The sequence below is a fragment of the Lepisosteus oculatus genome, chromosome 6, assembly GCF_040954835.1.
Source record: "Lepisosteus oculatus isolate fLepOcu1 chromosome 6, fLepOcu1.hap2, whole genome shotgun sequence".
NCBI classification, from domain to species: domain Eukaryota; kingdom Metazoa; phylum Chordata; class Actinopteri; order Semionotiformes; family Lepisosteidae; genus Lepisosteus; species Lepisosteus oculatus.
Genome location: NC_090701.1, coordinates 256267 through 378162, shown reverse-complemented (window position 1 = coordinate 378162; position 121896 = coordinate 256267). Strand labels below are relative to the sequence as shown.

Genomic DNA, 121896 nt, shown 5'->3' with positions numbered 1-121896 from the left:
GATTCTTTAAAGAAATGCCAGGTTTTTACTTCATGGAACCACACACGGATCTAGGGAATCTACCAGTCTAGAGGCAGTATTGTTATTTGCCTGGTACTGGAAGTAAAGAACTAGGAAGTAGTTGCAATTGCAGTTCTAGTGTACCAACAAATTGGAAAGAGCTACTGCTGGTAAATGTGTATTTTTTTCTGCTGCCATTCACACCCAGGCGCTTGTAAGTAAATGGGTTACATGGTGGCATGCCTGTCAGTGATAACAGCAATGGTTTATCAGCAACCTGGGTATTACTTGAAGTTCATTAACCCATCTGGGACTAAACAGTTAAAGCGTAATTAAAAAAAACCCTATTTGTAAATAAACACCTAGTATGGAAAGTACAGGGGGCAATGCACACTATGGGATGGTATATAGAGTTATAGAAAGACAGTATGATTGTGTAATCATGGATCTGATACCTAGCAGAATAATTAATTAATAAATAATCTCACTTTATACAAAACCATGTTTTTTGGATCTTCTGGAATTACTATGTACAAGTTAAAAAGATTCTGCACAAACGGGTGTTCTGCAGAAATGTCCTCTCCCTTCTGGAAAGGAAATGAGATGTTTGGTGGCAATCGACTACAGATCAAAATGTTGCTATGCTGGCAGCCCCCCCTGCACAGACCTGAGTGAGTCTGTCACACAATGTCAGCAGTGCACCCCCGAAGACTGCTGTCAGATCAGCCCTAGTCACCCCTGTATACTCCTGTGTATAATCAGCATGTACAGAAGGTGCTCATTGCTGTCTTCTCTTTACCTCTCCTGTTAAATTTACTGTCTCAATCAGATCAGGGACTGAACAGGCCAAGACACCTATTCCAGAACCTGTTGACTTTATTTCTGGATTAAGACACCTACAGTACAGCAGCTGCAGTCCAACTGTGTGTTAATGGCCATTATCACCAGTGAATCGCTTTCCTGAGGGTATTGCATGATAGTGAAGATTGAAATGGTTACATCTCTAAACTACTCAAGACCTCCTTGCTGTTGCCACACGTGCAGTGCAGTATGTGTTTCCCTGCATGTTCTGATATTCTGATGGGTTAAGGCTGTTCCTATTTTAACATTGTTTCATATGTTACACTCTTCTCTTCTGCTGCTTTAACGAAGCTGAGAGCTGGCTGGGAAAAATTAGTCTGGATATTTTTTTTTCTCTTTTTTCCCTATTCGATCTCTGCTATTTGATTTGGCATAGCTACCAGTTTAGTTGTTTCTGTTAATTTAATTCTACTCCCTGATGTGCAAAACACAGACTTTAATTTCAGTTTCTTTCACAGAATGCCATTACTTGTGAAGGGTAGTTATGGCAACATGAACATGCCACTGTGTCTGCTCTGCCAGCAGTCCTGGAAATTCACCTTGTTCCCTCCAGCTCTGCCTTCTTTCAGGTTCCTCGTTCAAAGACCCAGCAGTCGATTACACAGCCAGGTTGCTGGCTGGTGTCATATCTTCACATATCACTTGTCTCAGGTTTTAAACAGATCACATATTTTAGACCATCTAAACAATGCAGTATGATCTGTACTTGGGATTAGAAACCAGGACAGAGAGAAGAAGGAGTTTAGGTTTTAACATCTACAGCCTGAGATAAAACAAGACAGAGCCAAAGAAGTAATGCAGCCATACCTGACATTCAATAATACTCCTTAAGCAAAACTTTTATAAAGTCATTAAATATGTTTAATTTCCTGGCCAAAATAAACAGAGTATTGAAACATTCAGTATATGTGTAATGGTCAGCAAAATGGGATATGTTATAAAACTTTATAATGGAAACAGGCTGCAAAAACTGTGCCATCTTTTATTGCGCTTTTCTGCATCACACATTCCTGTTACTCACCTTCCTCTCAGGGTCAGAGCTGATATATTGAGTGAGAATCCTCCTGCAGAATTCCAAACTATCATAAAATCCATTCCAGTTAGCTTCTAATTTTTTACTGCTGCCAATATGATACATTTTCGGTATAAGTAAATAAACCTTACAGTACAAAAACATTTGAAGTGTGTGTTCCCAGAAATATAAAAGTTTTAAAAATATTTAACAATGCAATATTACTGTTATTGTAATTGTATTTCTGTCTATTGTCTTGTCTGCTGTTTTATATACATATACTGCACCTGAGAGACTAATGAGAAGCACTTTTCATTATACTATGCACCCGTGTAAGTATAATGACAAATAAAGTTGAAGTTAATGTTGCTTCAGGATCTTAAAGTTTTGAATTCAGGATCTTGAAGTACAGAGCAGTCATGTGAAAATTGAAATCCCAGCCTAAATGTACTGTAACAGACATGAGTGGACCTGAGAGGACAGTTACGCTCACAAAATGTGGACGGATTCACTGCAGGGTTATATAATCGTCATATAAGACATTTTAAAAGTAAGATGACAGAGTAACCTGAACAGAGACTTCCCCTAAATTCCACAGGTCAGGAGGCGATATTGCTGGCCTATCTGATTTAAATAGGCATATAAGTGTTTCTTGTTTTCCAGAAACAGCAAAAATATATTAAACCTAAAAATCACAATAAAGACCTAAGTAGTTACAAGAAACATCAGTATTAAGAAATAATTTCTTACCTTGTCTGTTTTGATGTGATTTATTTCCCATGTGGTTTTTCATGGGAGTTTTGTACCTTATTTGGACAGAATGAAGAGAGGTGATTTAATTTCTACTGTTTCTGAATTTTGCTTTCAGACAGATCCTTAGTGCTTTTAATTTCTTCATGCCAAAATTGAGATCGCTTTTGTTTTTAGGTCTTTTGTTTCCTCTTTTTCCTCATGTTTTTGTTGGCTTTAATACGGACAAGGCCACATGATTTAAAAAAAAACAACAACTTCTGCTACATTAAACCTTTAAAAAAATAGTTTTCAGCGAGCATCCCAGGGAGGTGATGTGACAGCTCCTAATGTCTCTGTTCCATCCATTACCAGTCGAAGCTGGATCCTGTCCTTGAACATACAGTGCTGAAAAAAAAATCTGTGAACCCCCTAGACAGGTCCATACTCAGGTCCATATCTCTTAATAGATAGCCTTCTTGAATGTATAAAAGAAGACTTGAATATATTCGGATTGCTAATTACCAAAATGATCCAACAGTAATTAACTGTGTGATCCCTTGCATTCAGTACCTGGTGACACCTCCTTGAAAGCAATGGCTTCAATTGGACATTTCCTGTAACCGTTTATCTTTGTCTCTCACATAAGCCTTTACGAATTGTGGCTTGTGCTTCATTATAGAACTAATTCAAGTCAGTGACATTTGAGGGTTTCCTTGCACGAATGTGTCACTTCACGTTCTGTCTAACATTTCAATGGGCTTTACGTCTGGATTTTGACTTTTAATTTAAGATTGCAGAATTTCTTCTTTTTTAACCATTTGTATTGTACAGTAGGTCTCCTGGTTTGTTTAGGATCATTGTTTGTCTCAATGACTGACTTTTGGCTCCACTTCAGCTGACAACTGGATCTGACATTCTGCACCAGAATTCACTGATTCAATGCAGCTGTTATGGGTCGGTCATTGATCGCAAGCTACCAGGGGCCTGAGACAACAAAGCAGCCCCAATGCATGATACTCCCACCGCCATGCTTGATGGACAAGATTAGTTTTTGCTGTTGGAAAGGAGTGTATGGTTTTGGCCGTACAAAACTTTCTTCATTTTGAATAAAAAGTTCAACTTTTGACTTGTATGTTTAGGGAACATTTTTCAAGTAGTCTTGTGGATCATCCAGGTGCTCTTTGGGAAACTTAAAACAGGCAGTAATGTCCTTTTAAGAGAGCAATGGTTTCTTCCTGGTATTCCTCACATGTAAACCATTTCTGTTCAGTCTTCTCTTGATGGTTTATGCATTCACATTGACATTAGCCATAGGAAGAGAATCCTGCAGATCCTTAGATGTTACTCTGGGGTTATTTCCAACTTCCTGGATGATTTGCTGGGTTGATGCTGGGGACACCTTGGCAGGATGACCTATCCTCGGTAGAGTCAGGCTGGTCTTGAACATTTTCCAATTATAGACTTTCTATTCCATCAACAGCTCTCTTTCTGAGGTCCTCTGAAATGAGTTTTGATCTTGGGATCAAACATGTTCAAAAACAATGTTTCTGACCATTTTATAGGATAGAACAGCCCAAACTAACTCTTGGTTTACTTGTAAACGAATTATTTAACCACCTGATTCTATTTCCACTATTAATTGCACTAATTTCACTATGGGTTCCCTTATTACTTCACACACACTGATTCTTATTCTTTGATTTCTACTTCATACACCATATTGTCTCATACATTGAATAGGTAATTATCAAACATAAATTACTGTTTATATTTAATTCTATTGGGGTTTTACAACATTTTTCAAAGCTGGTATAGGGTGCAAAAGTGGGACAACACCAAGGACAGTCCATCTGAGGGCACACTTGCACACAGTGACAAGTTTTTCTTTGTAATTATTATTACTGAAAAAACTGTTTTAACATGGAGTGGTACTCAGTGTGCTATGAATGTTGCCTGTACTTGGTTTTATTTGATAGGATTCTTTATTACACTGCTAGACTGTATAAAATGATGCACATATGGTACATCTAAGTACTGATTTTTAGGCCTATACAGCTTTAACCTTCACAGTTTAACTTTAAAATTGTGAATTATTCCATCAAGAAATTAACTTATTATTTTGATGGCTCCTGTTTTTTCCTTGACCATTTTCCTTTGGATAAGTTCTGTCATGGGAAGTCATTTCAGAATAAAACATCACATGAAAGACATTTTGCTCAGATTTCAAACTGCTCATACAGCCTTGTCATGGAAGTGAAACCTGGATTTACATGGGAGACTCAAGTAAATTCACAACCCTTTTCTTGTCTGACATCTGCCAATTAACTCCAAACAAACATTTAAGAATTCTTTCTATTCCTTATTTTAAACGAATTTGCATCATGAAAATAAGTTATAGGTCCTGAAAAAGAATTAATAATAATTCTAACAATTTAATCTATCTTAAAATGCATATATAAACACAGAACGTCAAACCAAGGTAATGGGAAAAGGTATACTTTCCAAATAAGAAGCAAAGCTCTAGACGGCAGGCTACTCTTGTCTGAATGAACTGGGAGATGTATGTTTGCACCACCCAGCCAAGAAACTATCTTCTAACAGGCAGGAAAATGACAAAAAGGCTTTGTGAGACAATGCAAACATACTTCTTGTCACGGATGTCCGAAAAACTAGACGAACCGTGGAGAGGCAGGAGAGCAATGGGAGACCCTATGCGTAGCGGCGAGATGGGGAGTTAGCCCGGCCTCATTAGTGCAAAGAGTTCAGGAGTGCCGTACAGAAACCTGTGCCCTCAGGTAGCGGACGTGGGGCGACCTGGTGCTAGGCGGGTCTCAGGAAATCCGAACGTCAATGCTGAGCCCGGGCGGAGTGCTAGACCCGGAAATATATAGCCCGAGGGAAAGAGACGGACCGGAAGGACAGCAAATAACCGGAAAGGAGAGACAGGACAGAGCAGGAGCGCCCTGTGGCTGCAGAGGGCGTGACACTTTTGTTTTGAAGATATTATACCTTTAAATACAGTAGTTTGAAATAAGAGCAACACAAGGAGAATTCCTTGAATCGTGCAGCAAAGAAAACACCCAACACATTCACCAATAGAAAGGAACTTCTGTATTTTTTCTTTTGCTCACAACAAATTGATAAGATCGTTCAGAGCAACAGTTTCAAGACGGATGAGGATTTTACAGTTAGCTCCGTATGTTGTCATAGTTGGCAAGATGCGGTAGGGTGATGTATCTGCCTGTAGAGAAACGAAAACACTATTAGGTTCCTCTCAGCTTTAACACAGGGGCATCACCTGCTGTGCACATGTGCAGTGTTATACCCCCTTCCAGACTGCAGAAACTTTCCCACTGGCTCACTGGTGCAGTTACACCATGTTAAACAAATCCAATGCCAAGATATTCTGAAAATGGATTAGAAAATTCATTTTTTAGATAACAACAATTGAATATCCTAATCATATAGCAGTCTTCTTGTCCAAAGCACCGTGTAACTTTCATATTAACTACAAAATTCTCAGAAAAGCACCGTGCAAATGTTTCGGTGATTTCATGTGCTGAATAAACTGAATTTATAGATGAGAAGTCTTAATCTTGATAATGAAGAAACTATTTGGAAAAATTACTGTAACCAATTTGGAAATTAATCTGACTTGCATTACTAATAATTTATTTTCATAAAGGAAGGTGTTTAAAAAATAAGTAATTTTCTGGATATTAAGATCTTTATTTTAAATTATTCCCATTAGGTATCAGGCCTATTGTGGATTAAAGTCCACATTTACATTATCTACTGATTACATTTTCTACTGATGCATGGGTTCTGATTTGGAATTGTAATTTTCTGCATCATTGATTATCTTTAAAGGAGATCTTTTGCTGTTTTCTGTTGAAATTGTAATTTGCTTTGGGTATGTTGTGCAACCTGTCAAGGATGAAAAGTCCAATAGGCAGATAATGTTATCAAACTTTCATAATGCAAGATGCAAAACACCTTGTGCTACAGTACATTATTAGTTAGGTCAACCTTTTGTGTTAATAGCTTTACCAGTGTGAATGTTTTGTCTATGTGATTTACTCCACATTAGTGGAAAGTACACTCAGGATGACAAAGACATGAACGGGGAAATAAGATCATGTGAATCAAACTGGGAAGGAAGCCATCCTTCTTGCAGACAGACAAGACCTTCAATGCAATCCTACAATTGCATGTAAAGCAAAACCCTGCCGATGGAGAAAAAGAAAAGAGTTCAGCTGACAGTAAATATATTCAGATAACATTACAGTAAACAGCATGACAAGCAAAAGCATGACCACATACAGTAATTTATGACACAACAAAAGAGACACACAACACACGGAAATATTAACCATGCACGACTGCTGAGACACAAACAGTGACTCATCACAGGATTAATGAATGTTAATCTGAGTATTTCCACAATCTTGAAAAGGAGAACTCACATATAATGGAATATTAATTAATATTAATTAGAATGAAACACTTGCTTTAAATCATGATTAAAATAGGTATAATGCATTTCAATAAGAGAAGATTAATTTGCAGTGACATGGCAAGTTAAATTAAATTTTAAAGTGACCATGAGAAACAATCCCCTGGACAGTACATGGTTTGTGTAGGAATATTTTGTCAGTTTCAAATTAAAACAGAAGACATTTTTTATTTGATAAAAAATCTATAGAAAAGAGAGATTAACACATTGTTGGTATTCTGTTTGTCGTGCAATGTTGTTGGGAGAGGGGAGATATATTATATTAAATTATACTCTGAAAAAGCAAGAACATTTTCTGATGCAGAAACATATTGAACTGCAGTCCCCATTTTTCTGCAAAACGAAATTCTACACTTTGGGATTAATTTATGAGAACAATTATTTTAGGGTAAGTGTTGGGTCTTACAGTTAGTCTAATGAAAGAAGAGAGAGAGGCAGGTGTCATCTGATTTTGAACTTATGGAGGAGTGTGGCTTTCAACTCATGTTACCAAATATTATGTATTGACAACCATTAAAAATGCACCAAATACCATTTGACCCCATACTCATTTGTTGCATTTTAATGCATCTCAGTATGGTAACTATAGGTAAACACATTTTTCAAAATAAACATATATAGTGGCTTCAATACTTTTTTTGCTAATAAGGCCACACATTAACCACAGCGTAGGTTGTCACCGTGACACATGCTGTGATGACTGTCACCCGGAGCAGCGCGAGACACGCACTCATGGGGGTAAGTGTGACACGGGCAGCTCTGCCACTATCAAGGTCCAATCATGGCTGCTCACGGCAGCTCTCCTGCTCCAGACTCAGGCTGCTGCTGAGCCGTAGCCCTGCTGCGGTTGTATGGTGCTGTCCAGCTTCCAAGGAGGTGAGGTCAGAGCTCAGGCTCAGAGCCAAACGAGGCTCCTGCAGGAGAGTTCAACACTATCCAGGTTCCCAGGGGATGCTTTAACCTTCCATATTAGACTTGGTAAAAAAAGAACCATACTTCCTGGGTGACACCCAGGTACTGCTACAGTCAGGATTGCTTGAGAAATGGACATCATCCTGTTCCCAGTTGACTCCCAGTTGACTTTAAAAAGGCTGGAATGAGGACAAAAGTCATGTGGTAGGTATGTCTGTTAATTCAAAAGAGCTTGTCTAGTTTTGCTGTAGTAAATCTAATTAATGCCATTAAAGAATATAAGGCATAATTATATTTAGTGTTTACAAAGAAGTTAAAAGTAGCAGAATATGTTCATAATTATCTTACATTAGTATTCTTTTATAATTATCATTTTAAAATTTGTTAAGCTAAAAGCAATGGCCTGCTAAGAGCAAGGGACACTCATATTATGCTACATTTTTGTTTGTAACCTTAATATGTGATGTATTTATTATCTACGTTTAAATAAAGTGAAATCTCTGTTTAAAGACGCATCCATTTTTAATATTGTGCAGATTCCTCACTTCATGGAGCTCTGAATATTTTATGAGTTTAGTTGCAGGCACCTGAGCAGTACTGTGTCTCATGAATACCTGTCCACTTTTTTCTCCACACTTTTGAACATTTTGGTAATGTTCAACTCTATTGTTAAAAGGCAAGAAGTCATGTAGAAGATTTTTAGCTATTCTTACATTATTTACACAAAATTAGAAAGTTTAATATTTTTTGCAATTCATGTTTATAGTGAGAAAACAGAACTGTTATACTGAAAAACATACACTGTATCAATAGATTTTTCTACAGGGCTGTTCACTCTATTGTCAACAACCAAAGAAGGTTAATGAACAAAGCAAGGAGAAAATGCCAAAAAGAACCAGTCCAGCTAATAACTCAATCATGGAGTGTCCAGAAACAAAATCCAGTCAGACATTTAAATGACATATTTGCGCTATGAAAGCAGATCTCTACAATTCCTTGGATAAACCAAGTGGCTTGGGTTTTGAGAACTGGGTTTACTTTTCAATTAATGTTAAAACCAGTGTTGAGAAACAAGTACTTCAGTTCCTAAGCTTTGAGGACTTTGGAATCACTGTTATGAGTAGAGAATGTACGTTAAGTACTGAAAAATGAAGACATACAGAAAAACATGCAGTTCTCTAAGGCTTCTGTATGTTAAAATAAATATATTTTGGAGGTAGAACTTACACCAATAAAAGAAATGAGAAACCAAAAAAAATCAAAACCAAAGTGAATAATACTTTAAAGGAAATAATTTTGCTTTATTATGTACAAACAACTCAAGAATAAGTGATATGAAATGCATTCTGTATATTGTGGATTTCAAATGAGTATTTTTAACGTTTTTTCAAAATGTTTGTAAACTGTACAAAGAACACATTAACTGTTGGGAAGAAATGTGTACAGAAAACAGGAGGCAGTCTTCAAATTAAAATGTATTGTTATTTTTTCATCATTGTCTCATTATAATTTAAGCTTAAAAGGAGGTATACAGAAAATGTGTTTCATCGGTCACCGCTGTTTGGAAATATTCTGCCACTCTGAAAAATGGGAAAGCATATGTTATTCAATGTACTGTCTGAATTTAGTTAAAAATACTCTTAGCATATGCATTCCAGCAGTACCTTTGTCTTGTAGAAATTACATAGAAAACAGATTTACTTTCTTTTAACGTCAGCATTTTGTAAGTCTGTAAAACATTTTTGTGTGTATTCTAAAAACATGCGCAAACTAGTATAAATCTACTAAATCCTTCCTATTGTGCAAAGAAAAAACTGATCTAGTAAGGGGTAAAAAGGGTAAATCTATAATGAATGATATAAATATGTAATTAATACAAAATATGAATGTAACATATTTAAAGATGTACAGGTTGCAGGCATTAAACACAAGATTTTTCTATCTAGGTGCACATAACATAAATGGCATGCTTTTTACAGTGTTTTAACTACAAAAACATTTTTAAATCTCTTTAGTAAACTACTAAAGTTCATAGATATTTTAGAGACACAGACTAATGATCTAATTATTTAAAATATTAACTAAATTATATTGCTAATCCTTACTGTCCAACAGATATGAAATAAAAATATATGAAAGTCACAATCAGGGCAATTAAGTACCTGAATTCATATTTCTGTCCTGGCGTTTTTGTGGTCTTACTGTTACAAATCCATAGTTTTTTGCACTGTTGTTCTCATCACTCATTTATTTGACTTATATTATGTGTCACTATGAAAATATGCCAGTAAGAAAAGTCCATAAAATGTCATGCTGGTATATGTCCGCGGTCCACATGTTCACATTTCACTGAAGCCTGAGCGAACCCCTCCAGGACTGCACTACTCTCAAGCAGTCTATATAATGGAAACAATGCACATGTAACACAATGCAAAACACAGGAAAATGCATCACAAATCACACATTATACAATACGAAACAACAAAGACAAGAGTAAAATAATGGCTACTTTCTAGAGTAATATTACTTAAAAGAAATATTAGAATTACAACATATTTTTATACTACTCAAAATGATGAGAAAAAACAATATATTTTTTCCAATTAAAACAAAAAAATCTAATACTAAGATATTGGTATTTTAACCTGACTTAGAATCACATAAAAATTTAATTATTGCTTTTTAATGCAAAGTAAAATTAGCTCTAAACAATCTATTTTCAATTCTATGCGAAAATACTTATTTGCATCCAGTCTTGCATTAAAATTACACAAATTATAAAAATATAGATTTTTAAGTTAATTTCACTTGAGCAATATTTTGTAAAATAAGCCTCAACTATAAGTACAAATATTCTGTTAGCAAAACAACAACATGTAATATGGGGGCTGGATTTGATCAAAACATCCACTCTTTGTGCTAAACAATTTCAGCCCAGTACTATACCTGATTTTCAAAGCACAGGTGCATGAAGCTCCTATAAATCGGAAAAGCCTTCATTGTGTACTGGGTTTGTGATTGGCAACTGGTAGCTTAAAGTTCTGATCAAATCCAGGCCATAATTTCAGATCTGCATCCAATTTTAAAAAATATTTTCTGTGCAGATATAAAACTGCACTTCTCAAATACAAATGTTCAGCCATTAAGGTGGAAATTGTTAAAAGAAAACATCCATGCTTAAACAATAAAAAAATAGAAAAGAACATTAGGGTTAATCTTGCTATACTGTACTAACACAAAGCAACACAAATGGTTAAATCATAATGAAAAAACAGAAAAGCATAAGTGACTACCAAACATTAATGATAAACTAATTAAAAAGATCTGAATTATTGAAACAGATTTTGGATTTGAAAAAAAAGAAAGAAACTGAAAATGTTAATTACACTGTGAAACACCAACTACAACAACGGAAGACATTTGTGTTGTTTTAGGTTTGTTTGCTTACCTTGAGATTGTCTCTTAGACCCTAGTTGTGTTGTATTCAGATTCATGTTTGCTTAGAGACCCAATGAGGCAGAACCTGGAATGTTATGGCTATTTCATTTAATAAAATACTGTTTTGCATGGAAAATAAACAATAGACATATGCATTCATATGCTACTTAAATGCAATACATTTGATCACAAGCATTTTAGAGGAGTCTGAAACATTTACATGCAGAAATGAGAAGGACATTCTGGAAGAGGGCTCTTGTGCACTTACAGGTGCACCAGATGAAGAAACAAGCATGTAATGTACTCACACCACACGAGCATGCACCACAGAGGCACACGGAAAGTGTGTTTGCATGTCGCATGGATTAAAAAAATAGATGTGAAAAGAGAAAGTAATTCATAAATATCATGTTCTCGTAAATATTTAATCTTTCCTCATTAGTCAACAAGCATTCAAGATGCATTTATACAATAAAAATATGTTTTTTTTCTTTTATAAAACAGTTTCATGCCAAATATTTGCACTTTACTGAGTAGAAAGGTTTTTTCATGACTATACTATCATATATAAATATATATTCAATTATGTTTATTTATAATGATATGAATAGTCTGAGTACTACAATAAAATTCAAAGGTGCTTTAGTCACAAAACAAGCACTTCTATTAGGATTTGAAACAGAATGTGTACATTTCTTAATTACTCTTAAAATGACACCTCTCAGCCTTTGAGATACAAGACGAAAGCTCTGGTACTGTCCTGAAAAACAGATCCATAACATTCTGCATGCACCAAGTACTATATAGTTACATCTCATCAGTCTGCAATCTGTCAGAAATGACAGGAATTCCAATAGTGGTGAGAGGCCAAGAGGGTGAAAGGGAGGCATGTGATTAGTTTTAGTATCAAACTAAAGAACTGAGACAACATGATAACTTTCTTTGGTCGGGAGCGACTGCATCTCTTCCAGTTAATCTATCCCTTCATGAATGATTGCAGAGGTCTTAATGAAAAGAGGGAAAAGATCAAAGAAAAATAAAGAAGTTGCAACCTCAAAACAAAACAGAAAACAGGAAAACGGGAAGAAAATGTCTGGGCAAAGAAGTCCCCATGGGAAAGTCTTCATCAAAAATCAATGGATACTGACCGCTGGACAGATTTATCATGTCTGGAGAGCCTGTGGCTGGTTGTGGGCACCTCCTCTATTTCATCCAGGTCACAGCCATCCGCGGCGTCTTGGGAGCAGCTGTGCCGCATCACCAGGATGCTCCTCCTGTTGGCCGGGGGCATCAGGGGCCTGACGGGCTGGGGCTGCGCGTCGGTCAGGATGGTCGCGTCTCGCGTGCTGAGGTTGCTGCGGCTGCCCTTCACGCTCGACATCTGAGACCCGCAGTGATGGTCATGAATGCATTTCGACGAAGATCGCCGCAGTTTGTGGTAGTTCTCAAAGTCCTCGGCAAGGTCCACCAGATCGGCGGAGGCTGCCGTACTTCTGAGAGTGCACAGTTCATAGTGAGGGGGCTCAAACACCTCCTGAAATACTGTTTGATCAAAGTCTTCTTTTCTTACAATGTATTTTTTGCGTGGCTGTTTGATCTGAACTATGACAGACACAATAAGAAGGATAATCACAATGCATGAGGTAACTCCAATTATCGTCCCACTGGTGTTGGTTAGGTTGTCCAAAAGGTTCGCTTTTCTCTTTTCTGTGTGATGTAAAGATACTGAGTTACAATTTAGTCCACTGACATAACAAATGCATGTATCACACAGGTGACATCAAGACCACCTGCAACCCCATTTTCAGTACAAAACCTGGTGATAGTAATCAAGACAGACAACACAAGACATCAAAAGATTTGGAGGTAATCAAAACATCAGCCACAAGCTCATGTTAGAATATGCCCTAATAAAAGCCATTTTACAATCGATACATTTAAAGGTATGTATATTAATATGACAAAGTCCACCAAACAGCAACTGCACGGTACTGTCTCTCTTAAACACATACAAACACATACAAATCAAACAATAAGTTTAGATTTTGCACGAGGTATTTATCACCTCTCACAGGAAACAACCTAGAATTTTCTCAGAAATACACTGTTCAATCTTTATTTGTTCTGTGCTACAACTTGGGACCCCACTAATTTAATATGTAGAAAACATAAATATATAGGTTGTAAATGAGAGGAGGCCATGTATCTAACTCGTTTGGTTACTTGTAATGCCTCTTTGTCAATATGGCTGGTTAGCTTGTGTCATAGTCCCACAACCCTCTGTAGAAAACAGTGACTCCTATTCTCAGCTTTAAATACACTTCCGTTTGTACTTCAGGAAGTTCATTGGTTTGACTTTGTCAGTGCATTTGAGGATTCAAGAACATTTGTATTAGGGCCCCCCATAGTCCTGTCTGTTCAATACTAAAAAGATTGATCTCTTTTAGCCTGTTAGTGCAGGACATTACTTTGAACCTGGGAATGTGTCTGGTCACTCTTCATTGATGATTTCAGAGCAGCAATATATTTGTTGCTATCTGGTGACCACAGTTATATACAACATTCTACTGTAAGTGAGGTTTTATTAATTATTATTTTAAAAGGACATTAATGTATTTAGATACTGTATATTTAAACTATGTACAGTATATCCTAACATACTGGTTGCCTTTCAAGTGCTACTGTCTATTGTCTAGAAGATAACATGAAGTGTAAACAAAAACACCTATTTATTTCAGTTAGCTCCTTCAAGCTATTTTTTCTGATCTTGTATTTATGTTTTTGCTACCTGCATGTAACACTACATGCATTTGTCTGCCTTAAATGTCATATGTTTTTTCCAGATCCAAGAGTCCCTTACAGCACACTGCAATAAAGCAGAGGCACATTTCCATTAAGTTGTATGCCCTCCATGAGTCAGCAAGGACTGATACTGTATAACAGCATTATGAGCCAAATGCTTGTGACACTGCTTTCTGAATGAATTTCCCAATTCACTATTTTTCAGATCAATTCACTACATTTGTTAAGAATGTCTGAGTTAAGGCATAACTATGAAGTATTGCAATAATAATGGAACAGATAAAATATATATAGCCTATAAAATTTGTAAGCCATCTTAAATGTTTTGTGAACCAGCAATATGCAGTAATTATGGGAATTACAATTTCTTAGCATGATATCCTTGTTGATATCCCAAATGGTATTTTTTTAATTAATCAAAAGGGTTTATATTTTCACCACTTCATTTCCATTTCAGTACGTGTGGAATAATATGTTAACCCCTAGTTTACATTGCATATTTCAAGGAGAAATTAGAATTGAGTAGTTAAAAACTGGGAGACAAGTAAATGAGGACTACGTTTGGGCTGTCCTGTCCTACATACAGTAATCATCAGAACCTTTCCGAGTTTGGTCTTCGCCTTACAGGGTAGTGGCAAGATGTTATGACATCAGAAGAGATTTAAATGAACCTTAGAGATGAGTAGCTGGTGCTTATCGGTCTGGACTAGGTTACAAAACTATATCTAAACATTTGAAGCTCCATCGGCTGTCAAACATATAGCCTTCAAATGGAAAATATTCAAGGCCACGATGACTCTACTCAGGACCATTTGGCCTGCTAACGTCTCCTTAACAACCTCCCAGAGAATTATCATCCAGGAAGTCACAAAAATCTGCAGGCTAATGGCAGTGTTCATACCTCAACCATCAGAAAAAGTCTGAACAGGGATGACTTTCATGGGAAAGAGACCCCAGGAAAAGACCATTGGTCTGTAACCCAACCTGGAGCATCTGGACAGTCCACAAGACTACTGGAAGGACTTTTAACAGTTGAGTCAAAAGTTAAACTTTTTCCACACAATGCTTACAACAGAAGAACCTCATCCTAATTTTCAAGCAGGGTGGTGGGAGTCTTGTGGCTTAGAACTGCTTTTTGCGGCCACAGGACCCAGACGTCCTGCCATAATTGACAGAAGCATCAATCCAGCATTATATTAGCAATTTTTGGAGGAGAATGTGAAGCCATACATTTGTCAGATGAAGCTAAGTCAAAATTGGGTCATACAGCAAATCAATGATCCTAAACATACAAGGAGATCTACTCCAGTGTATCTGATGAAGAATATATTTTGCATTTTGGATTGGTCACGTCAAAGTTCGGACTAAACTCCACTGAAATGTTATGGTTGAACCTGAACAGGAGATTCATGCAAAGAAACCATCAAATGTCACAGACAAGAAGCAGTTCTGTAAGGAGGAATGAGCCACGAGTCTTAAAGCTAAAGCAAGAGACAAATAAACAGTTACAGGAAATGCCTAGTTGAAGTCATTGCTGCTGAAGCAGGAACCACCACTTACTGATGTAAAGGTCCATATATTTATTCAAACAAGAATATTTATTATTGGATCTGTTTGTTAATTAAATAATCTGAATATAACTTATGTCTTTGTGTCATGTTTAATGTTAAATGTTAAATGGCATTTGTATAAAGATTTTCACGAAGATGTTATTAGTTTTTAGGTCTAAAATATATGGGAATATGTAATGACCTATTCACAAATGTTTTCTCAACACTGTAATGCAGACATACAGTAATCGATTCACAAAGAAGACAGACAGAAAGATAAACGTATAGATATTTTTCAGAAACATTAATCATTCAGAAAAAAAAATATTGCACCGCAATCGTTTCCATCTCCTTTGTTATTGCCAATCTACGTGTGAAGACCACACTGCTTCCTTTCATTTTGCAGTTTTGTCATATTAAATGTCAGCCTGTGGTAGAATTGTTGGAAGTGATGATGTTTCATAATCTGGCTGTGGTTGATGTGTTGATTATTTATTATATGTCGTTTTCATTGGAATAGCCTTACTGACATCCTGTGGTTTCTGAGAAAGCAAAGAGTCAGTAAGGCCTTTGAATTAAGGAATTTCTCAGGACTTAAAGTACAAAAAACTCAGAGTCGTAACATATTCCACTACATAACTTACTTCGGTACATATATTTCAAAGGACCTTTGCCGGAAACATTTTAAAATGGTTTAAAAATGACAGAATGGTGTACATGTTACAATAATAGACAAACAGTGACAACAGTTTCAGCTTTGCACCAAGTGCCACAACAAAGTCAGTCCATGTGAACGCAGCCTCTGCTGCAAAGCCAAGTCACTTCTTATTTCCCTAGATCAGGGCACTTAAAGTTTTACATTCACATCTTCATTCTTCCCCAGTTTCTCTACTGGGTGGACAGAAAGAAAAGCAGATGAGGCCACATACACTGGGCCAAACAGAAATGACAGATTGGAGTCTGAAATGTCTAGACTCTTCACCTCATCTTAAGTTTGCCTTCCTTATTGATGATTACTGTAGAGAAAGTGACAATATCCTGATATAGTATAATACAACTACAATAAAAAGAAAGCTGTCTTATAGAAAACCACTTACTTAAACAAAGCCCACTGTAAAACACACAGAGTATGATAAAGCAATATTTCCCATATTTACCACTGTATGAATATTTGTGATACATAAGAACATCAAGACTTGCTAAATTAAAAATGCACTGAGCCATTTAAAGAAACATGACCAGCCAGAAATGCCTGCCTACCTTTGCAGTGGTTTTCATCCCAAGGGTAGACACAGTTCTGAACGCCATTGCACACAAGGGTGTTGTTGATGCACATGTTACTGTGACAGAAGAATGTGTCTGCTTCACAAGGAGCTGAAACATATCATGGAAGAACAGGGAATTAACATATACTGTAACATCAAACTCACCCCTAGCTCAGCAGCTTCTGGGTACACTTGAGAATTCTAAAATTTTCAGTCAATGACCGTAAACATGTATTCTACAATACATTCACAGATTTTGTCTGCACTGTGTGAGTCTCCATCTCATGCCACTTTGAAATATGCATGGGATTTGTTCATGAATCTGAATCTTAAATCTTAAAACTGAATCTTAAGCTTTGACAAATGCACTAATGTGACATTTGTCTAATGAAAGTGAACCCAAGTTGACATCACTTCTTGTGGCTATTGGAGTAAAATGCATAGTCATTTGTGTGGAAGTGAATTAATCTTTGCTGTTGGCCCCCATCAATCTAAGACATGATTCATTGAAACTTGAGCCATTTGTGAATTTTTAATTTACCCCTACAGCTCAAGAATACAGATTTTTTTCTCTGTAAAGCTTGAACTACAGTACCAAAGGTATGTTTTGTACATTGTGTAACAAAACACTCACATTACATAACTTTAGAGCAGAAATCAATAATAAATTGTTGTGTTTACAGTACAGAATGGTGGAGTGTGTCTGCAAGTGTATGTTGTGAAACCGTAAAAATGAATTTACAAAATTTACAAATCTCAATCTCCAAATTTGTCTCCCGGTGTCCCAATGAAGAATGTACTTAGAGAGAAACATCTTCTAAATTCCAGGTCTATAGTTCCATAGACATTGGCCTTTCTACTTCTCTACTATACTACTATTAATATTGCTATATTATTCTGCTATACGTATATAGTATTTTACAATAGCTTTAACATATATGAATAAATATTTTAGTTCTTGGGAAACAAGATTATTAACAACCAAATCAGACTTTCAATGTGACAGTGTTTAAGTGAGTCTTGCACAATAGTACACTACTGCAGTCACAAAGATTAGGAAACGCAGGAGGAAATTTGTCACAGTTTTATGCTTGTCGTACCATCATTGAGACACTAACTCATTGGACATTTAACTAATTTCTTTCCACTTGTAAAGCTGTGCAGTTACAGTAATGCACTGAACAATTGAATTAAAATGTTATCTGCTTTAAATATTCTTAAGTACAATACACATATTGATTGAAAAGTCATTTGTGAGTGATTTTTAAACATGTAATTATCTCCAGTTCTATCTAATTTCTAAATATTTAGTTTATCAAGTCTTTAAAGTTGGCAGTGAATTACCTTCAATTTCGCAGCTGTGAATTCACTTTCACAGTCACAGGACAAGATTAGTCATCTGAGATTACGACATGCACTAGTCTTATTTTCACCACAAGGCGGCGTTGCAGCACTCATAACCAATCATTTGGAACACACAAATCAGACTTTATTAAAAGGTAAGTAAAGACTAATCTCCAGTGAAACTAATTCCTAGTCACATTATAATATAATTGGTCTTTTGTTCACACCAGAACATTCCCTTAGTACATCAATTAAATAGTAATTGAGTGGAAGGACAAAAGACTAAAGCTGCTAACATGAGATCTACAGTAAATGTCATTGATGTACTGTCTGCTATGCAGGTTTTTAACGTTAAGCCACACATTTTTCCTTTTTTGTGCACAGCTTCAGATAGTCTACCTGCCAGTTTTGGCCAGTTTTGAATGTGTACCTCAGTGCAATTGTAGCTGAAAAGAACTAAGGAATATTTCAGGCATTTCTGAATCGAATCAGATGAACACAAAGCTGTGTGCATGAAACTCCTGATTTTAGAAAGATGGCATGTTCATGTATCAAGAAAAGGCAAATGTGCTTCCTCCTCTTGGGCTCAGTGAAATTCTGCTGCCAGACCTGTGCGTGTGCACGTTGCTGTTTAACACTTTTTGTCAGAATTAAAAGAATCACAGAAAATAACTGTAGCCGGCTTGATCCTAATCAACTCTGCCAAAGTGAAAAGATTTTCTGAAATGATTTAGTCCTGAAATGCTGCAGGTAGATTCAGATACCTCCCAGGTCTCAAACAGAACTGGGCCAGCACGGTGCTGGAGGTCAGGACCTGGGCAGCAGAATGGCAGAAGCAAACAGAACCTCCTGGACGGGCTGCGTCTGCTCTGCTCCTGATGTGTGTCCAGGGAGCTCCACTGCACACGCACTGCAGGAGCCGCTGAGCAGCACACACACGTACAGCTATTAAGCACTGAGTCACAGCCTCCGTATTGACATGCTCCCGCTGCAGCTGGGTTAATTTATTAAGGGTGATAAATCTTATTTGCTGAAATACTTAACAACGGCATCACATCCAAGACTACTGGATATTCCTTCAGTGACTATTAATTCAGGGAATTAATTAAGACACAGGGAGTGAATACTTAATTTTAAAACTCAGAATTTACCCCCGTAAATTAATTAACTAAAACTCACTACACGATGGCAGAAAAACATTATTTATTATAAGTACTGTGTAATATATTAGTCACATTGTTGGTGATTGAGTGAGCCAATACTTCTGTCCATGGCTGTGGGTTCTTCTGTATGTACAAATAAATCAATAGATAAATCCATTGGGTAAGTGCAAGCATGCAGTTACAGACACTCCAATTATCCAGTATTGAATCAGGCCCTACTAAAACTGTTCTAACACAACTGAAAATTCAATGGACAGTGTGCAGTTTGCCTGCTGTATACAAGTTCTACACGATTTCAGCTGATGCTTCCTAAATACAGTTCTGGAGGGAAACTACAATGACATTAAGGACATTCTGTTAATACCAAGTCTGCACTTCTCCCTTAATGCCAGTTTTGTGTCTTCTTTTTTTAAGGGTCTGGCTTCAAAAGGACTCTATAAACCACAAAGATTGTAGAACTACTACTGGTATAGACCTGTGTTTCTGTCCAACTCTGTATTCAATAATGAATAACACTACTCACCCAATATACATTTTGATTAATTAATTACAAAGTGAAGGGGGGTGTGACAGTTGGGTCCCGGGTTCGACTGTGGACAAGGGAATGTTCTCTGTGGTTCCAGCATGTTCTCCACTGCCAGTTTCTGAGCTCTGGTGTGCTCACACTTGCCAAGGCCTGCTGGCTAGGATAATGGCAGTCTCTGTAATGTTGCTGCTGGCCTGCATGTGTGTGGTGGGAGTGGAGAGGCCGCAATGGGCTGCTGCCCAGTCTGGGGTTTAGTCTTGGCTTGTGCCCTTGTCTGCTGCTGGGATACCCTTATCCAGATAATGGATGCTTACTTAACTACTTAACTTACTTAACTACTACTTTACATCAATTTCCCTTTGGGATCAATAAAGTCTTATCTGTCTATCTTATTATAAACTTAACCTTAGGGTTGCTCACTTTATTGTTCTAGGCACTCTTCCTTGGGTGAGGCTAGAGTCACTTTGGCTAGAGTAACTTAGAGTCACTTAGGTAATTGTTAATTTGCATTGCCAGAGAATTGGCTCTGTAATAGTGTTGGGTTCAAAAAGGTACTGCATGAGCTTCTTGTTCTTGGTCAGCGAGTGAGCGCTGTGCCGGTGTGTACTCATCTGGAATGGCAATTGTTTTCCAGTATATGAGAGGATCGTGTATGAAGGACAAAAATAATCGTTTGTAGCCGGCTTGCAAATACTCTGGTTCTAAGGTTGAACACCGTCCGCGACCGCGTGGGGATGTTAAAGCGCAGACCTAATTAGTGTCAGGTGTGGAAGCTGCAGTGTGGGGCGTGCAGTGGGAGGTGTGCTCCACTGTCACAGTGCTTACGCTCTTGGAAGGAAGTGAAAAGCATCTGGAATCGACTGCTGCGGCTCCCCTCGTCAGCCCACAGGCGGACGACTCCCAGCCCTGTTACCAGCATCACATCATTAGCCACTGTGCTGCAGAACTTGGCCTTCAGATCCTCCACCGAGCTGCTTCCATCATACACGGCCACGAAGTTGCGCTTGCACTCGTTTGAGTTCTCCATCTCATAGTCCAGGAACCGCAGGTAGATCTGCAGACAACACAAGAACAAACACCATGATGTACGTTTTACAAGATATTTTTTTTCTTTTTATAAACTACACAGATTGAAACTGGATTTGAGGACTCTTTTCCCCCAAATGTTGGGGTTTCATACTGTACATCGAATCATATTACACAGAAAAATATCTTCAAAGTTTAGCATTAAAAGATTAACTTCAGTTTTTGCAAGAAGTAATTCTTGAGTCAACATTGCCTTTACCCATCTGTCTAGCAGCACTGCTTTAAAATTATTAACCAGAGGACTATGATTATCTACATACAAGGTTCTGCTATGAAATGTTGCTTGACAGGTTTTACAATTTAACCAGCTGTTAGCGTATTAGGCTGAGGTAGCACACAATCCTGGCTCTGGTTCTAGCCTGCTGCCCGTGGTATACTGTCATTACATTTAATGAGTACTCTGTGCTTCACCATGGCGAGAAAGTGTAATGCTTTAATTCCTTAAGATGAATGACATTGGTGCAAAAAACTAATAGTCCCTACAATGTCAGTTTGGCTTTAACAGGATTCTAGGCAGAAATACGTGCCTGTTAAAAGCAGCTGTCACATTTGCCTTCCTCTTAGAGACATTCCGCTGCTGATCAGAGTATAATTTTATCACACATCTATCCCTTATAAAACAGCAAATAGATTCTGTTACTCTAATGCATGCTGTTGATGGTTCATTCACACGCCTACACCACCAACGCCTATTACATTACCAACAGACTTTCCTTTTCACCTGCTTCTGAATGGTACTTTCATCTACAGGCTTGAATGAAGGGGGTGCTGAAAGGTAACCTCAAATTGAGCTAATGTATGAGCCACCACGCTGCAGCTGAATTGAAGAGAATGAGTTACATTAAATTCTGTACATTTCGTTTCTCATTCTTGGCACTTGCGCTGCTTCAGCATCTGACTAGTTAAAAGTGTTAGGACTAGTACTCTACAGTTGTGCTTTAACAAGGAATAAAATGTCATCCAGTGTTTACAGTACAAGTATTTGCTTTCTCTGAACAGAGAGCAACAAAACAGTGTCAAAAAACATCCCACATATATAATATTCTGTGAATGAAACACTGACAATAGTGTTGAGCATCTCAATATTTTTCTCCTTGTTTTACCATTTGCATAAAACTTATGACTGAAAAAACTGAATCATACTGATGGCATGATACTTAACAATAATTGTCTCACTGTGAAAACAGCAGTTTACCTCAACCACTTTTTGCTGCTGATACATAAATTATCTCTGTATGATTAGGAATTACTGTTGATAAGCAAGCCTAGTAAGCATAAAACACAGCATACTAACAACACAAAAACATCCAAGCCAGTCATCATAATGTCAGTGCTGATATAAAATTCTGCCAAAGGTACTTCCACCAAATATTGGGTTCATGGGTCTGAATATTTACAGACTCAACATTTCAGATTTTTCTCTTTACTTTTTGCTGACATTTACTGCAACTTATCTTACCCTTAGTTGTCAGTTTGAGCATTCAGTTTCAAAACATTATATTCATTTTGTAAATTATACAAATTGTACAAATACGCGTGTGGATCATTCACATTTCAAAATTCACAGGACGAATTTAATGGTACAAAAAGTCAACTCTGCATATTCACCTTTTATCAGAAAGGAACATTCAGCTGACATTTTGAACCCAAAATTAACATGCTCTTTGAGATACTGAGGTGTTCTGAGGAAATACCCAGAATTGCAATGCCTTGAATCTGAGACACAAACTGTTGTGTCAGTTTGCAGCTGTATTAGGCATAGGGAGATGTAAAAATTACTAAATCTCACAACAGGCCAACTATCCCCAGTTCAGAAGGGCCCTTTTCATTCTCTTTTGCCTGTGTTAGAGCTGTCTTTGATTTAGTACACCAAACTATATGGATTTTTTCCCAACACAGTGAATCTTTTTGAATCACAATCAGCGAGAATATCAGAACGAGGAAAAACAAAATGACAGAGTAGAAAAAAGCCAGGTCCATCCACAAAGCATTTATATAGTATACTTGTAATACATATTCAATATTTATCACATTACCTTAGAGAATACCTCTGTATGAATCCATTCTATGTACCAGAAAATCACAGAGTGAACACATTGGATCATGAACATCACAATAAAACCACAACTTCTATATTATATATGCACAAGTAAATTAATTTTTCTATCAATTATTAGTATACAGAAAGCTTTTGCACTTAGTGATAATGGCCCGACTACCTTGTAATGGAATATGAAATTCATCTAATTTTTGCTTTAAAAATATAAAGCATTCCTACTTTTACATTCATATTTTGACAATACTTGAGTAGTTCAGCAGTTCACAATTTTTTTGATAACATTTTTTTGAGTGTTTTGCAGTTGGTTTCAGCTGTTAGCATTAAGATCAAGCATTTCTAACAGATTTTTTTCCAGAAACAGTTCAGGTAAGATGGAGTAAGCACATTGTGAGGACCACAGCCTAAATGAATGGAGAGTAAATGGTAGCATCCATTCTGTAATTTTATCAGCACAGTGTTTCATCCATATCTCTTCTTATTTGTTATCTTTTAATGTACTGGCATATTTCAGTTTACAGCAATCCTGTGTTACAGCCTTTTCTCTGTCTCATTTGTTGCTTTTCAGTGTTGAAATGGGATTGGCAGCCAGAAACAGCATAAATTCTCCAGATGCTTGACTACTAATACATTAAAATCACAGACATTGCTTCTTTTAACTGACAAAAAAAATGAAGAATCTCTGTGTATGTGATAACACTGGAATGACAGATGGACATGCACTATCAAATCTTTTTTCTTTGCAAATATGAAACAGCAAAGTTATATTATACTGCATTCATCAAAGCAGGAATTCAGTGTAAATTCATTGAGCTTTCTTAAGTCTGGGTTTGTGCAACAGAAATGTGCCAACACATTAAAAGATAAAAACAAATTGTGATACTTTGCTTTGCACAGAAGAAAGCACTCAGAGTGATGCTGTGTTAGCGTAAGAGATTGCACAGTTTATGACTCACTTGTTTTTTACAAGAAGAATATTGTTCTGTGGTGTGTTGGGAGAGCCACTGTGACAGTGCATCTCTTGAAGTGTGTTTGGGCAGCTGAGAAATTTTATATGAATAGCTTCCCTCAGATTCAGGGATATCTAACTAGATAACAACACAACGTGGGTGGACACCAGGTGGCTGGGCTGATTTTCCCAGTGACCTCCCCAGTCAGCCCATGCCACTTGTGCAGTTCTGGAAGAGACAGCGAGGAACAGGGAAGAGAGCTGTGTACAGACTGGGAAGGGAAGCAGACAGTCAGGAGAGTGTGAGCTGCAGCTTTGCTGTCCTGGGATCCTCCCTGACGAACCGACACCTGTCACCTGTCACCTGTCATCTGTCACCTGTCACGTGTTGGGCACTGAGGGACGTATTCACTGATCCAGCTCATGGAAAGCAGCTGTATTATTCATACATGCCAAAAGATTTAAGTTTTATTTTTAAACTGCCAGGTAGAGTTTTTCTCTCCCATTAATTTGGCTGTATTTTGTTTACGGACTGAAGGTTGTTTCCTTTTTAGCATCAGCTAAAAGGCTCACCTGTGTAGCATTAGTAATTTTATGAAAGCAAATCTTGTTCTTAACAATGACTTAACCCAGATCTGAGTGTATTAGGGAGGTCCTTAGGTATCTAGTGGGGAAGATTGGATGTAATGTCTTCTGTATTTAAAAAAAAAATAAAGTCTTGCTTTTTAAACGATTCCCTATTTCTTGTTCACAGAAGATCGAAGAAACCATTGACCTCTCTCTGTATTTCTTGATCTGTGGGTTCTTATTATAATAAAACCTGTTAAATAATTTAGACATTACAGGTCTCTTGCAAATAACAGAATAAATCATATAAATATGTGTATTTTGTAGTCAACAGTGTGTCAGGATCAATTGTCTGGACAGGCAACTACGTATACAGTAAGCATTAATCTTGATTTAAGAAGAAAACTTTTTACAATGACATAATTGATGACTGCATTAAGAAAGTGCCTGTGATAACAGCTTTCATCAAGATAAGGTACAGTTTATGTAACCGCAGTATTGCTTACCCCACAAAATTGCACACCTTGACTTGTGCCTTTTAAGAAACATTCAATTTATTGTCTCGTGTAGTTTTTTTTATAATGCAGTTCTTACTTTTCATTGGGGCTGCTTTAAACCCCAGCTGGCGAGTGCCCACACTATCTGAGCAGCTATTCTAGATGTGATTTATCCTCATCTCAGTTTCTTACATCTGAAAGTCTGAGTGCCAGGAACCACAACAGAACTTCCATAAACAGCACACTGAATCATGGCTTAGAATACACAGAGGTCCGATGAAAATATCTGTCACATGAGTTTTCCTTTATAAGGAAAAATATGTACAAATAGCCTCTTGAGTTTGGGAAGTCTTCATATACAGTATCATGACTAAGTGAAAAACTTACATTTAACAGGCTGAGGCAGAAATGTCTTTTGGGGTTGTGTGTGCCAAACAGTGTAATCAAAGGTGTTAACTCATATACACAGTTGTTGCAGTTAGTAGATTAAACACTGATTAAATCTGGGGGAAAGTCTTAACCATGGCAACATGACTATACAGGAATTACACAGGCACAAGAGAGAAGCATAAAGAATTAATTTTTTACCAGTATAGGATTAGGGCTTTTAAATGAATTGCACAGTTTCCCTTTTAGACCCCCTACTAAACTATAGAAGTATTTCCAAAAGATTTGAAGTAAAAATGTGCCCTCAATGAAACTCATAAAATATGCTGTTAAGGTTCTGTTTTGATAATGGATGAAAGCCTGATTATAATCAAGAATTCTCTTGATTATATCCTCATTTTATTAATTCAACTTGCAACAGGCATTTATCGTGGTTATATATAGTAGCTGATTAGCTCAGACATTTTCCATAGCAAACAGATCATAAAAGGTTTTTAATCTTGATAAAAATGGAACAGCCTGGCCTCTCGTGCCCTTTCTGTGCTCCACTGTAGAATCAATTACTTCTCTTCATCCTGTCTCACTACTGCACCCTCACAGTCCGCCACGTGCTTCCAGTTTCCTGTGGTTTTCCATGCTAATACAGCACTGCTACTTTGGTCCCCTATGGTTTCCGCCCCATTTTGAGTGACTTGCACATGCTTCACTGTCATTTTTATACACCGCTCTCTCACAATGGTAAAGCACAGCAATCTTTAACGAGAGCCATCCTGCTCAGACTTGCAGAGTGGCGTTACAGAAATGCATGCCCTCCCAGGGGTGGGATGTCCAGCTGACCTCTCGCATGGTCACCACCTCTCTAAAAGTGCCCCACAGCCTCGCACCCCTTCACACCCATCGCCCGACAGGCAAGAGGCAGACCTTTCCCTGCAATGCGGTGCTGCAGCGATACCAGTCTCCCTCTGTGTGCCACTCTCCGAATATCTCCCAGCGGACAGAGTGCAGCTACCTGCTCAGTGAAAAGGGTGTTTCCCAACTAGCTGAGCATTCACAAAATCCTGGTGGTCCCACAACTGGCAAAGCCGTCTGCTTCCAGAAGGTCACATGGCTTCAATTGCGCTAAGGGAATGGTGACGCATCACAGCGTCACGTGACACCGCGGCACACTGGTACAGGTGAGCCTCCGTTTCACTAAACACTGCCAATCTGCAGTGCCCAGGCTCTCATGAGCACCACTCTGACCACCCAGGTTTGAATCTGTAGTGAGCTACAGATTTCTTATACTCTTTGTAGAAAGAACAGATTATGACAGCTCTTCCCATTGACTGAATACGCTTTCAGAGAATCCATTAGATGCATCTGAAATGCAAATCATGTTTATAGAGACATCTTATCTGTTACCAGCGGTGAGTGATTGTTTTGATGCTGGATTCAAATACGAACATCTTTGTACTGCAGAACAACAGGGACTCGTGATACATTCTTTTATATTTCATTATAACAATACAGAATACAAAACGGTAGTATCCTATTTCTGCATTTGTTTTTGTGTTAAAATTGTTCTGAGAGAATACCGCTACTTCTCCACCTGTAAAGAATGAAATTAGCTGGGATCTGGGAAGATAGCTACTGTATCTGGTATGAACCAAGGACAAAAGAATCCAGAGACTACATTAGCCCAGACCTTGGTCTACCGCTGGGCTCCATCAGAGCCAGGTCTGAGGTCAGGTGCATCTATTATAAAAGAAATGCAAAAAATGTTTTGTTTCATTTAATTTACATTAGGACTAATCATTAAGTGTTTTTTTACAATTGTTATCAAATTTAGTCTAAGGGATATAACTGCCGTTGTACAGAAAAAAAATGTTTTTGTTGGTGTATTAAGGTTTTACAAGGTGAATACTATTATTAAAAAAATCCCTGACTGGTGTTAATTGGCTGCACAGTGCTACAAATGCCTGTTATTGTGGTATTCCATTGTCACAGACCCCTGCCCAAGTAAGGTGGCTCCAGGGGTCTGAGCACATAAAAACCAACAAGCACTTCAGACGTACAGCACAGTGAAGGAGGCTCTTTTGTAGGAAATCTCCACAGATACTGCATACACACACAGTCCTACAAAGCACTCAGATCAATCCTTTGCCCCCTACCACTCAGTGACACACACTTATACTGTACACACCAAGCCCACTAACTGAACCTCAGGAGAGAACTTGCGTTACAATTAAACAATTATACCATCTGTGATTACCCAAGGTGAACTATATTACAAATCCTCGAGGCCCTAATCTGTGGCCTCCTGTGGCAGGCAGTCACTGGGTCTTTAACGGCCTGGCTTGCCACACTATTTTTATTTCATTATGTCATTTAATTTCCTGAGTCCTTCTGGCACATGACCGACAACCACACAGAGGTAAAAAATACAAAATTCTGACTTTGCAAAATGTGAAATCAGGGGAACATGACAAGTTATCAATAAGAATAATAACTATACAATATCTGATACAACAAATTTTACATCTCATCATGGCACAAGTAAGTTGATAGCAAAAGGAAATCCCTTTCTTCCCTTCTCTATTTTGACCAAAGGATTTTTGCGTTATTTCATTATTGCAGACGGCTATTTGATTTGTGAGTCTGGAAAGTCATGAGATAAGACTGAAATCAACTGGTGAAATGGGTGTCAAATTAAACCAAACAATCCCCTGGAAGAAGCTGCGTATCTGGGAGGCACTGCAATTTTCCATGGAGAGCTAGAGTTAACTCAAAGGAAACAACTGACTGAATGTGAGAAAATTGTTATGAGGTTTTCTCTCCACTTTAAAAATAGATATCGATTAAGAACATGCCTAGCTATAATTCAGGGTAAATCAATAAGTTACACTGATCCCAGTGGGCAATAGATCAGCAGATTTGTCAAGGGAAGGGAAAAGGCTTTGATTGAGTGATAAGGTGAGATAGTTGAAGCAATACCACTTCAGTATACAGCAATAACAGTGTGCTGGCCTGAGCATCACAGTTTAATAACCAAGAGCAGCCTTATCATTTACAACTTACAAATGCTCTCTCCAGGCAACACACACATGATGCAAGACTGCATTTTGAATTGTAAATTGCATCTTCCATATAGACTTTTATCAATTCCATTAGAGATGGAGTTTTATCCTTTATAATTTCCTGGAAGAGGGACAATTCCAACATAAAATACATTTTGGAAAATGAAATATGTATAAGCAAGAGTAATTTGCTTGTCTAATTGACACCCAGTGTTTTCAAGAAATACAGAAGTATATATTTAAATAATTCAGATACACATGTGATAAAAAGAGAAAGAAATAAGATAAAAATGTCAATCTCTGATGTAATAAGTCAAGAATCTTTACCCACTCTTAGTAAAATTGATTGTTATTTCTATGTATTTTCTATTAGGCATTCATTGAAAAATCAGGATTACAAAAACAATCAAAATATAAAAGGAGCATAAAGGCATGAACTTCTAGATTCAGAGGCAGTTTCTTCCCACAAACTGTCAAATTACTGAACTCTACCCCTACCACTGGCTCACTTTTTACATTGCATGTTATTTAACTTGTTGTTGCTTCTGCTGTTCTGTGTTTATATTTTTGGTGATTCTTTTAATGTCTTTGTATTGGAGCAAATAAGCATTTAATTGCACTTGTGCATATGACAATAAACTGAACTGAAACTGAACTAAACGTGAATAGCTGTTCAGTCAGCCTTAAGCAATCCAGCGACAATGCTTCTGTGATTAAAGACATGCACAATGTCAAATAAGTTTTTATGCTCTAAGCTTGATCTTTCTCCAGTATATCACTTCTAGCTTTGCAAGATTAGGAATTACTGTTTATTAAGCAAGCCTAAGGAGGACAAAACATAGCATACTAACAAGCATACTGACATTAATGTCATTTTTCAACATCCCTCTGATAGTCTACAGAGGTCACTTTCCCGCTAATGCTTAGCAACTATAGCACCTGGAATATATTTAGCCTTTGACTATTTACTCTATACGTTTTCTAAAAACTCAACTTAACTTAACTCTTAACTCTTAACTCATAACTTGACAAGCTATGGCACAGAAATGGGCATAAAAATGAATGGGGGGAAAAAAGACTTAAGTATAACAAATCCAGCCCTTGACCTCCCCATCCATCCCAGTTTCCAGGCCCAGCACTTGCCGTGTCCTCACTGAGCTGAGGAAATTACTGATGGGCGGGTAGGTCAAGTCTTTGGATTACTTCCGAAAAAGTCTGTAGACAAACAGATGAGTGTATGAAGAGAGTCATGATAATGTAGAGGGCTGACCTTGGACCGTGGTGGAGCTCGGATATACCATTTGCAGTCCACTGCCTCCGTTTCTAAAGCTTTGCCTTCTTTGGTGATTTGCTGTGATTCAACAATACCTTCAGGTCCTCCCATTTCAAATTCACAAACTGAGCCATGAGAAACACATGGAAAAAACAGATTAGAGATGCCTTGAGCAATGCATAAACTGCTAGCTACAAATATTTAAAAGGTACTTAGCACAGGATAAATTCCACCTACAGGGCAGAGGTTTGAGGACTCCCAAGTCTTTAAAGTCAGGATCTGAAAAGGGAACAGATTTGTTGTTAATAATAAAGCTTGTGCACACATGGTGGTAATTCAGAACTCTTTTGTAAGCACATTATGCAGACAGGAAGCTATTCTCTAATAGAACAGTCTTCATATTTTATTTTCCTAAATACAATGCAAAAAGCCAAGTACAGTCCAAGAGTCTGTAAGATAAGATTTTAATAAGAGTTAAAGTATACTTATGAAATTATAGTATGAAAAAAGAACAATTGTCACACAGAACCAGTTGTAGTAAAATGTACAGTAAATAATATTAAAGTTTCTATTACCTTTTTGAACATGTGATTAATTTTCAATAATAAAAATCTTTTAAAAAGTAAAATATTTACAGAAAGGCTTTCATACACCACTTATTAAGGGAATAAAATATATTTCCCTTTGGATAATGTGCACCCTCTGACTTTCAGAATACTAGGAAAAATGAAAATATAAGGCAAATGTTTGATTTTTAATGGAAAACGAAAAGCATTGTATAATATTTTGCATCCACTGTATCTATCTGAGATATATAGTGCAGAAAGCAACATCTTGCTTATTGAAACCTTAGATGAAATGTTATGATCGTCATGTAGAAAAAATTCTCAATGCATCATCTACACAACATCTGTCACAAAAATAGATTTCTCATAATTGTCTCATAATTTCCTTTATAATTAATCAAAAAGGTCCTAGAATACTGCAAAGCACCTTTTAAAAAGCTCATTATTATCACTTGTTTTTGATAATTTGTTCATTTTCAATTCTAATGAAATATAGTACTTTAATGGTTTAACGGTTTTATAAATGTCAATATTATAATTTTGATGTTCAAATTCAGTTTAACAATTTGTTCATTTTAGACTTTAGATTCAATATTGCAGGCTTCACAATTTTCTGCACTTCTCTTTCATGATGGTGTTGCTGATTCTTAAAAGAAATGCTCAAAAATGGAAATTAAGAGAAAAGAGTTTGTGATGTGATATTAGAAAATAAACTTTGTTTCATATGACCATCACATTTACAGAATTCCAAGGTCTTTGCACTAAACGTGTGCTACCTGCACAGCAATGAAAAAGCTTTATTTTAAATGCAATGTTACAAAAATAAATTACACACAACAGAAAGACAAAGGTTATCGCTACAGAGAAGAGCTATGTTAGTTATATTCCGTATGTATAATATCATGGAATATATATTATACCTGACAGGCAAGGAGCACACCAAAGATTTATGGTGGCTTTTAAAGAGGATGCAAACCATAACCCTGGAGGGTGCAGCTTGTAAGATACATCTCCAGTAGCACTGTGATGTGGCTGTCTTCTTTGCATTAAGAGCTTGAGAACAAACCTAGGTACTGTATAACAAATCAAAGGTAGATCAAGTTTTTGTTTTTATGTAATTTCTTCGTGGGAATGTCACCTTTTCATGTGTTTAGCATACTACAAAACCCAAAGCACCACTACCTGATTCATCCCTGGCCTGCAAGCTATGCTAATACCCCTGGATAACGGAATGAAGGAACTTCAGTTTTAGATGGAGCAGTCCTTGAAAGGGTATGACTCACACCTCTGGTATTGGCCATGTCAACACCATGGACAACTTGCAACCAACATTAGGACATGAGGACAAAAGCCAAAACTAAAAGGAAAGTCCTAGTGTAGTTGGTGCCTGGATCAATCAGGATTTGGATGAGATCAGGAATCAATTGAATTGGGGGTAATCAGTGACCCTGAAAGGTCTCCTTTTGTCTTTAACATTGTAACATCTGGAAGAGACAATTCAAATGAAGAATTCTTTTATTTTACAAATTGGAGGTGGAAATATTGTCCATAACATTGTTAAAATTCAGTTTCAGCCATATATACAACTTTGCATATTTCATTCTTTTAAAACAAGTATTTATTTTTTTCTGCCGCAGCATCCATCTTACAGAGCTGAATCAGACGATGGGGGCAGATCCTGCAGGTGTTTTAATTCTATGTAAAACATGTACTCTTATTCTCCCATAATTCCACCTGGCAGCAGTGTTACCAGCTGGCAGCCTGGACTCAGGTCTCAGAAGCCAGGCAGGGCTAGGCCTGGTCAGGCCTGGGATGGGGAGCTGTTCAAGGCAACCAGGTTGCTTCTGTAAGTGGGGCTGTTAGACCAGTAGGAGGTGCTCTTTCCTCTGAACCAGAATTTCCACACCACCTCCTCAAGAGGTGTGGCACTTCAGATGAAATATCAAACTAAGGTTCTGACGAGTTGGTTATTGAGGACAGCATGGCTGTTTGCAAGAGTAGGGATTTTAATTTTATTCTGATTGTCCTTTTTTTCCTCTCTGCGCTTCTGGTCCGCACTTAATTCAACTGGTTAAGTGTTTTTTTCACTTCAGCTGATCTGCTGTACAGTGAGGCTGCTGGCATGTTACAGCTGCTGTGTTTCTTCAAGGGGCTGTGATTAAAGCAGGTCCCCACCTACAGTATTGTATATCTCCTCCTCTATTTCTTCATAGGAGAATATGTTTCATAAATAAAGGACCCATGTTCAACGTTTTTTTAATCAATCTGTTAGCATCTGCTGTTGTGCAATTTCTCAACGTGTCTTATTCATTATATATAAGACTATGTAATGAGGCTTTTTTGATTGCATTCTGCTGTTTTAGACCTGGTGAAAAAGACACAGGGGGAACTAAGGCACACTGTATATACTCATTTAGCTAGTCAGGGAATAGCTGTGTCCTGCTAATGAGCTTTTAGAAGGGGAATACAACTATCAATGGCTGAAAACTGTGACTTTAGATGCACAAATATTGGAATTAGAAGTTATAATAACTATAGGGTAGTGTGGCACATAGTTCCAACCAAAGCCTTTTTACCCAAAACAAAGTGTTACCTCAAATGATTTCACTTGAAAAGACTGATGTTTTTCCGAGGTGTGGACTCTTGTGATTTGACAGATGTATACAAACAGCTGGAAGGGAAGCCACTGGGCTATGAGGTGTGCACAATATAAGCACACACCAGCTTGCTCACTTATGTGTCATTTTTCTGAAGTTAAACGGAAAGTCTTACTTTAATTGTCCTTGTTCTTTTAAAGTAACTAATGAAGTAATTGAAACAAATTGTGATTAAGCTGCTATTATTTTGTAAGTTATTACCAAAATGTCATTACTTGTAATTCATTGCCTACCTACACAGTATGGGACAGAACAACAGGCAAAAAAACAGCAGATGATGTCACTGCAGTGCTGAGAAGCTGGGCTTTGTGTGTAATCCAGAGCTTGACAGAAACCCTTGACAAATGCTAGTATTTATACTAGGAAAATGCATATTTTGTGGGAATAACTTAAGTGTAATTTCAATTTAAGTCTATCTCCTTTGTACATATACTGTATGTGCACCATATAACCTTCAGTTGCATGTAAATGATGCATAAATCATTGGCTATTTAATACCAGCAGGCTTTGACCTAGTTTGTAGAGGACAGAAATTGATTTGTACCAGAGCTTTTTCTTGTATCCACTTCACTGACTACACTAGGTTGTAACTGATCCAATTAAATTGTTTTTCCAATATGTTAGTTACAGATGATGTATGGTACAACAACTAAAACATCTTGCGGTGAGCTGCTGCTGGGCTTTATTGGGTCTTTTGGCCTAAGCAGTTCGTCTAGCATGCTTTACGAGAGTAACTCTTCAGTGCAGGTGAAGTGCCACAGTTTCTCTGTAATCTGTACAGACAAGCAGATGTGATTCACAGAGGGGTGAGGTTAAAATCTTCCACCTACCTACTACCTGTACAAGCAGAAAAAGAGTCTTTTCTTTCTAAGAGATGAAAGAATAGAGAGCCTCCCAGATTATATTAAAATATGCTCCAAGGAAAATGAATATGTAAGTCTCATCATTTTGTTTTCTATAAATGTACTTATAAAACATAAATTTCTGTTTTTATAAATTTGCTTATAACAAATAACACTGGGGAGTCCATATGCCACCAATGTGAAACATTTATGCTTTAACAGCACAAAATCAGAAACACAAATTTCTAAAAGTTTTGCACAACATGAACTCCTTTACAGTGTGACATTTATTTTCCAGTTAGCCTCAATTCATGGAGCTGTAAGCCAGGGAAAATGTCTGTACTGCACAAAAATTATCTTCTGTCTCAAATCTGAAATTGTGAGTTTTTTAAAATATCTAAAATCTCAATATCACATATATTCATTTTTGGAATAACAGTGGGTTGATTACTTTAATTTCACTCTAAGTGTATTGCCTTAGGGCACAAACATTTTTTGAGGGACTGATTATTTTCTTATTAATATCATCAGATCTATATTAATATTCCACATGTAACTTATGTTCCTCTAAAACATGAGTTGGGGATGTAAATTCTACTGACACAAGAGGAACTAAATGAACCACACACAGAAGTCAGGTTGTTCTATAGTCAGACACAAGAGGTTAAATATTTTCTGCAGACATTGTCGCTTTCAAAGCTTTCAAAGCCACACCAAAACAGGCTCATGTGCTCCCATTATGTAATAAATGCGGGTCAATATGTGCTGTGCTCCTAAAACACTTTGGAATACCTAGAGCTATACTGAGAATGATGACAGGGACATCTGCTTTTTCCTGTGCACCATCTTAAAAAAAATACAAGGATGACTGCTTCCACCTAGGCATTTATGATTCATCCATTATCCTAAGTAAACAGCAGTTAAAGTCGACCTTGATTTGGAATATTTTATTTTGCCATTATAAATATATACAGTAAATTAAAAAAAGTTCTTTAAGGTTGGGATAGTACACTATAACTGCATGCTTTGCCCTCTTTCTACATCCAGCACCCCTTAATAATCTAAAACTAAAGATCAGATCACTGGCTTCTTTTTTCTTTAAAAATACAGTAACTGACCGTGCATGTAATTTGTGTTTCAGGGTGTCGTGTTTTCTGAGAATGACCATTCCAGAAAAATTTGCCGCTACAAAGATCTTAAAAGATGTGCATGTGACCTGGGATACTTGCTTGTGAGACTCACCACCCAAACTCATTTGACACTAACAGCACTTTCTAACCTTTTATCTATATATTTAAATATATAGCCCAGTTTTTAATAACAATACTAATATTAATCGTTATAATTGACATTGCAGATTACAGTGCTGAATTCATAGGCTTTGACCAAGTGCATCTTTTGCACTTCTAACATAACTAGATAACTGTTCAGAACACACATAAAGGTGTTGAAGGAAATTAAATAGGACAATAACTGAAAAAAGAAAACAACACTGCTATTTAAACATTGCTCTTTCAGCCTTCTGATAGTTTATGTATGTTTTTGTTCTACATTTATTTTGTACAAAATAAAATAAAATTTATTAATCAAGAAATACATTAATTCTTAAGTGTCTGGTGAATTTTGCAATCCCTGGCCTTATTTCTTAAATGGAAGTGATTTAATTTCTGTTTGCTGGCAGATACATACAGTATTTCTGCAGGTTTGTCCTGTTTTCCCTGTCTAGATACAATGAATTGACTTTTCCTTGCAGCCATTTATTCTACAATGCTGCTAGGATACACATACCTATTAATATTTTGTCCTGCTTCTGCTATATCTATCTAGGTTTTCCTGCACAGTATGCCACAGTTAATGTTTAAAAGGGAAATATGGATGAATTTTTCATTTCTGAAAGGCTGGCCCTCACTGAATCATGGTTGCACTGTATAACCAACTCCTTATGAAAAGCTTTTGAGAGGCAAGAACAGCTAGAAAAGAAAGACTTTCTTTCATGCATCGTATCTACAAAGAAAACAAACACTATCCCTTAAGCTCCAACTAGATAACATCTGGCACATGGCCGTAATGCAGTCTTGTTATATAGCCCTTCCTGCCTTCACAGTACTGTCAAGGAGAAAGCGATGTGACTAGAATAGTTAAATCTTTCTCGCTGAAGTCAGAAGAGGACAGTGTGCTGCATGAGCTTGTAAATACAGGCTTACAACATAATCTCTGAAGCTCACAGTACTTTCCCATAACATCAGGCATTATACATTTGTTTTTCTTCAGAAACTGCATTAAAGCAAACATGCACACACACATCTTGAATTAAAGAATCATTTAACAAGAAAAAAAATAGCTATAAAGGGTTGCTGCTTTTCTAAAATTGAAAGGAATGCAAGGGCACTGCTGTTATCAATGTACAAAATGCTTTATTTAAATATCTGTTTGAAAATTGATGTAAATAAAGAAACAAAGATGGTGCAAATATGTACAAATACAAGGAAATGTAACGGCACTTCCTGATTTAATGTCTAGCAAAGAAAAACACATTTAAGTCTCAATAAGACACACTTTCTTTTATTTTGATAAATGTAATTTCTCACACTTTTCTAGATATGGCTTATGAAAGTGACCCCAGGTCAGTGTTTGCAGCCTCTGCAGTATCGAATGGTATTTAATAAAGTCTCCCTTAAGCCCAAAACACACATTGGTGGCTTTGTGGAGAAAACTATAATGACAGCAGGCACTTACAGATGTACAGGCAAGGTGCCAGTGGTAGTATGGTTAGAAATATTACAGTTATACAATAAATTAAATAATCAGAGCAACTATGTAACTGATAGATTGTGTGAAACAAATACCAAAAGATCCTGGAGCCCCAAAGAACTAGGCTTGGGAGCCTTGGCCTAAACTGTGGGATTTCCTATTATGGTTTTTGAATACTATTATATTCTGCTACACCTGAGTTATAATGTTAGCTCAAACTTCTAATAGTTTATATAAAAAGCAGCATTTTAAGTTCCGTTAAATAAACAAATGAATTTTACCGACAGAGGTGTGAAATTGTTACTTCTGCCTAATTAATTAGTTCAACTAAGAAGTATATTGCAGTGCTAGAGGGAAACAGGGAATTTCCCACAGGGTTTGGAGACTGGGATTGTGCTCCACTAGTTTTCTGCACCACAGTACAAATGTACAAAATGCTGTAGTTGCAATATAGCCTTCTGGGCAGTGATGTTCTGCTGCTATGATGTAGTGCCATTTTGGGGTTTTGCTGCTACTGCATTTTTCATAACCATGTTTATCATTACATGAGAGTCCGTGGTATGCTTTATGCACAGAACACTTCTCCCTCTGAATTGTTTATCTAAGCCCATGGTTTGAAAAGAATAAAGCACTGAATCATCCAAACAGTATCCAAATACTTTTCGACTTTCCAGTAGTAAATGGTACAACACTAAACTGCCTATTTTAATCAGTACAATCATAGAACTAGACCATACAACAAACACCGAGTACTTCTTAAGAACAAGTTCAATTTTTCTCAGTCTTCAGTTTTTACTATACAGAAAATCACTTCTGTTGTTCTCCCTGAAAAAGAATCAGACACTTGCATATTGATAATAAAGTGCTGAGTCTAAGTTGAACTGCTGGGTTGATGTCCTAGCTTAAATGTACTGTAAGTGATTTTGTCTATGGGACTGTGTATCTACTTCCTGGACAGCAGGGAAAGTCAAAGACCAGGACATTGGCAAATTTCTAAATCATTGCAAACTGTACTCTACAACAATAACATGTAAATAAACTCTCAAGCATGTGTAAGGCAATATTTTGGAAAAAAGGGATGGAGTACAAACATTTAAAAGAATTATTTACATGCTGGCATTTTTAATAATTATTTATACCTATTATTGGTGTAGTGCCCAAAACAGTGATTAGTGAGTGTATTTAATCAATGCTGCTTCATTGAGAGTCCTTTAGGATTTAAAGCTAGCTAAGCACTTGCGTAGTGCCCTTGGCCACATGCCATCATTGATAGTGTGCTGTGTGTTTCTGTGAAATGAGTTCTTTTATCAAAGGCTGTGTATGGTTCTATTTCATGTGTTAATTTCTCCTACAGAAAAAAAAAATCCCACTGACTTTTTTATAGTAGCTTCATAGAAATTGCCCTTGTACTTCTACAACACAAAACACCTTTGAATGTTATCTATTTAACTGATGATTCCTCAGCAAAAGTGTTTTTCCCCATTTTTTTCTAGGAAACATTTTTGTATGTGTCATTCAAGTGAAGGCCCAAGTTACTTTCTTGATCCAGGCTGCAGCGGCTGAGACACTAAAAGTCCTTGGAAATTTCCACAGAATCAGATGTGATTTTTCACTGTCAATGATCAAGCTGTTAATTCCCTACAGGTGGAGCTCAATGTCCCTTGCCTTGACATTCAAATGCATTATAGAGCAAAACAAATCCATTTCTGATACTGGTCAATACTGTTCTCTGCAAGCTGAGGTTGATTGGTGATTGCTTGCATGGAGTGAATTTCTGACAGGGTAGTTGATCACTTGCAGGTGACACTGTGTAAATTAATGTTCAATGACAGCTATAGAGAGCACTGCAGCTCCCAGCTGTTCATGCTATAAATCAATAACAGAATCAATCAATTTAATTACAGTGGCAGTATTAAAAAAATTGCAGTAGTTTTCGAACATTCAGCTGTTAAATGTTTTGGAATGTTTTTGTAAGTTTTACAATTTTAAATCTAAGATTAGGATTATAAACGCACTAAAACACATTCAATGTCCCATATTCTAACTTGCAATCCTTGCCCTTTGTCACAATTTCTTAACGATAAGAGGCATTTATTGGAGACCCAAGAGCTTGTTGCATAATGTTGGCACCACCATCGGATACAACAGAGGGAAGCATTAACAGATCGAAGTAGCAGTTGTGTTTCTATAATGTGTGCTTATTTACTGCATACCATCAGTCATAGGGGTTTTCTTTTTCCAAACACAAGCACAGGGAATGCAGCGTTATTATCCACTTGGTAGCTGTCAGGAATCGAATGGTTTTGCTTGGTATATTTCATTCCAGTGCTCTTTTTAAGCAATGTACACCAGGATCACCTTTCTCTGCATCACATTGGTGACAATGACATCACATTTGCAATTTGTAGCCTGATTTGTAAGAGTGTTGGATAACCCTATGCCTAAACTGAGAACTGACAGCTGTAGCTAGGAAATTACAGAGCATGTGTGCACATTTATTAAGGTATTTCATATGCTCCTTTCAGCATTGGTGAAATTGACATTTGGAATGTGCATCACTAATTAAAATATGGTTTTGTTGAATAGGCAAGCAATTTAGAAATATAACCCATTTAAATGAATGTCCTTCCAGATTGGAATTTCCTGTACAATTTTGTAAACTGTTTTCCATAAAAGATCAAAGGAAATTACTTCAGATCACACCGATATATAAATATATCACATAAAACTTCCACAAAAATTAAAAATTGAAAGGATTTGATTGAAACACACAACTGAACAATGATGCCAACACACTAACCACAAGCTGCTGTAACTGAGAAAAACATATCTGAATCATAAATGGCACTTTCTGCTGTTGTGCTATGCCAAATTCATAGGAAATGCTGTAGCTGCAGAAGGAAATGGCTCAAGCTGAATTTTGTCAGCAGGCACTCAAACATGAATTCTGAGTAAATGTAATTCAACTCTCTTTACATTTTCAGTTGTACCTCTTAAAAAAATCATAGAAGTCTAAACATGCTCTTTTCTCCTCATTAATTAAACAGAAATATTATTTTTTCCAAATACTTTTCATTTGCAAATAAGAAATTCCTAATTACATAATTTCCTCACACAGGAAAATGACACAAAACGTTTGACAGGATAACCTTCATTGTGGTGGAGAGGATCTTAATCTACACTCAGAAAGTTTCCTTTAAGAAAAGAGATAAGATAAGATCACTTTATCGGCCATATACAAATTCTTGCATTAGGATTTTGTCCTTTCACATACCCCAACATGCTCTCCATGAGACACACAGACAGGGAGAGAAGCTGGGGATCAGAGCGCAGGGTCAGCCATTTATATGGCACCCCTGGAGCAGCTGGGGTTAAGGGCCTTGCTCAGGAGCCCAATGGAGTAGGATTCCTCTGCCGACCGCGGGATACAAACCGGCAACCTTCCAGCCACAGTTGTAGATCCTTAGCCACAGAGCCACCGCAACACCCCACGCGGAGTGTGGCACTTTATTACTCATGATTAATTCTACCAATAAAATTTCTGGATTCTGATACATCTCCACATCCATTTTACATCACTGAAGGGCAGTCCTCTCTTAAGTGACTAGAAAAGCAGTAAAGTTACTGCCAGTCACTCAAACAAGGCTGCTGAAAATGGCTTAAACATGAAATACTAACAAAGATGATTGGTCAGAATATAGTGCAAAAAACAGAAAAGGAAGGTGAAGTTAGAATTGTATTCCTTTAAGGTCTTTGCTTCAAGTAGAAAGTCAAACAAGGGCAAATGTGTGCATTTTAATCCAGTGTAATAGCAAAGCTGATGCTGGAGTCACGTCAGCTCAGAGGGACTGTATTTCAAAAGCATTACTGTCAAGGAAAAGAAACGAGGGCACAAATTCCAATGTATGTGCTCAAAAGAACACCAGTACAAATCACCTAAAACCACTGAGCCCACAGAATCCCCTGCTCACATGCAATCGACAATTCTTGTCTTTTCCATAAATTATATTTTATAACAGTAATAAGATAAACTACAGCACTTAAAGCAGCTCTTTAGAATTGGAACTGGAAAGCTGGAAAGCTCATTTTAAAAAGGAAATGTCTGAGCTTTCTACACAAGCTGAGCTGTTGGCACTCAAAGAGGAGGAGTGTTTATCACAGTTGATTAATCAACTGCCCGCAGGACCAGCTAAGCTCTCTTGGAATGATGCCTCACCCTACGATAAGATACAGAGCACAAAAGCTTTACCAGCAACACACAGTGCAGTCTGTCTTTTAGTGCAATATAACACCTTTCACTCTACTATGGTTGTCTTTATTACATCTGATTTTGCAACCGAACAGTTACTGCAAAAGAAAGGGCAACAGGTCAATATACAGTATATTACTCAAAAGAGCAGAATGATGCTGATATAAAATCAAAACCTGAAGCCACCAATTCTGAAATCACAAATTGCAGATTCACCTTTTGGTCTGCCAGATATTACTTATTTCTAATGAACATAAACTGCTCCTTAAGTAGTGGGCCTGTAACTTGTGATTTGCAGATAGGACAATATCCAAATTCTAGAAATTTAGATTTCTTTCCAGATTTCACATTCAATCATTAAACATTAACAAAAATCTAAAGGACAAACGTCGCCCTTAGGCAGAGAACAAAACATTTGACAAGACTTATACTAAGGAGTTGTTTATAAATGCTTGATACAGACTTAAAAGATTGCCAGCAAAGACGTTTTAAAGTATTATTAAAGCAATTTCCTCAAAAGATAATTGGATTTTTGATCAATTTAAGAATATAAGTTCATTATATAACTCCCATGTGTTTGACTCAGGTATAATATAACTAGCTTTGCAAACATATTTCAGCACATGTGAAATATAATTCTTACTTTCTGAACTCTAAAGAGTTCTGCAGATTTTGCAAAAGAGGTCTATATAAGTCTTAAAAGCCAGTAGCACACTGCAAACCAACAAATCTGTACTATATTAAACACACAATGCCACCCAGAGAACATTCAAGAGGATGATTACATTGACCACAGCACCACATCGACTTACACTGATCATAGGACCACAGGCTCTGTGAACAGCTTTTTGTGCAGAAGCCTGAGGTACATCTGATCTAGAGTTGTCTTTCCTCATAGAATTGGCATTTTAATGATTTTTGCTTTAGATTCCAACTGCCTCTGGGAAAGAACTGCAGGACACGCCTTGGTGGTTAAAATAAATAATGTCACATAATTGATTAGTTGCTTAGCTCTGATGACAGGGATTTCCCCATATAATTCTGTGATAGGAAAAGCAGTGCAGGCTTACTGAGAGAGACAGAATGCCTACATACATGCACAAGACAGTTTGAGAACAATAGTTGTAACTCCGTTTAAAGATATGTGAAATAAGATGCACTTCACTTACATATTTTACAAATAAATATATATTCTGAATTACTGTAGAAATAAATAACTAATTTTGAGAAATACAAATTTAGGAGCAATGCTAAGAGGAAAGAAGTATTTGAGAAACGTCCATGTGGTAAATTTAAAGTTTCATGCATGCCATAAACAATGCAAAAGCTGTCATTAACTTTTGTATTTAAACAACTTAAAATATAAATATTGCTTTAAAATGATATGTTCATCCTGGAACCCAGATGGTTGTGTTCTTTACAGAATTACAGTATTCGTCTTGTATGCACAATAAGAGGGTGAGATCATTTATATTTCAATCTTTTATTCCTTCAAAGTATAAATTCTGGAAATATGTTTCTTTCTTTTGGTAGTTGAGAGATACCACGCTACTGTGCTTGCTGAACAGAGCAAAGAGGAAAGCTGAGCCTTTACCTGGAAGTAATGATACGTCTTGTAACAATGTTCTGTGAGTCTCTGATCAGTGAGATAGTTACTCTAAAGAGCAGAATCGATTGTATTCTTCCATAGACCTCCCTTGGGCCTGGCTGAGAATGCTTTAGGGAACCTTTTGTAAGCCTTGTGATGACTTTTATAGGATAATCACTTCTGTTACACCTGAAAGATGAAGTGATATCGACATGAACACCAACAAACACAGAACAATAATTGGAGCAGCAGAATTCTGGCCAGATAGCACACGCTATCCTGCAGTAAATCTTTTGATTCTACTTCACCTTTACTAGGCTGCTCAAGCTGTAAAGCTGATTGCTAAATTGTTAAACTAATTGCATTTAGGAGAATATGAGTTTTCTGCTATATAAAAGATAGTGATACTCTTTGGAGTAATCCAGAAAAGAGCTACCAGCTACATTCCCTGGCTTAAAGGTAAGACAGGGCAAAGGAATGGAAACTTTTAGTCCTGAACGCAGAAGACTGTGAAGGAACCTGATTCAAGTATTCAACATCCCCAAAAGCACTGACAAATCCAACCAAGCAGAACTCAGAACCCAGAAGAGTGAAACCTGAGAAGTACAGTACAGTTCCTCCAGCCTGTCAGAAAAGGACATTCTCTTAAGTCACAGAATATATCTGGCTGCTCACCTCAGAACTGAGTCCTTATTGTTTGGTATTGGCTAACCTGACAAGTTTACTAATTGTATCATTGATATCAAGTAAGAAGTTCATTGGTCCTATTAAAGATCCATGTGGTTCCCCATTAATTACATCATCCCCATTTGAGTATGCACCTTTTATTTGAGTCTCTGTTTTAATAAAACAATTCTCAATCCAAGCCCTTATATTACGTCTCAAAATAAAAACATGCAACACAGAAGTACACTTCCGGACCTAATGACGTTGCATCCTTGTGCGTTTTTTAAATGCAAAAAAAAACTAGGACAATAAATGTCCTAGTTTTATAACTAATACTGTAACTAAGAACTAACAACTTATAACTAATAACTGATAAGCAAAGCTTTTTTTCTGCACAGCCCATTCAGGACAACAGAGTTCTGTTTTATTCAGTTTTATGTCATATCTACAATGGTTTACCTCATATATAAAAAAATTAAAAACTCCTGCGTTTTAACCTTTTACTTCAGAGGAAGGAGGGGAATGTGCACAGAGAAAGAGCTGGTGCCGGACTGGTGATGTATTTCAGCAGACATGAAGGTCACTGTCCTAAAGGGAACACTCTGCATCACCTTTTCACTAACGAGCGATGGCCATTCATGCCTTTTTACTTGTAGAGAATATCCTGATATGCCATTGTTTCAAGTTAAATTCCTGCTATTATTCTTTCTTTTGCATTGTTAATACTTAATTAGACATTTCACAAATCAAAAATCAGTATTGTTCGCACTATGTCTGTATTACTGTTCACATTTCTCTGTGCATTTATTATACAGTACATTAAGTTCATGGTATTTTTTTTGTTTTATTGTTTTACAGCACTTGTATTTCTAGACTGCGGTTTAGAACATGACATTATAATTACAAATACTCATTTTCAGATCAAGAAAGATATTAATAGAGAATTTCAGCATATTATATTTTAAAGATGTTGAAAATTACACTTTAGATAACTGATTATAGTTAGTATGATTTTACAGTGCATTTATAATTCATGTTATTCTTCTCATCAATATCCTTAGCAGTGAAATGTGATCAATTTAACACAATAAATAATCAGAATTCCCAAAATACTGCTCAATCTTCTGTGAGACACAAGTTGGCTTCCCCTCACTATTATGCACAAGCTGTTGTCTGTCTGTGGCTTTCCTCTTAAAAACATAGGGATGGGGAACATTTGGGCAAACTGCACAGTGAGGATTATGCTGGTCAGAACCACTGATATTTTCAATGGCCTGCAATAACATGAAATACTGTGAATTCATGCCAATACAATGTCACATTAACAGGTCAGGTGAACATCCAGAAGATGTAGGAGAGAAATTCTGCATTTTTCCTGACCTTGAAAGCACTGCACATTTCATCCACACGCAATCCAGGACTTTAATATGCGCTTAAGCACAGAGGCAGAAGAATGAAAATGGATGTCCTGAAGCATCACAATTTTGATTGTACATGGATCAATAATCCTTATATCCAGCTTTGTGGAGATTAGGCAGCGAGGTCCTATTGGCGGACATGGACTGATAAGACCTAAATAGTACAGCTGCATGATTTTAAAAACACGGCTGCTTTTCATAGTATCTTTCAGCAGCTAAGCCTGATACCAATGGCCTATTCTATCCTGAAGATGCTAAATAAAATTGGTTGAGGACAACTGGTTGAGGACATTTGACAAAATTGATTTCTTATCTATTGCACATCTCCAGTCATTGTTTACACGTCTGTATTGTTTACATTCAAACTGTCTACATGTTTACTTGCACATTGTCTATTGTTTGTTTGTACATTGTCTTGATGCACTGTTTGCACTTTGTTTTGTTTTTTACACTTGTTTTACAATCGAGAGACTTTCTGTAAGTAAGAACTCCATTGTACCAGTACCGGTTACATATAGCAATAAAGTTCAAGTTCAAGTTCAAGTTGTATTCCTTAATTCTTAATTCGAAATCAGTAAGTGAATTGTAATCAGAACTTGCCCGAGCTTCACAATCAGACATTTTTGTTATTTAAGGATTTGTTTTGCTGCAAAACGACTTACTAAAGTAAGTCATGACTTATCAAAGTTTAAATTTAATTTGAGAAATTTAAGATTATATGTTACAAGGCTTCAATGATTAAAAAAAGACTTACTCGGATAGCAATCTTTTGTAAAACAAGAGGGTTCTAATTGATCTTCAAAATGAGAGTTTTTAAACCTCTTTGACTCAATTTTCTTTTCTGAGGTCATGACAGAATCCTCCACAAACAATGTCAGCATCATCAAGTTGACGCATTGTGATTACACTTCTTCAAATAAGCGAAGACTGACTTTTTAGAAGGATTTTTAAAGCTTTTTAAAAATGTTAAAACTTTGTGTACAACATAAGAATTTCCTTTGCTTTTTAAATTGTGTGATAAATCCTGTTTAGCACTTTAGTGTGCTGCTGGGCTAATCTACTTTAGTTCCAGAGAATATAAACATTGTGGGTATTTGGCATTATCCATTTTAAGGCTTCAGCAGTTCTGCTCTGCAAGTATGAGTGACGTATGGACTGTGTTTATGTACGCAGAGTACTGATTTTTTTTAACAGAAAGTAAAGACCAAAAAAGAGTCCCACTAAATTACTTGGATTTAGAGTTTAGGAGACTTTCATATGTGAGATTAAAATATTACTGTAAATGAAAACAGCTCATAGTCAATGAAATCAAAAAAACAATTTGACAGATGAATTTTTTAGTCGGTATTTCAATATCTATTCTAAAGCATTGCGTATATGATCATCTCCATAAGAAAAGATAAGAAACATGTTGGCAAATTACCACACCAAAACAGAATAAACCTTAAACAATTTAATGTAAATTGAAAATTATCTTTTCTTGTAATCACATACAGTTTAAAACTGACTAATTTACCACATCATGAAAATAAAAGAAATACTGTATTTAATGTAAACAGTGTAGGGGCAGCCTTGCAGCTTCGGGTGATAATGATTTTAATTCTAGAGAGTTAAACAAAGTTTATTTGTTAAAGGGAAATCTCACAAAAGTTGAAGGGACAAAATAAAATGCTCTTCTTTTGTTTTAATATTTCAATTTCTTTTTGAAGTACAGCATTAAGGCATTCTAAGTGATTCTAATATCCTGATGCTATGACCTCTTCCTTTTAAAATTACCATGCTCCTGTGTAAAATCTTGCTTGATGAATATTTAAAGGTTTCCACTCACTCTGGTCATTAATCTCATCAGTCCAATGAATGGGAGAAGTAAACTCATAGGCACGGTATTTATTGGCACAGTGTACTAACAGCAGTCATTATATTTACTACATGTGACACAGTGTGACATGTGAGTGTAATGGGAAATTTAAAGTTTTATACAAAAATCTATGCTAAAATAAGTCCTTCTTACACACTAACACATAAGACATTATGCACTTTGCTTACATGTTTTCTCAGGACAACAAAGATATGGGAATAAAAAAAGGAACCATCAATTGTTCACAAAGTTGAAATTCTTAAAACCACAGAAAGAAGTGACTTTTAAACACAGAGCCCAAGTGTGATTCACCATTAAAATGCAGGGGTCTTCTAGTTCATCTGTGACCCGTATTTGCTATGCAGTTAATTTACATATTCTCCCAGAGGCAAATTCATTCTGCTTTTATGATTGAATGAAGCAATCACTCTCCTTGGTGCAGTCATTAATATGCAAGGCTCCACTAATCATTTGGATTTGACCTGGCTCATGTGGTGGGGAAATCAAAGTGTCATGTAACCAGATTGTCAGCATATGTGTCTCAGCAGTGCATGTGTACGGATCTTTATAGTATTATGGTGACTGAGGGAAGTATTTAATTAATGAGCAGGGGATCTTGTAATGAGATTTTTTTTAAATATGGTTCTTTATGTGATGTACATTACATGTACATGTACATATATGATAATTATAGTATAATGCAATTATACTGCAATCTTAGAATTTAAGAGCACAAGAATGGTAAAAAGCAAGTGCAAAGCGGACATCCTATTTGTTTCTAACACATTGTGTTGTTAGTAGCTTATTGATCCAGTGAACTCAATCTGCTGTTTGCCAAGCTAAAGACTGGCTGGGTAGCTTGTTCCATAGTTCTACAACAATTTGCATTAGGAACTATAGTTTCTTCCACTTGAGCCCTCTGGCTTGTGTTTCAGTGTTGATTCCGAACGGCTATAAAGGTTTTGTGGCTTCAGTCTCTCAGCGCAGGACTTTTCCTTAGGTCCTGGAATGTATCTGGATGCTCTTCTTTGGTCTGACTCCAGAGCAGCAAAATCTTTTAAACAGTGTCATAACTAAAACTCTACACAATATTTCCAATTAGGTCTTAATAGCATTAAAGCTATTATTAATGAAAAAAGTATTATTTAGGGATACATATTTCTAGGACTAATATCTAGCAATGCAAATCTTTAGATGCGGAAATGTGCCATAATTGAAAAATGGTACGGGATAATATTGTGGACAATAAAGAAATTTACATAAGGAAGAAAAATATTTAATAATTTGCATTTCAAAAGCCATTGTTTCACTCTAGAATTCTGTTATAGTACTGTAAGTGCAACCAATTAATTAAATTCTGTTCCTGAAGCACTTGTACTGTGTGTAACTGAAAAGAGTTATGCAATGTTAACTAGTCATAGTTAAAAAACATCCATTCCCATGCAAGTGCTATTTTAGTCTTCCACTCGTTATTTATATAATAAAATAAAATGTAACTTATCTTGCTAAATAAATTAGAACAAACATGAATTTTCTTTGTTGTATAATATAAACATGATCCACATTTGTAGGCTTTTACTGTTTACATGAGTTAATGTAAAGTTTCTTTCTACATTTGGTCATGTTGTTCATAAAGAAGTCTATTGGGTTGATTTTGAGTTTAATTGGATATTTTGCACTAACTAAAATGAACATCTATCCAAAAGACAAATGTAATAAGAATCATACAAACATACATTTGTACTGTAAGTCCCGTTACACCCACACTGTCAAAGACTAAAGAGGTTCAGTACTTTGATAATTCAATTTGTCAGTATACTGTAGGTTATTTACAATTTACATGGTCACTCCTCCTTGGACTGATTTCAGCATAGGAATATTTTTCTCTGTAATCTGGTAGACAAAACTGTATACAGAGTTATTGCATACAAACAGGAACCAGAGGATTTAAGCAGAAACCACACGGAAGACACAGAACCCACAGGAGCTTTAATTTGTACTTGGTCTTTGGTAGTCCTGGATCCACACTGTCACATATTAGCCAGTCTACTATTTGGAAACACCTTTCATTTATTATTATTTAATCATGAAACTATTTTTGTCATTTTTACCAGTAAATAAAGAAGTTTAATTAATAAATAACTATAGGCCCCAATGGTTTCACAAAGCTGAAACAAGAATCTGCTGACCATGTTCAAATGTACTTATTGTGTATGCTTCTTATTACATTTGCCTTTTGGACAGATGCTCATTTTAGTTACTGCAAAGTATCCAGTTAAACTCAAAATCAGAGTCATTTTCTTTAAAAATATGTTCTTAATGACAAAAGCCACTTTTTTTTTCTTTTACTCTCATTTATTTTGTCTGGTTTGGACAAATCAGAGTATTTTATAACAGACATTTAAAAAGCATCTGCAGAACTATAAACACTTTTTGCAAAACACGTACTGTATATGTCCTTAACAGAACACCAGTGCGATTACTACACTAGCCTGCTGGGCACACTTCCTGCCAGAAGCTTAGTAGGTACAATATGTGAGTACCTGTATTACATCACTGCATCACAGTGCTAACAAACACAGGCAGCACGCATACACCCATGCTTGAGGTGTGGGATGAATCTGTACCATCCCGAGATGCGCAGAGAGACAGAGAGATGTCGCAAGCTTCACACAGAAGGCATCTGAGGCCAATATCAAACCCAGAAATCAGGAACTGTGAGGCAGTAGAGCTGACTGCCATGTAATCAATTTGTGAAGCACTGCAATCATTTCAGATTGAAATTCAAATTTCCCAGCAGAGAGGAATACAGTGCTGATGATCATTACACCATGAAAGGGCAAATTAAATCACAAAAAGAAGCAAAAGTTTATACATTATTCTAAAGGGGCTTCTGAGTTTTTCAATCTCTCAATGACAAATTAATCAAATTCACATACAGTCGCTGTTTAAACATAGCTCTTTCTTGTAGATTATTTCTATTGTCAAAGAGGTAAAAGAATAAAGCTGCACAGAACAAATTAAATACTTCCAAATTATTTATCTTCGAAAAACAAAACCCTGTTGATTAAACATTTTAAATGTTAAAAGGTAATGGTATTAATGAACTCCACTAACCACACCTGTTAATCACATTTACCTTCAGAAGCACAGAAAACATATATAATTGGTAAGATTACATTAATTTGTAAGTTTCCTTTTGCTGCATAAAAACTTTTATACTCTAACACCTAAGAGAAGTTTTCATCCAGAAGATCCGTGTGCGCTCAGTATTTTTTAGGTTGAATTTCAACCAAAAACATGTACTATAACTGAGAGTGACACATAATAAGACATTTGGTTACAGTTCCTACAAGCTGCATTAAGTGTTAAAACACAGAGGCACATGTGGGATATCCTTTATAAGCCTGTTAGATCTTTTGCTTTGAGATGTAGACCGTCAGAATGATCCCTCTGAAATTCAAAGGCTTTTGAAGTTAAACACCATTACACCTAATTATAACAGAAGGAAACACCCGAGCATTCTCAATACATGCCCTGCAAGCAGAATGCTTGTCATTTCACTCCCACGAAAAGATTTTGACAGTCATCTATCCTTATACAACCTTTTTATGTTTTCTCATTCCTATAGATATGTCAAAAATGAAAATATGAAACCGACCTGTCAACCCTTATATTTTCTTGAATACTGAAAAAGTACTCCCTATACACTTTCACCATAATCATATTGCATTTGGAAGTGTCTCATTGACCTCATATTTTTTTACTGTTTTTGCTTGATATACACCTCTTCCCAATAGTGCAATAGTTCCCCTGGCTGTACCCATAAGGGGTTCGGACCTTTCATGATTATTTCTGCAGTCTTACACTGACACAGATTAGTCACTTTCAAATGCCACTTTATCATCAGACTTTCAAAACCTTCATTCCAGCTTGCTGTGCAAGGTGTGGGCATGACACTTGCATTCATACAGTACAGTATGTTCAAATATAGGCTACCTGGGTTTAGGTACTTGACATTTCCCTTACCTATTTTGAAAGCAATTTTTTGCTAGATTGCTTGATAATTTATGTTTTTATCATTATCATTTTGGCTATGTCTGCTCAGAAGGAACTCCATCTTGCTGTAAGCACTGCTAGTGGGATCAGAGGGGCCAGGCTACCTTCAAGAATACAGGTTTTGGAAGTGAAAATACCCATCTTTACGCAACAGAATTATGAACAAAATTAGTTCAAGTACTAGCATCTGCTTTGTAGCATTACAAGTACACTGTGTAACATTTACTCTTCTCTTAGTGTCAAGAGAGCACAAACATATAGCACTGTATCTTATAAGAACAATATTTAAATTGTGAGCTTCCATTTAACAGGAGTGCTCTTGCAGGCTTCTGTTTGACATTTTATACTGGTAAGACTAAAGACCTCAGTGGTTTTTATGACTCTTGTCACATTTCTGATATAAGATTTTATATTACAACCAGATCTGAACAGCTGGAGGAAATACTGTGCTGCTACCCAGAAGTATGACAGAGATGTCAATCACAGGGCCCGTGTGTCAGTGTCAAACCAGCACAGGGGTGCAGAAGGATAAAGGTCTTGCTCTGGCCCAGGGGTTAAGCTGATTTATTTGGCTACATTATTTCATGATTTTGCAGAGGACAAAGCTCTTCTATTCTGAATTACAAGTAAGAAGGTTCAAGTTTTTATGTGCTGGTACAGCATCTTCATATTGTCTGCAGCAAAACAGTTAGTATAAAAACTAGCATCTCATATCCACTCACAGTGAAATTGTTTATAATATACAGTACAGTGTATGTACATTCATTATTCAGATATGAATGATACTTTGTATAAGTCAATATACAATTATTAAACAACTATTTTTAGAATTTCTTAAGTGACAATCTTAAGTTTAAAACTACAATGAAAAACAGAAAAAAGAATGATCCTCAGTTCATCTGGCTGCACCCCCTTGCTTGTACTTCAGCATGCGGTACATGGTACACTTAATCCACAGTAATGCAGCAGAACAACTGACGTTTCAAAACCTGGTTTTTAACCAGGAGCCACACAAAGGCTCTGTGGAGGAAGGGCCAGCAGCAAGACGAATGTCTGTTGGAGTCAGAGCTTTGAGATCCTGGGTTGTGATTACAAGCACTATGCAAGTGTAAGTTATTTATTCCTGGGCATATGAAATCACAAATGCTGAATGATTACTGTATTGTTTTGCTCTTCTATAGGCTCCATTTTGGATAGTTTTAAATTTCTACAGCCATTCCCTTTAGGAATTGCAACAGATCAACCTCTGTGTGCAGTCTTATTCCCAGAAGATATCCTTAAAATTTGTTTTCTGTCATTTACTAGATTGTACAATGTACAGTAGGGAAAAGGGACACTTTCGAAACATTTCGAAACAATATTTAATGAAACACAAAATTACATTAACTATTTGACCATTTCAATTTACTTAAGCAGGCATCTCTAGACTGTGACCTTTCTTATGTTCAGGAAAATAAAAAGAAATAACAATGAGATTAAATATCACTGGTGCCGCCTGAGCAAAGAAAACATGGGTGTTTTAGTCTCCAAATGTACCATGTCACTAGAAAATAACATATCAGCTAAAAGGTTTGATGAAAATAGGAGAAGATTTTGTCTTAAAAATTATAATTCATTTTGTTTGTCAGTTCTCACATTTCTAACAATATATTGCTAAGGCATATTTTAAAACATATCCTGTAAATAAGGTACATGTTCACTCACTGCAACATTCTCAAAGAGTTTAGAACTGTACCAACTTTATATATGCCAAAAAGATTATTTCCTTGTGATTTTTTAATATTTTTTAAAAAGGAAACTACTCCACATCCCTGTGCGCCCACTGTACAAATGTAGTATTGTTTGAGGCTGTTTTCACAATGTCTTTGTAAGACACCAAATTTGGCAGGATTCAATATTACAACAATAAGCAATCATATTTATTTTAATTTAAGTTATCTTACTAAGATCAAATCAAAGTTTCATCAAACATAATTTAATGAAAGAATTTCAGAAACAGTTTAGATTCTGAATGAGGGACTTTGGCTAAGGATCTTCGTAACTGACCACCATGACCTGCCCTGTGATATTCTCAACATATTCAAAGGAATGATTGGGAAAACACAAGGTTTCATCATGAATGGATGAACAATCCTCACATATAGCTTCAGGTCAGAGACTTACACAGCATACAGTCTGTCCTTTCAGGCTTTTCCATGCTATATAAATTGAAAACAATATTCCTACTAGCATTGAGATCAAAAGTTAATGGAAGTAGTCATGCATCACTTGAGCTACATAAAAACGCCAGTTGGTAAAGAAGATAATGAATTTCTTAATCAAATATTTAAATTTTTCTTAAATTAGCATATTGTATAGTAAGCATAGATTACCTCGCAGCTGAAATCAGAGATTATGCTTGAATTAAAAATGAAAGCATAGAAAGCTCAAATAATTAACTTTTTAAAGATTTAATGAATTATTAGTTTGCTGGAGTGCAGTTAATCCTTTTAAGAGCTACAAAGTTAGAAGCAACTCAGCCAATGCAACCTTGAAAAAATATGAAACTGAACTTCTCCAGATATCTGCAGCCCTCAGTGTAGAGCATGACCAAGACAACTGAAATGAATGATTATACCGATTTCTTGCTAAAAATTAGAAGCTTGTTCTTAGTCATCAATTTCAAATGACAACATCTAAAAAGTGTCAAAGCACACCTGCCTCACTCTCATTCTGGAACTATAATGCCAAAATTCTCATGTTAGTGGAACAAAAATAAACAAAATAGTTTGATTTTTCTGTTCAAATTTTATTGTAGACTACACAGAGAAAGAAAATATATTGTATTATATTATATCATATTATAAAGAATAAGACTAAGATCTTACTTAACCCCAAAATTAGCACATCATATTCGATCATCTACTATTTACATCACCAAATGAAAATGTTTGTAGTCTTAAAGATTCAGACTTCAGTGTAAAAGTATACAAATGCAAACTAGTTCTGTCTTTTTTCAGAAGGAAGAAAAGACTGAGGTACAAAAGTAAATAACAGATTGTCATGGTCATACAGAGATAAAAACACAACTTTGGAAACATCTGCTATAACTTTCCTTCATGGCTGTCACAGGCAGAAAATTGCTAGATCTGATGTAACTCTGCTTGGGAAATTGAAAAATAAATAGTTGATTAAGTGTCGAACAAGAAAAACTGCCAAGGTTCTGTCATGGATTGATTATCATTAACTGAGTCTCCCTGGCTTCAGGAGAGTGGAACGTACCTTTGTCATCTCAAAATTCCTAGAAGAACTAATCCTTTTCACTCCCAAAACAGAATCAGAAAAATGCAATTTACATACAGCTGACGTTTCACAATATGTTCTTAATTTTCAGTATTGCTTCTGACCAAGGAAAAAAATGTAAGGGTCTTGTCTTTAGTACTTGAGACACAAACTACATCAAAATTGTCCCCCCGACTAACATGTGGTGACAGACGTACAGCACAGTGTATGACTACATTCTAAATCAATTACCATTAATAATATGAACTCAGCATTAAAACAAAGAAAAAATAATACAAGTTTTACTAAACTTTTGTTTTTATGCATTCTAATAGCCGCATGCATGACAATGGCATATGGGCCAAGAGAACAGTTTTAACACATGGAGGTTGTTTAATGTCTCATGGTTTGTCTTACGACCTATTTCTTGCTAGATCTATTGTATGAGTCATGGGAGTGAAACCAGTATCCTGGTTTCTTTCAGGAAAGGGTAGGACAAGATCCTTCGACTTGATTAACTACCAAACAGGCTCAATAGGCCAAATGGCCTCTTCTTGCTTGTAATCTTTCTTAGTCCCTTATGTTTTTAAACAGACTATAGCTCTATTAAAGAGGGCTAGCATTCACAAAAAGGCAAGCAATCCATGGGTCTTTTACAATCTTTCTTTTCAGATTATGTAAGGTTCCACATCAACATAACTATCGTTCCACTAGTTTGAAAGACCTTTATTACACATTGAATTCTATTAACTTTAAAACTTTATTAGTCTGCCTGAAGGTTTTGTCTTAAACATTAATTGCAGTTTGTGTAATATAAGCTAACAAATGTTTTTTATAGTAATTTAGACATTTGGAATAACTACTTGTAGTAATAATTTAAAACTAATTTAAAATATTAGTTTTGCAAGTTTATAATTCTTAATTACACATTTGATAGCTTTTTGGTGGTTAACATCCTTTTGTGTCTATCTTATTTGCTTGTGTCTATTGTATTATATTTGTCTGTACGAATCCTATTTGTTTTTTATACATTTCAGTATAGATCTACTGTATACAGGGGATATATATATATATGATTCTCTAACCTGAAGAAATAAGCCACTATAATTAACAAATCAATACTTATGAAAAGCTACTACAGTTATTAAGAAATATATAAAAAAGCTAAACAATAAAGTACATCTTCAAATGTGATGATAATAGTATATTGAAATGAATGATAATACAAATGGTTGAAATGACCCACTAGAGGGTCAACCAAGCAGCCCTGTCAAAGTTGTTAGACTGGAATGCAGGATGCAGTCTGCAGCTCAGACATTACTGTTCCTGCCTATAGTTCAGTGCTTTCAAACCCTGCTCCCCTGCAGACTTACTGTACAGCAATTATATGCATGCTTGTTTTGGATTTTATTTGACCTGTCAGTCAAGAGAGTCAAAATTATCCTAGTTCTAGGGTCCAGTTTCCAATAACTTCAGCATACAGACCTTGACATAGCCTCTTCTCGGCTCTGACAAATCAGCTCTTACTAGTTCATTAGTTTGTAATGAATAGACACAGATGGGAATGATACGGAATCAGACACTTCCCCTAATTGTCTTTTTTTCCCCCTTCTGAAAAGGTCCAATTGCTTATATGATAAGTAACACACCTGAAACTCAATTGATACTGGATTGATAGTGATTAGAAATCACATTTTTGTTTTTAAGAGCTGAAAGCAAATTTACAAATAGGCCCCCAATAGATAAGTGAAAATAATTAGCTAGTGATTAAGAACTTGGCTGAAAAAAAACCCTGAAGGACCAGTGTTCCTCCAGGAGCATGTGTGTGAGTCACTGATATAGGCTATGTGGCATTAGGTGATATAGCTGGTCGAGCTGTGCTGGGGTGGGCTAGTGAAAGTCAAGCTTCCTTCTGCCTGGTGCACAGTAGAGGCGTCTATGAGCCGTGAGAGATGCACCACTCCCCCCATCGGTGCCAACTCTACAGTGGCATCACTGAAAGAGGCACCACTCCACTGGTCAGTGTTAACTCTCCCATAAGGACCTGTGGTGCATGCAGAGTGTTGAGTGATTTAATGGCTATACTTGGTTGGGAACATTAGAGGACTGCATGCAGTGTGAGCTGGGAAGAGCATTGAATTTGGCTGGACCATCAGGGGGAGGAGGGAAAATGAATGTGGTGTATATTAAAATTAATTACAATACATGTATTGTTTTAGTCTGTGGTATGAAACATAAAAATAAATGTTAGCTAGAAGCTGCCTGCTGTGATAACATGAATAAGGAATTTCCCTTTGGCGCTTAAGGTAATAGAATATAATCTTTATTTCTTTCTGTTACTCTTAATTAAGAAACCTGATGAGAAAATAGAATTGAGAGGAAAGAAATGCATTGACTGAACTGGCTTTTTGCAGAAAGTGCAATATACTAAATGAACAAGGTTATGAAGCCTGAGTTTGTGCTATATTGGGTAACATTATGCGCATACTGTAAACATCACACAATAATGTCTTTTATTAATCCAGTAGGCTCACAATATGAAACAAAAACCTTTATTGAAAACAGAGTTGAGAGCATGTACCATGAATTTTCATTTGTATTATTACAAGAACTAAATACCTGCAGAATTCTAAAGTAACTTTCATTTTAACAGTCAACTAACACATTTTTTCTGCTTAGAGACTCAAACTTGCACAGGTTGCTAATCACCACTTAAGTGAGCAGCATACCATGTACAATGCACGTTCGGATTTCATTTAGAATCATCTTTGCAAGCAACAACTATAAAGATGGGCTGTAATAGCATGACATCTGCTACTGTATTCTGCTGCAAACCTGACCAGAGGGCATCACAGACAAAGCATGCTGGGATTTAGAGATGAATGCTGTATCCGAGAGCTCATCATCACAAGGCTTTACTGAGCAGAGGAAATAGAACAAGAAGGATACAGCAAAACTTTGAAGACAGGCTACATTTAGGGATTGTGGACAAATGTGTATCGAACTGTTCTTCATAAAACTTTCTTCCTCTACCTATTCTGTCATCCAGTGTATCAGTTTCACAAACCCCTCTCACAGAGTGTTAAACACACAGCACTTGGAGAGATACAAACTTGGGCTGTAATCTCTCAACAGGACGTGTCTTCATGAGCTAAAATGTTGATATTTCTGCACTTGTCATATCCCTTCCTGGAGCTATAGTGTTCATCACATATTTAAAACTGTACAGTAGCATCACTGCCAATAATTATTATATACTGGCACTTTCTGAAGGGTTGCCTGACAACTACGGTAGCAATACTGTAGCTGGTTTTATAGTAGTAGGTAAATTTTAATCTGTATACAAAAATTCATTAATCTATAAGATATCATATGCACTTCATACATACTTCTGTAATTATTTGTGATACTGAGTGTTAAATTCAAATTTTATAAGAGACTAAAACGAAAAGTTACGTCAGTGGCTGTAGAAAAACTTTCCCTCAAATTCTGAAATATATAATACCAACCAAACAATGAAAAATGAGCAGGGAGCTGCGTCAGCATGCGTAGGCTGCAAAGAAACAGGTAAAGTTCATTCCATGCTGAAAGGTAAAGAAAAGAAACGCACTGTTTTGGCAGTAGAGCCTCCTTCCCTTGTGTTTATCTGGTGTGAGGAAGGCTCCTGAGCCAAAATGTTGTGTTTCTTTTGTCTTAACCATTCAGCACAGAATGAACCTTTACCCATTACTTTGAAAAATAAGACAACTGCTAAGAATAAAATGATAGAGCTGCTGCAGTCTTAGTTTAAAGTGAAATTAGTCTTACAATGCATACTTAAAAAAGGCAAAAGTAAATGGCTCAAAAGTGTACTATTATTAATATAAAACCAAGGAATCAAAATGAGCAAACTTACAAAACCAAGCTCTTTAGGAGACATATCTATACTTTAATTCCAGGTCTAAACACAAGACGGAAACCTTTTCTAAACTTTCTATTTCAGTCCAACAGCGTGCATGCTAATAATTATTCAAATATATACCGCCCCTAATGACTAACTGATGTATTACTTAAGACTAAGTAAAGAAGAAAATTAAAGCAGTTACAGAGTACCGCTGTATGTGTCTGCTGCCAGTCTCTCGGTGAGTCGAAGACAGAAAAATATGTAAAAGCTCAGGGGGAGGAAACACATTTAGACACACAGAAAGATCGATCGCTTGAAGCAATGCTAAAAGTACCCTTTGTGGGTATAAGAGAGTTCTGTGCATGAACCACTGATTTGTTTCATCAAGCAGAATGATAGTGATTTCCAAACACAAAGGAAATGAAGGCAACAGATTAGATAGACAATCAGAATGACATTAGGCAGATACAACCCACTTTGTACTACAGTTCAATATCTTTGTTTAATAGGTCAGCAATGGTGATTAGATGCAAATTGCTGTTACTCTTTGGGATAAACTAGTTTTAGTCAATTTATGTGAATAGTCACACTATCTACCACTCTTGTCTTTGGAAAATGATGTGGCTTGTCACTTCATCATTCACCTCAACACACTTTCAGTATAACCAATGAATGGAACTGAAAGACTGTCTCCTGCCAAATTGCTCACTTCACACTTCAGTTTGAAGACAGTTATGCTTTCTTCAAATTCTTATGCAAACATTATGCTTTTACATTTATTTTCTCTCCAATGCACTATGAACGTACAGTGTCAGCCTTAGTTTCAGTACTGATGATCGTGCTATCAGTCCAGGTATGCAGATGTGGAATCACATCTGAAGCTACTAATCACAGCGATGTGGATGTATGTTTTCTTAGATTTGTAACAGTGCATGTATTCATACACGTCTCTCTCAACCTAATGCAGAACAGCTAATGCATGCATTTGTGATTTTCCAGGTTTGGTTATTGTAATGCTGTGCTTAATGGTGTATCCAAACATGTTCTTAACAATTACAGCATGTTCAGAGCTCAGATGCCTGGATTTTAACCAAACTAAAATGGATGCGCATATATCACCTGTTTTAGCTCCTTTATGCTGACTCTGTGGATTTCAGAATAAAATTCAAAATACTGCAAAATACTACCATTCACCTTTAATGGTCTGAACAGTTTAGCTTCTGGTGACATCAGTGAATTGCTAACCTCCTTTATACCCACACATTGTTAGCACTCTTCAACCTCTGGGCTTCTTTCAGTTTCCAATACAAAACCCCAAAGACTGAGAGAAGCTGCGCCCCTGGGAGACCCTAGGAGAGCAGACTTTCTGCTCTGGTGCTTCAGGCGAATAAGAATCATCTCGCAGCCTAAATCAGATTCTGACAGTAAGTTAGCACTCTCAAACCCAATTTTAAACTTACTTTGTATTCTAGCTTTTAGTCCTGCTTTATTTACCATTTAATTTGTGTATATGTAATATTATGTGATAGATTTAGTTTTATATGTTATTGAAAAGCATTCTAAGACCGTTTACCATGAAAGTTTCTATATAAAATTCTTCTTCTTTTTATTTTGTACTTTAAAAGTGTCTTAATTTTTTTGTAAATGTAGCGGACTCTATAGCTATCATATTACTTCAAGTGTGTAATCAGTTATCACAGAACAAGAGATGAAGAAAGAAACTTTTTTCAGATTTTAATTTTTTTCGCTAATTTGCTTAAAACATCCCACTGCATGCAAGAGAACTGTATGTACTGTTTTCTTATAGAACAAAACATTTATTGTTAAAAGTACAGAGCTGTCAAACAACAGATAGGCTGACAGACTCAACTGGTTAAGAGCACAGTGGAAATGTCTGGTATGTTCAGTTTGTTGACAGCACACTTTTGTTGGCTATTTCCTATTTAGTTTTTATTTATTATATTTTCTTTGTTTGTTACCTTTGTTAAATTTCTGCCTGATGCATTCTTCAGAACTCTTCTTAAATATGATTATTGAAAAAGTAGACAAAGTAAACTAAAAGTAAAGCATTTAACCCAGATAAAGCTGACATTGAATACATTTCAAAATTAATACAATCCTTCAGGCAGTCAATATATTTTGGAATAATGAAATAATGAATATCCAGTTCTTACTATATGAGTGGCATAAAGACTGTTATTCTTTTGCATGAAGAAATAAAGATTAGAAGTTCTATAAAGATCCTGCAGTACAGAAAAAGCCAGCAATGTTATTATATTATGAAGGGTTAAATTACTTCAGTATGCAAGCAGGGAAAATTATATTAATATTTAAAAAAGAAAACTAGTCTATTTTAAAACAATGTATAGCTGGAACTAACCCAACAACTCTCATGATGCGATCGAGTGACAGTTTTACTGGAAGTTGTTACATTATTTTAATCCCTTAAAAACAGACAAGGTTGTATGCTAATCAATCAAAACTCTCTCTGAACTCGGTTATAAACACCTCCACCTCTCAAAGCGGTCTTCTTTGCTGAAAATTGATTTTCCATGCAGTCTTTTTATCTTTGCAGAGCAATAACTTCCAAGTGTGGATAATAAATAGTGAAAAATATAAATAGATAATTTTGAACAACATTACTTAGTTTGGAAATTATCCATTTTTAGAGGGCTGTGAAGTAGTCTCAGAAATGTTAAATTCATATAAGTAAAGATTTTAAGAATGTTCTTTAAATATGTGAATTCGATCCCTACAAATACACTCTTAGGTTGTTTTGACATTTCTTTTCCCATATTCTCCGGAGGTGGCTATGTCACACCTGAAAACCACAGGTGAAGTTAATTTGAAACTTATATGTCTGTAATGTTTTTCAAGAGCAAATAAATCAAAGACTCCCTATGTTTCTGATTCAACACAAGATGCCTTAATCTCTCACAACCTTTTTTAGTACTCAGGCACACTGCAATCTCTCATGCTGTCTCACCTCAGGAAAAGGAGACACACAAAACATCTTGTGTTGAATGCAGAGGTAACTTTTGTTATTTCTGCATAGAACCACTTAACTAAATCTTTTCTGTCTGAATGAAAAACAAAACAAAAGCAAATGTAGTATATTTAATATACAGTACTGCCAATATAATTGTATATTGAGCTCAGCTGCATCATTGTAAACACAAGCTGGAGCAAGGTCAATATTAGCACATTATCCATTATAATTGTTATGAATATTAATAGCACAATGTGGACATACTGCTTGTAGTTGCCAAATGTGGTGTGGAGACCCGGAGACCATGCTTTTTCTGTCACTGCTGCTCCCTTGTTAAGGAATGCCCTTCCTGAGACACTACGAGAGAGAAATTCTCTGACTCTCTTCAAAGTCAAACTGAAATCTTATCTCTTTACTAAGGCCCACGTTTGATTGACCTGCAGTCTATCTGAATATCCCTGTTTGTTCATGTTTAATTGTTTTCCCTGCTTTTCATTGTACATTGTATTTTTCTTTATGTTTAATGTACAGCATCCTTTGGTTCTAAAAGGCACTTTACAAATAAAAGTCTTTATTAGTGGTGTTGTTATTATTATAGTGGTTGAGCAATCTTAATAATTTAATAAGATAATAATCATGCTAGTATTATTTTGATTTTTTAGGATAAAAAACATAGTAAATCAGATATAAAAATAATTTTATTGTTTTAATAGACCAAAAGAATGCTAAATAGATACTATTCATACTATTCAGGATGTTACATTTTGACAGTAAATAGTAGTTATAGTGTTATGGAACAAGTAATAGGTGTGAGCACCTGAAGAAGGCTCCACGGCCAAAATGTTGTGTTTTCTTTCTTTTTTTTCAGCATAGAATAAACCTATTACTTGTTCCTTTGCAGCCTACGCATGCTGATGCAGCTACTCACCTGAACTGTTATAGTGTTATTTTAATAATTTATCTTGATTCTCACAATAAAATAAGCAAAGGTGTAAAGCGCCAGACACTGTAGAGCCAAACCTGAAGAGTAGAGTCAGCAAGACAAGCAGCTGAAAAGAAGCTGAAAAGCCAGAACATGAAGATGTATCCTAGAGTCACCATCACAGCAAAAGCAAGAAAGAGAGAGGTAGAACTTTATCATGAAAAATAGTACAGCTAGTACTGTGTGTAGGTGAGCCCCTGATCTACAGATCTACAAATCTCTGTTACCCTCCAAGAGTCGAGATAGACAACTACTGTACAATTCTACAGCACAACAAGCTCCCAGCCAGAGCAGGTGATGATGTGGTAGTGGTTCATGTGTCACAAATGACCTTGTTCACAGTCCTGGCCTCATTTCATTCTAAGCATTCTTATGTTCTTATACCAGATCTGGGTTATACAGTACCTACCAACTCACCACATACAGTAAGTCCAATTCCACTAAGGAAAAATACAATTCTTGTTATGTTATAAGCTCTACTGCTCTCACAATTAAAAACAGTATGTGATTTTATTATACAGGGTGGAAAGGAATAACTATAGTAAGAATCCAATTAAACTCATTTTTCTTCAGGACATTATATGAAAAAAATCTGTAGAAAGAGAAGAGTAAGGATTCTTGATTCCATCTAAATAATTTATGTACAGTAGAGGCTTGCAGAGAAAGTACAGTACTGTGAACAGACTTTAATACTCCTCCACAGTCTCCACTTCAATCCTAGAAAGCAGCAAAGGTTATCAACACACTTGAAACAGATTTAACACTATCAACTTTTTGAACAAACCAAATTTGCCAGGAAGAATATTAGGCTATTTGTATATCAAGAATATTAATTTAAAAATTGGAAAAAGCCACAAGATAAAAGTATTCATACTCTGTTGTTGACTTTAACTGAATGTCCAATAATCCCAAAGTGTAAGACAACGGTATTTTCCATCTCATCTTTTTTATACATCTAAATTAGTATTAATATTTTCACTCTCCCATTAAACATAAGACACAAATCTGAAAATACTACATAGGACTTTAATACTAGTTTATTAACCAATAATCATTCTCTAAAAATTGCAGCTAATGGTTACATTTTAGCATCTATATTGTGTTACCTCCCCCTGGTTTACTCACGTTATTGAGATGCTTCTTCCTACTACGCTGTGGAGCACTTTGTGTCAAGATGTTTAAGAACATCATTTAATATGAAATTCACATTTTGTGACAGTAAACAGTAGTTTGAAAGAAACATCTATAAGAGCTAATTTGTTTAGATGTGGTATTTGCGAGTAGGAAAATAAAGGGCCTTTAATTACAAAGCAAGATAAGTGTCCTAGGAAAATGAATCCCATATTCAGCAAAAGTTTTTCTGGCTTGTCTTTGTGGTTTGACATTTGCAGATGATGAATGACTGAAGATGCGCACAGAGGCACAGCTTGTGGGGGAAGCTAAAGAGCCAGCACAGATGGTTTGAAGAAGTGGCTCATAGGCTCTGAACTCATGGCAGAGCCTATCTCTTAGCTTAGGGTTTCACCTTAAGTATTGCAATGAACATTGTCAAACCCTTTTATTTCACGTGATAGTTGGGTTATATTCAGTTTTAAATATATTTGTTTCAGTTTAATTTGTGTTTATTATTGTGGCACCATGATACTTGGTTTTAAAACTTGTTACTTTACACTCAGATTAACTTAGACAAAGGAAAGGCTGGTTTGACCTGTCCAGTTACTTGATTCTACTCAGTCGGCACACAATTCTGAGTAGCTGTCCAAGCCCAACTTCGTCCTGTGGGTCCACTTTTCTGTTACAATTCCCGATTGTATTGACACAATATAACTGAGGGAAAATACTGAAGCCCTGTATTGTTGGTATTTGTGGTGTCGTGCATACTTTATTTTTCTGAACCACAGAATACATGTATTTTACAGTTACGACTGAAACAGACTACATGTATAAATTCTGTTACACACCTGTAAGTTAAAACTGGAATAAAATCCATGAATGGACTCATATATTATTAAGACAAGATGAGTTACCAGGAGACTGATGGCTGCAGCTTTGACATCACATGTCTCAGTGATGGCCTGTCAGAACAGTACTCTAGCATCTTCATCCTAAGATTTGGAAATTACAGTATGCTGGAATGCTGTTGGGTATTCCTGGATGCTTCAGTATCACAAATGCTGTTATGTTCTTTAGCGCTACAAACAAACCAATTTTACTTTCCAGTACTGTTGACATAATGCCTGCAGTTCAGCCCTTCATTCCTTATTCATGGTGTATAGTTTTATTCAAATCTCTGTCACAGTATTACACCAATGATGCAAGATCTAAGAAACCAAGTTGAAGTATTTAATTTGGAGAAAATTAGTTTCCTAAAATTTCCAAATGATTCCACAGTTGTTTTGTTTTTACAGTATGTGCAGCACAGCTGTCACATATTGCTTGTTTACAAACCAATACTGTAATAAAATAATCTTACAATCTTTCATGAACCTTGATTAATAAACTACAACAGAATTTACTCAGGGGAAAAAGTGCACCATCCATCCATCTGCTTTCTAAGTGCTTTATCCAATTCAGGGCAGCAGGGGAGCCGATGTCTATTCTGCCAAGCAATGGGTCCAAGGCAACATACACTCTGGACAGGACGCCAGTCCATTGCCGGGCATACACAGAGTCAAACAAAACAATACTCACACCAATGTCAAATTTCCCTGAGGCAATTAACCTACCAGCATGTCTTTGGACTGACAAAACTGGAGCAGAACCCAATGTGAACACAGGACAACATATAAACTCCATGGTGATAGCACCTTAGGAATTGAAACCAGGGCCTCAGGACTGCAGCGCAGCAGTCCCAACCACTGTGTCACTATGCCACCCACACAAAAGTGCCCCAGTCAAAGGTGAAACAAACAGGAAGGAAGGCTTTAAATTGGTCATGTCCAATCCTGTTGCCTCTATTTGCATTTATATTTTTGATATTTCTGTTTGATTGGCACTTTTTGCACACTAGACAAATGCTTCACTGTTTTGAGTTTATTTACAATTTTCTTTAATAGGGAAAATACCTTCATAGATTCATATCATTATAGTTCTGTGTCATCTTACAATTCAAGATCTAGTATTTTCATGAATTTGAACCACCCAAGTGCAACTACCAATTTTGAGCACAAGTCACTTCAATTTGCAGCTGACAGCTGCCAGAACAATGAGCTGAGAGGGCTCCAGCTATTCACCCTTGTAGATGACTGTGTTTTCAGTAAGAATGAAAAAATATTTTCTGCAGTTTTTCAGCTCTTTGTCTGGTGTGCTACAATGGTATACATTTTTGTTTCTTCTTCCAAGTATAAGGTGTTATTATACATTAGTCAGTTCTCAACTGACCTATCTGGTTAATACAGTATGTAATTATTACAAAACTACCCAAAAACTACCTAAAGTAAGTAATTTCTTTCAAAGACCTGTATTTCAAAGGTATACAGGTCTTCATTTAAAACCTAATGCCACTAGCATCATGACATCTGTCTGTCCAATAGCTGAGACTTACTTCTTATGTTTATTATATTCAATTTCTAATCAGAATTTAAGGTTTTGGGTTTTGATTATTTTTAGTAAGAAGGCTGGGACTGGGGGGGGGGGTAGTGATTAACTTGTGGAAAGCCTCTTGCCTCTTGTGAAGTTTGGAAATATGATATAATCAATGAAAATAATTAAATTGAACAAAACATCGCTGCTAATGCCAAATGGAATGCCACCAAGAAGCTAGAAGCTAGACTGATCACCTGATTTTGTTCTCCGTCCATTTTTCTAACCGTTTCTTCCAATTCAGGGACATGTCGGAGCTGGATCTTATTCCAGCAAGCAATGGGTGCAAGGAATGATACATCCTGGATGGGACCCCTCACACCAGGCTCAGTTTTCCGTTTCTGGAGTGCGGGAGGGAACCAGGAGCAACTGGAGGAAACCCACATGACCAAGGGGAGAACACAGAAATGCCCTGCAGAGACTGTAACACCTCAGGCCTGGAATTGAATCCAGGATCCCAGCACTGCAAGGCAGCAGTATTAACTACTGCGCCACCCCTGATTTGGTTATACAATCTCAAATACCTTGTGCTCAAGAAGAAGAATAAGGTTAACTCAAGAACTAGATGTCTCTGGCTATCTCCACAAACAGGTTACATACTCTATACTGAGGTGGATGAAAAGTAGAACACTGTGGTTCTCTTTGTTATTTGTTATAGTTCAACATCTCCTCTCAGGATTTTTCTTAGGCTTCAGTAGTTTTTTTTGCACTGAATGACTTACCCACATGGATGTATCACACAGTTCACTCATCTGAAAATAAAGCTGACAAATTATTGTGGAACCTCTTGGCAAACAGCAGAATATCACTGACTCTGGAAATATGTTCCACTATACAAATGCTTTTTTTCATATTAAGACACAGTGTGTCCTACTATATATTCAAAACACTTATATCCCCATATTCTTAAACACAGAACCTAGTATTTGGGGAAAGATAACAGGGTAGACAGCTGTGAGCCTTCAGTATCTGACTATATCTAACAATAGTTAGGATATAGAATTAAATGTGCAGAATCTAAACCAAGGGATGTTATGAAAAATTGTACAATGCACTACTAAAATCTCATTTCGAAAATTGTGTACGCTTTTCATCACCATGTTCCAAAAGCATTTTCCTCCTCTGGAATGAGTGTAGACAAGAGCAGCCGGATACACTCTAGTGCTATAAGTAATAAACTACAGACTGAAAGAAATTAATCTTATTACGTTTTATGGAGAAGACAATGTGGGATCTGACAATTCAAATCCTCAAAAGCAAAGACAAAATCAACCTAGTGAACAGTGAAGCACAAATAAGAAGACCCAAGAGGAAGATAAAAGGATGTGTATTTAAGTCCTGTGCCTTGTTTTACTCCAAAGGTCATGGGAGTATAGAACCATCTAACCTGCTTCTCTGGTTGCTTTCACAAAATGATCAAAATGAGATCTTGGAAATAATTAACTACTTGAAACCAAAGGAGATATAGGAGCCAAATGTCTTATTCGAAATGTTCCATATATTATCATGCTCTAGGAGCTCTGTGAGGAAGAATGTTTTTCTAGATCTCTTACCAATATTTCTGAATAGTACTATAGTTTATTCAAGTGTTACAACCAATTCCATTGGAACTAAAAAATCTTCTTATAGTATAAGAGTTGAAGTGCAATATCATGGAGTGATGAGAAGGGATTTTAGAAAAGCCTTGAGACAAAAGGTTGTGCTATTTCTAATTTCTGAGGAATTATGTTCTGGCACAATTCAGTTAACCTCTAAATCATACAAAAATGTTGAATGTTGAGAACAGCTGATGGAAATTTTGTTAATGCAAAGAATGAATATACAGTAGAAAAGATTTTATAATATTTGCTTAACAAAGGAAATAATATTTAACCCAAAATTCCCTCCCAAATGCCCGATTCACCATATACCTCAGTTTTTCTACACAAAATCTACAAATAAATAATTTATTTAGTTTTTTTTATTTTTATTGAGTAAATGATAAGCATTTACTTTTCTTCCATTACTACTGAATATTATTTGTAAGGTTTGTCTCATCTTGCCAACTAGATGAAGGCTTTTGTTACTGTCCTTTAATTTGAGCAATTGTCCCTGAGAAAATGCTTGCTTAGTACTGGAGACTGAAGGTCTTAACCATCAAAGACATCATCCCTGACACCATCCAACATAATCAATACATCAGTACAGCAAATTACAGATGGCTTCAATACTTGTGAACACCATTAAGACATAATCAATACTGTTTTAAGGCTTTTTTTCAGCATTACTACATACATGTTTATAATATAAAACCTTATTTTTCCTTTCAGGATTTTTTGGGGATTTAAAGAAGCTCAATGAACTGCTTTTTGACATTATGGCATTTAGACACACTATATGTTTTCAGAAGGTGAACAAAGCCTATTTGATGAAGGGGTAAATACATTTCCTGATTAAACTGTCTGGCCATAAACTGCCTTCTTTCATTATGTCACCAGCATCAAGAAAATTAAAACCATTGCCTTTAAGCATACAGTACCATTCAGCAGTTACTCTACTGCTGAGTGGCTTTGGTGTCAATCATAAAGCTGTTGAAAAGCAGAATTTGGAACAGAAGGTTAAAAATTCCTTCATTCAAAAGCATGGTGGATTGTATTATAGGCCACATTTAAAATGCTAAATGAGCATGTTAAATCATTATTTTTAATTAGATATTAAAACAGAAAATACACTTCTAGAGTACATATGCTATGTCTGAATTGTTCTCATTGTTTTATGGCAGCAGATACAAAAATGAGAGAAGTCTATCTGGCCAATCTATCTCATTTAATGGTGGGCATCCTGAACCAGCCTGACAATGTGTGGCTTCAGCACTATGGACAGCTCCTGTGGGCTTTGTTTCAAAGCCAGAGTCCACATGAAAAAGCCAGAGAACAATCATTTTATTCCAGCATACAACTGCATAGTTTACATTTTAATATATAATAGTAAGAATATATGTTACAGCATATGAAAATGTAAACTATAGTAAATAAGGAATTTGTGATGCAGAAGCAGATAATTTTAAGATGTAAGCAACCTCTCATATCCTGAATTTGAGAGCAGCCAAGGACACAAACAATATAGTGGTGTAACTAGCTAGGGTTTTCACGAAAACAAGTTACACGCATATAACACTGGGAAACCCAAACAAATCGAAATGTAAAGATATGAGAGTACACAGTTTTGTGAAAATTAAAACATGAATAAAAGGTTATCTTTACCTGGAGTGAAGTTGTATCTGGCAGAAAACCCAATTGTTTCCAATTCGCCATCAGCAAAAAACTTTATCCAAAGATATCGGCCACTAGATCTTATATACGGTGGACTCTGCTGTCCACAGTAGCGTCCAATTATTGGGGAGAAGCCAAATGGCCCATCTCGAACTTCAATGTGGTCGAATTTACATTCCCATGAAGGCTCAATTGAATATTTTTCATCAAAGAAGAGATCAATACATTGCCTAGGTGCAGCTACAAAAGAAACAAGAAAAACAAACTATAAATCACGGAACTCAGCAACTACTAAAAAGAACACTACTATTGGATAGTATGCATTGTGCAAGTTTAAAATATGCAGTTTGAGTTCACAAAAGTAGTTTATTAATTGTAATTTTAATAGTTTAATATTTAATGACCATGACCATCCAAGATAATTGGATGTGAAAACATGTTGCCTTAAAGGCACATGGACGTCTAGGGTTCTAGAAATGTGCTCAATGTTTTATAAAGCTTCTGTAATTATTGACTTTCAGACATATTATTGGCACATGGTTCCCCATAGTTACACCCCAAAAGACAATTAACCTGAAAATGATTTGCCTCAATTAGGAGAATTCATCTGTTTTGTGAAAATATAAATTGATTAGAAACTAAATTCTTATTAGGTACTGATTTTTTATTTCGGCTATCGCAGAGTCAGATCATTTTATAAATCTTGCTTAGAATTGTCTGAAACTTAAAAAGGACAAAAACCTGATTTTTATATCTTCCCAACCAATATCACGTGAAGGAGTTACATTGAAAAGTAGTCTTGTTAAAGTTGATAAAGCATATTTATGGATGCAAAAGAAATTAGAAAAGAGCAATCGACCTTATTAAAAGATGACAATTATATCTATTAATAATCACATCAGAATGCTAACTAAAACCGGAAATATACTCAGGAAAGGAAGATAACAAACACGGATAAAACAATTTCCTCAAATTAAGGGAATTGTATAACACACAATCTCCGCACCCTGCATTAAAACTGCAATGAGGAAATATGTTATTTTGCAGTGTAATGCTTATAATAAATATGAAACATGAAAATGGACATTCACTGAAATCTATTTCAGTTATAAGTTATTATTAGATGAAAGTAGACTGTTCTCAGATATGAGTATTTACCTTCAATTATGTAAATGCACTCTCTCTCTGGAGGGTATTTGTTGGGGTAGTTTGGAGAAGTGAAAAGACCCCCTTCCGGGTCTTTGATCCAGGTTCCACACTGGCCTGCTGGCTGCACTCCTGAATTGTTCTTCACTGAACACAGAAAAAAACACCTGCCTATAAATCATGTTGGATGGAAAAGAAAAATCTACCAGCAAATCATATTCCACAGCATTCGCCTGCCATACACATGACCTTGGTCATGAAACATGCATTCTGAAGCACACATCCTCAAGTGTCTTAGGCTGGACACAAGAAGTGCTGCCAATTACTGACTTCATCGTCAACCAAGACAAGCTCTAAAATGATTAATAGATATTAAATCAATAAAACGTATTACCTGTCCCCTTCTTTGTTGCCCCAGACAACCCAAGTATGATGAGACTTGCAACAACTGGAACAAAGAAACAGAAGGAATTTGGTGGAGACAAAACTGCTAGTTTTCTTCTCTCCAAGATGAGTGATTTTGTGTTTGCTTGGGGGGGTTGAACATTCGGCAGCACCCTCTTTCTAATGGCTTTTTGCAATGTTTTCTTCAAATATATACTCCGGAAAGGCAGATACAGTTATTATTTCACATACTGTACTGTATGTACTCTCGTACACCCAATCAGTCATATGTAGGCTACCTTTATGAAGATTAAACAACCTCACACAAAAAATCACAACTGAAAATCTTCATAGTATAGTAATCCTTAAAAAAACATTGATGTTCTTATAGTGCCCTGAAAGATCTCTCGGTACTTTGTGGAAATCATACTCTTATATTAGCAGGGTGATCTACTGCATTTTGACGCTCCAAAAGGAGGGATTTCTACATATTTACTAACCTAAAGGAAAAGCAAACAGATAACCAAGCTCGAAAAGTTTTCATTTTAAAAATAGTCGAATAAATTTAGAAATGGTGCTATACATTAACAAAGACTAACCCCTCTAAATAATCAAATCAGGAGTCTTACGTTTGTAGCTAAAGCAAACAGGACCCACCATTGCACAAAATGCAAATAGAAAAGGTACAGTATGGGCTATATTCCCCAAACATTGTCACTGTCCGCAGTCACACATTTCCTTAGGGTGTAAGGAGCATTAAAACACCCGACTAGATCACACAATATGCTATTGTATTCCAATACATCCTCCTTTGAAAAAACAGATTGTATTAATTTAACACCCGGACCACTAAAAGCACTTTAAAAACAGTTACTGTTCGCTACATCACGTATCCAGATCCTTGAAAGTGGTGAATATTCATTTTAAACTATTAAAATCAGACTCACCGTGAACCAAACTGTGCCCATGTACCATGTCTGTTCCTTTTACAAGGGGCTTCAATCTCAACTAATTCCATTTAGATACAGGAATACTTCAAGTGGAAAAGATTGATATATTAGAAATTTCAAAAATGGATAACAAAGATCATTACCCTACCACCAAAAAAGCATATTAGAGAGGCGCAAACAGATATCCCTGGGGAAAAAAAAAACTAGTCACCAGTTTCATATAAAACTAGAAACAGGTCTAAACATTCGCCTGATTTCCATCCAAACGTTTCCAAGACCTTTTCGTGCTTTTGATGCACTGAAAGGATTAATAGGTCCGTCATCAGCCTTTCCTAATCGCTCCACCTTTGCAATCTTCCGAGGAAAAGATTTACAAAAAGGGGATTTAGCAATTCTTCATCAATCCTTATTTAAGGAGCAATCCTTTAAAATTGAGTAAATCCATCCTGAACATATTTTTGCAAGACACGCAACCTCCAACTTCGGTTAGAAAACTCAACAACGTGTTTAATCTCGTTTTTCGTATTTCCCCGTAGTTGAATAGTGCCGAGACCTCGTCTTCCAACCTGTCTGCGGATTGCTTCAAAGAGTTAAACGAATTTTATTCGAATGGTTCTCCTCCAGCATTTGGTTATACATCCACCTCCTGATTTTATGGGTTAAATTCAGAATCTTGGCAATTACGATATCAAATTCGCCGACGTGCAAAGAAGTCTTTGATTAAAAATTTAATCCACCCAAACAGACACAACAGGATCAAACAGAAAGAGTGGAGGATGTTTCTTTAAGAGGCACTGCGATCCCAGGCAAACTGCAGAATGAGCCGCCTCAGCCGCGGTAGCACACCAAAATGCAAGAGGTAAGCAGAAGCAGAACTGTTTGTGGAAATTGAGGAAATAACCAAGGCTTGATGGGTGTTTGAAGAAGCCCGACTATCAGCGACTACAAGCAATTGCACCTGCAGCACGGAGTTGACTAGAGAGATCTGCAACACGCTAACATGGCGGGGTGGGGGGTGAAATAAAATGTAGTGAAGCATGAAGTCACCGTAATTCATACAGGAGCGCCTACCGACCTTGCCAGTCATTGCTACTGGAACAGCTGTATTACGATGGTTCAGCGTATAGTTTAATACATGTTTTCCGTACTTTTTATCGGGTTTTATTTTTCTTCTATTTCTTAAAAATGCGTAATTAAAATCTTGTGCAGTCTACAAGCTTAACCTCATTGTGATTCATAGTACTGTTTTCGCAACGATATTTAGTTTTTGGTTTAATCAACCACCTTCATGAAAAACGGCCTTGATCGTGCAATGCTCATGTGTTTCCACCTGGAAGCCGCTCCTCGGGAATGTAACTTTCCTGCTTCAGACCGGCGGCGCGTTCAGCTGCGGGCTGGAGACGGCGCGCGTGCACATCTGGGGGCGCGTGCCCTGTCGGGGGGAGAGACACGATTTAACTCGTTTAAAATCAAACAACCTGTAGCTTAATATACTCAGACCACTAGTATATAATATTTGTAAAAAATGTTGTAAAATAATTTATTATCAGTTGCAATTAAAATACAGAATTAATTCTCTGATATAGCATTAGGTTAGATAATACAAATTGAATAAAACCTGACCAAAATAAACTAAAGGGATCTAAGTGTAAGATAAGTTATAGTAAATGTAAAAAAAATAAAATAAAGTAAAAAATATGAAATGTTGATTGCAACATTTAGTATTCAGACGAGTGAAGAGTACGCTAGTATTCAGACCCGTGAAGCCAACATTAGGTGAAAGCTGGCAATTACAGATACAAGTCTTTCTGAGTAATTCTCAATCGCCTTTGCATACCGGCTCAGTGCAATTTTTGGCAGATGTGCCCATGCTCTGTCAGGTTGCTTGGGAAGCTTATAGACAGCTGTTTTCAAATCTTTGCACAGATTTGCACAGCCACTCAAGAACATTCACTCTCTTATTCTTAAGCTGCTCCAGTGTATCTCCGGCCTTGTGCTTTGGTGGATATACAGGCAGCACCATATGAAATTTATGAGTTTCCTCTTGCTTTTGGCATTGCAAGCATGAGGACATGGATTGTCATGGAAACATGTTGAGAGTTAGGTACAGTAATATACTGTATGAAAAAGAAATTTATTTTTCCAGTGAAAATATCTGTGCATCCATGAACACTTTCTCTAAAGACTGCGGAGAAGTTATGTTGGAAGTAATAATCTATGTTCATGGGTTTTTGATATAGTACTTTGATGTGAGGCTGGTGAAATCAGTAACGGTCCATACATGGATTAGAGACAGTCCCAGGTGATGCCTGCCTTTCTGTATTAATCAAGAGGTTTTATTTACTGTGTTATGCTCAGATGGCAGAATCACTATCTTCCAGTCTTAGGGTTTGACATAATAATGCTTGACAGTCTCGTTGGCTCTGACTTTGAGGTCAGTGTCCATCTTCTGCATCCACAATCTGAAATGTTAAAACTGCTTCTTGGATTAATGGTGAAGCTCTCGTGTTAAGGCAAAACAATGAGATTTTACGTGATTGCAATGATTTGCAAATGCATAAGATTTACTCTCACCTAAATCGCTGCCTACAAATCAGATCTCTACATTTTCCACATAGTGATTGGCTACATTGCTGCAATACAAAATGTGTTGCTGTTATCTGGTTCATCTCATTCATCATCATGGACAACTAGAGTGTGTTCCAGAAGCATAGGGCGTAAAACAGGACTGAGAACACACAATTACTCTACCCTCAGGAACAGACAGCAGTCCACTGTAGCACCACAGAAAAAAAGCGATTTTAAATAGCCAATCCAATCTATCCTTCATATCATTGGGAGATGTCAAGAAATTGAAATGCCAGGCAAAAACCAATGTGAACATGCAGGCTGAGAAAAGAGAGGTGTGAGAAGCTTGAACCAGGGTGCTAGAGCCATTAGGCAGTGGCCCTATCAACCACACATCTGTCCAAATTATATATTTGCAATCGCATTATAAAGAAACATTTCCCTTGGGATGTGAATAATCCAAAGTAGTCAGCATTGGGGGTCCCTGCAGATATCTTTGAAACAATGGGGATCTGAAGACATGTTAATTTTTAGCAAATAAATATTAGGTACATTTAAGAAGTAGAGAGCCTGAACCAGAACAAAATATCAGCTGGATGAAAATGTGGATTTTTAAAAACCAGAGCTGTTTTGAGCCGTTATTGTAGGTGATGAAAACATGAAAAATAAGTACATTTTACAAGAACATAAGAAATTTAAAAATGGGGAGTGGTTCTTCAGCCCATATTGCCTTTATTAGATTTGATTTAGATATTCCTTGTGGGATTCTAAGGCTTGAAATTCAACATGGCTGTGAAGTTGGATCCTGACATAAACAGCTCTTTGTGAAAATACATCTAGTGTCTCATATTTTCAATGCTAAGCTTGTGACCTCTTAATTTCCAGTAGTGTAGCCAGGACCTTGTCAATGAAGTAATATGTAGGGTATACGACTTTATGCTACATGTCTTTCCTGGTGTGTTGCTATTCCGGTTTTCAGCAGAATTTCCCATTTATAAAAAGCATATAGTATTAAAGAAATCACAGTTCTTATATAAATAATCTCAGTTTTCTGAAAGCTGTATCTTGGTCTGTACAGTACTTCACAATGTTATCTGGACACCAAACTGATTTAAATGAATATTGAGAAAGCGTAAACTATAATAATTTGAAAGGTTTTATCTTTTTAGCTTAAAGTAATGTAAGATGTGAGAATGCAGGGGCAACATATAAACCAAGGGAAAATAGGTGGCCATAAGCTAAAAAGTCACAATTTCTAGTTTAAAAAACAAACACATAAACTACCCGCTTTCGGCACGCCTTTTTGTGACCTGCATTCAAGACACAGAGCAACTATTTGTGCTGAACTTACTGAATAGACTGAAATTTTTGATGAACACAACTCCAGTGCACCTGCTGTCACAACTGAGGCCTTTGACAGTTACAGTGCAGCACTGCTGAAACACCAAGGGCACCAGAGCCATGTGAGCATAACTGCATCTTGGTTGTGTGTTGTCCGATACCCTTGCCAGAGGTACAAAGTGTAAAACCTATTTGCAATATGATAATGTTCAATCAAGATTTTAATTAAGCCTCAGCCAAGCTGCCTTGCAAATGTTAAAGATATAGACATTCATTGCATCCTGCATTATATGCAGCTTAAGGAATGACTAAAAATTACTATACAGTAAGCCACAGAAATATTTTAAAAATGTCTAGATCAAGAAACATGTTTTACTAAAGGACATGTTGAACCGGGAATATTGTACAGGTAAAAGTTTCAATTCATAGAGGAGACTGTGTTATTGAATAAATTCTGATCTATTCAATTCTTCATTCTAAGGGTTAAAGACCTGTTTCTTAGACTGATATTATAGTTTAATCTCCTCAGGTACTCTGGCTTTGGCCTGTACAGTGGATAACAACAAGCATGAGAATATTGTACAGTAGAAATGAATTTCAGTAATCACTGGTTCCCTTGAGAAAATGTCTGTCTTCTTTCACAGAGCTTCACAGAAATAAGTGATCACATTTTGAGTTATTATTGTTATTTTTATCTTGTTACATTTCATTTGTTTTCATTTAACACACTTGTTTTTGGAACATACTGTACAAAGAATATATTTTAAGTAAATGTCCTCTGCATGGAGAGCCAATATTGAAAATTTGAAAACACATTAATCCTGATCCTTTTTAAGGTTGTTAAGGATCTGTTACTGTATGAAAGGATGTCAAGAGTTTTCATCTAAAAAGCAGATTTACAAGATTGAAAATAGATAAAAAGCTGACAACCATGTGCCCAAATAAATTGTACACATGTGCAATTCTTACCCTAGCTGGTAGATTCTAAGACCAGTAGTGGGTACATGATAGTTATTTAATTAGGGTTTATCTTCTGTACTGTATGCAGCACCAGCTTCCCTGAGTTGGACCGGCACCAGCTTAGCCATTCAGCAGAAAAACCTGTCAGAGCAAACAACAGGGAAACACTGAAGCAGCTCAATGACATGATTCATTCTGGGGCTCCCAGTAAATTGCCATTTTAATGAAGGAAGTGTATAAATGGAAAATAAATACCATTGTAGTGCAACTGCTTCACTAAATATGTATAAAATAATTTTGTGGTAAAGAATGTGACTGCCTATGCACCTCTGCTGATGCTGACCAATATCCAATACACATCACAGGGGAAAAAAAAGGTTTTGCTGATAATATATTTTCTTTTACTTGATTTTACCTTTGGCCAAGCTGTCTAACAAGTGTTAAAGCTGTAGACACTCATTGCGTCCTGCAATATATGCGGCTGAAGGAATGACTATAAATGACTATACAGTGAGCCACAGCAATGTTTTAAACACAGAAGTTCTGATGTGCTGAAGATAAATACCAAAAAAAGAAAAATAAAAAATAAGTAAAAAGATAAGTAAAATATATTTTAAAAAGGTAAAAAAATATAGAGAGCAAAAAAATGGAAACACCATTGTAAAGTAATTTAATGGGGTGTTAGGGCATCAATTGTTGTCAGTATGGCCTGTATGCACTTTGGCACAGTAGTCCACTTCCTGTGCTTTTTACACTACAGGACTAAGAAATGTGCACTGTCAGCTGTGATGAGTTGGTGCACTGCAGTATGACTCTGGTTTCCCACCTTGTGAAGTACTTGGTGGACTGTTTTTGATAAACGTTGATGCTCATGGCCTCATGTCAAAATTGGCAGTCAACTGATCTGCAGCAGGTCACCTTTTTTTCTTGCAATTTAAATGAGAACACTTATATAATGAACCTGGAATACACTCTTTCGCCACTGCGGCCCTTCGCTGATGGTCTCTTTCTTTCATAGGTCCATGCTGACCTCACGTCCGACACCATTTTTCAAGAAACATCAGTAAGTTGAGCTGTCTTGGTCACTTCACCAAACATGCCAATAATCACCCCTCTTTCAAACTCACTGAGGTCTCTTCTTGCTGTCATGCTAGTCATAATTATAGGTAACCAGGCCTGTCTAGAATTTGTATACATGATATAAGACGACTTCGATGTCATCTGCTTAATTAACATGTGATCCACATCTGTGTGGAAGCCTTTTTTTTCAATGTACTTGGTGTTTACATTTTTTTTGTCCACTGCATGTGCAATAGTTTAATCAAATAAGAGGAAGCGCTCAGTTCGGGGTTGTGTGAATGTCAGAGGGGGCTGATCAATGCACTGGTACACAGTAAAGGGGAGAGTTTGAAGAATCGGTCAGAAAGTGCAAAGTGAAGTCTCTCATGCTCACAGGTACAGCAGGGGGCACAGCATGCAGCAGGGGTGGGCAGGCCAACTTCACAGCACTCATGAAGTACAAAACTTTTTTTTTTCAGTACATTTCAATTACTCAGCTCTAAAGTTTATAGAAATAGAAATAAAATAAACTGATAAATAAATCTGGATAAAAAGCTATGTATTTCATTGGTGGGTTTGTGAAGAACAAAATATCTGATTTTGGAGCACAAATAGAGTAGAGAAATAAAAGTGTGGTGCGAAGAACCATGAATTGCAACAAAATCTGGGTTTATTCTTAAGGTTTTTGGAATTGTTTAACTGTTTAAAAAAAACAAATACATGCATTGACAATATATATCTCAATGTTTCACATATTCCACACACATATTTCACGGTGCAGAGCAGTGGTTCTGTGGCTGGAAGGTTGTCAGTTCAAATCCCATGGCCGGCAGAGGAATCCCGCTCCATTGGGCCCCTGAGCAAGGCCTTTAACCCCAGCTGCTCCAGGGGCGCCATATAAATAGCTGACCCTGTGCTCTGACCCCAAGCTTTTCTCCCTGTCTGTGTGTCTCATGGAGAGCAAGTTGGTGTATGCGAAAAGACAAATCCCTAATGCAAGAAATTATATATGGCTAATAATATATGATAAGATCTTATCTTATCATATATATATATATTTCACACATCTCGATGTTTAACATTTACTTCAACCTTTCAGATCCAGTAACGTTGGTGATGTAATGATGTGGGAAAGAAAATGTTCATAAATCAAACATTCATTGTCATCTTCATGTCAGAATGTACAGCCCAATTCCGTAACAGGGGATTGCCAATAATGTTGATAAACAGAGAAACTAATGTCTCATGCCTGATGAGACACAGTTTAACCTCATTAGTAATGCAATAAGGAATTTGTTAGCTAAAAAGCACCATCTGCTTGTCATTGAACAAGCATGTACTTCATTAAAAAAACTCATTGAAAGAATATTTTGTCATGACCATGAACAAATATTTGAGGTGTTTCATATTGTAAAATTTGCCTATTGTAATGTCATAAAATTGACCTATTTATTTATTTAATATTTGTATAGCTTGTTTTTAACTTATACACAAGGTTTCAGAATGTTTCAGTCTGAAGCATTTATTATATGTCACAGTTTATCAGAGATAAGATAATTTCTACTGTACCTATCATATGTACATTTTAGTTTCATTATGATGCAAGTCTCTGGCTTTCATCAAATCATTAAAATTACAACTACATTATTTACAGGTACTTTTGGGAAAAAAAATGAGTTGGTAACCAAAGTAATTTCATCAGAATACAGTCTGTATTGAAAGAATAATTAAAATTTAAAAAAATCACGTAAATAAAATATTAATTGATTGATTGATGGGTAATGAATAAAAACTAGTAAAGTCTTTCATTTTGATTGTGTTCATTTGTGATGTAAATAGATGTTCTGTTGCCCATTTTCTATTTTGTTGCGCACACACATTTCAGTTGTACTTAAGTTGCAGTGTTAACAGTGAGAGCTCTGCCTGATGCTTAACCCTGCTGCAGGGCTCATAGCGTGAGCTCTGAAAAAAGCTGAACTAATTCACAGCTGGCAATTCCAGACTTGTGGGAAAAATAATTGTTGAGTCTACTATTTTTCTTTATTAAAGAAAATCGAAGAAAGATGAGCAATGCATTATCAGCTGAAATCTGAAAATACTCAGAAATGGTATATTATATATTTTCAAATTGAACATAAAAGGCTGTTTGAAGGTATAGTTTTACCCCATATTAAATGTTTGGTAATTAAAATGAATTAAACTTAAGTTAACTAATTAAAAATAATTATTGCCTAGGATTAACTGAATGAGTCCTTAATTAAACATAACTCAGCATAAGGTAACATATGGGTACATGTGAAAAAAATCCAAATGTGGCAAGATGGCACTTCAATAATTCATTCTGTCACAAACATGGCCTTCTGGCCATTTCCTGATTTCAGTTTCTCATGAACTGACATCAGTGTCTGTGGTATAAAAATCTTTTTCCCCTTTTTGTGGTTGTGTTATCTTTCAGTCTATGTTCCATCATGAACAAGCTACAGTACAGTACGTGCAGCACCAGTTAACTCCAGGAAAGGGTGCAGTTACTGGTTAAATTAGCTTTTGTCCTGTTTTTTTCCTGTCTTGGAATTTTAATTTCAATAAAGAATCTAAGACACATTAGCTTTCTATTAGGTGACCATGTGTAAACAAGCTTGCTAAATAATTAGTATTCCACAGTAGGAAGATACAGTGAGAAGCAATGAGCAGTGAGTGAGTAACCCTGATTTTACTTTGTAGCATTGTGCTTTATGAAGTATCAAAATGCCTTCATACATAATAAATTAAATTAAGTTATAAAATTCAAATGCACTATTTCAAAAACAGTCATTAGCAATGATCATGGCTGTTGCAGATTAAAATATCTTGATAGGAAATGAGTCCGTTTATCTGCTGATTGTTCATACTGTATATCTTCATGTAGAACAAGGTTACAGTGTAAAAGTGGCAAAACTGCACACTCAAAACTGACAATACAGTAATATAAGTTGTCAAAGGGATTTCATATTTCATTAGGAAGAACTTTAATATGTTGAAATATGAGGTTGCTTCACTTTCAAGTATTAAACATTTGTTTACAAATAGCAGAGTTTAATTCATTTTCTTAATATAGCAAACCACATTTGTATCCTCAATATAAATAAAGACTTTCCTCTGTTAAGAAATGGAGAAGCTGTTTGCTTCATGGCAGTAAGAATCTTAATGAAACTCATAATAATTGTTCTGATACCTTCATAAGGTTAATTATGAATCAAGAAAGTGATGTAAATATTATCATCAAGAAATAATCCTAAGTAGAGGCTATAATGATCTGGAAAAAGGACCCTATGCCAAATCCTCAGAACTCAATAGTACAAGTAGATGTTTATCTGAAAACGTGGGTCAGGAGGTCAGGCCAGGGTAAAAAAACAGTGAATCCACAAAGAAAGTTACATGCTAGCAAAGGACCAGACTCAAGTGACCGAGTTAGACCGACTGAGCCTCGCAAAGTGAGGGTAAACATGAAGAAGTTAAGAGATGTACTGTATGGTGGAGCCAGATTTTTAAAGCCTGAAAAGCCAATAACAAGACTTATAACTTATACAGAGTTTTTCTGGACACTCCACTCAAAGCGCTTTACAGGTAATGGGGCACCCCTCCACCACCACCAGTGTGCAGCTCCACCTGGCAATATATATATTATATGTTGACCTTATACTGTATATATACTTTTACCGCAGGATCCGTCTCAGAGCACATTTTGCTGACAATTCCTCTTCACAGGCAGCCGACAACAATCCGGTTATTGAATCCAGCATTAATCCCAAACAGAGCTGTTGGACTCTGGCCGTTTTCCACCAGTCGATTATTTCATTAACTAATGCACCAATCATCAATTTCTCTACGGGATTAATAAAGTATTATCTTTCTATCAATAAAGCTGCCAAGGCACTCTCTATACCCAGTAAACACAGGTTCAACATCACCCAAGGAGAAAATCAGGCGCTCCAATCTCTCCACAAAAGAGATGATATCATCATCAAACCAGCGGACAAAGGAGGCGCTGTTGTGGCATAAGGACCTATATATCTTTGAAGCCTCTAGACAACTAGCTGACACTTCTGCCTACCTCCCTCTCCAACAGGACCCTACCACTGACTACCAAAAGGAAGTGGTATCCACCATTTCCCTTCTTATCAGCAGTAATGAGCTCTCCCAGGAGGCAAACCGGCTCATCATGGAACATCCGCAGGTATCTCAATTTTACCTCCTCCCCAAAATCCACAAACCGGACACCCCTGGACGCCCCATCGTATCAGCATGCAACTGTCTGACTACTTACATCTCAGCCTTTCTCGACAGCCTTATGAGACCGCTGGTTGAAGGTCTTCCCTCATACATCAAAGACACCAACCACGCGCTTCAACTTTTTAATGATTTCCAATTTCTGGGCACCAAATGCTACATTTTACCATGGACATCACATCTCTTTACACCGTCATTCCCCATAATGATGGCCTTACAGCCCTCAAGCACATGCTGGACAAACGCACAGTGCTTGATCCACCTACCCACACCCTGGTACCCCTTGGAGAATTGGTCCTCACACTGAATGCATTCTCTTTCAATAACCTTTTTAACAAACTGGTGAGAGGAGTTGCCATGACCACCAGAATGGGACACAGCTATGCCAATATTTTTGTCGGCTGGGTAGAAGAACATTTCTTCGCTTCCTACACTGGCTATGTCCCTGACCTCTACAAGCGATATATTGATGACTGCGTCAGTGCCACCACATGCTCCAGCGACCAGCTTGAGTGATTCCTGCATCATTTCACCAGTTCCACCCGTCCCTCAAATATACAGTTAACATATCTTCCACTACTCTTCTTTTTCTAGACATCAACTTCTCCATTACCTACCCCCAACTCTCCACTTCGGTTTATTACAAACCCATGGATTCACACGGCTATCTCCTGTATAGCTCATTTCACCCCAAACACACTAAAAACTCTCTCCCTTTTTCATAGTTCCTTCGGCTACGATGATCATGCAGCGACGAAATCGACTTCCAGAACCAAACCCTCAAAATGTACTCTTTTTCACCAACAGAGAATACCCCAGCAGTGTTGTTGACAGGGCCCTTGCCCGAGCCAAAAACACCCCCCGGACCATCAACTAAATCAGGAACTCCCGTCGTAAAAACCCCATTCTTTTGGTGCTTCATTACCACCCCAACACACTTCCTATCCCCAGGACTATTAACAAAAACTTTTCCATCCTACAGGATGATCCCTCCATTGGGGCCCTCTTTTCTGACCACCCCATCATCTCATATCGCCAATCACCTAATCTGCGCAACCTTCTTGTTCACAGCTCCCTTGACCGCCCTCAGCAACCATCCACACCAGGCACCTTCCCTTGCAACAGAGCTCGCTGTATCACCTGCAAGTACACATCCACCACCACAGTCATTCAAGGCCCCCCAGGACAATTCCGAATCACTCAGATGACATCTCGTACCTCCAGCAACCTTATTTACTGTATCTCTTGCAGTAAATGCCCAGCCATCTACATTGGAGAAACAGGAAGGAGACTTGGAGACTGCTTCAGAGAACATGTCAGGGCTGTGAAGATTAAAGATCTCTCCAAGCTCATTGTTTCTCATTTCACCTCTGACGGCCATGACCACTCTAATCTCTCCGTCTGTGTTCTCAAACATGGTTTTCCGAACTCATACATCAGAAAGACTACTGAAACCAAAATTATCCCGCAGCTAGGATCACACCTTTCCTCTTCTCTTAATGACAGACTACTCTTCGAAATTTTCTCCATTCATTGGAAGTTTCATTTCACACCTCTCTACACCTATTCTGACTTCACACCTCTTGATTGGCCTCTCCTTCTGTCCCCTGCTCCCGCCTATCACTCCTCCTCTCTCCCAGCCTTTGTTCTCCCGCTACATTACCTTTGCTTACTGCCTTGTCTTTCTCACACCTGAAGAAGCCCCCACGGCTGAAACGTTGTGTTTTCTTTCTTCTTTTTTTCAGCATGGAATAAACCTATTACTGGTTCCTTTGCAGCCTACTCATGCTGACGCAGCTACCCACCTGAACTACTATACATATATATGTGTAACGAATGTAGAGTCTTATGTGTTGGACTGATGTGCTGCCGAGGTCTGGTATTAGAAGTTTAGGTGTAGTTTTCTAACATATTGCAACTTGTAGAGAAGATGTTAGGCAGCCCATTAGTGTCAAGAGTTGCAGAAATCAAGCCTTGATGTTATAAATGCATAAATCAAGCACTCACCATCGCAAATTGATAGAAATTGCCTAATGTGCACAATATTTATAAGGTGAAAAAAATCTTAATAAAACTTTCCCAGGGGGCTCAAAAGACACGGGAGGATCAAGTGTGACTCCCAGATTCCTGATTACAGCTGATGCACGAATGGCTAAGCCATACACCATTTCTTTTCCAGCTGATATTGTTTTCAACTTGTTTCAACACCGCTGGGGCTGGTTGGACAAGAGGTCAGAGACCTTCTGAAATCCAGACTTATTCTGGAGCCCAGAAAAAAAACAATCATATACATTCTAGGACTTAAGGAAAGGTCCTACACAGACATGGTGAAGGAACAGAACCTTTTTAGTACTGAGTGCACTGCATGAGGGGACCTGATACTAGTATTCAGAATCCTCAAAGGCCTTGACAAGGTCAGATTATTTCAAAGTGAACATGAGACTTAGGAGACATTGGGAACTACAGGAAAGTGCATTTAAAACAAAGAATGGAAGGACTTTAAATAGAGGGTTGTGGGAGTCTGGAACAAGCTACCAAGCCATTTTAAGAAATAATTCAGGTGGGTAGCTGCATCAGCATGCGTAGGCTGCAAAGGAATAAGTAAAGGTTTGACACCAAAAGAAGGCTCCACAGCCAGAAAATGTGTGTTTCTTTTCTACTCTTTTCAGCTGGGAATTAACCTTTACTTGTTCCATTTTATGAAATGGCAGGTTGAGATCCTTGGATTAATTAACTGTCTACTAAAAATTGTCTGAATAGCTCCTCTCTTAAGCTTTCTTATGATCTAATGTTGTAACCTGTCACTGGATCGCTGGGTTTTGTAGCATACGAGTTGGAAGCCATTTTTATACAAAGGCCATAGTGGTAGGACGTGGTGACAATTGCATTTGAAGGACAAAATGTGAAAAAAGCAATTCCAAACATTTAAAATATATATATATAGTTCCTTTATAAAGTAAGATTTGATCTTCTATCGTTAAATAAATATCTAAAAATTTAAAATTTAATAAGAATAATTATTTGTATTTATTTATCATTATTCATACCTAATTACCTAAATATGATTTAATCTAGGATGGGGACATTGTGGGACTCAATAAAGTGCATCTTCTGCTGAGGTGAAGAACAGTAGCCTGGCTGCAAATTTCATCTGGAGCGGAAGTGAGACACTGCTTTACCAGAGGAATTAAAGGGTGGGTCTCTTTTAGCCAGGTGTTCTCTACTCTTTCTAAAGGTGCTGTGGGATGCTTAATGACCAAATCAGGACCTTGGTTTAACATCTCAAGTACATTACATTCTAGATGACAGTGAGCGTGGTCACCAGAATGGTCACCAGAATGAGACATTTGTTTAAACATTACAGTCCAAAAGGAAGAGCACCTCCAACTGAACCACCAACACCACTTTTTCAGTAGCAATCTGGTCTTTCATTGCAGCACTGACCATCCTGCTAGGTGGTGGGACAGCTGTCGCTTTGCTTTGAGTATATTTCAAAGTTTAATACTCATGAAAAGTTCCACATTAATTCTTAGCTTAGGTGCCTGCCACTACATATTGTGCAAATTCTTTCTTTGCTAATGAATTGGCATTGGGCTGTGTAGTCATTTCATTACACAGACAACCTCCCCAATCATGTGCACTGTTCTGCAGGTCAGCCAATCCACATTGCCAGAAAATTTTCTGTGAATCTCTCAGCACAATTGACTGTCCATAGGGTGATTAATGGTGTTAAGATGCAAGAGTAAACACAATCAATACACACATTGTTTAGTAATAGAGCACAGATACAGGAATACAAATTGCACTGCAAACAACAAAATAAATGAAGACATTGTGGAATGGCAAACAAGAAAGATAATCGCATCATTAAGCAATTTTTATTTGAGGAAGCCATGATCACTCAGCACCTCATTAGATAAGGCATTTTTTTATTTTAAGATAATTCTTCAGTACTGTATGTCACCAAAGGGGTTTCACAACATTAATGTCTTGCATTTTTAAAAGTAATGCAAACATGTGACGTTTGGGACTAATGCCTGCTCTTAACTCTCATAAATTAAAAATATACAGTAATGACAAGGAAGAGATCCTGGCCCCTCTTGATAGCTCCTGCGACCTGACAAGTTTAAGGCTGCAACACTGCTGTCTTTGCTTAATGCAATCAGATCGCAGTACAAAACCTCCTGCAGGCACTTTCAATAATTGTTATTATTAATGAATATACTACTTTTAATTTAATTTACTTCAAATGTGCACACAAGGAAAACACCAGTAGGCGTCTACTGGTACAGTACCAGTATTCGTTGCACTTCGCTTCACTGGACTTGCAAGTCTTTCATGCTCCTCAACACTCTTTATCATGTTTACCATCTCCTGCAAGCTGCAAAAACACAGGCAGGTGTTTGTTTGCTCAAGAAAACTTTTATTTTCCTAATTCAAAAATGTGGTCTTTTGACTTTGGTCTTGGTCAGGAGTTACTTTTTATGTTTGTACTTGTTTTCTCTGACTTGCAAACCATTATATATTCTTTCTGCTGAAAATGTAATTAATCATACATCTTGCAGTTGTGTGCCCTTTAGTTAATTAATTTCTGCATATAATGAAGGGTTATCTTTAAACTGTTTGTTGATATCCAGAGTGGCCAATTATTAATTATTGTAATTTATAAGTAAAAAACAATAACATTTCCTGCATTAAAAAGAAGAGTCTTAACTTAATTTATTCTTTACCAAGCAAAAAATGGCTGCACTGCTTTACCATCTTAAAATATATAAAAATGTTATACAAGTTATTTTAAATTGTCAAAGGATTTATACATCACCTTCCAAAAGTATTCATACCATTCTTATGGTATCATATTTTTGAAATGACAAAATGATGAATAAGCATTTAAACTTAAAATTGTATACAATACCTGATTGCTCAGACTGAAGACTGCTAAGGGTAAGATACTTTACAGCAAATGTAAACAAAAACAAAGTAAAAAATGTTTAAATACATTGTTTGCATAAGTATATACAGTAAATCCGTGAACTCAATATTTGGTGGGAGCAGTCTTCTTGGGTCGATACCAACTTTGCATAATGGCTTGGGGTGATTTTTGCATATTCTTCTTGGCGGATTTTCTTAGGTTCCTCAAGATTCTTACTTATGGACAACACAGTTTCCCAAAGATATTAAGTAGGATTCAAGTCAGGACTTTCAGGACATTCACTTTCTACATTTATGCAATTTCAGTGTAGATCTGGCCTAGGGTTTGGGAACATTGTTCTACTGAAAGTTGATTTTTGGCCCAGTTTTAAGTCTCGTAAACTAAAACATGTTTTACACTAGTACTTTGCCGGTACTTCCTATTAATTTTTCTTCAATCATAAGAAGCTTTCCAGTCCCTACTGAGAAATATCCACACAACATGATTCTGCCACAGGTGGGATTGTGTTGACTGGGGCACATCCTGTGCTGGGTCAGCACCACACATAACAGTTTGCTTTTAGACCAAAACATTTCAATTTCGTCTTCTTTGATCTTGCATTGAATGACTCCTTACTCTTCATGGTTGGGTCTTTTCTTAAAATTCACTACTTGATCAAGGAACCACAGAGAGACGTGTTTTAAATCAAGAGAACCATTATTACTGCACACATAAAGAGGCATTTCAATTAAGTTTATTTAGTGCACCTACAGCAAATTAATTTAGGCGTGCCACAATGGGTTTAAATTCATATGTAATCATGACTTTTCTACTTGTCTTTCATATTAATTATCCACTTACTTCTTTCTTGTTTTTTTATGTGAATGTGTGGAGCAGGTTGTATATCAAACAGACACAAATTGCTACTTGAAAGTGTTATAACTGCAAGCTTCAAAAGCATCAAGATGTGAAAACTGTAAGGGTCTGAAAACCTTTGCAAGGCACTGTATACATGTTTTTTATTTTAAATCTCCCGTTATTTTTTTATGAATATACCCATAAACTGTGTCTTTATATCTCAGCTCACAGCAATGACCCTTGCACCCACTGAGGTTGACTGAATAAGTACAGACATGCTCCTTGGAGACAAAGACCCACCCCGCCTGCCATTCATCTTTTGACATGCAGTGAGCTCTGGTTTGACCTAGAAAAGGCCCTTCTTTGGCTTTTAACTCTTCTTACCTGTGCTGTAAATGTCCTCCATATTGGAGCTTTGAACGCTTATGGTGTTAATATATATTAAACAACCTTACACAACAGAATAATGATATTTACTGGGCAACATCTTCTTTATTTTCAGCTTGGTCTTGAAGTGGCTGAAAAATAGAAAGTGAATGGATTCCTGAACATGCACACTTTACCAAACAAATTAGCTCAGACTTTTTTGTTATGCAACAGGAAAATGTTTTAAGGTGAAGTCATCAGCAGCCCCACTCACAAAGAAAATAGTGATCACTTTTTAAATTAACTTATTGATTTTATGTTAGAGCTGTGGCTCAAAGACTGAAATACATACAGAGACCATAAACTTAATTGTTTACCTTAATGGATTGATACAGTTCAAGGTTTTGACCTTATATCCCAGGTGAGCTAAAAACAAGCCTTTTTGAAATTTCCAAGTAAACTTTAATGTAAAATTTGGATTTTATAAAAGTTAGTATAAATGTAGTAATACCGACACATCATACTATTCATCTGTGATTCTATATTCCATTTAGCTTTTGTGAACAATTGTGCTGATTTAAGGCTTGATTTAGAAAATGATAGGCATTCAGTCAAAGTTTTAATGGGGAGTGTAGTGTGTAACCTTTAGGGCATGACAGGAAAAGCTCCCATCACTTATAGTTTGTAGCCTGGTAATGAGTACGAGACCAGTATGTGAGGATCGGAGAGTGCACAGTGGAGAACAGGTCAGAAATATATGTGATACCGGTCAAGGTTGTGTGAATCAATAGAATAATTTTAAAGTCTGTCCTTAACTTAATAGGAAGCCAGTGTGGAGATCCCAAGGAGAGGACAGAACTAGACCAGGCCAATATGTTGTGGTTAAATGCAGCACTATATAATATTATGCAATATTGTAATATTCATTAAAACTAGACTAAAAAACAGCCCTGAATCTAAAACCATTTAAATATCATTAACAACTGTGAAAACACAACATTGCTGTGTGGGAGTTAAATCTAAGCTTGATTGAAAGGTTCATAGAGTTTATTTGACAGGGTTGATTAATTGTTGAGCCATAATATGTATGACAAATTCAGACAAAAATGGTTGAAACTAGCCTATAGTTATTTGCCTTGTCAGTAGCAGTTTGACAGTGAGCAACTCAGTAAAGAAGATGAAATGGAATCTAACAAACAAGGAGTGGGATTGATTTTATGAACTAATTCAAGAAAGCTGTGGGGGATAACCTGGGTAAGGTCAGTAAGAGGGATGTCAGCAAACCCTATCCATAGGGGAAGCAGAGTAGGTATCTCAGAGGTTTTGAAGCTAATTTCTGATGTTATCAATCCCACTGATAACAAATTCCTGAAACTCATTGCAGAGGCTTAGTGAGGCCACCAGATCGACGACTTGGCTCCAGGAACTGGCTGATAGTGTAACAAAGAAGCCTAGAATCTTGATAAGATATGAAAAACCGGTGGGTGTGACATCTCATACTGTAGATGTACATCTCTATAGAGTACGTCTCTATTGAGACAATTGCTATTTCCAGGTCCCCGAATGAACAGTTGGACAAGAGTGCCCACATTTCAGCTTAAACTTACGTCCTATGTTCCCAGAGGGCAGGGAGAGCAGATCACTTGTTTTCCAAGGGGAACAGTGAGTATAAGACACATTATAATTGAACAAATCAGAAATCATGAGTTTTCTCTTCCCTGTACTTGCTTGTGAGCAAGTGCTCATGTGGACCCACTTGGCTGCACATATCTTAGCCCATCTAGTTTTAAATGCCACTTTTTTAAGAATGACTTATAGGTGATACGTACCTTCAATAAGTTTTCTGAAATTTTCTACTTTACCAAGTACAATTTAATAACATTGATCATATAATTTATCATAATACTCTATAACTGCAGTACACTACATTAAAACAGTTAATACTGTATTTTACCATTTCTGACTGGAATAGAAATAACAAATACAACAGTTTTAACCAAATACCAGAGGAAATATATTTTAGAAATATAGATATTGTTTTTCAGTCAATGGCCTGTTTAAATGCTTTATGATTTTTAAGAGTTTTAACTATGTACAGTGGGTAATGTGTTAAGCATATTACTAGCTTTACTTTCTGTGGAATCTTAGTGTTAAACCATAAGGATACATTTACAGTTAAATGTAATGGGATAAATGAAAATAAAAATCTTTACTTCCCGATGACCTCTGAGCCAAATTGTCTTTATATATAAGACCTTCTTTACAATCAAACAAATAATTATCAGAACAATATTCCTGTGAGTCATGGCACAGACTCTTAGACTTGCCAGGTGTGGCATGTACATTCCCTTTGCTTAAACATGACATTTTTTCTCTCTCTGGATCCTGTCTGGATATTTCTACTTACTGGAATAAAATGGACTTAATTTTCACACACCATCACCACAAACTGGCTGATTAGTTCCCCTTGATTGTTCGCTTTGGCAGCTCCGCCTTCTACAAACATCCCAGTCAGTTTTTCATCAAGGCAGCTGCCCATGTGTAGCATCAGCTCAACAACTCGATAAGAATTTAAACTTCATTGGCAGGCGGAATTCATTCTAATATTTACTCCATATACTGTATGCAGCTATTCTTTTGAATGGGCCTGCATTTCAGTTTCTCTCCAGATCTATCTGTCTTTCCAATTTCTATGACAATCTTCAACAAATTTCAATCTCTCTATTGTGACAGATTCTTTGTTAGCAAACTAGGAAACTAAGGATTAATTATCGGCCTTTTCCCCACGCTCTCTCGCTGGAGGATTAGTCCAATAGGGGTCACCAGCCTCAAGTATTCCATCAAAAACACGAACTCAATATTGATCTTTCTGCTCCTTGTACTACTTCAGCATGCAGTGTCAATAGCCTAATCCCTGAGCATAATCCTGATCATTGATAATGGTAACTGTTGACTATGCCATTTAATTGATCAAAGAAGATGAACAAAATGCCTGGTGCATAAATATCACATATATTTCTAATCTTTGTAAATTCCTACCCTCTGGCTCTTTTTTGTCTGCTGGCACAATGATTTGCAATGCATCTCAGGTTTTCTGCTACCATGATAACATATCTGAAGTGTTGTCTTGGATTCTTCTTAATACTTACAGTTTGATTTATTGTGTTTCTGGCCACTATTCTCGACTCCCACTCCTTCTGTCTTCTTTACTTAACATGGTAACATTCACACACATCTTATTTCATACCTGTAATTCTACTGTACAAAATGAGAACTGCTTTCCCTTCTCACTCACCACAGTTTTGCCTCGGGCATCCTAAAGTTCCAACATCCAACACTAAAGTTATTTTTTCCTCTATCACTGAATCTCACTGAAATGCAATTGCAAAGCAGAAATTATACTATGACATCAGTTCCTAAATCAATGATGTTCCATTACTTTCTTCTACAGTGATTGCTTCTTGTGCCAGGATGACTTGCCCCTTTCATCAGGTAAGAGCTTTGTAACAGGAAAAATTGTTTGCTAATATTCAGAGCAGGTGCCTGAAGGAAATCATAGCAGATATCTGCAGATTATATTAGTAATTTGCAAGTTGGAAGCTTAAAGTATGTTGGAACAAACAGCAGGATGTTCACTCATGAAATCAAGACACTCATTAATGTCAGAGTGATTTAACTGTTCAAGCAGAAAGTCTACATTAAAAAACTAAATACATACATTTATACATGGTACCTTGTGATTGTCAGAAATAGAGCCTTATGGCACTTCATCTTCCACCTGAATTGGCTCCGTATTTTGGGAGCTGTAATGATCAACAGACAGACCATAATGGGATCCTGTCATACTCAATGCCCATGGTAAATGTGCTGACAGTAGCCAAACTGCCCAAAGAGTATTTGTATGCATGAAGGCTGGCTAAATATAAGGTGATAAAGTGTGGGCACTTGGAGGAGGGTCAGTGGGAATATTTTTGGACATGGTTTTCAATACCAGTTGTGCCATCTGGGATTTTCCAGGATGACTTAAGTGAAATGTGTTTTTGTGATATTCTGGAAAATTGGAAAACAACACAGCAGTTTTTGCTTCTTTCTTTTTTCAATGTAATATATTTTTACTCTGCCTCCCTGCTAAAGAAACGTGACTGAATATAAATTGGCTAGAAATGGTAGCCAAGGTGAAACTAACAGAAGCTTAGCTGGCCCTGAACTTAGTGAACAGATGGTAAACATCATTTTCTGTGGCACATCTCGAATGGCCTTTTTGGTAACCTGCAGCATCTACACATGTGGATAAAAAGAATTATCAGAGGAAACTGAAGACAACACCATTGAACAACCATGTGAAAAATGTCTAAGTATACTGTTTGAATTATACATCTTATTAGACATTGTATTTTTGTTTCCACCATAGCAGTTAACTGAGAAGTTAAAATAGTAATTTATTTATTACATATTGTATATTTAAGTATTTGTTTTTATTAACTATACAGAATACAGGATGCTCTCTTCAATTAGAGAATACATGCATAACATTGACAATATACTGTAAAATTTGGACCACATGAAAAAAATGTTATGCATGTATTCTCTAATTGAAGAGAGCATCCTTAGACAGAAAATAGTTCTATTGCTTTGTTAACTTAAAAATGTTATTTTTTGTCAAGCATCCTTAATGGAAGCCAAAGATATTTCTGCCAGAGAACATTTTCAGTATAAAAGAGCCATTTATACAGCTGTCTGCACTTGAGTTACACACCATATACAACATATACTGCATAAGAGCTACTCTGTTGATTGCTAGCTATTAGATACAGAAGATACTGAAACACAGCACATATTTTCACCACTAATTATTGTGAAATGCTGTCTGATTGCCTCAATCTGCTTGAATATGGTTTCATGAAAGGATGTTGATTTGAGCTATTGCATATGTACAGCTTTTCAAAGATCTTTGAAATCATTTTCTCCTGAGCATGTCATTTCTAAAACTATAACAACATGTGTGTTGAGTTGTGTTGTGTTGAGAATCATTGGGGAGAACAGTCCCCAAAGGTAGATGTTTTACTTTGAATCACTGTTACAGTATGTGTCTTATTTGACTATAGCAAAAAAACATCGAAATGTTAATTGGTGTCTTTCTAAGGGAAGTACACTGTTTTGACAGTAGTAGTGTGATGGGATGTGATGACTGTAGTCCAGTCAATGTTCACCCTAGGAATTTCCTTGATGTTGTTGATAGTGTGTGTTTATACTGCACAGTGTGATATTAATTCAGCTTGAGATCTGTGCTCCTACCAGTGTTACAGCAATTTCTATGTCAATATTCTCAGTTCTTCTGCATGAAAATGCTTGTCTCCATGTAATAAGGGTCACTCAAGACAGTGTAAATCTGGATCCAGTTCATAAACTTAGCCTTGTCATGCACCTGTGGAATGAGCTGGGTAAACACTAACCAGTGCAACAAATGCAAAAAATAACATTGGTGATCAAGAAGTTGGATGTTTACTTTTTTCCCTTGAAGAAGAGATTTTCAGTTTTGCTGTCATTTTTACATTCAGGTACAATTTCTTTCTACCCCATAGTGTCATACCTTTGCTTGCCAAACTGTGAACAGTCACACCAAACTCACCTCTAACAATGTTAATCCTGTCAATCAATCAGTAACCACAACAACCTGCTATGAAAGACCATCAGTGCCGCCTGTCAGATTGTAATCTCCTCTGTTATTTAAGACCCACCATTGTATCCTCCAGTATTTAATATTAGACCCTGGTTACTAGTCTGAAGTATCTTATCTTCTGTGCCTTGACAGTGCTTGTTTTCACTTTGTTTTCCTGGATTGCCCCTGAACTGTGCCTTGGTGTTGCGCCTGCCTTTGACTGTTTCTGTGTATACCTGTAGTGCTTCACTCTGAGTTTTCCTGGTTTTGACCTCTGCCTGTTCCTGGCTGTGATTTTGGATTGTATTTCTGATTGTATTTCTGGGTACAGTGGTGTGACACACAACAGATAATATAATTAAACCTAATTAATGCATGAATCTTCATTATCTGCTGCTAATCAACTCATATCAAGTGCACAGATCAATTAATATACTTCCTTTGTGCCTTTATCTGTTGACAATGAATCACACCTGGAATGAAGGAAAGAAAGTAATATGGAGAATCCAAGATTTAGAAATCATTTGTCTTTTAGTGTGGCTTCACAGATCACGACTCTCTAACAGTGGTGGATGACTTTAAATTGGCCTGTCTTAAACTCTGACACAGGCAATTAGTCTCAGCAAACAAAAACTGCTTTTTTGAAGTTTTATGTTTTATTTTCTTCACCTTTTTATATGACAATGCACTTTCATGAATCAGCCTCCTCCTGCTCCCACTACATTTCCAGCTCTGCAGCTGTCCCTTATTTAACTCCTCTCCCTGAATGGCAGGGTCCAGCTTTATCATCCTGTGGCCAGGAGGCTACCTCGTAATCAAGCTGGTTAAGCCAGAATTCATTTTACTTAAATACTCAATAAACATTTGCAAAGCATCTGATTCTTAGGTGTCTTTATGACTCAAGAACTTTCAAATCTTTTTTAGAATACATGCATTTTTCAGATATAGAATGACAGGTACAAGAATTTGCTAATTCAATAGCAAAATGTATTAATGTGCCTGTTTTGGCCCATTGAAACTTTTTGTGCTGTGAGGCTGGGTTTAGTGTTCTTGACTTCAGATAAATTCTTTGAAATTTAGCAGTTTTGGAGTTTCCAGATTTAAGGAAAAAAAGAGAATCTGGACAAGAGGTGAGATCAAAATCAGCTTTTGCTGCAGCACTCATCTCTCCTGAAGGTCTACTTCAGCCCATGTTGGTTTTTACACAGTAGATGTATTTGGTTGAATTTTATTTACATTATGTCTTATATTGTCACAATAGAAATTCAGAAGCAGTACAAAAAGGAAATGATAAATATTGCATTTGAAAAAAAATATCATGAACACTGGGATGAGAGACCTCTGAAGAAAATCAGTTGCTACTATAAGTGGTGTCAATGGACCAGCAGGTGGCGCTCTTGCTAACTGCCGCTACTGATGTTAAGAGGTAGTTATTGTGACAGAGTGGGTTTTCTGGCTGCCTTCTGCTGGCGGAGGGTCGATACTTCTGGTAGGAGTAGAGAGCCAACGTGTAGTCTCTGAGTTGCATTTCTTCATACCCTCAAGTTTGAACTAACAGCGAGAGACTCTTGGGCACTGATCGGGAAATAATATGGACGTCCGCTGTCTTGCAGCTGATGCCGGGGTTCTGAGGCGAACAGAAGGGGAATCACGTGAGAATGTTTTATAAGGTTCTCTAATGTGGACCCAGGTGGTTCTGATTCACATTCTCACGCCAAACAGGGTAGAGAGGGAACAGCTGGAGAGCCCTCTAGTGGTGTGCAGTGGAAAAACCTTTCACCCTGTCACATTATCAATGAACAGAAAACAAATCTGTTACTAAAAGCAATAAGAAACAATGAATCCATAATACCATTTGCAGAAAATTATTTCTATTAAATGTATTGACTTATACAACATTAATAAAACATGATGGGTCTATAATCCAATTTAAAATATAATGCTGGTTACCATGAATGATAAACAAAAGGCTGAAAACTATCAACTATTTTCCAACTATCAATGAAATATGACTGTACACAAGTAAGTCTTCACATTAGGTTTGGCAGTTAATATTCAGAAGGATTTCTCTTAAAAAGTTTTGTACCAGTCATTGTGACGTATGAGACGCTTGTGAATTAGATATAACCAGGCACATTGAATTAGCATTATTTTTATCAAAATGTTTAAAAATCCATGACTGTTTTGTTTTAGATCTTCTTCAGGACAGGAGTATAAAGACAGGACTCAGCACAAGGTCTTATTGGAAATATCATGGTAACCTCACTTGTTTTGAAAATAAGATAGGTTCATATGTTCTAAACAGAATCCAGTCTTTTCTAAAATCTTGCTCATCCAACTGCCAGTAACTTATTAAGGAAGATCATTTGATACTATAGAATTATTGGGTTTTATTTTCACCTGAGGCATGGAGAATGTGAAGGGGATTCACAAGAAGATTCAAACTGTTCTAGTTACTGTCACGCCCTCTGCAGCCAGAGGGCGCTCCTTCTCTGTCCTGTTCCTAGTTTCCGGTCTGCTGTCCTTCCTGTCCCTCTCTTCCTTGGGCTATATATTTCCGGGTCTTGCACTCTGTCCTCGCTCAGCATTGATGTTCGGATGTCCTGAGACCCGCCTAGCACCAGGGTGCCCCACGTCCGCTCCCTGAGGGCATAGGTTTCTATACGGCATTCCTGAACTCTTTGCACTAATGAGCCCGGGCCTTTTTCCCGTCTCGCCGCTACGCATATGGGTCTTTTTCTGCTCTCCTGCTCCCCACGGTTAGTCCCTTTGGACGTCCGTGACAGTTATATTATATATAATAACTGAATATTGTACTCAAAACTAACATTTAAAACCAAAAAATGGACTTGTGCTATTAACGTACTCATATTTTACAGACACTGCAAATGTTTGGTTTTATTTTGAAAATTACTCAGAATAATTATAGAATTATATTACTCTTACTATTCAGACCATTGTGATTAAATATACCGACCCATTGTGAGCACTAATATAATACTGTCACATTGCTACAGTGAAAGCTGGGTATGCTGACATCAAGTACAGCATGTTGGTACACTGGAACTGAGGATAGGCACATAAAACAATCAAGTCTTTTGACACATAATTAAGACACAGTTTCTAGACCATTAATCTTCATGATGATAATAGTAAATGTAAATTATGGGCAACAACATTTTCTCATTTGAAAAGTATTCAGATAACCGGTGCTTGCTGTATCCTATTATAAGGTAGCCATGTACTATAGGTTACTATGTAGCCAAAAATATAACTATAAAATAATATTTTGGTGGCTTTTAGCAAATGATACTGTTATCTTGAGACATGTTAAACCAAAAGATCACATTAGAAAAATAGATAAATGTTTTTAATACACACAATAAAGAAAAAATCCAGGCAAACAGGCCAATATTTATATACAAACTGTATATATCTCATTTGTTTATCAAGCAAATTATTCTGCATTTACCTGTATAAATATATAATAGTTGAGTAAATTTATTTTCATGATTCATCTGTAGTGCTAATCCCCACATTGAACCTCTGAAATTAATTCCACAATTGCTTCTCTTCTTGTGCTGTCCTCTGCCAATATAAGGGCTGTGAAGCATATCTTTCCTATATGAGGAGCTGGTATTACAGTCTCAGAGCCACATCGTTCTGATCAGATAAGCTTAATTAGTGAGGCCATGCATATTAAATGGTCACTGTGAAGCAGACCAACAGCCTTGAAGCACAACGTGTTACTGATGTTACTGAATTTGCCTGCAGGAGTTTGTGTTAGAATACACATATTACTGACAACACATTTGAGCAAATTAAACTTCTAGGCACTGTATTGACCAAACAGATTGCTGTTTTTAATTGTTTTCTATACTGTGATGCTAAATAGGCTGAATTGCCTCCTCTCATTTGTAACCTTTCTTAATTAAAGAAAAAAAAGCTTTCAAAGTTAGAGGTCAAATGATAATTGAAAGCCATCAATGTAAAACAAGTAGCAATTGTTAAAACACAAAATAGTTTGTCTTAATCTTGCCAGGATTGCATCCAAAATTAAAGATGTAATCTCTGGATCATAACTTTAATTGTGTTCAAATAAGGTGTGACAGAAAATTCCAACAGAAATACTAAGCATAAATGTTAGGATAGAATATCATTTCTATTAACTACTGGTGGCTAAAAAATAATTTGTGCAATAAACTTAAAGGGGAACTGCAGTCCAGATTTCTCAGACCAGTTATTAAATCTCAGAAACAAAATAAATTCAGTGGCAGGATAGAAAAAAATGACAAATTTCATATTAAGCACATAATTATGAACCGGTGAAAATACTGTATGGTATTGCAAACACCTGGTCTCACCTTGGGCAACAAAGAAATTTCTAGAGAATTGTTACGTGAAGTGGCCCTTCCTGCTCACTAGTCACTTTAATAACTAATGTAATGTGATGTATGAGCGAATTAAGTACAGGTGTGCAGTAGATATTTCACCACAGAAAGATTCCAACATGATCTGCATGCAGAGTTAATAAGTAAATTTCAATTATCAGCAAAATTTCTATTGGATTAATAAGATTATTTCATAAACCTGCTTGTTTTTGATGTAATAGGGCTCTTCACGTCACTAGGTAGTTTTGTTGCCTCATTCTGAATCGCGGAATATGGCTTTGCGCACACCTGGAGATTTAATCTATTTTGTGATGTAAATTTGAGGTTTTACAAGTTAACATTTAGTGTACATTTACTTTTAATTGCGGTTTGAAATGCACTCATCAATGCTGACTCTTTCCAACCCTCAAATACAAAAATAGCATTGCAGTTTCCCTTTAGTTGAGCGTTGCTGCAGTACAGTGAGGATTTTGTATGCTTATCACTTCTGGAACACTTCTGGGCTGTTTCAGAGTGCATGCAAACAAACAATGATGACACATTTGAATAAGGGGCCAGATGCACAAAAGCAAAACCTTAGCTAATTTGTCTCAAGATGTTTGCTGGAGGAAAGATGATACACATTATAAATGAATTTCAGATTATATTGATTCCCATTCACAGTGTTAATCTGGCCTTTCATTAATGCTAGATATCCTGATAAATATAACAATATGTATCTTGAGAAAAATAAATATTGTACCACTTACTGTTTAAAATGAAAGGTATGATAATCACTTTTGATAACAGATAATTTCTTTTTGTTGGTTTCTAATTTTCATAAATTTCATTACAAAGAAACCTGCATGCACATCCCACTGCTGTGTATTCTGCATCTCAAGTACCCTAACAGAAATACACAACAAATGAGATCATTTTGATATTGAATGTTCAGACTTTTCATTTACTATTTCAGCTGACAATGGGTTTTGTTTATGCATTTTACTGGAAGACGTCTGATTGTAGAAAGAGAATATCATAGAATGATAATGTGAAACATGCTGACTTTTTATTTGAAGTTTACAATTGTTTAGGATTAAAGTCTGGGAAGTTGGTGCATACAGTATCTGTTATTCCATCTCCAGAAAACCCTCTTTTAATGAAGATACAGTGTAGGAAAAATATATACAGTATGTGCAGAAAAAAAACTTCCCCTTGTACATCTTTAAAAATTGCTGAAACTAAACACTATCTTTGAGTTGTAATTGAATTATAAATAAAATTATATTTGTAACACTATTTTTGCAAAATAAAATATGTACGTTTTGTTTCTTTATTTCAGTACAGGGACAAATTAAAATATTTGTATTAAATCTTTTGTGAAGATTTTTTTTCTTTCAAAGGACCATCCATTTTGTATTCATATTCACTATATTAACTTCTCATTATTATTTCTACATAACACACTTTTAGAAAACACCAAACAGTACACGTGCTGTTTGGTGGAGTGGCATGACATTGCATTTTTCTCCTACTGTTTGAAATATGCTTATATATATCTTACATGCTTATGTACAGGTGCCCTGCAGTTCACAGAGTTGCCCCAGAGAGACTGGATGAATCACTACTGCACTCATCAACATGCCGTACCTTTCACAAGCACATATTGTTCTGTCATTTTACCACTTTGTTACCCCTGTATGCTTGAATATCATTTCAATTTTAATTTTAAATTCAACCTTTACTGTGACATATTGTTGAATGTCTCCTGTTCAATTGAGAAACAGTATACTTTGGAGACAAGGACTGCATGAAGCACTTTCTTATGTTTCAGATAAATTTATGTGGTTACTGCTTTCTACCTCCCCAACTGAATTCCATATGTATATTCAAAACACGTCGAGTGATGGCTTTGACTGAGGGAAATGACAAGATCTGGAGCTGTAACTATTTTCTAACTAAATAAATACCTGCTTTATTTTTGCAATAAAACTTAACACGAAGACCGAACACAGCACTAAGGAATGAAATGCAATTAATACATTAATGCATGATATAACACAACTTGCCACAGTAAAGTCTGAAAAGAAAAAGAAAAGAAGTGAAATTAATTTTATTGCCATTTTACAGTACATCTATCTAGAGCAGCATCTTTCTAGACCAGCTCAAGGGCAATAACACAATAAGTATTCAGCGGTTTGTTGTAACAGTAGATGTACCTACAGTTGCTTAATGGTTTAGCCCTGATAGAGCTTAGCACTGGTCCCACAGCTGTTGCAAGCATTAAGCATGGAAGCCATTAGTGGCAGTCACTACAGCAGGAGGGTCTACTCTAAACTCACAGAATGACACATACTGTAGTAAGTTAAACATTATGTATCTTAGAAAGATACGGGTATTATTCCATTATGCTTATCATGATTCACCTGTATTTATACAAATATTACTGAATGTCAGTCTTACAGTGTATAAGACATTTATATTCTCTTATCATTTGCTGGATGATAATGTTTTTCTTGAAACTGAAATCTTGTCACAGCTAGAGGTATACTGTATCTAGAGTTGACTGCACGGAGACAAAATTTAATTAAAAGTTTTTCTAACTGTGTGGTTGACAAGACTTACATGAGTGACTCATTGAAAAATATGTTGATTGTGGTACAGTGTTTAAATATGTCAATTACAAAAGAGAGATTTATGAAAAGATGAAAAGAAAAAAAAATACCTATTTTTAAAATGAGCTGTAGGTCATCACCACATCACCACCTAAATACAGATTAATGTTACTTGTGCCACAAAGGCTTTAAAGTAGTTCAAAAGAAAAATCAAAACAAAACAGAAAACAGATTGAGTTTTCCAGTCCACAACAAATGAAGAAATTGAGCATGAGACCTGTGTTAACTCTGGCTCTCCACTTGTGAACAGCACACTGCGCAGAACTGATGTACAGTCCAGGGAGACACCAGGCACGATGATGAGGAAATAACCTGAGATCTACAGCAACTGCAGGGGCAATGGATTGGAGTCAAGCAATGTTTGTCTGAATGAAAGAGGACATGTCACATGAAAGTAGAAATGGACTATATACCGTATCATGTACAGTGCCTTGCGAAAGTATTCGGCCCCCTTGAACTTTTCAACCTTTTGCCACATTTCAGGCTTCAAACATAAAGATATTAATTTTTTATTTTATGTGAAGAATCACCAACAAGTGGGACACAATTGTGAAGTGGAACGAAATCTATTGGATTTTTGAAACTTTTTTAACTAATAGAAAAATGAAAAGTGGGGCGTGCAAAATTATTCGGCCCCCTTGCGTTAATACTTTGTAGAGCCACCTTTTGCTGCGATTACAGCTGCAAGTCGCTTGGGGTATGTCTCTATCAGTTTTGCACATCGAGAGACTGAAATTCTTGCCCATTCTTCCTTGCAAAACAGCTCGAGCTCAGTGAGGTTGGATGGAGAGCGTTTGTGAACAGCAGTTTTCAGCTCTTTCCACAGATTCTCGATTGGATTCAGGTCTGGACTTTGACTTGGCCATTCAAACACCTGGATACGTTTATTTGTGAACCATTCCTTTGTAGATTTTGCTGTATGTTTGGGATCATTGTCTTGTTGGAAGATAAATCTCCGTCCCAGTTTCAGGTCTTTTGCAGACTCCAACAGGTTTTCATCCAGAATGGTCCTGTATTTGGCTGCATCCATCTTCCCCTCAATTTTAACCATCTTCCCTGTCCCTGCTGAAGAAAAGCAGGCCCAAACCATGATGCTGCCACCACCATGTTTGACAGTGGGGATGGTGTGTTGAGGGTGATGAGCTGTGTTGCTTTTACGCCAAACATATCGTTTTGCATTGTGGCCAAAAAGTTCGATTTTGGTTTCATCTGACCAGAGCACCTTCTTCCACATGTTTGGGGTGTCTCCCAGGTGGCTTGTGGCAAACTTTAAACGAGACTTTTTATGGATATCTTTGAGAAATGGCTTTCTTCTTGCCACTCTTCCATAAGGGGCCGAATAATTTTGCACGCCCCACTTTTCATTTTTTTATTAGTTAAAAAAGTTTCAAAAATCCAATAGATTTCGTTCCACTTCACAATTGTGTCCCACTTGTTGGTGATTCTTCACATAAAATAAAAAATTTATATCTTTATGTTTGAAGCCTGAAATGTGGCAAAAGGTTGAAAAGTTCAAGGGGCCCGAATACTTTCGCAAGGCACTGTATTTAATGCTGTAAATTTGACTGTAAATATGTTTTTTTTAAGTGTTACATGTTTTCATTGACCGAAGCATTAATTCTCTCTTTTTAGTATTGTTAACCTCAATGAAGACTTTTTCTGTGTTCTTCATACAGATTTCAAGGTATGAAAATATTGTTAAGATTACTAAATGGCTGGTAGATTACATTTCAGCCATAACAAGGGTAGACACACACACACACACACACACACCCACCAGTGCCAAGTTCAATCAAAAAGTATCCCTTCTGAATACATCTTTTTTTAATTTTTTTAGGTGATGCAGTGATACCTTATACCATGTAGAATAAAAATACAGAATGTAAACTGCCAGTCTTGTGCTGGTCTTTGGGTTCACTGATGGCACTGATCTAATATCCTGTAAGGTTAAAGGGGTCCTATTATCTACACAATTTCTAGGTGGCACAATTGCTAATTGCTCTATTCAAAGGTCTTTCAATGTCATAAAGAGCAGGTATAAAATATGTCTTACTACAAGGTATCACTAAGTTGAATGTAACACAAAACATTAAATGTATTATTTTAATTTCCCTCTTACTTGTTACTAATTCATTTTATAACACTATTCAGCAGCATGCAGATATTACTAACATGAAAATACATTAATTTATTCAACATGGTACAAAACAAAAGCAAGATATAGCATATTGAAAGGTGTATGTCTTTGATTCATAGACACTCCATCAGATGAAACAGAACAAAGGTCTTCCAGTGACGCAGTCCTGGGAGAATGAGGGGATGATTATTCTACTGTTTCAGATCTCAGTGTGTCATTACAACACTACAAGAATCTCAACCTTCTATTGACATTATTGAGAAATATCTTACTAAGTTACTTCTGTGCAAACAAGAAAATCAGACTTGTTTTTCCTAAATTGTTTGCCTTTGAATTAAATTAAAAAAAAACACTTTTCAGAGTTGTGATTATTTTTTTATATTCCCACTTGTTTTCTTGTCTGGGAACTTCTAATTGTGCTCTTAAAGCCAGAAGGTCAAATTGCAAAATTAAGCCAAAGTAACCCCTGCTTGCTCTGCAGACACCTGATAAACACGAACATTTCCTGCAAGGCTGAACCACTGTCCATTAGTACAGGGTAGGATGGCTGCACAGTGGGAATCTAATGATTTCTAATTATCAGTTCTCTTGGATTGTAGATAAGTAGAGAGAATTCTTTGTAGGAAAAGGGCAGGAAAAAATAAGAGAAAAGTGCACCCTGAACAGAATAAAACAAATAAAGTATACGACAACTGCTTCGAGCAGCAGATAATGATTTTCTCTTTTTTAGGTTTAAAGGTGTAAATTATAAAACATCAGGTGGTTATCAGAGAGAGTCTCCTGTGAATCAGAGATGTTTAAAGAGGGGTCTAATATTTTGTTTTAAATACTACAGAAAGAGACAAATCAGAAACATATAGATTATTGAAACTAGATGTTGTACCAGGAAATTAAGTTTTAGTTAAAAGAACTTGTATTGCTTAATTTGAAAGGGAACTTTTATGTATGTGAATCATCTTTCATTGTTTTTCTTACTCAAAGAGCACAATAATCATTTCATTCAGATGATTTTTTAAAATTCATTAATTTGAACATCTTGTGTAACAATATCAGTTATTTTTTATATAAATTCATCAAATAAAAGGTACCGCTATAAACAAAAGTAAAGACAGTGTAAACTGGAAATACGTATATCACACAGAACGTTTTAGAAACATTTAGATATTACATATAGTATCTGTTCAGACCTAGCTTATCTATGTGTTAATCCTAAATCAAATGTATTAGGAAACAAATAAATTGGGTTGTATTGAGAAAAAGAATAAACCAGGATCATGTCTCAGGGCAAAAAAAGAGGAGAGATTTTGTTTTGTTACTTAATTTGTTTGTTAGCAGGATGGAAGTCACGAACATTTGAACATTAGCTCACAATGATGAATGTGGCTAAAGAAAATGTCAGAGCAATTTGAACTAACTGATTCGGTGTTAACAAAATGAATCTCCTTGTTCGGGGGAGTAAGCTGTGAAGTGGTTACAAAACTGGAGATGAGGGAACTTCTTGGAAAAGAGGTTTGCTACCATCATTTATAGTGAGACACAAGTGAGAGCCACTTCTTCTGTCTTGAATGTTTATAAAAATCACATAAAATAACTTCAAAATTACATATTTTTACACGATGAACTCAAGCACACGGTTTGCCTCTTAAACTGCAGATGAACTTTGACAATATTTGAAAGAACTAATCAAACATTTAATTAAAAAATAATGAAAAAATGTGATCTTCTCATACACTCTGCTGAGGCAGTAACTTCAGAATCAAATGCTGGTAGGTGGGTGTAATAGATCCCTACAATATATCACTGCAGCTGAATGCCAAAGACCTTGTAAAGACGATCGAAGTGGCCAAGTATGCAACTGTTTAACTAAAACAACTAATAGCTCAGTGTGGAACAAGAAAAAGAAGTAATTCAACCCTTACGAATGCATTCTGGGCACCTTGCTAAGGTGAGACACAATTGTCATAATGAAAATTAAGGCTATACTTTTCCTGCTGTGCCTAGAAATAAAATTGAATGTCACCTAAGTCACATTGATAATATGTTTATAGGGAGTCTAACATACATATATATATACAGTATATCACTACATTATCCCACAAGCTAAGATTACTGTACATGTGTGATCTCAGGGAAATAGCCAGTTTTTACAAACAGCTCCTGTCAAGAGCAGAAAAAAAAACATTGAGCAAGAAGGCCAAAATACACAAGGCTATCATGTTCAAACTAGTTTACCTGTCAGAAGTCTCTTTGATAAAAGCAACACTGATGAGATGTAGGAGATCTACCACAATAATGTAAGAGTGTTGAAAAGGATACATGAGTGACTTACAGTATGTGCTTGAGATTAAAGAACATGAGACCTACTTTCAGAATGTGATATGTTGAAGATTGCCCTGATCTTTAAACTTTAATCTTTAAAGCATTTCACTTATGCTTTTAGTTAGTGAATCCTGCAATGTGTCAAAATAGGGTGTCTAAGCAAAATCTCTCTTTAGTATTTTCAGAAGATAAGAATTAAGCAATAAGTGTTCTCTGACAATTTAGTTCAGCATTGCATGCTGAAAGAACTAAATCTCACTTTGTGTTGGAAAACCCCGGGCTTGTATCTAGCAGTCAGGAAGGAATGTCTTCATCAAGTAGTAAATACACTCTTTTAAAAAATTATTTTAAAACATCCGTATTTCCGAATTTAGAGCAAAAAAACACACATATTGGCTTATAAAATTCAAATTATCTGTAGAAATCTTACCTCATAAATGTATGCTGCTCACATGTTTCTCAACACACATAGGAGATCATTATTAATTTTTAAGGTTAACATGGTTGCCCATGATTCATAATGACACAAATGATCAAAAATACTTGATTTTTATAAGCAAAATAATATACAGATTGCCACAGTCATAGTTTTTGTGTGAAAATGGAAAAATATCAGTTTTTAAAATACATCTTCAATTCGGATCATAAATACTAAATTCTGATTTTCCCATGAGTGCTATTGCAATTCCCAGCAAATTTACACAGTCTCATTACGAAGCATTTCATGTCTCATGTGCTTCAATGACAGCTCTGAAATCCCACTACTCAATTGCTGTACACCATAAGTGTTGGGTGCACTGCTGGATGAAGATATTTCTGAATAAATTGCAACATTGAATGATAGCAATATCTTACACTGTAGAAGATATTACTCTGACTGCAATGCTTTTTATTCATTACAACAATTGTAAAAGCATAATTCTAACATTTCACATTGGACAATATACCAGTTTAATTAATATTACTTCTATAGTTAAGTAGTTGGCTCTGTTGTAATCAACTATGCATTTGATTTTGTGCATTCTCCTAGGCTTTTTGAGTCCTAGATTACCGAATAAGCACATAGTGTATAAAACTGACTCTGTTTAGCCTCAGCATGAGACATATTAATGAATCAAATTAATGAGACATTTAACTACTGTACATCTTAACCATTGTGGCACAATGACAGCAAAACAATGTGTAATGTGTAAACAAATGTAATTTGTGTTAACCTGGTGCAGGGCTTAGCATTGCTGCCAGGCAGCAGGGGCCCTGGGTTCAATTCATGGGGTGCAATCTGGGTGGAGTTTATATGTTCTCTCTGTGTTTGCGTGAGTTTCCTCTTGTTGCTCTGATCTCCTCCCACAGTCTAAAGACATATTGGTACATTAACTGGATTTGGGGAAAACTGACCCTGGATTGTGTTTGTGTCTACATGTATGTCCGCCCTGCGATGGACTGGTGCCCTGTCCAGGGTGTATCCTGCCATGTGCCTGGATAGGCTGCAGCTCCCTTGGAACGAAGTGCTCATTGTTACAAAGTGTAACTAGTCCTACTATTTGTTAAACAATATCCTGATAATTATTGTGTTGGAAACAACTCTCACTAATTGTTTACATGATAGGGCTGTTTATCATGTTGGACTATACAGTAAGTTTCTTAAAAAGGGACAGTTGATTATGATCATTTCTATAAATAAACCTGTTGTTTTAAATGTATTTAAAAGGATTTTTTTCTGCAAATATTTCAGTTACTATTTTATTTACAGGTTTCATAAATCAAAAATATCTGATTTTCATTTTAACACATTTAAGTATGTTCTTCAGAGCTTTTATGTTCTACTGAACTGTTTCTATTATTGCAGATGTTTGCACAAATATTCCAAACTATTATGAAATATTATCATTATCAATAACATCACTACTGTCATCATGTGATACCCGAAGAAGGCTCCACAGCCGAAACGTTGTGTTTTGTTTCTTCTCTTTTCAGTATGGAATAAACCTATTACTTGTTCCTTTGCAGCCTTTGCATGCTGATGCAGCTCCCCACCTGAACTACTTCAGCCTATCATGTTTACATGTACTGTATACTTACTGTACATGTAACATTCTAGTCTCTTCTAAGTTTCAATTGAATATTGATAAATTAACAATAGCACATTTGTTTCTTGCAAACAAAGATCAGTTAAGCTTGACAAAATTAATATCCTTGACCTTTTCCAGGGATCATACACCATGGACCTTAATAGAACATCATTCCTATCCCATCATTTAGATAGATAAATAGTGTTACTCAAAGGGTAACCAAAAGTCATTCACTTTTTTTTAAATATGCAAAAACAGCCCTTTCAGAACCAGAAAGCTGCTGGCACTCAATGTTTACAGCCATTTGGTTATGTCAATCACTAACTTGCCTAATTTAAATATTTGTAGTGTATATATTTAATTCATTTTCTTTTGGAGGCTACAATGCTGGCTTTAAGCACAAATTCTTTAGTAAAATAACTGCACCAATTTAATCACTCTGTATTTGTTTACTAAATATTAAACTAGATATTAATATCCCTCTATGTCTAAAAAAATATTTGTCTTTTAAACATACGTATCCTGTAGATTGCAAATACATCTTAATCCATTAAACTATTGTTAAAGTAATAAAGCTGTCACTACTCATTTAATCTGAAATAACAATATTCATTTTGTTGTTATGTTTATTGTCTCCTCGGTGTCTTGTGAAAATTTATGCAGCTTTCTGTGAATCCTCTTTGTTGATGACACTTTTTCCTCTTTTTCATAACCTGATGATGAAAAATAACTTTTTCAACTTTTGGATCACATATTTATTTTCACATTTTCAACACTTCTGTTCATAATAATAATAATTAGCTTTATTTTATATAGCGCCTTTAAAGGTGGCTTCTCAAAGCATTTTACAGGATGACAATAACAATAAATAAGAAGACTACAACAATAAATAAGAAGATTTCACAAGATAAGACACAATTACAATTACAACAATAACAATAGAGGAGACCGTGGAAGGTGGTATTAAGAAGAGCAGAGGGTTGAAGAAAGGAACCAGTTAAGTAAAGGCTTTTCTGAAGAAGAAGGTTTTGAGTCTGGATTTGAAGGAGTTAAGAGAAGGTGACTCTTGGATATCCTTTGGCAAAGAGTTCCAGAGCTTGGGGGCATAGCAGGAGAAGGCCCTGTCGCCCATACAATGTAGACGGGCTTGGGGGACAGTAAGGAGGGCAGAATTTGAAGAGCGGAGGTTGCGAGGTGGGGAGTAGGGCGATAAAAGTTCAGACAGGTATTGAGGTGCCAAGCCATGTAAAGCCTTATAGGTGAGCATGAGGATTTTAAAGTCTACGCGGAATTTGACCGGAAGCCAGTGCAAGGACTCCAGGATAGGAGTAATGTGAACACTTGTGTGAACACATAAGTACTAACTGTTTTTCCTGCACAGTTTAGGCAACACTATAGTAGATATGGTCAGTATATTTGTATTTGCAAGAAGGATTTACTTACAGATACGGAAGATTAAAACATGTCTGAAATATAAATGTAAGTAATCCCAGCTAATATATACTGTAGGATATTCCATTGTAATCAAATACAGCAGTTAATCATAACTTTGACCCCTGCTGACTGCACATTACAGACTCAGTAGTAGAAGTATTAGTAGAGAATTTTACTTTTGAATTCAGTCCTAATTCTGAAAATGACCATTGTGGCATTACGTGGGGGCGTGTTCAGTGTGGAGGCTGAGCCTGGGATTAGGGGCCTTAGCAATCACAGCTGCTCTGGCTGAGTAAGCAGCAGCTGTGGGCACACTGAGCACCTCCCCAGAGGGAGGAGCAGTACCCCGCAAGGGGAGGACCTTCTAGTGACAGCCCCAGGGGGATTGTATTCAAGTGTAAAGCCATAGTTTTTTCCTTCATTTTCTTATCTTTTTCTTCTTGCCTTTCCTGCCGTGCATCTCCACCAGCGCAGGCTGACCCTTTTTCACAGGTTGAATTTTGGCCTTGTGCTCCCTGCTCTTCCAGACTGGACCCTGTTAAATAGGGTCAGTCCAGTCTGGTTACCTCTGTGCCAAGCAGTTATTTATCCCAGGCTGGGCTCAGCTTGATAGGGTAAGTTTAGTCTTGACGCTGTGGTGCACAGCGGCACAATTTTCTTTTTCCTTTTGGTTTTTCCTTTTCTTGGTTTTTGCTAAATTCCCACCTGTGCGTCCTCTACCTCAGGCGAGGCCTCGACTTTGACCAGTGTTCACCATAGCTCCTCCCACTCCTGCACTGCTACACTGTTTTTGCTGAAAGGAAAAAAAAATCCAACTTCCTTATAATTTCCAAAAACCTATAAGGAATTTTTTTTAGGTCTAAAATTAAGCATCAACAATGAATACCAGGATTGTATGCTGATTTTGCTTCCCAATTAAACAAAATAAAGAATTTGCTTTGCAAAAATGTTTCCCTTACAACTTTTTTGAGTGTTTGGGGTTTTATATTAGATATACAGTAGATGCAACTCATGAAAAATATCTAACAACACCTCAAAACCTCTTGGCAGACATGATTTTCATTTATTTTCTTCACTGAACCAACGTGTTTAAATTAAGAGAAGTTGAAACTAAGTATTGCACTTGGCTTGAGCTCTCTTGGATATATACAGTACAGTAAATGATTTACATATAGAGACACAATTTATATATATATATTGTAGCGTATACAGGTTCTTTCAGGACAAAGGACTAGTGGAGACGTGATAAGTGAACCAAGCGACCGCTTTTATTCTTCTGACCAGCAACAGAAAAACCAAACACAGGATATATACCACATGAGGAGACTGATGGAACACGTACACATTGTTAGGGTGGTCCTCCTTAACAACAGGCTATACACTTATATGGCTACACCAGACACTAAAGCTGCTATGACACTATTTACATATGCAGGGTCAGCTGCTGGTCATCGTGCTGACCCTCAGACTCTCCCCGGCTACAACTCCCAGCCTGCTCCACGGTACTATGAGCGCCGAGGTGCGCTTCCTCTTCACCGCTGGGCAAGGGCGTTACAATATAGTATATTCTGTATTTATGTTTTCAGTTTTCTGATTTTATTGACTTTCTGGGTACTAAGGGTAAAAGCTTTATCTAATCAAAATTATGGTAGTTTTACAAATAAAACTACCATAAATCAACTGTCATAAGCAGCGCCCTGAGGCTGAGACCCTGGAGACATGGATGCAGTTCCCATTCTGATATTTTTCTTCGCACTCTACTAAGCAAAATAAAGCTGGCTACAAAATATGCTTCTAATTAAATAAGATGTTAAAGAGGCTCTAGCACTGAGCTTGAGTTCTAACTGAGCTTTTCCTTTAAATTACAAAATTGAATGCATAACAGTTAGATGGAACTGTGTCACACATGTTGGGTACTGTCAGTAAGGAGGTAGATTAGGCAGAGCTTTAAAAAAGGGATTAATTAACAGTATTAACCTGTACATAAAAAACAGATTAGTTAAGCAAAATCTAATTATGAGCAAAAATTCCTTAATGTTCCATAGGATAAATTGTTTTTGCCCTCAAACGCTTTGGAAAAAGTTAACCCTGCTGTTTTCTTCAGACTTAGCAGTGAAACATGAACCAGAGGACTCAGGTGGAAGCTCGGGACCCTAACAAGAGCAGGCACTTTGTGGTGTGTGAGACTGTAACCAACTACTCATTAAGTTGGTGAAACTGATGCTCTGGCTTCTTCCATGAAACCATCTGATCGATTATCAACTAACCTTTCTTATGTTCTTCTTCTTTTTTATGTTTTTCTTATGTTCTGAGCATTTCTGCACGGTTCAGTATTTACTTTACACAGTCTTTGCAAGTCACAGTGTAACAAAACTGATTGAATGTTACAGAATTAATTTTATACCTGAGGAAAGGTTTACAAGTCTTATTTGGAATTTAACAATAATTATTTTATTATATTTTAAAAATAATTTCTTAAACCTCTTGGAATCATGTTCTCAACCTCACCCCTTCTTAGAAACATCACTTATCAATCAACTCAATTACCTCTACAAATCATTTACTGCAGTGGTTCTCAAACTTTTAAGACCAAGTACCACCCCTAGTCCAACCAAAGCATCCAAGTACCACCTACAAGTCATCATCTCATAGGAACCCCAGAAATTCTCAATGACCAACATGAGCGCGCGTGCACACACACTCACACATACATATAATAAATATTATAATAATAAACTTTATTTGATATAGCGCCTTTAAAGGTGGCTTCTCACAGTGTTTTACAGAAAAAAAACCTTAACAACAACTAATAAAAAAGCACCATTTCAGTGAGAGGGGTGAGCCTGTTTAGTTGAGCAAAGCAGATGTGAATTAATTTTTCGAGCCTTGATACAATTCACAACAGAGTCTAACAGATATTAAATCGTCAGGCATTTTCTTGACGGCAAAGGTCTCGCGGTGGATGTTGTAATGCGTACATTCATTTCTGGAGCAACCTCTCTAATTCGTGTAACTACACCGTTATGTCGGCTTGTCATTGCTCTAGCACCGTCTGTACAAACTCAGATGCATTTTATCCAGTCGAGGTTATTCTCTTAGATAAATTAATTCAGAAGCTGAAATATGTGCTCTCCTGTAGTTCCTGTTGGTAGCGGTTTACAGAACAGAAAGTCTTCATGGGACATGCCCTCAAACTCGTATCTAACGTAAACGAGCAAATTGGCCAAATCGACTACAGCCTCATCTAATTGCAGTGAAAAACATCTGCTCATCTTAACGTGCTCCATCAGTGTACAGTACTTTTGATATAATCCTTCATTTCAATAATTCTATGAATGACTGTGTCTTTCAGGGGGAGGGGGGCAGCAGGTCGAGCTGTTTAGCAGCTTTTTCTCTACACATAATACATGTCAGCTCTTTTGCCAATGGTAAATAAGGTTCTTCAAAAATACTGTAGCTTACCTGCTTTAGCAATCCACAAGCTTGCATTTTTCCGCGTTTCCGTTTTTATTTCCGTATTTATTTAAAGTTTTTATTTCATGCGCATGGGAGCGAAACACAGAGACGCTCGGTGTATTTTTCTCAAATTAGAACAGTTCTTAAATATTTTTCTGTTATCACGCTTTCGTGTGCTCACAAGATTACCTGCGTTCGTAGCACATATTTCTTTGCATTCCTGTGTTAACAACGTTGGCATTGTTCCAAAATCACGCACATTCTCCTTTCTCCCTATTTGCTGGAGATACAGTAGCTTTTTTTAAATACAATTGGTCACTTGCATCCATAGCACGCATTCCTATAGAGTGGTATAGAATTACAGAGTATCTCTTGTGTCCACTGAAGTATTAGCACGCACTGTATCGTAGTATTAACACGTATTAAAATACAAAATATGAAAACCCGTCCCGATTTTTCAGCGCACACGACACAGTTCCAGGGTGATTTGGCGTACCACCTGGCGGCACTTCACGTACCACTGCCAGTACGTGCACCACAGTTTGAGAACCACTGATTTACTGCATTGGATAGGGTCGAGCTATTATTTGACTGCATAAGGGAGCAGACAGAACCAAAACCAAAGATCAGACAAGTCCTTCCTTGCTGTTGTCTGATTACATGAAATTCTGATTCTCACATCGGCACTAAATAAGGACCTTTACTGAGTCACTGAGGAGCCTCGTCTCAGGACTTTAAAGATTACGGTATGCATTTTAAATGCCATTTTTCTTTGTCTGTATTATTCATTAAATGGATAATGAACTTTGCCTGTAATCAGACCAGTCCTGACATGATCATTTATAACTCATTTCTAAACTATTGTAAGATTAGACTCCAACTGAAACATCACATTTTTTTACTGTTATACTATGTACTGTACATATTATTGAGTAAATTCAATACCAGGGCATTTCATTGTATTGTGTTCAATATGCATATCCCACAGTTAGTAGGTGTTTGATAAAGGACCTGTCTTAACACAACAGGGTCGGAAGCAAAACTAATACATTATTTTTAAAAATACAAATTGTGAGTGACAGTAACCTGAGATAATGAACATCCTGTAAGAAGATATTTATTTCCTTTTAATTTGTCCAGCAAAGTCAGCTACAGGGACAATGATGGGAAAGGTCATTGGGGGTGTGATCCAGTCTAATCACACCTAATACATGGGTCAAGCAATCCGGCAAGCTGCCTATCTGAAGTTATTCAATGCCACCTTACTTGTCTTCTAATTTGAATTCAGGTGTCAGATGCTCCTATTATTTTCAAATATGCCATAAATGGACATTGACAAAGACTGTACTAATTTCTGAGACAAGTAAATATATATTTAACATGCACATTCTTTCTAAACTATGGTTAAAAATGGGTTGAAAATACAAATGAAAATTGTATTGAATTTATTGTTAGTCTTTACTCAAAGCCAGATTAACCTTAAAAGGTTAAAATACTTCAGACTAAATATTGACTTACCTGTATTATAGCCATTTCTGAAACTAGGCATACAATACACAGCCTGACACACAAACACAGTAAAGTACTGTAAAACCACCTTAAAGATATGTGACATTAGGGTCTTCTAAAAGGTAAATGTCCCATAATGCTTTGGATAGTCTGAACATTTCGCAAATGGCTTCTACCTCCAGAAAGTGCTTGTCAGGGTTATGCAAGCTAATAATAGAAACTGACTCATCACTTCATTTTTTCTTTAATTATGTTGCTATGACAGGACAAATCAATCATAGAAGAGACTAGGTTAGGAGTATGTGTGCAGAGAGAGAAGAGCAGATTGACTGTGTGCAGAACAAGGTTACAGTTACTGTATGCTTGGAGACTCGAGAGTTTAATGAAGTTCAAATGCTTTCACAGAAATTGTACTCTAAAGGGAAGGGAATGCAGAAATCACATGCCAAGGGTTGGTCACTTTTGTAACTATACAAAATGTGGCTTGTGGTCTTACCGTTGAAGTATTATTTTATTGTATGAAGACAGTCTACCTTTCTCATGTTTTTGTCCATCATATGAGGTGTATAGACTACAATAGTACAGTGTATTAGGGTTGGTCAACATGAGTGAATAATACCATAGATGCTGTTGTTGTCTATAAATCATAGTTTATGTATTTTGTGTTTGTAAATTAATATATACTGTCCGGTAAATTAATTATACACTGCTGAAGTGTATTCCCTGACTTGTGGGAGTTTTGTGTTATTTAACTTTAAGAATTTACTTATCCTAAATCTGATATGATGACAGACTTCTGTTTGATTATTAGTTATTTTTTAATCCCTTTTGTATGGAAGCCCATTTCCGCCAGGGAGAAAAAAAAAAGTGTGATGGCGACATTGTATCTCAGAATTATGACTTCATATCTCGCATTTGTGACTTTGAAATAGCCCACATTTCATTGTCTGTCCTTTTGTTATTGTAACAGATTCGGGTTCTAGGGCTTGTGCCCTCGCCACTCCCACCCTAGTTCGTGCCTCACTGCATTGGCTCGAATCCAGGTCTTGCCAGCTGAGCTAAAGACCTTTAGCCCCACCGACCAACATCCCTGTTATGCGCAGGGGAGGGCGGTGCCGTCACCGCACTGCAACCAGATTGTACAACCTGTGGCCACTCCGTTACACTATATTCATGAATCGTACAGGATCTATATGCCTGAAGACTTGTCTTGTCAAGTGCCCTGATAAAAATCAAATTAATTACACTAGTTTTTATGGAATCCCATTTCCGCCAGGGAGGCTTCCATAGTACCAGGACGGAATAGTGGACGGTGGGCTTTTAAAAAAGTTTTTATTTAAACACCAGAAATACAAAAAAGGAGACAGAATATGAAAAATACAGAAATAGACACTTCACATCAAGAGGAATTCACAATTATAAAAGCTGAAAATTATACTTTTTACATACTTCCATTGTATGTCTAGCCTTTTGATTCTTTAAATTTCTAATAGAATTTAAGTAAAAAATTAATTCTACTTTAAAAGCATTAATAGAGGTAGCAGTATTAGACCATTTACTTTTGTTGATGAAGTATTTAGCCAAAATAATTAACAGATTAATAATAAAAACATATCCTTTATCCATATCTGATCTAACAAAATATAAAATATCAAAATCATTAAATTTAACATTTACCTTTAAATGTTTAAAGATAACATTTTGCAAATCTATCCAAAACACTTTTGTATATATGCAATTAACAAACAATGGTAACAAAGATTCTTTCTCATTATTACAAAATACACTTTAACAGGATAAAATCTATGAACGATCTTAAATGAAATTTCTTTAACTTTATTTGTAAGATGGTATCTATCAGCAATTGTCCAAACTAATTTCCAATTTATATTCCTAAACATAGCATTCCAAAAGCAGACACAAGAAGGTACTGTATAAATCCACGGCGGGCTTTTGCCAGATGAACAACCTGGCCGGGCTACGTTCATTGCTGGCGCCAGAAGTGACGTCACAATTGTGAGATAAGTTGCAATGGCGAGATATAAACTCTTAATTCTGAGATACATTGTGGCCATTGCTAGATATAAACTCGTCATTCTATACCTTATGATATTAATAAGATATTACTATTAAAGAATGTGTACTTCCTGTGTGTTTACAGGATGTTATGAATCACATACCACAATCTTCTTAAATTACACATAGCATTAATAACAAAATTTATGTTCTTCTCTCTCAAACGTTCTTGTTTATTGTAAGGTATTAAAATGTATTTAATACATCTAAAAAACATAAATATTACAAAGTTCTGTAACCTTTTGCAAATAATCATTTCATTGTCTAACTGTTTCTTCCAATTCAGAGTTATGGAGGACTCTCTCCTAGTAGGCAATGGGTGCAAGGTGGGATACACCCTGGACAGAACAGCTGTCCTTTTGCAAATAATGATTATTTATAATGTGAAATATCTACATTTAAATGCAGTACATACTGTATCATAGCAGATTACTTTCACACCTCAATCTGAAATTGATAAAGTGTTTTAAACTGTGATTTAGTTTTCATTGTTTTACATGGTTTTGTGGTCTTCCAGAGAGCAATTCATCCCTGTTGTTTAAGTCAAATTAAACACAATGTATATTCTTCTCATTGCTCAAATTTAAATTTAAATTTGTTATGCTAAGTGTGCACAAACTTGTAGACTGTATGAAATCCATGTTTAGTACTGAGTTTTCAGCATGATGATTAAAAATACTTAAAATGTTTGGAAGATACAATCTGCTTCTTTTTGTCTCAAATTATAATATTCATATTTCTGTATATGACTATCTTGGAAAGAAAATTGAATTGTTCTGATTATGTTTATTTATATTAAGAAATTTTAAACTTAATTCTGTGCTTTATTTTTCAGAGTAGCTCTTAGTTGTGAAATAGAGAAATAAACCAAGCAGAGACATCATATCAGCAGTATAAACAAATCAACCTAAACACAGGAACAACAGCTCAGTTTATAAGCACATCTAGAGATATTCTGTAACCATAGAAACCATTTCACTGCAGTGATCAATCCTACACATCATCACAAGGATCACCTGCTGAATGCAACAGTGTATACAAAATGGATAAATAAACTAAAATAAATTGAACATTAATGGCACAAAGTGGTATTCCTCACCTGAAATACATATGAGACACACTTATGAGATTCAAAAACAACCAAAATTGCAGGTACATGTACTGTAACATTTTAAAATATTGACTGAATTAGAAACACTTGACTAAATGTCTCTAAAACACAAATATTTAGATTAAAAATGTTTTGTTTCAACATCACAATCTGATGTTCCATGTACTGTATTTAAATTTTAATCAGAATCTCTAAGTCATTGATGCTCTGTCTACTTATTTTGCCAACATGTTTGTCCTTTTAGTAACTGAATCAATCAGTGTAACAAACAAGTAATTTCTGAATTAATCTCTGAAAAGACTGAGCCAAAAATAGTTTTGTGGTTAATAGAATATTTAAAGAAAACACCAATCCACTTACATTATTATTCTGTTCCTATCTACTTTAGTGTAATGTTTCCCAAGAAAATCTGTGACATTATGTTATCCAGAAAAACGTGTTTCTAGCTCTGACAGTTGTTTCGAATAACACTTTCTGTACTTATGAGTTTAGGTTATATCTTCAAACTGTTCACTTAAAATTAGTCTTAAACTTTGTTGGCCAAAAACTATATTTCATTTAACTTCCAAAAACTGTGCTAGAGTGCAATAGGTATGAAATTGCAGAAGTGCAATAAAGCCAAGATGCTGACTGAGGAGTGTGTAGGGATTTTACTGTTTCATTTCCCAGGGGCTTTAAATCCTTTTAATTTAAAGATAATGTTTTGTTAGAAAATCTTGTTATACAGATTGGAGTACGTTTCTAATGCCCCATATGCAGTTAAGAGTACACATGTACTAATTGTATTTGCAGATGCCACACATGACATTTAATATTTATGAATAAACACTAGTAAAATTCAGCAAAAAAAAATGTCAGTTAATACTTTTCATGACATACTCTCATTTTAGTTGCAGAAGTTTTCGGATGACTCTGCAATTGTGGGGTGTATTAGAGAGGGGAGGGAGGAGGAATATAGGAGCTTGATTACCAACTTTGTGGAGTGGTGCCATCTTAACCATCTCCAGTTAAACACCAAGACCAAAGAAATGATCATGGACTTTCGAAGGAATAAGTCTCCGCTGAACCCTGTTTTCATCCAGGGTGAGGATATAGAGGGGGTGCAGTCCTACAAGTACTTAGGGGTATACCTGGATGATAAGATGGAGTGGTCTGGTGACACTGATGCCCTGTACAAGAAAGGTCAGAGCCGACTCTTTTCTTAGGAGGCTCAGGTCCTTTGGTGTTCATCACAGCCATCATGAACAATGCCTCTCATCCGCTTCATGGGACTGTTACTGGGCAGCGGAGCACTTTTAGCAACAGACTGCTCCAGCTACGGTGTTCAAGGGAACGTTTCCGCAGGTCTTTCCTCCCGGCTGCTGTCAGGGTGTATAATGCTGCCCTAGGCTAGGACTGTTAGCCCTTCATTTGCTCATCTATGGACAGCATGTTGCTCCATTGTAATTTTTGGACAATCAATCTGTATAAACCTATGCACATTTTGCACATATTTTATTGTTCTTACAGTGACTATGATCATCGTATTTTGCACACACCTATGTATTTATGTATTTATTTATTTTATATTTTTTTTGTATACTTTTTCGTCTATTCTGATGTCTGTTTTTGCTTGTCTTGGGCTGGACTTCTGTAACACATCAATTTCCCTTCGGGATCAATAAAGTCTTATCTATCTTGTTTCTAGAGAAAATTATTCCTCTGAAAATAATAATAATTAATAATAATAATAATAATTGCTTACACTTATATAGTGCTTTTCTGGACACTCCACTCAAAGCACTTTACAGGTAATGGGGACTCCCCTCCACCACCACCAATGTGCAGCATCCACCTGGAAAATAAAGATTGTTCAATCCAGAACAACATTTGTAAAAAAATAAATTGAATTTTAATCCAATATTTATTCCTAATATATCATACTGATCATAATACTGAATTATAAGAATATTAGCAATAATAAAATGTATTTGATATTATAATAAGTGCTGCAAAGGATAAACTAAGGTATGACTATAAAATTTCAATCAATAAAGATTCTTTACATTACAAGTTACGATAATAGTTAAGGTCATATTTCTTAATATTAAGAATATTATGAACAAGTTGAAAAGTAATACTTTTTGTTTTTATAGTCAGTTTTCATTTTAGTAAAAATATTTTTGATGTCTATCCATTTTCCTTTCTGTATCCAGAGAAGCGAAGAAAGAAAAGTGCAGGGGATATACAGTATGATACTGCCACATCAGAAATACTGTATTTCCAGATTTTTCTGGAAGCACTTTACAAGTCTTTACAAGTCTGCTCAAACCCACATTCCAGAAAATAACTCTGAAAAAAATCTGTTGATAGATTAAATTGGCTGTCAACAAAACAGTCAACAAAATAGAAAATACTGTAGTGCTCTTCTTCTTCTCCATCTTCTCACTGAATGGGCAAAGGTTTATAACAAATGAAGGAAGATTTTAAGCAAACTGGGCTGAGAGCCAGAAATTGATATAAACTAGAGACAGTAATTCAGCTGGGAAGAAATCTGTAACACTCATTATTTCTGCTTCCTTTTTCATGTTTTGTGTATGCCAAAGATTTCTAGGAAGCAAAGACCAGCTAAAAAAATAATGTTGAAATTAAAAACACAATGTTGTTCTATACTGAAGCATTCTGAAAATTAAACCCCCACTTCAAGATAAACATTAGATAAGGAAAAAGTCAGATTAAGTATTATCAATGGTTATTAGCTCTTGAATAAGTGTATCTCCTTGTGAGTGTTTTCTGACAAGATGCTTTGAAAGTCACGTTTGATATACAGTAGGTCACCTGGTATTCAGGTCAGGTATTCCTATTACACGTAGTTGATCTATACTTCGTGAATTGAGCATTAATTTCAACACAAGGAAGCAAAATTGTTTCCTAGTGTCATTTCAATATTTCACAAGGACAAGAGGGATGTTGTTCCCTCAATTCTATCAAGCACCTGCCATAGCAGCTGTGTGCTGATGATGTTGATGTCAGCTGTGGGCTGATGACATTTACATGCATGTCTACCTGTGTCCTAACTCTGTCAACTTGTCCCACAGGCAGTCTTCTGAATTAAGATCTGGCTATGTACAGTACTTAATGTCGCCCGTCTACATAACCTAGTGAATCTTCTCAGTGGTTGCAGAACTCGCTACTGTACTTGTTTCATCACACAATAGAGATTAATTAGGACGGGTGCATCAATTTTCGAAACATTTTACTCCACTAATGCACCTCAACATTCATTCTGTGGAAAGAAATGACTACATTCAGTTTTTACGATATCCCATGCAAGGTCACATTTTGCAAGGTAAATCAATTGTTTTCTACAAAAGAGACAACAATGAGACATGCTTTCCCTGATATGCCCATTCCTCAGCTGTCTGGACTTAATCTGGTGGTTATGCTGCTAGAGTATATTAGACTTCTGTGATCTCCAGTCCAGAGAAAAACACTTCTGTAACACTCTTGAGAAAGGAATGCATCCCACATTATACCAATAAATGGGTCTCAATGTGTACCTGTAAAAATACAGTAATATGTTCTTAATTTATATGGTAAAATGTGGATGACGGCTGCAGATATTTTAAAATATAGAATAGGCAAATTGAAACATTGAAGGTCAAAAAGTACTCTACATTAATATAGCTTGCTTGGGAAGCACTACCCAGACAAGCCTTCTTCCAATTCCTTACTAAGATCACCATTAACCTTGAATGACTCCAATCAGGTGGTAATACCAAGTGGGTTAAAAACTCATTTGCTTGATAAAAAAACCTGTATTTAAAAGTGTAAGGTTAAATTAGCTCACCACTGAGAGGATTAGACACTGATGCACATTCTTTATCGAGAAAGTAAATATCCAATCTTTATCTTGCTGGCAGGTGAGAGAATAAAAGCATGATCTATACTGCTATGTAGAAGATTTAGACCTTTTATTGTCACTCACTGTTATTGCTTTATATAGAAGTAACAGTCTAATATTCTTAATTTTTAACATGATTCAATTATTATATTTTATTGAAACGTTAACCATCTACAGTTGTACTGTAGATAACACCATACTGTATGTTATAGTAAAACCAAGAATTATGGTAAAAGTAAGCAAAAAAATTTAAATAAACAAATAGATACAATTGAAGATTGATGATTTAATGAAGGCAAGTGCAGAGTTTTACATGCAGATAGTATAATATTAACTATAAATAAAACGATTGGATGCAAGGAACAGGAAGAGGTTACTTATGAAAAAGTCTTGGTTGTTTATCGTGACGTTTTCACCATTTATATTCTTCTAGATCTATACCTTTCAGGTTCAATTTTGTCTCCTTTTTATGAAGTGGTGGCATATTTTCAATTTCACGATCTGTAAGTACCACTTCCTTTTTAAATGAGATTTTAAATATCCTATCTAGGGACCTGGGAATAACAACCTTCACTATTTCCTGTAATACCTAATATATTGCATTTAGATGTGATGTTCTTAGCAGAATAGCACAAGTACTGTATCTACAGCATGTTACAGCCATATCAGTGATCTAGTTTCTGGCATAGTTAACTAATTAAATTTGTAGATTGTTTTAAAGTATGAGGGTTAACTACCACTGTAGAAGCTACAAAGGACTGTGCAAACACCAGGCAGATGACATTTAAATCACACATGTAGATGGGATCAAAATGTTACAAAGAGATTAAAGATGTTATGAAGAAAAATATAGGCAATCCATCATCGTCTTCATCATTTATGGGAAACCTTGAGAAGGAAAACAAAACATTAAGCTATATAGTACAGCAAAACACATCTTAAGATATATCAGTGCTCCACAACAGACAACACAACATCCATCCTCAAAGGCAAGTTCCCAGCAGTCCTTAATCCAAATAATCTCTTAGTTTCAGGGGCACCCATACAGAGGATTATACTAAACAAGACTAAAGTTATATGAGCTTTTGGTTATGAAGTGTCTCAGTTACATTCTCTATCACCTAGTAGATTGCCAAGACTGTTGAATAGCAGCATCCTGTAAGATAGTTGTTTGCTCTTTTGTGGAGGCTGAAATGAGCAGGATTATTGATACCACAGATGAAAGGAATTTAATCCATGGAATTTCTCAACAGGAAGCATTTGGATCAAGATCCCAAAATAAGGAAACTGTGGTTTAAGATTATTTTGTAAATTTTATTGAGCATGAAAGGAGTGAAGTTTGAAGTTGTGAAGACTCCTTGTTATTTCACTACAACTTTCATGCTGCCCTAGACAGTTTAACCTAAGGAGAATCATTCAGTTGGTAGGAATAATTAAGGACATGTCCATAGTTTGACATATCTCAATTTATTCCCAACAGAAAGTCCTGGGGAAAGCAATTTGTCATCTCCAGAGCCTCCATGCAGCTTCTGATGAGCTGGCAAACTGTGTGGAAGAGAGCTGGCATGAAGTCCCTTAATGGGGAGCTATACACACAGTAACACACTGAGTTAACATATGGTCTGTGTTAGTACCAGTGCTGGAAGACCATGGTAAAAGAGCAGCTACTTTATCTCAAAAACACACAAATAAATACATAAACTTTCAAAGAATCAACATTTTAACTATGTATAAGCATTTATATATAGCAAAATAAATTACAGACTGTTGCTAAGTTTTCTGATAATGTATAAC

The 121896-nt window shown here is 36.4% G+C and overlaps 1 protein-coding gene across 4 annotated transcripts; it reads right to left on the bottom strand.

The window, feature by feature from the left end:
* Positions 1-5697: 5697 nt before the first annotated feature.
* Positions 5698-72287, bottom strand: neto1l (neuropilin (NRP) and tolloid (TLL)-like 1, like). 4 transcript variants are annotated; one of them, XM_069190839.1, is made up of 11 exons: positions 71072-72285; positions 70135-70188; positions 69753-69887; positions 68586-68834; positions 30230-30271; positions 29990-30117; positions 20947-21175; positions 17084-17197; positions 12620-13178; positions 11482-11556; positions 5698-8212 (listed from the first exon to the last, which is right to left on the bottom strand). In XM_069190839.1, exons 1-10 carry the CDS (start codon positions 71097-71099, stop codon positions 11496-11498), a joined length of 1599 nt encoding a protein of 532 aa, XP_069046940.1. In that variant the 5' UTR covers positions 71100-72285; the 3' UTR covers positions 5698-8212; positions 11482-11495. The 4 variants fall into 4 exon arrangements, with proteins under 4 accessions (XP_069046940.1, XP_015210515.1, XP_015210517.1 ...); XM_015355029.2 differs by having other exon boundaries at positions 5698-5846; XM_006634599.3 differs by lacking the exon at positions 5698-8212 and adding an exon at positions 8222-10429.
* Between the last annotated feature and the right edge of the window lie 49609 nt (positions 72288-121896).

Bases quoted from the DNA above. Each gene is read 5' to 3' on its own strand.
- neto1l (XM_069190839.1), bottom strand. From the start codon at position 71,099: ATGGTACATGGGCACAGTTTGGTTCACG. The intron at 70,189-71,071 runs GTGAGTCTGATT...TCTTTGTTCCAG, and splicing joins TGGGCACAGTTTGGTTCACG to TTGTTGCAAGTCTCATCATA. The intron at 21,176-29,989 runs GTCAGCCCTCTA...TGTTGTCTGCAG, and splicing joins GAGCTCCACCACGGTCCAAG to ATCTACCTGCGGTTCCTGGA.